General features: G+C 34.6%; 1 pseudogene; it reads left to right on the forward strand.

Moving 5' to 3' along the window:
* Positions 78,353-78,542, forward strand: UBL5P1 (ubiquitin like 5 pseudogene 1; annotated as a pseudogene).

Genomic DNA, 144,179 nt, shown 5'->3' on the forward strand with positions numbered 1-144,179 from the left:
GAAACTTTTGAAGTTTCAATTGATAATAATTTAAGAATTATTTGAATAATAAAATGGATCTTCTCTATTTTTCTGCAATACTATTCATTGTCAACTTCACGTGACATCACAAAAACAAGGACTCAAAATTTGGGCAACAGATATTAATATATTAGCTGAAACATCTGAAAGACATCCTAAAGCAAGTTTGTTAAAAAAGTGCTGTACTACTAACACTACTGGTAGCACAGAGGAGTGTACTGAATGAAAAACACAAATTTCAATGTCTTTAGGAGAAAAATGATTTAGAAGAGTTGGATTTTATCCATAAAAAAGTTTTAGTATACTTTCATATTTTCTTTTCATTGTTTTTTGCACGTGTTATAAAATAAAAATCTATATCTAAATAAATCTAAATGAGCTCTTTTAGTAAATATAAAAACCTCAAAAAGTCTTATTGATAAGTAAACACTACGTTGTAGTTAATTGGCACTTTTTGTTTTTATTTTATTTATTTATTTATTTATTTATTTATTTATTTTGAGACAGAGTCTCGCTCTATCACCCAGGCTGGATGGAGTGCAATGGCACAATCTCGGCTCTCTGCAAGCTTTGCCTCCCAGGTTCATGCCATTCTCCTGCTTCAGCCTCCCGAGTAGCTGCGACTACAGGCGCCCACCACCACGCCCGGCTAATTTTTTTTTTTTTGTATTTTTCAGTAGAGACGGCGGGGGGGTTTCACCGTGTTAGCCAGGATGATCTGGATCTCCTGACCTCATGATCTGCCCACCTAGGCCTGCCAAAGTGCTGGGATTACAGGCGTGAGCCACCGCGCCTGGCCTATACACTTTTTCTTTTTGTTAACTTTTTTAGCATTCAATAAAATAATTGTGTATCTAAACAATGAAAATGTCTTAGATGTGATAAAATAAAGTAAAATTTTCTAAATATCTAAAATTTTTTCCTCAGTGGAAAAAAGAAATTTTAAATACATGTTTTAAGTATAATACAAGTACAGTAGTGAAAAACTAGGAAGAATTCAGAAAATGACTATTATCTTACAATACAGTATGTTTCCAATTATTACTTAAAAGCTATGAAGTTCAAAATGGAGATCATTTTATGCTGTATTTCAAACACTGTTATAAGTATAAAAATTCCTTTCACTAATTATATTGCTGTACTTATATGCATCAACTATCTATTTTTCAGGGACATTAGGGGACTATGTGTTGAAAATTTTAATTATAGTTATGCTACCAGAAGTGTGATTATAGTTAGCCCACTCAATAGCCTGGTGTTTTATTACAAGGCTAACAAATGTTTTAAGAAATTAATACACCTGAATTTCAAGGTCACAGCATATGTACGATTATTATTACAACACAATTTATATGATCATGTAATATTAATACAGTAACATGAGAGCATACTTAATTTAATTTATAGGTATAATTCTAAGAATTCAATGAAATTTGAATATTAAAATAGTAATAATGTATACATATGCATACACATATCTCTAGGTAAAGCTTTTTTATTTTGTCAATTTACCTAAACTTTTATGTATGACTTTATGGTATGTATATTTAATTCTAATTAATTTGTGTATATTTTTAAATCATTGTAAGTAAAAATTGCAAGTTGTATACATTTTAAATCTAATGATTGCCAATAATTTCTATATATGCACTTAATCTTAACTCCAACTTCAGAAAATTGCTTGAAAAAGATATCAGTGTCACTTGGAAATCAAGGGAAGACTCAATCCTAAAAGACTGATTAACCTACTCATTAAATTTGAGAGAATATTCAGCATCTCTTCTGGTTGAAAGTGTTTATTAGTGCATAGCTGATATTTTCAGAAAAAAACATGGATAGTTTTCTAAAATTCTGAAAGTTTTTGAAGGGTAAGACCATAAAATTATATCAAGCTGAAAGTAACCCAAATTCCTTGTTTGGGTTTTTTCAACAATTTTAGAACATTTCTTTTTCTTTCTCTCTCTCTCTCTTTTTTCTTTTTTTTAAGAGTATGCAGAGATCAGATAGGATGAATCTTCAGGAAGCCACACACCGAATGATTTAAGTTTTGTTTGTGTCATGCTAATCTCCAGAGCTGGTGAGGAACAGAGAATAAAACCAGTCCTTTGTTAAATTGACTTGACTTGCCAGATTTGTTTTCCTACTTCTTATTTTCTTAGGGGTTGGCCATTCCTAAAGTTATGTAACAAACAATGAGAAACCAGAAAGAAAAATCTTTCCGGAAGCTAATTTTTTATTGTCAACTCACATTCCCCTTTGGCAGATTTAGGCAGTGATTGTGTGTCCCACACCTGCTGCTTTTTCTTTGCTTCCTTATATTTTATTCCTCAGTTTGTATTTTCTGCTAGTGAATCCAGTCAACAGAATGAAAGCAACATGAATTTGCTTTATTTCAGGTTCCCAGGTTGGTCATTCATTTTATTTCAGCAAATGAGTAGTAAGTAGGTCGAGGTAGTAAAAAGAAATACCTCATTTTAGTGAAAGAGTGTCTTAAGCAATTGCAATATAAAACTCACATTACAAAGACAATGGAAGTTTGACCTACCAGTTTTTGGAGTGTCAGAACTGTGCAAACAGAGCATACAAGACAGAGTTTACACTAGGGTTCTTCTGTTATGATATCACTGGCGAGAAAATATATACATAAACAAATACTTCAGTGAATATGAATTTATGCATTCTGAAAATTTGTTTAAAGGCATCAAAGTTTTAAAGTTATTAAAATTATTTGAACCCATGTAAATTGTTAATGCCTATTGGTTAAACTTTTACCATCAGAAAAATACAAAGCCCTCTGTGAAACCCTATCTCTAACTACTTTTCCAAGTTTATCCCACAGCAGACTTTATGAAATATTCCTTATCTTTCAAGATTTGGCTCAAGTTTAACTTCCTTCAAACTTTAATTATCAATCTTCCTCAAACTAGAATTAATTGTCAATCTTGACATCTTATCTGTGCCCTGTGTGCCCTCTTTGAACTTCCCCCTTCTTACTTTATATACTTCTTTAATTTAAAAAGAATTTGTTTTTGGTACAATATGCCCTTTAACCCATTTGCATCCCAACATGTACAGCAGATTTTAGGATTTCATACCCAGTCAACAAAGGTTTATTTATGTGTAAAGGGGCCAAACTTTACATAAAACTGTGACAAAATCATTTAAAAACTAAATAACACTGAATATAACTGTATATAAAGTTGCAAAAAGCAGTTGTAGTTGGCAACATTATAAACATTTGGGGAGAGAGAGAGAGAGATCCTCTTGAAACCCATACACTTCTTTGAAAACACCAGCCAGTAAAGAATCCCAAGAGGACAGAGATTATTTATCTGATTCAATAAAGGTTTATAAGATAGTTTTAATTTCCACTAATTCCCATTTCAACAGTATTGTATGTTTAATATAGACTAATTGTTTCAGCGGCATGTTTTATGGAAAATCATTCACAAAATGCAACAAACCAAGAGGAACTGGTAATCCATTATAACATTTGTAGGTTGATTAATGCCTTCTTTGTAATCCTAATTTAGAGTTCAGTGAGGCAGGTGTAGATTGTCATGAAATGAAAATCAGTACATATTTACTATATTGCCACAGGGATATTTGAATGATCAACATGTGGTCATGAAATAGTGATGTATGCTTTAAACTTAGGAATCACTGAGTATGTTAGCAAGGGTCTGCATTTACTGAAGGAACGGGAAGCCACCTAATAGAGAATACTACTCACATCTTACCATTGAGAAAAAGTCAGTTAACCTACAGAATCATAGTTTTCTGGAACCTATCAGAGAACTGATGTGTAAGACAAGTGAAATAAATTTCACAGAGTGATAAGCCCCTTCAAAGACAGGGTACAAAAACTATATCACTTTGGCAGAGGATATACCAGCCAAGGCCTAAATTTGTTGAAAGAAATCAATAACTAACCCTGCCTCACCATAAGCATTCCATCACAAAACACACCATAGCCTATCTGTGGTGCATGTCTTTTAAGCCTGCTGAAAGATGAGAGTGGAAAAGGAATAGCGAGAAAAACCCTCCACATCTCCAGGGCTCCACTATGCACAATGTATGTCAGGATTTAAAGAGAGCAGTAATCTCAAATTAAATATAGTCCTATAGTCCTTCACCAAAAAGTTTAACTACTGACTAGATTACCTCTGCATTTAACACAAATGTCTTGACAAAGGAAGAGATGTATGTGCACATGAGTAGGTGAAAGCTATATTTTTCTCAGCCTCTACTGTTCTTTTGTATATAATTCCTGGCATATAATAAAAAATTTAAAAATTAAAAAAGCAAAACCGATGCAAAACTTATCAAAATTTACTCATCAGCAATATATGAAGACATCAAAAGCTCCAGAACCATGGAAGACAAAGATTTTGGATGAAATAGAAAAACAAATAAAAATATCTCTTATTATCAACTAAAAATATCTTGTTAGAAAGGTAGAAATAAAATGAAATATGGACAATTGTAAGAGAAATAAAAAGCTTATCCACCATGATCAAGTGGGCTTCATCCCTGGGATGCAAGGCTGGTTCAACATACGCAAATCAATAAGTGTAATCCAGCATATAATCAGAACCAATGACAAAAACCATATGATTATCTCAATAGATGCAGAAAAGGCCTTTGACAAAATTCAACAACCCTTCATGGTAAAAACTCTCAATAAATTAGGTATTGATGGGACGTATCTCAAAATAATAAGAGCTGTCTATGACAAACCCACAGCCAATATCATACTGAATGGGCAAAAACTGGAAGCATTCCCTTTGACAACTGACAGAAGACGGGGATGCCCTCTCTCACCACTCCTATTCAACATAGTGTTGGAAGTTCTGGCCAGGGCAATCAGGCAGGAGAAGGAATCAAGGATATTCAATTAGGAAAAGAGGAAGTCAAATTGTCCCTGTTTGCAGATGACATGATTGTATATCTAGAAAACCCCATTGTCTCAGCCCAAAATCTCCTTAAGCTGATAGGCAACTTCAGCAAAGTCTCAGGATACAAAATCAATGTGCAAAAATCACAAGCATTCTTATACACCAATAATGGACAAACAGAGAGCCAAATCATGAGTGAACTCCCATTCACAACTGCTTCAAAGAGAATAAAATACCTAGGAATCCAACTTACAAGGGATGTGAAGGACCTCTTCAAAGAGAACTACAAACCACTGCTCAAGGAAATAAAAGAGGATACAAAGAAATGGAAGAACATTCCATGCTCATGGGTAGGAAGAATCAATACCGTGAAAATGGCCATACTGCCCAATGTAATTTATAGATTCAATGCCATACCCATCAAGCTACCAATGACTTTCTTCACAGAATTGGAAAAAAATACTTTAAAGTTCATATGGAACCAAAAAAGAGCCCGCATTGCCAAGTCAATCCTAAGCCAAAAGAATAAAGCTGGAGGCATCACGCTACCTGATTTCAAACTATACTACCAGGCTACAGTAACCAAAACAGCATGGTACTGGTACCAAAACAGAGATATAGACCAATGGAACAGAACAGAGCTCTCAGAAAAAATGCCACATACCTACAACCATCTTATCTTTGACAAACCTGACAAAAAGAAGAAATGGGGAAAGGATTCCCTATTTAATAAATGGTGCTGGGAAAACTGGCTAGCCATATGGAGAAAGCTGAAACTGGATCCCCTCCTTATACCTTATACAAAAATTAATTCAAGATGGATTAAACACTTACATGTTAGACTTAAAACCATAAAAACTCTAGAAGAAAACCTAGGCAATACCATTCAGGACATAGGCATGGGCAAGGACTTCATGTCTAAAACACCAAAAGCAATGGCAACAAAAGACAAAATTGACAAATGGGATCTAATTAAACTAAAGAGCTTTGGCACAGCAAAAGAAACTACCATCAGAGTGCACAGGCAACCTACAGAATGGGAGGACATTTTTGCAATCTACTCATCTGACAAAGGGCTAATATCCAGAATCTACAAATAACTCAAACAAATTTACAAGAAAAAAGCAAAGAACCCCATCAAAAAGTGGGCAAAGGACATGAACAGACACTTCTCAAAAGAAGACATTTATGCAGCCAAAAGACACATGAAAAAATGCTCATCATCACTGGCTATCAGAGAAATGCAAATCAAAACCACAGTGAGATACCATCTCACACCAGTTAGAATGGCGATCATTAAAAAGTCAGGAAACAACAGGTGCTGGAGAGGATGTGGAGAAAAAGGAACACTTTTACACTGTTGTGGGGACTGTAAACTAGTTCAACCATTATGGAAGGCAGTGTGGCAATTCCTCAGGGATCTAGACCTAGAAATACCATTTGACCCAGCCATCCCATTACTAGGTATATACCCAAAGGATTATAAATCATGCTGCTATAAAGACACACGCACACATATGTTTACTGCAGCACTATTCACAATAGCAAAGACTTGGGAACCAAGCCAAATGTCCAACAATGATAAACTCGGTTAAGGAAATGTGGCACATATACACCGTGGAATACTATGCAGCCATAAAAAATGATGAGTTCATGTCCTTTGTCGGGACATGTAAGAAGCTGGAAACCATCATTCTCAGCAAACTACCACAAGGACAAAAAACCAAACACCACATGTTCTCAGTCATAGGTGGGAATTGAACAATGAGAACACATGGACACAGGAAGGGGAACATCACACATCGGGGACTGTTGTGGGGTTGGGGGAGGGGGGAGGAATAGCATTAGGAGATATACCTAATGTTAAATGACGAGTTAATGGGTGCAGCACACCAACATGGCACATGTATACATATGTAACTAACCTGCACATTGTGCACATTTACCCTAGAACTTAAAGTATAATAATAAACAAAAGAATAAAATGTAACACAAAAAATAAAATTTTTAAAAATCAGCTATTTCACAGATGATGAATCCCTACCATTGGCTATCAGTAAATTGGACACCTCAGATAAAATAATTAGCAAACTTGTAAACAGGACAACAGAAAATATAGGAATTGAAACAAACAAACAAACAAAAAGATTGGAGGAAAAAAACATCAAACAAAAATTAGGACAGAGCATCTGAGAACTGAACGGCAATATAAATGACCTAGCATACATATATATGAACTCCCAGAAAATGATAAGAAGAATGAGTCAAAGAAAACAGTTGAATAGATTATTATTGACAATTTTTAAAACATACAGACATCAAACAAAAACAATTCCAAAAATCTGGGAGAACAACAAATAGCATGAATACAAAGGAAAAAATGGATCAAGATGGATCATGGTCAAGCATCTGAAAACCAAGCTTATAGAGAAATTAGTTTTGGCAACCTGGGGTTGGAGGTGAGGAAAAAGAGGAATTACATAAGGAGAAAGGAAGAATAAAATAACAGTTGACTTCTATAAAAAATTATCCAATTCAGCAGATGATGGAAGGACATTTTTCAGGACCTAAAAGAAAAACGATCCATTCACAGACACAGATAAATGTAAAACATATTTTTTTTTTTCTAAGAAGAACTGAGAAAGCCATTTCCGGGAGCACTGCAATACAAAATTAAAAAGTAGAATTAACTTTTTAACTAGAAAATATTTTAGTAACAGAAGGAAATTTGTATCTAAATTAAAAAAATTTAACATCAGAATTGGTAAAAATGAAGATAATAAAGTTATCTCTTTATTGTAAAATTGTTCAAGGTAAATTACTATCTAAAGCAAAACTAGTAACAATATATTATTGGTCTTCTAAGTATGTATAAATTTTGTGATAATCACAGACCTTAAGAATTGGAGAAAGACTGAAAGTATATTGTTGTATGATTTAGACACGATTTTGACGTGGTATAATAATAATTGGAGGTCTATAGAATTAAACATGTTGTATGATCCATGGCAACCACCAAACATTTAAATTTAAAATGTATAATAGGACAAGAATGAAGATAAAAAATCAAAATAATAGAGTGAGGAAGCATAAAAGAGGGAAAATTATTGCAAAAAGAAACAACTGTATTATGTCTGTGAGAAATTCCTTTGAATGAAATATATAGATAGGTTAGATGTATAAATAAGAAAAATACAGTATGTAAATGCCAAAATTAACAAGACTACTGTGGATATATTGATTTCAGAAAAGCTATATACCAGAATGAGTAATATTCCTGGGCTAAACTGAGATCTTACATAATAATAAATTATCCCTTTCATGAAGTATATCTAACATTCAAAAATATGTATGTACCTAATATGAAAGCATTGAAATATTTAAAGTAAAAATGAGTAAAAAATAGAGTATATACATTTAAAAGTATAAGTGGAAACTTCAGTATTTCTATCTAATTTGTTTAAAAATTAAACAAAAAACAATATATAGTACAAATTCCAAAAATGACTTGGCCAAACTTACATCTTGTATTAGGCTGTTATTGCTTCACTATAAAGAAATACCTGGCCAGGCACAGTGGCTCATGCCTGTAATCCCAGTACTTTGGGGGCTGAAGCAGGAGGATCACTTGAAGCTAGGAGTTCAAGACAAGCCAGGCCAACACAACGAAACCCCGTCTCTACTAAAACTAAAAAAAATTAGCTAAGCCGGGTGGTGCACACCTGTAATCCCAGCTACTCAGGAGGCTGAGGCATGAGAAGTGCTTGACCCAAGGAGGCAGAGGTTGCAGTGAGCAGAGATAGCTCCACTGCATTCTGGCCTGAGTGACAGAGTGAGACTCTATTAAAAAAAAATAAGTAAATGAAATAACCTGAGACCAGGTAATTTATAAAGAAAAAAAGTTTAATTGGCTCACTCGTGGTTCTGCAGGCTCTACAGGAAGTGTGGTACCAACACCTACTTTTGGAGAGGGCCTCAGGGAGCTTACAGTCATAACAGAAGGTGACAGGGAGGCAGTATGTCACATGACAAGAGTGGGCACAAGAGAGCAAGTGGGGAGGTGGCTACACACTTTTAAACAACCAGGTCTCACTCACTAGGACAAAGAACTCACTCACTAGGACAGCACCAAGCTATTCATGAGTGATCCACCCTCATGATCCAAACACCTCCCACCAAAGCCCACCTCCAACACTGGAGATTACATTTCAATATGAGATGTGAAACTTCGCACCAAAATAAACTATACTTTGAGCCACAAAACAAATCTCAAAAATATTTCACAGGATTGAAATTATATCTCCAGGTGGATACTGAAAAAAAAAAGATTGAAATTATATAGTGTTCTTTAAGAATATTCAAAATTAAACTTGAAATCCAAAACAACATACTCAAAAGCTAAACTACGTATTTTAAAATGGCCATGGGAATTTAGAAAATCTTTATAATTTTATGAAACTGAAAACACACACAATATTGTAGGATGCTGCTGAAGCAGTTCATAGTGTAAAATTAATAATATAAAATTCGCATAAAAAGGAAATCTAAACTAAATGTCCTACACTTCAACCTTCTGAAAGTAGAAAATAAATAGCAAATTAATCTCAAAGGAAGTGAATGAGAAGGCAATAATTTTAAAAATAGGGCCAGGCAGGGTGGTTCAGGCCTGTAATCCCAGCACCTTGGGAGGCCAATGTGGGCGGATCACAAGGTCAGGAGATTGAGACCATCCTGGCTAACATGGTGAAACGAAAAATACTAAATTCTACTAAAAATACAAAAATTAGCCAGGTGTGGTGGTGCATGCCTGTAGTCTCAGCTACTCAGAAGGCTGAGGCAGGAGAATCACTTGAACCCGAGAGGTTGCAGTGAGCTGAGATTGCACCACTGCACTCCAGCCTGGCTACAGAGCGAGACTCTGTCTCGAAAAAAAAAAAAAAAATTAGAAAAGAGTGATATATAAAACAAAACCAATTAAGAAAAAATCAAATACAGCTCAAAAGAAGGTTTATTAAAAAGATTATAGCATTAATAAAACCCTAACAAGATTAAAATAATGAATAAATGTCACACAATTGTTTTCTTTTTCATTTTAGATTTAGGGTACATGTGTGGGCTTGCTATATTAATATATTACATAACGCTGAGGTATGGGATTCAGTTGAATCCATCAACCAAATGGTGAACCTAGTACATAATAGGTAGTTTTCAACTCTTATCCCTCTCTTTCCTTCCCCAACCCTTTGACTTCTCTAGTGTCTATTGTTCCCATATATATATCCAAGTGTACAAAATGTTTAGTTCCCGCTTATAAGTGAGAACCTGTGGTATTTGTTTTTCTGTTTCTGTATTAATTCATTTCGGATAATGGCCTTCAGCTGCATTCATGTTGCTGCAAGATACATGATTTCATTTTTTATGACTACATAGTATTCCATGTGTATATAAACTCCGTTTCATTATACACTATACCATCGATAGGTACCTAGATTGATTCTATGTCTTTGCTATTGTGAATCATGGTGAGATAAACATGTGAGCGCAGATGTTCTTTTAGTAGAACAATTTATTTTACTTTGGGTATATACCCAGTAATAAGATTATTGGGTCAAGTGTTAAGTATGTTTTTACTTCTTTGAGAAATCTCCAAACTGTTTTCCACAAGGGCTGAACTGATTTCCATTCCCACCAACATGGTATGAGCTCTCTCTTTTATCTATTATAATTATTATTTTTTTACTTTTAATAGCCATTCTGACTAGTGTGAGATGATATCTCATTGTGGTTTTAAGTTGCATCTTTTCATGTTTGTTGACTGCTTGTGTGTGCTCTTTTGAGCAGTTTCTGTGTTCTTTGCTTATTTTTTTTGTTTTTGTTTTTCTTCTTGATACGTTTATGTTCCTTATAGATACTAGATATTAGTCCTTTGTCAGGTGTATACCTTGCAAATATTTTGTCCCATTACATAGGTTGTCTGTTTACTGTGTTGATAGTTTATTTTGCTGTGAAGAAGCTCTTTAGTATTGACAAGATCTCACTTGTCAATTTTTGCTCTTGTTGCGATTGCTTTTGAAATCTTCATTATGAATTCTTTTCAGGTTCCTATGTCCAGAATGGTATTACTTATATTGTCTTTCAGGATTTTTATAGTTTCAGGTTTTACCTTTAAGTCTTTAGTTCATCTTGAGTTGATTTTTGTATATAGTGAAAGGTAGGGGTACACCTTCATTCTTCTGATTATGCCTAGTTAGATATCTCAGCACTATTTATTGAATAGAGTGTCCTTTCTCCAGTTGTTTTTTTGTTGTTGTTGTTGGCTTTATCAAAGACTAGATTTTTGTAGGTGTGTGGATTTATTTCTTGGTTGGCTATTCATCGCTAACCTCAACGATGAACAAGATATCCGAAAAATAGGAGGATTATTCAAGACTTTACCCTTCACTTCCTCCATTCTATTTCATTGTTCTACTTTTGCACTAACACCTGCTGTTTTGGCTTATGTAGCCTTGTAGCATAGCTTGAAGTCAAGTATTGTGATGCCATTTATTCTTTTTTGCTTAGGATTACTTTAGCTATTCAGGCTTTTATGGTCCCCTATAAATTTTAGAATAGTCTTTTCTAATTATACATTGGTATTTTGATAAGAATTTTAATGAATCTGTAGATTGCATTAGGGCAGTATGGACATTTTTAACAATACTGATTCTTCCAGTCAATGAGTATGGTATATGGTATTTTTTTTTCCAATTTTTATGTGTCATCTATGATTTCTTTTAGCAATGTTTTGTGGTTCTCCTCATAGAGATCTTTACCTCCTTTGTTAGATATATTCATAGGTATTTTTTGTGGTTATTGTAAATTAGATTATATTTTTGATTTAGTTCTCACCTTGAACATTATTGTTGTACAGAAATGCCAGTTTTTTGTACATTAATTTACTATTCTGAGACTTTGCCAAAGTCATTTATCAGGTTTAGGTGTCTTTGGGTGGAATCTTTAGGGTTTTCTAGATATATAATTTTATCTTCAGTGAGAAAAGATAATTTGACTTTCTCTTTTCAAATCTGGATGCCCTTTGTTTCTTTCTCTTGCCTAATTGTACTGGCTAGGACTTCCAGTACTATGTTGAATAGGAGTGGTAAGAATGGACATCTTCATCTTGTTCCAGTTCTTAGGGAGAATGCTTCCAACTATTGCCCATTCAATATGATACTGGCCATGGGTTTGTCAATTACTTATGTGAGTAGTAGATGACTCTTATTTTGAGGTATATTTCTTTGATGGCTTGTTTGTTGAAGTTTTCTTTAATCATGAAGGAATGTTGGGTTTTATCAAATGCTTTTTCTGGCCCAATGAGATGATTACACAGTTTTGTTTTAGTTCTATTAATGTGATGAATTTATTTTACTTTTATATTTATTGATTTCTGTATGTTGAATCATACTTGCATCTCAGAAATAAAGTCTACTTTATTGTGGTCAATTAACTTTTTGATTCAATTTACTAGAACTTTGTGAGGATTTCTGTTTCTATGCTCATCAGAGATATTGGCCTGTAGTTTTCTTTTTTTGTGTCTTTCCCAGATTTGGGTATTAGGATAATACTGCTTTTGTAGAATGGGTTAGAAAGAAATCTTTCATCCTCAGTTTTTTTTTTGGAATAGTTTCAGTGTGTTTGGTACTAGCACGTCTTTGTACATCTGGTAGTACTTGGCTGTGAATCCATCTGGTCTAGTGCTCCTTTTGCTTGGGAGATACTTATCAGTGATTTAATTTTGTAAGTCATTATTGGTCTGTTCAAAGTTTCTATTACTTCCTAATTTAATACTGGGAGGGTGTATGTTTCTTATAATTTATCTATTTCTTCTAGGTTTTCTACTTTGTGCACATATTAGTGTCTGAGTATCATTTGTATTTCTGTGAGGTCATTTCTAATGCCACCTTTGTCATTTCTGATTGTACTTATTTGGATTTTCTCTTTTTTTGTTGTTAATCTAGCTGATGGTCTATTAATCTTGTTTATCCTTTCAAAAAACCATGTTGTCATTTAAGATATCCTATGAATGGTTTTCTCGTTCTCAATTTTATCTAGTTCTGCTCTGAAATTAATTATTTATTTTCTTCTTCTAGATTTGGGTTTAATTTGTTCTTGTTTTTATAATTCTATTAGATGCAACATTTGGTTGGTAACTTGATATATTTCTATCTTCCTTATGCAGCTTAGCACTCTAAACTTTCCTCTTAACACTGCTTTTGCACATCCCAGAAGTTTTGATATATAGTGTCATTATTTTCATTTGTTTCAAAAATTTTTGAATTTATGCCATCATATTTTATTGCTGTTGTTGTTTAGCAAAAGTTATTTTGTGGCAAGTTGTTTAGTTTCCATGTATTTGCGTATTTTTTAGAGTTCTTGATATTGATTTCTATTTTTATTTCACTGTGGTCTGAGAAGATGCTTGATATTATTTCAATTTTTAAAAAATTTACTGAGGTTTGCTTTATGACCAAACATGGTCATTCTTAGAGTTTGTTCCATGTGTAGATGAGAAGTATATATATTCTGTGGTTGTTGGGTGAAATATTGTACAGATGTTTATTAGGTCCAATTGGTAATGTGTCAAATTTAAGTCTAAAATTTCTTTGTTAATTTTCTATCTAGATGATATATCTCATGCTCTCTGGTGTTGAAGTCTCCCACTTTTATTGTTTGGCTGTCTACGTATTTTTTTCTCTTTTTAGGCCTAGTAGTAATTGGCGTATAAATCTAGTGCTCCAGTGTTGGCTAGGTTTATATTTAAGACAGGTTTTCTTGTTGAATTGAATCCTTTCTCATTATACAATGCTTTTGTTGTTGGTTTAAAGTCTGTTTTACCTAATACAAGAATAGTGAGTCCTGTTTTGTTTTGTTCTGTTTTCATTTACATTTCTTTCTATTTTTTTTTTTTTTTGTACTTTAAATTCTAGGGTACATGTGCACAACGTGCAGGTTTATTACATAGGTATACATGTGCCATGTTGGTTTGCTGCACCCGTCAACTCTTCATTTACATTAGGTATTTCTCCTAATGCTATCTTACCCGAGCCCCCCACCTCCCAACAGGCCCTGGTGTGTGATATTCCCCGCCCTGTGTCCAAGTGTTCTCATTCTTCAATTCCCACTTATGAGTGAGAACATGTGGTGTTTGGTTTTCTGTCCTTGTGATAGTTTGCTGAGAATGATGGTTTCCAGCTTCTTCCATGTCCCTGCAAAGGATATGAAATCATCCTTTTTATGGCTGCATAGTATTCCATGGTATATATGTGCCACATTTTCTTAATCCATTTTATAATTGATGGACATTTGGGGTGGTGCCAAGTCTTTGCTATTGTGAATAGTGCCACAATAAACATACGTGTGCATGTGTCTTTATAGTAGCATGATTTATAATCCTTTGGGCATATACCCAGCAATGGAATTGCTGGGTCAAATGGTATTTCTAGTTCTAGATCCTTGAGGAATCATCACACTGTCTTCCACAATGGTTGAAGTAATTTACACTCTCACCAATAGTGTAAAAGTGTTCCTATTTCTCCACATCCTCTCCAGCATCTGTTGTTTTCTGACTTTTTAATGATCGCCATTCTAACTGGTGTGAGATGGTATCTCATTGTGGTTTTGATTTGCACTTCTCTGATGACCAGTGATGATGAGTATTTTTTCATGTGTCTGTTGGCTGCATAAATGTCTTCTTTTGAGAAGTGTCTGTTCATATGGTTTGCCCACTTTTAGATGGGGTTGTTTTTTTCTTGTAAATTTGTTTGAGTTCTTTGTAGATTCTGGATGTTAGCCCTTTGTCAAATGAGTAGATTGCAAAAATTTCCTCCCATTCTGTAGGTTGCCTGTTCACTCTGATGGCAGTTTCTTTTGCTGTGCAGAAGCTCTTTAGTTTAATTAGACCCCATTTGTCTATTTTGGCTTTTGTTGCCTTGCTTTTGGTGTTTTAGTCATGAAAGCCTTGCCCATGCCTATGTCCTGAATTGTATTGCCTAGGTTTTCTTCTAGGGTTTTTATGGTTTTAGGTTTTATGTTTAAGTCTTTAATCCAACTTGAATTATTTTTTGTATAAGTTGTAAAAAAGGGATCCAGTTTCACTTATCTACGTACAGCTAGCCAGTTTTCCCAGTACCATTTATTAAATAGGGAATCCTTTCCCTATTTCTTGTTTTTGTCAGGTTTGTCAAAGATCAGATGGTTGTAGATGTGTGGTGTTATTTCTGAGGCCTCTGTTCTGTTCCATTGGTCTATATCTCTGTTTCGGTACCAGTACCATGCTGTTTTGGTTACTGTAGCCATGCAGTATAGTTTGAAGTCAGGTAGCACGATGCCTCCAGCTTTGTTCTTTTTGCTTAGGATTATCTTGGCTATGTGGGATGTTTTTTGGTTCCATATGAACTTTAAAATACTTTTTTTCCAATTCTGTGAAGGAAGTCATTGGTAGCTTGATGGGGATGGCACTGAATCTATAAATTACCTTGGGCAGTATGGCCATTTTCATGATATTGATTCTTCCTATCCATGGGTATGGAATATTCTTCCATTTGTTGGTCTCCTCTTTTATTTTGTTGAGCAGTGGTTTGCAGTTCTCCTTGACGAGGTCCTTCACATCCCTTGTAAGTTGGATTTCTAGGTATTTTATTCTCTTTGTAGCAACTGTGAATGGGAGTTCACTCATGATTTGGCTCTCTATTTGTCTGTTATTGGCATATAGTAATGCCTGTGATTTTTGCAAATTGATTTTGTATCCTGAGACTTTGCTGAAGTTGCTTATCAGCTTAAGGAGATTTTGGGCTGAGATGACAGGGTTTTCTAAGTATACAATCATGTCATCTGCAAACAGGGACAATTTTACTTCCTCTTTTCCTAATTGAATATCTTTATTTCTTTCTCTTGCCTGACTGCCCTGGCCAGAACTTCCAAACACTATGTTGAATAGGAGTGGTGAGAGAGGACATCCTTGTGCCAGTTGTCAAAGGGAATGCTTCCAGTTTTTGCCCATTCAGTATGATATTGGCTGTGGGTTTGTCATAATTAGCTCTTATTATTTTGAGGTACGTTCCATCAACACCTAGTTTATTGAGAGTTTTTAGCGTGAAGCGCTGTTGAATTTTGTCCAAAGCCTTTTCTGCATGTTTTGAGATAATCATCTGGTTTTTGTCGGTGGTTCTGTTTATGTGATGGATTACGTTTACTGATTTGTGTATGTTGAACCAGCCTTGCATCTCAGGGATGAAGCCAACTTGATCGTGGTGGATAAGCTTTTTGATGTGCTGCTGGATTTGGTTTGCCCATATTTTATTGAGGATTTTCACATAGATGTTCATCAGGGATATTGGTCTATAATTCTCTTTTTTTGTTGTGTCTCTGCCAGGCTTTGGTATCAGGATGATTCTGGCCTCATAAAATGAGTTAGGGAGGATTCCCTCTTTTTCTATTGATTGGAATAGTTTCAGAAGGAATGGTATGAGCTCCTCTTTGAACCTCTGGTAGAATTCGGCCATTAATCCATCTGGTCTTGGACATTTTTTGGTTGGCAGGCTATTCATTATTGCCTCAATTTCAGAGCCCATTATTGGTCTATTCAGAGATTCAACTTCTTCCTGGTTTAGTCTTGGGAGGGTGTATGTGTCCATTTCTTCTAGATTTTCTAGTTTATTTGTGTAGAGGTGTTTATAGTATTTTCTGATGGCAGTTTATCTGTGGGATTGGTGGTGATATCCCCTTTATCATTTTTAATGTGTCTATTTGATTCTTCTCTCTTTTCTTCTTTATTAGTCTTGTTAGCAGTCTATCAATTTGGTTGATCTTTTCAAAACACCAGCTCCTAGATTCATTGATTTTTTGAAGGGTTTTTTGTGTCTCTATCTCCTTCAGTTCTGCTCTGATCTTAGTTATTTCTTACCTTCTGCTAGCTTTTGAATTTGTTTGCTCTTGCTTCTCTAGTTCTTTTAATTGTTAGGGTGTCAATTTTAAAAGTTTCCTGCTTTCTCTTGTGGGTATTCAGTGCTATAAATTTCCCTCTACACACTGCTTTAAATGTGTCCCAGAGATTCTGGTATGTTTTGTCTTTGTTCTCATTGGTTTCAAAGAACATCTTTATTTCTGCCTTCATTTTGTTATTTACCCACTAGGCATTCAGGAGCAGGTTGATCAGTTTCCATGTAATTGTGCTGATTTGAGTGAGTTTCTTAATCCTAAGTTCTAATTTGAAGTCACTGTGGTCTGAGAGACAGTTTGTTGTGATTTCTGTTCTTTTACATTTGCTGAGAAGTGTTTTACTACTAATTATGTGGTCAATTTTAGAATAAGTGTGATGTGGTGCTGAGAAGAATGTATATTCTGTTAACTTGGGTGGAGAGTTCTGTAGATGTCTCTTAGGTCCACTTGGTGCAGAGCTGAATTTAAGTCTTGGATATCTTTGTTAACCTTCTGTCTGTTGATCTGTCAATAACGACAGTGGGGTGTTAAAGTCTACCATTATTATTGTGTGGGAGTCAAAGTCTCTTTGTAGGTCTCTAATGATGTACTTTATGAATATTGGTGCTCCTGTATTGGGTGCATATGTATTTAGGATAGTTAGCTCTTCTTGTTGAATTAATTCCTTCACCATTATGTAATGGCCTTCTTTGCCTCTTTTGATCTTTGTTCATTTAAAGTCTGTTTTATTAGAGAGTAGGATTGCAATCCCTGCTTTTTTTTTTTTTTTTTTTTTTTTTTTTGCTTTCCATTTGCTTGGGAAATCTTCCTCCATCCTTTTATTTTAGACCTATATGTGTCTCTGCACATGAGATGGGTCTCCTGAATACAGCACACTGATGGGTCTTATACTCTTTATCCAATTTGCCAGTCTGTGTCTTTTAATTGGGGCATTTAGCCCATTTACATTTAAGGTTAATATAGTTATTGTTAATTTTATCCCTTCATTATGATGTTAGCTGGTTAATTTGCCCATTAATTGATGCAGTTTCTTCATAGCATTGATGGTCTTCACTATTTGTCATGTTTTTGCAGTGGCTGGTACCACTTGTTCCTTCCATGTCTAGTGCTTCCTTCAGGAGCTCTTGTCAGGCAGGCCTGATGGTCACAAATCTCTCAGCATTTGCTTGTCTGTAAAGGATTTTATTTCTCCTTCACTTATGAAGCTTAGTTTGGCTGGATACAAAATTCTCAGTTGAAAATTATTTTCTTTAAGAATGTTGAATATTGGCCCGTACTCTCTTCTGGCTTGTAGGGCTTCTGCCGAGAGATCTTCTGTGAGTCTGATGGGCTTCCCTTTGTGGGTAACCTGATCTTTCTCTCTGGCTGCCCTTAACATTTTTTCCTTCATTTCAACCTTGGTGAATCTGACAATTATATGTCTTTGGGTTGCTCTTCTCGAGGAGTATCTTTGTGGTGTTCTCTGTATTTCCTGAATTTAAATGTTGGCCTGCCTTGCTAGATTGGGGAAGTTCTCCTGGATAGTATCCTGAAGAGTGTTTTCCAACTTGGTTCCATTCTCCCCATCACTTTCAGGTACACCAATCAAATGTAGATTTGGTCTTTTCACATAATCCCATATTTCTTTGAGGCTTTGTTCATTTCTTTTTACTCTTCTTTCTCTAAACTTGTCTTCTCACTTTATTTCATTGTTTCATCTTCAATCACTGATACCCTTTCTTCCAGTTGATCTTATCGGCTAGTGAAGCTTGTGCATGAGTCACGAAATTCTAGTGCCATGGTTTTCACGTCCATTAGGTCATTTAAGGTCTTCTCTACACTGTTTATTCTAGTTAGCAATTCATCTAACCATTTTTCAAGGTGTTTAGCTTCCTTGTGATGGATTCGAACATGCTCCTTTAGCTTGGAGAAGTTTGTTATTACCAACCTTCTGAAGCCTACTTCTGTCAACTTGTCAAAGTCATTCTCCGTCCAGCTTTGTTCCATTGTAGTGAGGAGCTGCAATCCTTTGGAGAGGAAGAGGGGCTCTGGTTTTTAGAATTTTCAGCTTTTCTGCTCTGGTTTCTCCCCATCTTTGTGGTTTTATCTACCTTTGGTCTTTGATGTTGGTGACCTACAGATGGGGATTTGGTGTAGATGTCCTTCTTGTTGATGTTGATGCTATTCCTTTCTGTTTGTTAGTTTTCCTTCTAACAGTCAGATCCCTTAGCTACAGGTCTGTTGGAGTTTGCTGGAAGTTCACTCCAGACCCTGTTTGCCTAGGTATCACCAGCGGAGGCTGCAGAATAGCAAATATTGCAGGATGACAAATATTGCTGCCTGATCCTCCCTCTGGAAGCTTTGTCCCAGAGGGTCACCCACCTGTATGAGGTGTCTGTCGGCCCCTACTGAGAGGTGTCTCCCAGTTAGGCTATATGGGGGTCAGGGACCCACTTAAGGAGGCAGTCTGTCCATTCTTAGAGCTCAAATGCCATCCTGGGAGAATCACTGCTCTCTTCAGAGCTGTCAGGCAGGGACGTTTAAGTCTACAGAAGTTTCTGCTGCCTTTCGTTCAGCTATGCCCTGCCCACAGAGGTGGGGTCTATAGAGACAGTAGGACTTGCTGAGCTGCAGTGGGCTCTGCCCAGTTTGAGCTTCCCAGCCACTTTGTTTACCTACTCAAGCCTCAGCAATGGCAGACGTCCCTCCCCCAGGCACGCTGCAGCCTACCAGGTGGATCCCAGACTGTTGCACTAGCAGTGATCAAGGCTCTGTGGGACTGGCCCCACTGAGCCAGGCACAGGAGGAAATCTCCTGATCTGCCAGTTGTTAAGACTTTGGGAAAGTCGTAGTATTTGGGTGGAAGTGTCCCATTTTTCCAGGTACAGTTTGTCATGGCTTCCATTTGCTAGGAAGGGACCCCTCACCCTTCCCAGGTGAGGCAACACCCTGCCCTGCTTTGCCTCGCCCTCCATGGGCTGCACCCACTGTCCAACTAGTCCCAGTGAGATGAACCAGGTACCCAGGTTGGAAATGCAGAAATCACCTGTCTTCTGTGTCAATCACACTGGAAGCTGCAGACCAGATCTGTTCTTATTTGGCCATCTTGGAATGGGAATCCTCATTTACATTACTTTACCTTGAGCCCATATGTATCATTACATGTGGGATGGGTCTCTTGAAGACAGAAGAAGGTTGGATTTTTTTAAATCCAATTTGCAACTCTGTGTCTTTTAAGTAGAGTGATTAGAACATTTACATTCAAGGTTAATATTGTTATGTGAGGTTTTATTTTTCCTTCACTTACTATGTTCAGTTTGGTGGGATATAAAAATCTTGGTTGGAATATTTTATCTTTAAGAATGCTAAAAATAGGCCTCCAATCCCTTCTGGCTTGTAAGGTTTGTGCTGAAGAGTCCACTGTTATTCTGATAGGGTTTCCTTCATAGATAGTATGGCCCTTTTCTTTAGCTGCCTTTGAAATTTTTCTATTGCATTGACCTTGAAAAGTCTGATGACTCTGTACTTTAGGGATGATTGACTTCTATAGCATCTCACATGAGCTTTTTAAATTTCTTGTACCTGCATATCAACTTCTCATGACTACTGTGTACATTAAGCGTGCACAAAATAGAAAACCTACAGATAATAGATAAATTTGTAGAAACACACACCCTTCCAAGATTAAACTCGGAAGTAATAGAAACCCTGAACAGACCAATAATGATTTATAAAATTGGGGAAAATATTTAGAAATATTAGTGGGTTATATAATCAAACATGTTTTTGAAGTTGCTTAAATTCTCTTATTTCTCAGAAATGTAAATGAGTATTAAGTTTGGTTGCTTTACATAATCACATATTTCTCAGAGACTTTTCTCACTTAAAAAAATTCTTTTTGTTTTCATTTTTGTCTGACTGAGTTCATTCAAAGGACTGCTAATTGAGATCTGAAATTCTTTCCGCTGCTTGGTCTAATCTCTTGGTTTAATCCAAATTCTATCTAAAATTTCTGTAGTAAATCTTTCAACTACAGAAGTTCTGTTTGGTTCTTTCTTAATATAGCCATGTCATCCTTCAACTCTCGGATCATTTTTAGATGTTGCTTAAGAGCCAGGGCTGGTAGATCAGATCATACTCAGCCAAGCTCACCCTTGCTGTATTTCCATGCATCCATAACAGTGCTTTGGGGAAGGGAGGTGAGTGGAGGGAGATATGACTTACTTTTCAGTTTATTCCTGGGCCTGGGTGGTGTTCCCTTCAACTACTGGTCCTGCATCCACATATTCTTTGCCACAGGGAGGGCTTTGGTGAGCTGTGTTCCCTCTTCCCTAAGGGCAATTTGTGCCAAAGGTCAGATTACCAGGAGATCCACAACCTCTGCGCTTGCCAAAGTTAGAGCATGTCTGTGGGTGTTCTGGTGATGCAGTGAGTCAATGATAGAGGACCACTGGGCAGGACAGTGGTATGCAACTGGTATGGCACCCGCAGTGCATTGTTTTTATCACAGTATATGACTGTAGGGCTTGCCCAGCTCACACTCCTTTCACATGATGAGTCTTCCTTTGGCATCTTCCCCAGGAGCATGCCCAACCAGCTAGGCTGTCTTCAAGACATCTGTGCTGAGATCTCTGACCTGTTTGAGACATCCCTGTAGCCACATCATTTCTGACCCAGTCTTGCAAAGAGAGGGGTGCCTAGCTCCCATACAGTCACATAAACCCACATTACATTCATCCATGTTCTAACACTGAGACCTCCTTCCACACTCAAGCTTAGGTCACAGACCCAGTATCCCTGGGCAGTGTTTGAGTCCTGGAATGTCAGAACTGAGACCATGGATTTGTCCTCTGATCTCTGGGGGTCAAGCAATGCCTCTGATTTGGGGGTGAACTTCTTTCTGGATATGAGTAAAACACCCAGGCAGGGCAATGGAAGTTGTGCTGTGGGAACAGCCAGAGAGACAGTCTTGGGAAAGATTGGCAGACAAGGGCACACATGGATGAGATGCACCTTGGTCCTGTCACAATGGCAGCCTTGCTGTCTCCTGACCCAGCAGACAGTAGGAGTTGCCACCATTTACAGCAAGATGGAGTGCCTTGGGGGATTGGTGCTTATGGTTGCATTTTGCTGCTGCTGCACAGTACAATGAAGCCTTCTGAGCTCCATGTAGTTAAAGTTGTGCCTCTACTTGTTTCCTGGGTAGATCCCCCTGCCATACCAAAGTTTGTGAGAAATCCTGCAGTTAGGATGTCAGAGGTCCACTATGGGACTGTGTTGCGCCAGGGTTCCTTCACTCACCTCTTCCTTTTGTTGGAGGTGGGAGGCAATCCTCTTGCTAGTGACTCTGAACAAGCTGCCCAGCTTTCTCCCTCTTTAACAGTGGTGTCTGTGTTGGCTGTCTATTAATTTTTTGATGTTTTCCCTCAAGAGATCTGTTTGAGTCACACAATTAATAATATCAGAATTGAAAAAGTGAACATCAACTGTAATTTTTCCCCAAGTATATATAGAAGAAAAAATCTACCCCAATTAGAAAGAGTTTAGCAATATCAAGGTTGACATACAAAAATTAAGGTATTTCAAAATACATAATATATTATTATTAACTATAGTCACCATGCGGTGTAATAGCTCACATAAATCTATTTCTTATCTAACTGAAAGTTTGTACTCTGTGAATAACATTTCCTCTTCCTCTGTCTATATACCCCATTCCTGGTAACCACAATTCTACAAGTCCAACATTTTTAGATTCCACATATATAAGTGAGATCATGCTTCAAAATTGTTCAGAGTAGACTTTAAATATTGTCACCACAAAGGAAAAAATATGTGTGGTGATGGATATCCTAATTAGATCAACTGAATCATTCTACAATATGTACATGTATCATAATATTATATTTACACCATAAATATATGTAATTATTGCTTGTCAATTAAAAATTGAGACTATTTCTATATGATACCAAAGGACAAATGTGAATTAGAATACCATTTTGAAAAAATTGAAAACATGACATAGCTATAGATAAATTACACAAAATCTACTCAAGTTCTGCATGCTGAAACCTAAAAATATTGTTAAGATATAGTGAAGAAAATTTAAATAAATGGAGAGACATGTTAATAAATTGGAAGGCTCAACCACTTTAAAATAGCAATCTTCTTTAAATTTAACATAATTGCTATGCAATCCTAATCAAAATTTCTTCTGAATTTTGTCAAAATTAACAAATTCATTCTGTAATTTAAATTAAAATTCAAAGAATTTAAAATAATCAAAATAATTTTGAAAAAAAGTTGGAGCATAAATGTCAAGTAACGAAGTTTTTGTATAAAGCTATAGAAGCAAAAGCAGTAAGTTTTCCACATATGAATAGATATATTGATAATGTGGAAAGACTAGAGAGTCCAGAAATTATCTATTATGGTCAATTTTTAATTTCATGTTATGATACCAGGAAATTCAAGGAGAATGAATAATTTGTTTTAAAAAATTATGATGGTCCCTTTGGGTATCTATATGTAAAATATGAAACTTGACCTTTACCTTACATTGTATCAGAATTTTTAAACAGTAATTAATCACACACATAATTTTCTAAGACATAAATCTATCTGTGATTTATTCAACATGAAATTTTTTTGTGTGTGTGAAATGCCTTTTCAGTCCCCCATACATTTTTTTACATTGGATTATCTGCCTTTATCTTTTTGTTTATAATTATTTTCAGATACTTGAAATTGGTGCTATGTTGTTTATATCTATTGTAAATGCATGTTATTCTCTGTATGCCATTTTATTCCTTAAATGTTTGATGAACAGATCAAACAGAACAATCATTTGGTGAACAAAACATGATCCATTTTATCAGATTTTCCTTTTGGATTAAGGGATTCTTCCATCAAGTTTAAAAAATGTTTCCTTATTTCAAATTAATATATATGCATTCTAATGTATTACTTAGCTCCTTAATGTAAGCTTTATATAAGTGTATATTTATTTTATTTCACATTGAGATATACAGTCCACCAAGATTAGTTTTTTGTGTATACAATGTGAAATATAACTACTTGATCAACACACACTTAAGTTTTCTTGTATTGAATATTGCAGCATTTTTTGCTGTAAACACTTTTTTTATTGTTAAAATGCTAATTCTTTGTGATTTCCTGACCAGTTGGTTATTAAAGTATTTATTTGTCGATTTCTAAGCTTTGGGAATTTTCCAATTAAGTCGTCTAATTTATTTTTAATGTATTTGTCTATGTCTCACCACATGGCAATTCAAAAAACACTATTATATTGTTATTTAAAACACTCCTTTCTGCAATTATTGAAAATAATGTACTAAATATAAATGTTAGCTCATTTTTGTTAATTGGATTTTTCAATCCTTGATGTAATTTCTGCCATACACAGGTAGACTCATTGCCAACTACTGATTCCAGGCCTTTTCTATTTTGAAAGCTATACTCAGATATAGTACTTATTTGTTTTGAATACTTTCTGATGAACATTGCTATTAGTATTATTTGTCTTTCCCTTGTGAGTATAATATTCTTTATGTGTTGACATTTGTGTACATTTTTCTCTTCACTTTTGGATTTTAGTAATTTTGATGGAAAATGTGCAGGTATATTTTAAATTAATGATTCAAGGGATACATGTAAATATTTCACTCTAATGCTAAAGTATTAATTATTCTCAGAAATATTTTATTGCTTTATGTCTTCTTTTCTCTTTTTTATTCTTATATGTTTTTGATATTTTTATTTACACCTTACATGACCATGTGTCTGATTTTTTTGAATATGATTTCCAGTTCTTTCTTACTTTGTTTTCAATTCTAAAATATTTTTATTCAGTTTATATTTTGGAAAATATATTTATTTCTTACAAATGATTGTTTCTATTGCAGTTAATTTTAATTCAAAAATTAGAAACATTCTTTACATAGTTCTGAGTTTTGAAGCTTTTTGTTTGTTTGCATATTTTAATTGTATTTTCTTGGTTAATTATCTATTTTTATTGTTTTTATTAGTCTCTTTCTTTAGTTCAATGTGTCCTTCCTTTCAGGTTATGAAGTCATATTACGAGAGGATTCCCTTTTCTTACTCAAAATAGTATTTTTTCTTAATACCTTTAGAACTTTTTATCTTGGAATGACAGTCAAGCAGCAGGAAGAAGAGAAATAACAGCTTCTATATTTGTAGGCTGGAAAGAATGAACAGCAAAGTCTTATCACTCTCATGCATCGTTGTGTGGCATCCTCTTTCTTCTCACACTCATTCAGAAGCAAAAGACAGTCTATATTAATCCATTCTCACACTGCTATAAAGATACTACCTGAGACTGGGTAATTTATAAAGAAAGGAGGTTTAATTGACTCACAGTTTCACATGGCTGGGGAGGCCTCAGAAAACTTAGAATCATGGTGGAAAGTGAAAGGGAAACAAGGCATGACTTACATGGTAGGAAGAAAGAGCAAAAGTGAGAAGGAAGAAGCATCGGATACTTACCAAACGACCAGATCTTGTGAGAACTCACTCACTATCACAAGAACAGCAAGGGGGAAATCCCCCCACGTGATCCAATCATGTCCCAACAGGTCTATCCCTTGACACATGGGGATTACAATTCGAGATGAGATTTGGGTAAGGGCACAGCCAAACCATATCATTCCACCCTTGCCTGCCAAAATCTCATATTCTTTTTACATTTCAAAACACACCATGCCTTTCCAACAGTCCCCCCCAAATCTTAACTCATTCTACTATTAACTCAAAAGTTAAAGTCCGAAGTCTCATCTGAGACAAGGCAAGTCCCTTCCACCTATGAGCCTGTAAAATCAAAAGCAATTAGTTACTTCTAAGATACAATGGGGGTACAGGCATTGGGTAAACGTTCCTATTTGAAATGGGAGAAATTGGCCAAAACAAACGGGCTACAGGCCCTGTGAAAGTCCGACACCTGGTAGGGTAGTTATTAAATCTTAAAACATCAAAATTATCTCCTTTGAGTCCATGTCCCACATCCAGGGCACACTGATGCAAGGGTTGGTCTCCCAAGGCCCTGGGCAGGTCTGCCCTGTGGTTCTGCAGGGTACAACCCTGTGGCTGTTTCACAGGCTGACATTGAGTGCCTGCAGCTTTTCGAGGCACACAGGGCAAACTGTCGCTGGATCTACCTTTCTGTGGTCTGGAGGACAGCGGTCCCCTTCTCACAGCTCCACTAGGCAGTGCCCCAGTGGGGACTCTGTGGGGGCTGCAACTGCACATTTCCCTTCTGCACTGCCCTAGCAAAGGTTCTCCACGAGGTCTCCGACCCTGGAGCGAACGTCTCCCTGGACATCCAGGCATTTCATACATCCTCTAAAATCTAGGTGGAGGCTCCAAAATCTCAACTTTTGTCTTCTGCACACCAGCAGGTCCAACACCACATGGAAGCCACCAAGACTTGGGCTTGCTCCCTCTGAAACGACGGCTCAAGCTATACCTTAGCTCCTTTTAGCCATGACTGGAGCTGGAGTGTCTGGGAGGCAGCGAACCAAGTCCTGAAGCTGCACAGAGCAATAGGGCCCTGGGCCCAGCCCACAAAGCCATTTTTTCCCTCCTAGGGCTGCTGGCATCTGATGAGAGGGGCTACCATGAAGGTCTGTGACATGCCCTGGAGACATTTTCTCCATTAACATTAACTATTAACATTCAGCTCCTTGTTACTTAGGCAAATTTCAGCAGCTAGCTTGAATTCCTCCCCAGAAAATCGGTTTTTCATTTCTACCATATGGTCAGGCTGCAAATTTTCTAAACCTTTATGATCTACTTATTTGTTAAACATAAGTTCCAATTTCAGACCATCTCTTTGAGAATGCATATAACTGAATGTTTTCAGAATAAGCCAGGTCACATATTATATGCTTTGCTGCTTAGAAATTTCTTCAGCCAGATACCCTAAACCATCTCTCTGAAGTTTAAAGTTCCGGTTCTCTAGGACAGAAGCAAAATGCCACCAGTCTCTTTGTTCAAGCATAGTATGAGTGACATTTACTACATTTCCCAATAAGTTTCTCATCTCTATCTGAGACCACCTCAACCTGGACTTCATTGTTCATATCACTATCAGTATTTTGATCAAAACCATTCAACAAGTCTTTAGGAAGTTCCAAACTTTCCCACATTTTTCTGTCTCCTTCTGAGCCCTCCAAATTGTTCCAACTTCTGCCTGTTACCCAGTTCCAAAGCAGCTTCCACATTTTCAGGTTATCTTTATAGCAGTGCCCCACTCCCAGTACCAATTCTTTTGTATTAATCAAATCTCACATTGCTGTAAATATACTACCTGAGACTGGGTAATTTATAAAGAACTGAGGTTTAATTGACTCACAGTTTCCTGTGGCTTGGGAGGCCTCAGAAAACTTACAGTCATGGCATAAGGCAAAGGGGAAACAAGGCACATCTTACTTACATGGCAGCAGGGGAGAGAGAGCAGGGGGAAGCACCAGATGCCTATCAAACAACAAGATCTCAAAAGAACTCACTCACTATCACAAAATCAGCAAAGAGAAAATCTGATCCAATGATCCAGTCACCTCCACTAGGTCCCTCTCTCAACATGGAGGGATTGTAATTTGAGATGAGATTTGGGTGGTGAAACAGAGCCAAACCATAACACAGTCCATCTCAATATTAAAAGATTGTGAATAATTTAGATTGTGAAATGTACGTTTTTATTCTATGAGATTAGGAAGACTGAGAAATGTTTCCTTCTCCTACTCCTCAGCATTGCAGATATCCTTTAATAGAAATACAGTTTATCAAACTATCATTGTGTACTTTTTACCTGTCATGTCACCAAACTTTAGTCATTTGTGTATTTTCTAACTTTGAATTCCTGGAACATCTTGATATCTGATGCTTCAGAAACCCCCACGTAAGATTCCGCCACTATCCTCTTACTTTCTGTCCTACATTCATAAAGGAGATAGCAAGAGAAGGTTTTGAATGCACTTTAAGCCTGCTTTTTTACAATATGTTTAAAAATTTAAATTTACTTTAAATTCACATTTGTTTTCTAACACTGCCATAGCAAATTTTCACAAATGTAGCAGTTTAAAAAACCTGAAAATGTATTATCTTACAGCTTTATAGATCACAAATCTGATGTGATTTTCTTTGGCTAAAATCAGAGTTTGCAGGGCTGTATTTCTTTATAAGGAGTTTTTGAAAAAAAATCTGCTTCCTCGTATTATAAATGTTCCAGAGCCTTTCCTCACCTTTATTTTTAAAGCCAGCAATATTACATCACTCTCTACCCATTTCCCCAGTAGAACTGATATTTACAGTTTTTTAAAAATTAAACACAGAAATTGACCCTTCTAGTTTTAAAGCTTAAAACCTGTGTTTTTCTTATCGGAGTCATTTTCTTGAAAAACTGACCCTTGGGCATTCCAGATAGTATCAAGGAACTGAAACTAACCAGATCACCAAATCCAGACAACTTCTCTTCCTTATCTCTCTCTAATTTCTTTCTATCCACATGTAACTACATTTCTTCCCCACTATATGAACCTCCAAATTCAGTTAATTAGGGACACAGATTTGAGACTTAATCCCTATCTCCCTGTTGTGTCACCCAAATAAAGATCTTCTCCCCCGGCAATATGCATTGTCTCAGTGATTGGCCTTCTGTGCAGTTAGCAACAGGACCTAGACCTAACCCCTGGTGTTTTTGTTATGCTTTTTCCATCATCAAATCTTCCTTTGAGTCTCTGCTTCTGGTCCCCTATTTCACTTTTAAGGATCCTTATAATTATATTGTGCCCACTGAAAAATCCAGGATAATCTATTTCAAAATCAATGAATTATCAAACTTAAGCTCATCTATAATCTTAATCACCTTTGCCATACAAGTGAAGGTATTCACAAAATAAAGGATATTGCATGTAGATCTTACAAGGAGGTCATTATTATTCCTACCAACTTTAATTTTGAAGTATAACTAATTTATGTAAATCCACAAACACAAAAGAATATGCTTAAATATGAATTATATAATCTTAACATTATGTTAGTAATATTGTTTTCTACTGGTAGATAATTTCAGTTAATCTCTATTTGGTTTAGATTTCTATTTTTTCACATTGACAGACTTGGTCAATTATTTTATCATGGTATGATGTAAAGGTTTTTGTGAGTTGTATCTTATATAATACTAAATCTACTTCTTTTTCTGCTTTTATTATTTTTAATTGACACAAACATTTTATGTATTTGTTAGGCACAATGTAAAATATTGATAAACATATAAAATTTATGATGGTCAAATCAAAGCAATTAGCATCCCCTTCATCTAAAACATTTATTATTTATTTATGCTGGCAACATTCAAAATCTGCTCTTCTAGGAATATGAAAATATATAATTAATTACTAATTAAAGTCAATCTACAGTGCCTTAGAACACTTAAACATATTCCTCCTATTTAATTATAATTTTGTATTCCTTCACCAAACTCTGAGTAACTCTGCCCTTCCCACTATCTAGTAATCATGATTCTACTCTCTACTTCTATGAGATCAACTTATTTAGCTTCCGCATATGGAAGAGATTAGCAGTTTGTCTTTCTGTGCATGGTTTATTTTATTTAATGTAATATTCTCCAAATTCATCAATGATGTCACAATGACAGAATTTCATTTTTAATATGGCTGAATAGTATTCCAGTGTGCATATATACCACATTTTCTTTATTCATTTGTCTATTGATGTATACCTAGTTTGATTCTATATTTTGGTTATTGTGAATAGTGCTTCAATAAACATGAAAATGTAGATATCTCTTTGGCATATTGATTTTATTTCCTTTGGATATATAACCAAAGGAAGGATTGCTGGGTCATATGAGAGCTCTATTTTTAGTGTCTTAAAGAACTTTCATACTATTCTCCATAATGGCTGTACTAATTTAGATTCCCACCAACAGCAAATAAGAGTTTCCCTTTCTCTGCATCCTTTCCAACATTTGTTATTTTTTGACTCCTTGATAATAGCCACTCTAATTGTTGTGAAATAAAATCTCATTGTGTTTTGGATTTGCATTTCCCTATTGATTAATGATGTTGAGCACTTTTCCATATATGTGTTGGATATTTGTATGTCTTTTTAGAAATATTTATTGAACTCATTTTCTCTTTAAAAAAAGCAGGTTATTTGTTCTTTGTAGTTGAGTTGTTTGACGTTGTATATTCTGAATATTAATCCTTTTTGGATGAATAGTTTGCAAATATTTTCTCCCTATCTGCTAGTTGGCTATTGGCTATTGACTTTGCTGTGAAAAAGCTTTTTATTTTAATTTAATTTAATTTAATTTTTGAGATGGAGTCTCGCTCTGTCGCTCAGGCTGGAGTGCAATGGCGCGATCTTGGCTCAGTGCAACCTCTGCCTCCCGGGTTCAAGCAATTCTCCTGCCTCAGCCTCCAGAGTAGCTGGGACTACAGGTGCGTGCCACCGCGCCTGGCTAATTTTTTGTACTTTTACTGGAGATGGGTTTTCACTATGTTAGCCAGGATGGTCTCCATCTCCTGACTTTGTGATCTGCCCACCTTGGCCTCCCAAAGTGTTGGGATTACAGGCATGAGCCATCATGCCCGTCCAAAAAAAAGCTTTTTAATTTGACTTGTTATATTTTGTTGAATATTTTTGCATTTATATTTAATAGAGAAATTGACTGATAGTTGTGTTATGGATTGTGTATGTGCATATGTGCTTTTGTGTCTTTGTCTGGTTTTAGTGTTAGAGCATTGTTGGGTTTGTAGAAGTTTGGAATAATTCCCTTTTTTTCAGTTCTCTGGAAGAATTCGAAAAGAATTGATATGAGTTCTTCTTTTGATGTTGGGTAAAATTCAGGAGCTGAGCTGTTGGTTCCTGGGATTTTCCTTGATAGGAATATTTGCATTACTGATTCAATCTTGTTACTTATAATTGATCTGTTATGGTTTCATATTTCTTCTTGGTTGAAATTCAGTGGATGGTATGTGCTTAGAAATGTATTCACTTCTACTAGATTTTCTCATTTGCTTGTATACAGTTATTCATAATAGACCCTGATAAGTCTTCCTATCTCTGTGAAATAAGTTGTAATGTCTCTTTTTTGTTTCTGATTGGTTTTTAAGGTGTATACTTTTTTCTTATTTATTTTAGGTAATGGTTTCTTAATTTTCTTTACCTTTTAAAAACAACTATTTGTTTAATTGATAAATTGTATTATGTTTTCAGTCTCTATGTCTTTAATTTTTGATCCAATTTTTATTATCTATTTCTCCCACTATTTTTTTCAGCTTGGTTTGTTCTTGCTTTTCTAGATTATTGAGATACATCATTAGGTTGTTTATTTGAAATCTTTCTACTTTCTTTGATGTAGGCATTGATTGCTATAAACTTCCCTGTTAATGCTGCTTTTACTGTATCTCATGGTTTTTGATATGTTGATTTTCTGTTTTTATTTGTTTGAAGACATTTTCAACTTCTATTTTTCTTCTTTGAAGTGTTGATCATTCAGGAGTGTGATGTTTAATTTTCATGAATTCATGCACTTTTAAAAGTTTCTCTTGTTATTTATTTCTGGCTTTATTCCATGGTGATCACAAAAGCCATGATATGATTTAATTTATCTGTTAAAATTAGTTTTGTGGCCAAACGTGGAAAACGTTCCATGTACTTATGAAAATAATATGTATTCTGCAGCTGTTGGATGAAAATTTCATGACTAGCACTTAGGTTCATTTTCTCTGAAGTGCAGTTTAAGTCTAATGTTTCTTTGTTAATTTTGTCTAGATGATGTGTCCAATCCTGAGAGTGGGAAGTTGAAGTCTCCCACTGTTATTGTACTGGAGTCTCTCTCCCTTTATATTTAGTAATATTTGGATTATATACCTAGGTGTTCTGCTGTTAGGTGCCTATGTATTTATAATTGTTATATCATCTTGTGGCATTATTCCCTTTTTGATTATATAACTACCTTCATTTTCTCTTTTTACTTTCTTTTACTTAAAGTCTATATTATCTTACATAAGTGTAACTAATTCTGTTCACTCTTGGATTCTGTTTTGTGGAGTAATTTTTCTATAATTTCACTCTTAATCTATATTTGTGTATACAGGTTAAGTGCATTTCTTATAGACAGATGTAGTTGGGTCATTTTATTTATCTATCAAGTCTGTATATTTTAAGTGGGACATTTAATCTGTTTACATTTAAGATTAATATTGATAAATGAGGATTTATTTTGGTCCTTTTGTTAATTATCTTCTTATTGTCTTTATCCTTGGCCCTTTCTGTCTTATTTTTCTTTGTGGCTTGGTGGTTTTCTGTATTGATAAGGTTTGATTCTTTTCTCTTTCTCTTTGTGTATCTGCTTTACCAGTGAGTTTTATAGTTTTGTGTGTTTTTGTGATGGTGATTTTTATTTTCTCACATCCAGATGTAGGACTTCCTTGAGCATTTCTTGTAAGGCTGGTCTAGTGGGGATAAATTACCTCTGTTTTTGCTTGTCTGAGAAAAACTTTATTCTCCCTCATTCCTGAAGTATAGATGTTCTCAGTATAGTATTCAAGGCTAGTATTTTTTTTCTTTCAGTGCTTTGAATATAGCTTCTCATTTTTGCCTGGCTTGAAAAGCTTATATTGATAATTCTGATGTTAGTTTAATGGGAGTTACCTTATATGTGACTTGACGCTTTTATCTTGATGTTTTTAAAATATATATTTGCCTTTGACTTTTGACGATTTGACTATAATGTTTCTTGTAGAAGAATTTTTTTGGGTTGAATCTATTTAAGAACTTTTGAGCTTCTGGGATCTGAATGTTCAGAAATCCTTTTGCTTCATCAAGTCAGCTGTTGAAGCTTTCTTTCTCTTTTCATTTATTTATTGACTTCTTTAGCTGCCATTTTCCTGTTTGCTTTTTTTGATATTTATTTCCTTGTTAAATTTCTTATTCATGTTGTGAATTAGTTTTCTGATTGAGTTCCTATAAGATTATTATTTTGAATTACTCTTTATTTTTTGAGATAGGTTCTTGCTCTTTCACACAGGCTGCAGTGCAGTGGGGTGACCATGGCTCACTGAAGCCTCAACCTCCTGGGCCCAAGCAATCCTCCTCCTTGTGACTCTTGAGTAGATTGGAAAACAAATGTGAACCACCACACCCAGCTATTTTTAAAAATTTTTGTAGAGAATGGGTCTCTCTATTCCTCCCGGCTGGTTTTGAACTCCTAGACTCAAGTGATCCTCCCAACTCAGCCTCCCAAAATGCTGGGATTACAGGTGTGAGCCACCACACCTGGTCGATTTTGAGTTTTTGTTACTGGCAACTCATATTTCCTTTTCATTGTGGTATGTTACTATAGAGTTATTGTGTTACTGTTGTAGCGTTTTGGTTTTTTTAAATTTTTTAATGTTTCTTGTATTTCTGCATTGATGTCTGTTCCTCTGGGGGAACAATTGCCTTTTCCAAACTTTCAGGGTGGCTTTTGTAGAGAATTACTTTCACCTGATTTTGAATCTTAGGAGGCTTGTTAGGATGGGTGTGGTGACTGCTTCTGGATAGATGCAGTGACACGATCTCCATGAAGTTTCTTCAGCTGTGTAAAGTGTCAGCAATAGCTGTGGGTATGTAAGTGGCCTAGGTTGCAGAAGTTTGCAGCAGTGGGCCTAAGCTGGTATGGTCTTAAGTAGCAAGAACTTTTCAAACCTATACAATTTTCTACAAAATTAGGAGACTTAGCTGAAAATATTCCTCTTGGTGTCAGGTCTGACATGACCTAAGAGCAGCTGCAGTGGTTCCAGGTACAGGTGCTTGGAGCAGCTGTGGGGCCAGGATCCTAGGTTCGGGGTCTCACAAACCTATTGTGTCACTTGGTTCTTGGGCAGGTTTGTTTTCTTTCTGTGGTAGAGTGGATGTACATTGCACATAGAGCCAGGATCTGTGACTCTGAGAAATCTTCTTGCAGCTCAGGCCCAGGGAGGCTCAGTTGTAGCTGCGATCCTTGAGTGCAGGGCACAGGACTAGTCTGACTCCAGGAAAGAAGTGGTGTTCTGGAGGTTTGGCCCTGGAGTGCAGAGTATGAATGCAATTCAGGAATCAGAGCCAATGGGCTCAGTGGCAATTCAGGTCCCAAGAGTCAAGGCACATTGAGTGGTAGCTCTAGACCCTGGGATGGTAGGGTTGAGTTGTATCCCAGACTCCATGAGGTCAGAATCATTGGAAGAAAGTACCCCAGAATAATGGAGCACAGCTTCTGCCTGGACGCTGGGGGCAGGGGAGGGATAAGAAACAGTACAGTGATGACTCCACTCCCCACGGAGAGGGGTGACTCAGCTCAGATTCTAGATGGTTATTCCCACTTCACAGAAGCATGGTACTAGAGTAGTTTGGGCCGTCAGACAGAGCATCTCAGCTCAGCCATTGCTCTGTTTTTCTGAAATATAGGGTACTATGTCAGCTCAGCCCTGGGATGTGTAGCTACTTAGCTTAGCAAGGTACCATTTCCTCTGTGGGCAATGTTCCTTTTTGACTCATGCCCAGAAGATGTGGCTGTTCTCTGGGTGGCCCAACCACCATTTCCCTGATATGCAAGGCTCCACTTTACCTTAGGTTCTGGGGTGCATGGCCACTCCGGGCAGCCAACACAGCATTTCCTGGGAGGCAGAGAACTGGTTCAACTTAGGCACCAGTAAGGCATGCCTGTTCTGAGCATCCTAGGTACTGTTTTCCCAGAAGACAGGGTATCACTTTTGTTCAGGCACAGACTGTCATAAGCACAACAGCTCTAGGTAGCTAAGGCACCATTCTCCTGGGATGCCTGGTGTTATTTCAGCTCCAGCACAGTTGGACAGGGTACAGCATGATGGGGAGAACGTTTTGGAGCAGTTGTGCAAAGGCCTCATATCAGGAGGCCATATCCAAGTTTAGTTCAGCTCCCTAGGGGCAAAGCGTAACAGTGACTGGGAAGGGAATATGGAGTAAATTTTTCAAGGCACCACTTCTCTGGGAGAGTGTGTGCAGTTTTAGCTTGGGCTCCAAGAGTCAAGTCAGTGATATGACAAGAGAGGTAGAGTGGTTCTTCCAGAGCACCATTTCCCCAGAAGGAAATTCTAAGTAAGAATTATTTAATCATAATATTATATTATGCAAAATATTGTTTTTAATTGGTTTAAACAGATAAAATAATATTCCATAATCTTGAAAAATTTATATTTCTTATAAAAATAAAGCTAATCCTAAAGGCTCAAGTAGCACACCTACATAATTATAAGACTTTACTGTAGTTTTACTTAATTATTCATAATTTTCAGAGTTTCTCACTCCTCTTAAATAGGTAAACTGTTCCCTTTTTTGAATTCAGTAAGTTGAAGGTATAACATTAAGAAGAAATGTATTGACTGAGAGTAGGCTTAGCCTCAAAAATATGTAACAGTAGTAAAATAGTTCATTGTATTTTAAATTTTAGCCATATATTGCTTAAATGTTTTTCTCTGCTCAGAAAAAGCTAATAGCTTGTAAAGGAAAACACTGTGTGCTTATTTTTTATTGCTTGACATGTCTTAATTTAAGGTAAGTGATAAGTCACAAACCACGTTAAAATCTAGCATCAATATTGCAGTCTTTAACAAGATTACAAAGAAGAAAAGATAACTCTATTTGGCATTGATGCTGTGCTTTCAGCATGTGTTAATAAAATGTAATCTAAAAGGCAATTAATTACATGATTAACAAAAGAGTATGTTAAACACACACACACACACACACACACACACACACACACACACCAGAATTGTTTTCCAGGAGTAAGAAATTGGAGAAAAGAGTAGCATATATTAAGGTGAATTCAAATTGCATTATGTTCACTGTTGCTCTGAAGTCAGATTAATTACATCTCCTAATTCTGTTGGCATTTTTTTAATTCTAATGAAAATACCTATGCTAATTAGATACTTTTAAAGAATTCTGAACCAAAAGGAAGTAAAAACTGACAGCATATAATGGAATAAAACAAATATGAAAACTTTCTACCCTTCTGTAGTCCTTTACATTGCTATTTATCTAAACTGTTGACTTCCCTTAAAGTAAATATTACATATATTTATGACATGTTGTAAGTTGAAGTAGCCATAAAAGTTGTAGAGCATGGCAGCATATTATTGTCAAAAGCTGCATACCTACAGCCATCTAATTTTCAGCCAAGACAACAAAATTAAGCAATGGGGAAAGAGCTCCCTAGTCAATAAATGGTGCTGGGATAGCTAGCTAGTCATATGCAGAAGAATGAAACTGGATTCCTATCATTTATCATATGTGAATATAACTCAAGATGGATTAAACATTTAATTGCAAGACCTCAAACTGTAAGAATCCTAGAAGAAAACCCAGGAAACACCTTTCTGGACAGTAGCCTTGGGAAAAAAATATGACAGTGTCTTCAAAAGCAATTGGAAAAAAACCACAATTGTGACCTAATTAAACTAAAGAGCTTCTGCACAGCAAAAGAAACTGTCAACAGAGTAAACAAGCTACAGAATAAAAGAAAATATTTGCAAACTATACTTCTGACAAAGGTATGATATCCAGAATCTATAAAGAATTTCAACAGTTCAACAAGCAAAAAGCAAACTAACCGTATTAAAAAATAGACAGAAGACATGAACATACACTTCTCAAAAGAAGACGTACAAGCAGCCAATATACATGAAATAATGCTCTTTATTGCTAATCATCAGATAAATGCAAATATTATGTCTCTCCAGTCAGAATGGCTATCATTTAAAATTAAAAAAAAATAGTAGATGATGTCAAGGATGCAGAGAAAAGGAAATACTAAACACACTGTTGATGAGAATGTAAATTAGTTCAGCCACTGTGGAAAACAGTTTGGAGATTTCTGAAGTAACTTAAAACAGAACTACCATTCCATCTGATAATCCCATTACTAGGTATATACCCACCAAAAAATAAATTTTTCCACCAAAATGTCACATGCACTCATCATTCTAATGTTCATTCCAGCACTATTCACAATAGAAGGGACATGGAATCAATTTACGTGCCCATCAGTGGTGGACTGAATAAAAAATGTGGTACCTATACGCTATGAAGTACTATGTAGCCATTAAAAATAACAAAATAATGTCCTGTACAGCAATATGGATGCAGTTGGAGGCCATCAACCTAAGCAAATTAACACAGGAACAGAAAGCTGAATACCAAATGTTCTCACTTATAAGTGGGGACTAAACATTGGGTATTAGTCGAAATAAAGATAGCAAAACAATAGATACTTGGGACTAATAGAAAGGGTAGGAAAAGAGGAAGGCAATGGTTTAAAAATAAACTGTTGTGTACCATGCTCACTATCTGGGTGACAGGATCATTTGTATCCCAAACCTCAGCATCATGTAATATACTCATGTGACAAGCCTTCACACATATCCCCGAATCTGAAATAAAAGTTGAAATTATATAAAAATAATTAAAATGGTAGTACATAGCTTAATTTAGTGTGTCAACTTGGCTAGGCCATCCGAGATATATATTCAAATACCAGTTTAGATATTGCTCTGAAAGTATTTTTAGATGAGATTAACAAGAAAATCAGTAATTTTTGAGTAAAGCAGATTATTTTCCAAAATATTGTAGGGCTCATCCAGTCAATTGATTATATTAAAAGACTGAGATCCCTGAAGGAAATAATTCTGGCTGCAGATTGCCTTTAGTCTTGAGACTGTAACATCAACTTTTCTCTAGGTCTCTTGCTTGCTAGCCTACCCTGCCAATTTTTTATACATTAAAAAATATTTTTCTCAAATATTGTAGTTCTGCTATTTCCAGAAACTCGTGAGGATTGTACTTCCAAGTTCTTTTAAAGTTGATCACGGTCATGAAACTCATCATCAAATGGCATTTGAGCAAAATCTTTATTCAATTAAATATGAGTGGAAGTTTAAAGGCCAATGCACAACTCACTCAGGCATTGTGAACTATGTGTGCAGACAGATCACAACTCTTCCTTGGTCTCCGGGTGTCTCTGCGTCTATTACTGACTTACACTGGATATGTAAAATGAGTAAGAAAAAGTTTTTGTGTTAGCCACTGGGATTTCTGGTTTGTGTATTACTTTAGCATATTATCTCATTTTGAATGCTATAGTTTATGACATTAGTTTAAACTACTGAAGTTAAAATGTTCTCCTTATTTCAGAGGATAGAAGGATCTTACAGTGACAGACATCCATTAGTGAGAATTAATTTCTAGAGATAAAGTGAATACAGTAACCAAAGTGTCAGTAGAGTCAGCATGGTCAAAATAGTCTACATGGGAAATGTTTGGTGGCTCTTAGTTGATCATAGAGTCTCTAGCACCAAAAGTTATGAATGCCAATTAAGTTTTGATTTGGCTTATATGATCTCAAAGCTTCAGGTTTACAAAACATATCTTGAGCCACCACAATACTTCTATGACTCCTAAGCCAACTCCAAGGCCTCTGTAAATCAAAGCACCTAAAGTCAATTGAGAAAATTACAGTTTTGACATTCCTGAAGAAAAAACACACAATAATACTATACTACAAATATATACTGATATTATTTGTCTTAGTTATCACCAGTGGAATCTTGGCATTATCAACATCACTGGATATGGAAAAAAAAAAACACTAATACTTTCAGGAAATAGTAGACCTGAATCTAAGCTATTATAAATTCTCATGAACAAAAGACAGTTTTTAACTTACAAGTAAGTATGAAAAATTATGGGAGTTGTTAAGAAATAATTACAATTTTGACCTATGCTTCAAAGTAAACTACATATACCCTCATTTTAATTTCTTAGGATTTTATAAAATTTAAACATATATATGTATATATATATATATCATTTAGGAATGTATTAATATTTTGGAAGAATAATCAAGGGGAAACCCCAACAGTCTGTTCACTATAACAAAGATAAAAACAAATCAAAACAAACACCACCATCACCATCACACACACAACACACACCCCTCAAATATATTATTCTTGGTAGGACTGCAGAGATTTGTCCCTATTAAATCCTTGAAAGACATAAAAGCAATGGTTGCTAACACATCCTCATTTAATTATCTACTTCAGTTGGCTCAATAGACAGATGGGTCTTGGAGAATGACAGTAAATAATCATCAGTTTAATTGGGTGGTGAATCTTGTTACAGCTGCTGTCCAGATGTGGTCTCCCTACTGGAGAAAATTAATAAGGCTGCTTGTATCTTGCATATCTATTGATGAGATCAGATGTTTCCTTTCGTCATAAAAATTACTAACGAGAGAAGGAAATGTTTTTGTAAGGCAGTACCAAAAGTACGTATTTTACTCTACTCTTTTTTTTTTTTGGGTTCCAAGATGGCCGAATAGAAACAGCTCCAGTTTACTCTACTCTTAGAGAATGCACCACCACTTCATTTCTGTTCCAAAATTGAGTTTCCAGGAAACAAAACCTCTCGCCATCTCGGATAATTATCATCTCTTCAAAATTTTGATGACATCATCACTGTACAACCTGGAGAGCAATTGTCCAGCTTTTCTATGTTTGTAAGGCTATGGCAAAAACAAGTGTCACAAAAGACAGAGATGCTTCTCTGAATAAATAGCCCACTAGATCTTTAAAGTTTCTTGTGCATCCAGTAGTCAAGACAAGTTGAAATATTACTTTTTAATTGAAGAACAGAATGGTATACTTTATCTATTCTGGCAATGATAACACTAAGCTTTAGTGGGACAATTACATTTTGAAGAAAAATATATCCTATTTAGATGTACTGCTTTTACCCATTTGCTGAGTATGGGAAAGACATTTCCAGCTCTGAATGCATTCAGAGGATGAGAATAAATTCTGGCTTTTCCCACAGTGGTGAAAGCATTTGACTATATGGACCTAAAGGTTATGGATACACAATATCCATTTGTTTATGAAAAATTACACATGGCATTGAACCTGTGACAAGCCATACAATTGTAAATAAAGACTTGTTGTTTTAGGTCAATACATCGTCTTTTGTTGGGTTTTAGCACCTAGTTTTCTATGGGTAAGCAACGTGAAACCTAAGTAAACATGAAATTCAGTGTATCAATTTCAAACTTACCCTGAGCCACCCAGTAATTAAATTAAGTAAATTTAGTTATAATGCAAATTAAAAGTGTGCAAAAATGGCTGAGCCCAGGCATCTGAAGATGTATGTATGCTGCATAAGCAGACTCTTTATTTCCTACTGTGACTTCTGGTAAACATTTTCCACAATAGGAATTATTTTATACTAGTTGACTAATGAAGGCAAAACAACAATTCAAGTTTGATAAACAAAAAAGCTTCACTTAATTTATTCCAATTAGCCAGAAATGTTCTGCTACCAATTTATAACCCAGCTTGTTAGAAACTTCAGAGGTCATCAAAGATGTCAAATACATTCAGTGGACTTGTCTTTAAGCAGTATATCTTATTGTACTCAGCTTGAAATATAAGGTTACCAGATTAAAATAGCAAATGCATTCAAAGCAGTGACTGAAGATTTAATTTACTGAAGGATTGTTCAGTTTAAAGGTTGGGGAAATCTCAGAATATTTATTTATCTCCAAGAGCCCAGTTTCACTTCCATTGCTATTTCCAACCTACATATAATAGCCACTATATTGTTCAACAATATCAAGACCACTCGTAACTTTTGTATAATTATATATTTATTAATATATGTATATATTTATTATGGTAGATATTTAATATATGTATATATTTATTATGGTAGATATTAAATATATGTTCATTTGTTTAGGTATATATTAAGTAAAATATAATATATTATTAAAATTATTAAATATTTATAGATGTGTCTTTTATATGTTTATATAAATATCTACTTATACATTTTTGCTCCTTGATAATGGTAGAGGATAAATGAATAACTTTTATGGACTAACCCCACTCTAAATTTTTGGTCTCCATATCTCCAACCCTCTATCTTTTTAAATATATATTTTTAAGAACAAGTCAAAGAAGTTCAGAAATTTCAACTTTATTTTGTTATATTGTCTTAAGGTCTATGTTTACATCAACTAACTAAACAAATTTAGTCTTTCCCAGGCACTTGAAATAACACATGGAAACCAGAAACGTCCTTTATTTTACCCTAACACACATTGCTATAATTATTCCACAATCTTATTATTTAATATGTACATTATAGAAGAGGTATAATTTGAAATAAATTATGCTAATGACTATGTCATAAATTTAGGCAAATCATCAGCAATTTAAATCCTGAGGACACAGAAAAATGGAAACAATAATTATAAGAAGACAAGTTTAAACATTTGAAAACAGCAAGTAGTACAATAAAACAATAAACAGCAGAAATAAACTTTATGAAATTATCAATATAAGTGGAACTGGAATTAAAAAATGGGAGGAACTAAAAAAAGTAAATCACAAAATCTCAATTTCATGAATAAAAAGTTTATTCCTCCTTATTTTACTGAAATCAAAAATATTAGAAATGACCCTCTTATAATCATTATTGATAAGTTTAAACCAGTCAATTAAATAAAATTAAATAAAGTGGACAAATCCATAAAAAAGATAAAGCACAACACAGACACACACACAAATGCACAATCTTGCTGTAAATATTTGTACACCTGATTATGTTTTCAAGGTTATTTTTTCACTTGACTATTTTATGTCTCTCTATATATTGCAGTATTCCCACATTTTAAAATTTTCATGGCTTATGGAATAATTTGCACGGTGTATACTTTCTGCTATTTCAATGTCATCTGAGGAATATTTATATAGGTCATGAATGATACCCTAGTAAGTTTTTAATGTAGTAATCTATTTTTGAAGAAATATATACAAAGGGCCGGGCGCGGTGGCTCATGCCTGTAATCCCAGCACTTTGGGAGGCCGAGGCGGGCGGATCACGAGGTCAGGAGATCGAGACCATCCCGGCTAAAACGGTGAAACCCCGTCTCTACTAAAAATACAAAAAATTAGCCGGGCGTAGTGGCGGGCGCCTGTAGTCCCAGCTACTTGGGAGGCTGAGGCAGGAGAATGGCGTGAACCCGGGAGGCGGAGCTTGCAGTGAGCCGAGATCCCGCCACTGCACTCCAGCCTGGGCGACAGAGCGAGACTCCATCTCAAAAAAAAAAAAAAAAAAAAAAAAATATATATATATATATATACACACAAAAAGAGTTTTCCAAATATTAGAAATAATGTTTTTTTCTTTTTTCAGATAACATAGGACCTAGATAATAATGAGAAAATAAAGATATTTTCCAATTCATTGCAATTTAAGTCCTATCTTGAGTTTGGAAAGGCCACAAATCTGGAAAAATAATTCAAACAGTAGAATAAGTAACTTAGAAATATTTATTTGATTATAACTCAAAGAATAAAAGGAATATTCATGAGTTTACATTAATAAAACTATGTTCCTGAGTAAATAAGTAGATGAGAATGTATATTTCTTAAAATAATTTTAAGTAGCAAATGTTAAAAAAAATTGGAAAATAGCACATTGTCAAAACAACACAGTAATAATTGCTGCAGGTTCTCTGATGAATTACTAAAGTTAATGATATTACTGTGTTGGTTTAACATATGTCCTCAAATTATATGATACTCCCTCAAAGAAGAGTTATATCTTAATTCCCCCTCCTTCAGTAGAGATTGGTCTTACTGACTAACTTCCAAATAATAGAGTATGGGAAGAGAAACATAGTAACATTAAAATGAAGAAAACTGACAGATATTGCCTCAAACAGGTAATCAAAGTTAATGTCACTAGCAATAAGTGGTGTCAATACCACACATCTGATGATAATAATTCAATCAGAAGAATACTTTACCTTGTTATTTCTTCCTAAGAATCCATACCCTCAGTCTATTCATGCGAAAACATTAGAAAAATCCACACTGAAGGACAGTCTACAAATTTCTTCATCAGTACTCTTCAAAATGCCACAGTTATGAAAGACAAGAACAGATGCAGAAATTGCCATAAATAGAGTACATTATAGATTTGATACTGGAACAGAAAAAAATAATTGGTGAAGAAACTGGAGAAATCCTAAATGAAGTTTCTAATTTTTTTCATAGATTGTCCCAATGTTAATTTCTTAGGAAAAGTGTAAGTTAATACTCAATATTATCCTCAGAACACTTTCATAAATCAAAAATATTTCAAAAATAAAAACTAAGTGAAAAAATAAATGAATTTTTTAAAATCCAGAATTCATTCAGAAAATACACTTGGCCAAGATTTATGAAAGCCCTGCCAAAATAGTGAAGGGATATCCTCTTTTTCATGTTATCAGAATCAAATCTCCCATCTCCCATGTTGTAACCCAAGTTACCCATTTGATCTTCTCTCTCATGAGGGTTAGCCTTTATGTTAGGAAGTGTGCTGCTAATAAAGATGTACCCAAGACTGGGTAATTTATACAGTAAAAAGTGTTTAATGAACTACAATTCCACATGGCTGGGGAGGCCTCAAAATCATGGTAGAAGGCAAGGAGTAGCAAGTCACGTCTTACATGGATGGTGGCAGGCAAAGAGAAGAGAACTTGTTCAGGGAAATTCCCATTTTTAAAACCATCAGGTCTCTTGAGACTCATTCACTTTCATGGGAACAGCAGAGAAAAGACCCACCCCCATAATTCAATCACCTCCCACTGGGTTCCTCCCACGACACGTGGGAATTGTGGGAGTTGCAATTTAAGATGAGATTTGGGTGGAGACACAGCCAAACCATATCAGTAAGTGTTCAAGTTAATAATGTTATTATCTTAGTTATATTTGTGTCAATATTTCATTTATTACACAAGTAATAGAAAGAAGACAGTAAGTTCTGCTATCACACACTGTTTTTGAGAATAAGACTTTATTCAAATGTAATGGATATACTAGGGAACAGCTGGAGCATAATGTGAATGTCATGTTTACTTATCTGCAATTCAAGAGATACCCTACGTGAAAATAGAAAACTTCATCTAGGTGAATCATAGGACTATACAACAAGCACACATATACATCAAACATATACTATTTACCATAGCAGTGTGTGTCATGAGCCACCCACTTCTGTTGTTAAACTGTCTATCCAATTTCGGATAAACTTCCTTCTACCACCCCAAAATAACTCACCCATTTCAATTCTTCCACTTTCCACTTCCACAAGAAAATTTCAAGTATTTTTTTAGGTCTATAGTTATATTTATTGTGTTTTTTTATGTATTTCTTAACTATTCAATATGTGTGGAACTATTCTGCTATTTTTATTGTTACAAAAATTGGCTTTCTTAAATGTATCACTGACAAAGTTGTTGAGTATTGTGCCCTTAAATCCAATTTTCCCAAAACCTCGTGGTTTTATGACATGATTTTTGATAGCACATTGATTTCTATACACATGGATTTTGCATTATAGAAAAAGTGACTGAATTGCTATTAATATATAAAATGAAGTGGGATAGAAAGTGAGTAAAGAAGAGAGAGGATGAAGCAGAACACAAGAGAGAAGAGGGAAAGAGAGGAGAGTAACGTAGAAAGAAACCTCCAGGCTCTCTGGTGGGGAATTTAGTATGCATTGGTGTTTAGAGATGAAGAAAAGAATAACTTAAGAATTGAGGGATACATCCTCCATAGGAAGACAGTAGTGTGGATGCGTCTGTGTTGGGATAAACAGTATGATTCATATGTGGGAGTGGAAATGAGTACTGTAGAAAGATGAGTCCCTGGTTAGCTTTGCTCTATCCACAGAGCATTACATTCATCTAAAGTGTAATTATTAAGCTGTGCTAAGATTTTAAATTTAGATCTCTGTTTATCTGTTGAAAATAAGCTTTTTGAAGTAATAACATTTAATTAAATTTGTATATTCAATGTATAATCTCAGTGCCTTTTTAAGATCATGTCTGATGCATAGGATATCAATAGATGTATATTAAGCAAATGAATAAAATGGCATAAGAAAACAATGTTGAAGGTCTTTGAAATGTAAGTTTTGGAAGTCAACAAGGTAACATTAAATGTTTAGCTCAATCATCTGTAATGACTGATCAACTGACATATATTAAAATTTTCTAATGTGGCCCACAGTGTTCAACAAGACAAGGTTAAAAAAAAGTAGGAAAACAAGATTTCTTCTAGAGTAGCAGAGAAGAAAACATGCAATTAGGGAAGTTGGATAAGCTCTCTAATGGGCTTTGATTCATGTATCTACTTGGTACATCAGGTTACTGTTATGGGTTGAATTGCGTTCCTCTCAAATTCATATGCATAAAATCCTAACCCCCATATCTCAGAAGGTGACCTCATTTTCAGATAGAAACTTTACAGACATAATCAAGTTAAATGAGGTTATTAGGGTGGCCCCTAATCCAATATGACTTGTGTTCATATAAGAAGGAAAAACTTGGACAGACATATACTGAGAGAAGAGTTAGTGAAGAGACATAGGGAGAAGTCAGCCATCTACAAGCCAAGGAGAGAGGCCTAGACCAAACCTTTGTCTCATAGTCCTCAGAAGAAACCAATTCTGCCAATACCTTAATTTTGAACTACTAGTCTCCAGAATTGTGTGAAAATAAATTCTAGTTGCGTAAGCCTCAGAATTTATACTCCTTCATTATGGCAGACCTAGAAAACCAGTGCAAACACTCTGTCAGATACTACATGTTTTTTCCAAAGTTCCATTCCAACCCTCTCTAGTTCTTAACAGTTTTACACAGAGCTAGGAACCTACAAGTCATATTTTGGAGACATCTTTAACAGCTGATTTCTACTTAGTTGCTGTGACTAGGAGTCCCTTATGGAAATTTAGAAGGGAAGATAAAAGAAAACAGGTCACTTCTTGCTCTGACTGTGATAGAAACATCAACAGAAGATTTTGGCACCTCCAGGAATCTGTGGGCTCCGATATCCTTATCAGCAGTGGCAACAAGAAACGCTCCAGCCACAAAACTCCAAGTGAAGGCTTGTGGGCTAGGGTGATCACAGCTTCTACATATCTGTGAAATATCTTTTCTCTCTTTTGCAACTTCAGGGCTTCCAAATAGGTTGTTGACTAAATCCTTCTATTCTTAAAATGTCCAGAGGGATTTCAGCTCTCCTGCTTATACATTGACTGGTGCAGAATAGCCTCCTTCTGTAGTGAATAGAACAGAGACAAACACAAGCAAAGAAGCATCTTCAAGAAGCAAAACTGGCACACAGGCAAGAAGGTATACAAGGTTACAATTGGTTGTAGCAACAGAATATAATAAATTCATTTTCTTTTCCTTTTTTTAAGAAGGAGTTTCGCTCTTGTCACCCAGGCTGGAGTGCAATAGCAGTATCTCAGCTCATTGCAACCTCCGCTTCCCGGGTTCAGGCAATTCTCCTGGGATTTTTGGTTTGTGTCCTCATGTCCCTTTCCCCTTAACTTGTTTTCATCACTCTTCTTCAAGCTTCAACTTCTATATTTTTTATTTTATTTTATTTTTTTAGACGGAGTATGGCTCTGTCACTCAGGTTGGAGTGCAGTAGCTTGATCTCAGCTCACTGCAACCTTGGCCTCCTGGGTTCAAGCAATTCTCCTGCCTCAGCCTCCTGAATAGCTAGGATTACAGGCATGTGCCGGCACTCCTGGCTAATTTTTTTTTTTTTTAGTAGAGACTGGGTTTCACCATGTTGGCCAGGCTGGTCTCGAACTCCTGACCCCAGGTGATCCACCTGCCTTGGCCTCTGAAAGCCCTGGGATTACAGGCATGAGCCACTACACCTGGCCAATAAATTCATTTTCAATAGCCGCCCATGTTTAATAAAATGTGTTTAATAGTGAGGTTGGTGAAACAGGAGTAAGTCACATTGGAAAAGACAGCGTAAATAGATCAAGGATTTTGATATTTCAGTAAGTAGTTTGTATTATTTTTTCATATTTTTCAACCCTTTTACTTTTACAAAATCTCAGTGAGGAAGGCTAGACAGGTATTATTATCTCCATATTACAGACAAGCAAATAATAAATCAGTTGAATTTAACCAGTTATACTGCTAATTCAGTATTTGTGATTAACTGTTGTTCTTCATTTTTTGCAATTAAAAAATTAATGATTATTTGTATTTTAGTAGTAGTTGTCACTTCTCCTTGTCTTATATTGACTTGGTTCTGAATATAATTTCCTATACAAATTACCTATCAACCTTTAATCCAATTCATTTTCCAAATAATAGGCTTTAAATGATATTACAGTTTATTTTATATGCATTTGCATAAATATTTCAAAGAATCATTTTAATGCTCTAATAATTTACCTTTGTGAAGATATATTTTAACATAACATAAACCATATAAACATTTTATTCCTGAAGTGCAGTGCCATGTTTTGATGATATGTCCAGTATGTAAATCAAATAATGTTCCAATCAGGCAAAGAAGTAGAAAAAAATAGCTGAAACATGTTAATCTTCAATCTCGTTTGTATTTTTTCTTGAATTTTTTAAACCTTAAATTTACACAGATATTGTACAGTAAATTCAAATGTAAAATGTCTTAGTATTAATAAATTATATATGTAAAAAATAAGAAATTTCTTTTATGCCAGTAATTTATTTGTAGATATTAGTCATTTCCATAAATAGGTCCATTATAACTTGATTTATAGTAGCTCTCAAGAAATGCTGTGAAAGCTAAAAGTTGTTCTGTGTTACAAACTTTAATTCACCATGAGCAAGTGTACTTTAGGAAGACATAGATAGTTTGAAAAGGACATCCTTGAAAATCAGAGACCATGAAATATACACGTGGGCATCACTCAATCTCTTAAGAATTACAGGGCATAGAAAATATGTAAGAATGAGCAGGAGTTGTTTCTATAATTATAGGTATGCCTGTAAAAGTAACCTATCCCACATTATATGTCCCTTTTAGAAATAATACGTGTACCTGGAAACATTTGATTTCCTGGGGAGAAGTTAAACTGATAGAAAACATAATAAGAATACTAGACTTATGGTCATAGTAAGAGGACATATAATTTATTAATAAAAATGGGCATTGTGAAATGATACTAGCCATAGCAATAAATATTCTAAAACTAACTTATATGTATAAATAGTTTTTTTATTTCTGAATACTAAGAATTAGGAAAGAAAATTTGGGATTTCAGTGGGCGATGAAACTTTCTCCATTGGGAGGAAATACTGAATTTATAATTCTGGATGAGTCACTAATTGGGTAAAGTCAATTGAGCCATTTTAACTCTGTAAACTAAACTTCCTATTTATAAAATACAGGCTATAATAGAACCTCATGAATATTTGTATTCATTAAATGAAATCCTCTGTTAACATATTTAGATTTAGATTTAGCAAGTGCTTAATAAATACTTGCTATTAGCTTATTTTCAAAATACCTTTATATCTATTTATAAAGAGAGTTATATATAGTGAAAATTGCTTGAAGGAGAAAGCACAGTGATGCCAGAAATGATAAAATATCAATTATAGCATGCTTCATTAGATTTAGTTTATTTTGTCCCCAAAGCCAGCCTTAAAAAACTAGAAATTCTGACCTCAATTATTAACTTTTCTCTACAAATTTAAATGCATTTTCACTTATCACAATTTGGAAATGTTATTAAGTATTTTACAATAAAGTCAGAGGAAACGGCTGTATATAAATTTAAAGAGTGATTAGAATATATACAATTGAACTTTTATTATTCTATTTCTTTTTTTTCTCTTTTTTTATTATACTTTAAGTTCTGAGATACATGTGCAGAATGTGCAGGTTTGTTACATAGGTATACACGTGCCATGGTGGTTTGCTACACCCATCAACCCATCATCTACATTAGGTATTTCTCCTAGGCTACATTAGGTATCCTTCTCCTAGCCCCCCCACCCACCGACAGGTCCCGGTGTGTGACATTCCCCTCCCTGTGTCCATGTGTTCTCATTGTTCAACTGCCACTTATGAGTGAGAACATGCAGTGTTTGGTTTTCTGGTCTAATACTAATTGTATTTTTCTTCTTTACTTTCTGTTCTGTTTGACACCAACATTAACTAAGTGTAAATAATTTGGAAGTAAATTTCATATTCTATTAGAAGATGATAGGTTTGTGGACAAACACTGAGCTGCATAAGGCAGATTAGAGTGGTCTGAGGCAACAGGAGGGGATGTTAAAATTTTCAATAAGGAAGTGAGGCTAAGTCTCGATGAGAGGACACTACTCTTAAATATTATTTTAGTACAGGTATGTGGTTAGAGTGTGAACCAAATGCATTTCTGGTAGAAGAACATTATAGCAGAAGAGAAAATCCAGTACAGAGAACTCGATGCAGAATTGTGCCTGAATTATCTGGGAAATATCAACAGGTTCAGTTTGACAGAACAAGCAGTAGACCAAAAGGAAGTAAAGTAAGATAGATCACTGGGAGCTAGAGGAGAGAGTGGGTGCAAGTCAGGTAGAGCCTCTGGTCTCTTACTGCCAGGATACAGGATATTGTTACCGTTAAAGCACAGATGCTGGAAAAAGACTGCTTGGATTCAAATCCTATGCTGCCACCCTTAGCCAGGTAATCTGGATCAATAAACTGATCTTCTTTGTCCTTTAGATACTCTATTTGTAAGACTGTGATAATAATACTGCCAACACCATAGAAATTTTTGTAAGTATTATTTTGCAGAGTGAAATGGGAAGCTGTGGATTTTAAGCAGAGTAATGATATCATCTGACTTCTGTTAAAAGTTTACTACGACTAGAGTGAGGAAAGCATGAAAAAGCAAAACCAAGAAGAGCACTGAAGGGAGCTATTATGATAATTCAGGTGAGATAGGATGAGTGTCTTGTTCTAGTAGTGGAGGTGTTGGGAAATTTTATATTTTACACACATGTTGAAGAAATACAAACAAAAGATCATGACAGATTGGCTATGGACTATGAGAGAAAGCCAAGAGTTAAAGATAACTGCAAGGTTTTTCAACTGATCAATAGAAGCTGGGATCAGTTGAAATGGGGGAAGACTAGGAGATGGGAAAATGAGGATTAAAGAAAACCAGTGATTTTTGAAGGTGGAAAATTTGAGATTTTTACCAAATAGTGATTGAAGAGCTGAAAATAACTATTAAATGGTAAGTTAGAAATGTGTGACTGGTGTTTAGAAGGTAAAATACTGCTTGCAATACAAATTTAAAAATGTCCACATAGAGATGATATTTAATATCATAAAATTACATGAGTTCACTAAAATAGTAAATGTAGATGCACACACAGATGCACACACAAACATACACTTTATATAAAGTTTGAGTATCCCTTATCCTAAATACTTGGGACCAGAAGTGTTTTAAATTTTGGATATTCTTTTTCAGACTTTGGAACACTTACGATATTCAATATCCATAATTCAAAAATCTGAAATCCAAAATGCTCCAATGAGCATTATATCAGTTCCCAAAGAGTTTTGGACTTTGGAGCATTTTGAATTTTAGATTTTTGGATTATGGATACCAACACACACACACACACACACACACACACACACACACAAACACACACACATATTTATGTATGCATAAAATTTGTATATGTGTGTATTTGTACAACAATGCATCCTTGCGTGCATATTTACTTGAATATAATTGAATTGACATGTTTTACAATATATATCACCTGCAAGAAAAATGTGGACACTCTAGTGTTTTAAGAATCAGGCAATGTCTTCAAACACACAAATTTCTTCTAAGGCAACCTGTCATGAGGTACGTTATCTGACAAGTGGTAGATACTTGTATAATAGAGAAAGCCAGCATCTATTTCTGAATCATGGCTTATGGCAAGAAAGGACAAATTGAACAAGAAGTCAACAGCGCAAAGCTGAACACAAAATCTCTCCTTCTGTGAAACATTGACCTGCCATGGATGTCACATTCAGATTCTTGAGTAGCTTCAAAGTGTCACTCTGAACCAGCTGCACCATCAACTGGAAAGACTGCCTCACAAATCAACCATACCACTAACAGTGTATTTCTAAAGAGATGCATGAAGGTAGGAAAAGCCACCATCTATTTTTTTGGTTTATTTCAAATAATTTGCTTGGGGATATACTGGGACTACCATGTCAAACAAAAAGATATAATGTAAGACACTTTGGAAGATATCCACTTGGAAGACAGATGAGAAGATAGAGCAAAATCATGAAGAGTTTATTTTAATGATTGAGAAAATTTACCTAGTGCAGCAAACCAAAAACCAATGTGAGTGTAGGTCTCAAGGACTTACTAGCACATGGACAAATATGATAGCACTGAAAACTGTGAGATTTTCAAGAAGGATATTGAAAAAGCAAAGACACACGCATGCACACACACATTTACAAATACACACACTGCTGTCGGTCTTTGAAAGTCATTTTTCTTGATGAACATGTATCACTATTAAGAAACACAAATACACAGTTATCTCTTTATAATACTACTTATAATGTGTAGCTAACTAGAGTAATATAATTACAGTTATTTATTTCTGAAAAAGAAAAACTAAATGTTCTAGATAAATTATAATTTAAACAAATTATACTGTACTTTACAAGAAATGTTGGGGCATTGTAGATGCCAGAAGTGAAGAATATTCTGAGAACTAGACAGAGAGGTAAATAAGTTAATAAAGCAGTAGCCATGTGAAGTTTTTGAAACAGCAATGATTAGAGTAGTGGGCTTTCATGCCTGCAAAAATCCTAAGAATTGGTACCAGCAAAGACCTCTAGTATTAGTGACGAAAGATCTAATTGAATCTTTCACCAGATAAAATGAAATTTACCTGGCCATGTGTGTGGGAAAAAGCTCTCAACAGAAAGCAAAAGAATAGCCCTGCAACTTTGACGTGTTTGAACACAGACTTACACTGTCCTCACAATGTGGGGATACCACAAGCTGAGAAGCTGGCAATTAAAAAATGATCCTGGTGTGGTGAAAACCCTTGAGGGGTCTACAAATCAAGTGAAAAATTGCTATGGAGGAACATATTAGTTCATGTAGGATTTACAAAGGGGAAAATCAAAAGATGCCATATTAAGATGAGCTCATAAGCTCAAAATAAAAAATTACAACATTCATAGTAAGTGAAAGTCAACAGTCAAATGTACCAGGAGACCTCAAGCTATTGGCCTTAAACTCAAAGTCAATGCCAAGAGCATAACATTTTAGAATGACAAAAAAAAAAAAAAATTAACACACACAGGCACACTTGCACATAGCCTAAGTCTTGTTAAAAGGATTAAAGAGATAACAGAGTGTCTTTTCATGAAATACAATAAACTTGAGAAAATACTATCTTAATTTGTCAGTGGAAAAGCCAAGATGGGAGTTAATATACTCCTGTACATTTCCCAGAAACCATAATAATTGGTGACAGTAAACTTTGAAAGGTGAAAGAAGGTAACCTTAAAACCAGGAGGACTAGTTAAAGGCCTAATTTAGCATAAATTCTCAGTTAGTCTTTCTCTCTACTCCATGCATGCAGGAGGTTGCAATTTCTCTATTTAAAAGAAGATAAGAATACTATTCAGTCATAAAAAGGACTGAAATAATAGCATTTGCAGCAACCTGGATGGAACTGAAGACCATTATTTTAAGTGAAGTAATTCAGGAATGGAAAACTAAACATCGTATGTTCTCATTGTAAGTGGGAGCTAAACTACGGCGATGAGAAGCTATAAGAATCATACAATGAATTCTAAGGACTTGGAAGAAAGGGTGGGAGGAGAGTGAGGGATAAAAGACTACAAATTGGGTACAGTGTATGCTGCTCAGGTGATGAGTGCACCAAAATCTCACAAATCACCACTAAAGAACTTACTCATGTAACCAAACACTGCCTTTAAAGAAGGTAGGATTATACTCTAGAGAGCATCAAACAAAAATTATCTGGCCTGAGATGAAAACCTGAATGTTGGGAGAACATCCTATTCACAAGGAGTTTAAGGGTTAGCCAAATATTTCTACTATTTGATGTTCTAATTGTTAACACTTTATTTAAATGAGTGATGAGAAATGGGCATTATCTTCTCTAAAATGTATGACAAACCCAAGACCAAATTAAAAAAAAAAAGAAAAATATTATCAGCAGTGATTTTCACCATGATAAGTTACAGAAAGATCATCATCATTCTACAGTAAAGAACACAATGGGCAAGTATCCTCACATGCATTTAATTGAACTTGTTGTTTCAGTACCCCTGTCTTGTACGTGAGAGAACAGATCAAGAGCACCAGGACAGTAACTACTACAAAAACAGAAACTAAAGCAATTTGAAAAAAAGGAAGCAACTTGATATAATTAATTTATGCATGTAAAAGAAATGTTACTTTATAGACTTAAAGAACACTGCATCTGTTAAAAAGAATCAGATGAGTTCATGTCCTTTGCAGGGACATGGATGAAGCTGGAAACCGTCATTCTCAGCAAACTGTCGCAAGGACAAAAAACCAAACACCGCATGTTCTCACTCATAGGTAGGAATTGAACAGTGAGAACACTTGGACACAGGAAGGGGAACATCACACACCGGGGCCTGTCGTGGGGAGGGGGGAGGGGGGGAGGGATAGCATTAGGAGATATACCTAATGTAAATGACGAGTTAATGGTGTAGCACACCAACATGGCGCATGTATACATATGTAACAAACCTGCACGTTGTGCATATGTACCCCAGAACTTAAAGTATAATAAAAAAAATTAAAGAATCAGTTATAATATACATTTCATATATTTTCTCACACAACATTTAATGGAAAAGGTGAAGGCAGATAGTCTTGTCTTGCTGCTGAGCTCAAGGGGAAAGCATTCATTTTTTTAATCATAAGTACAGTCTTAGATGCCCTCAGGTGCCCTCTGTTAGGTTAAGGAAGCTCCTTTCCTGTGGAAGTTACACAACGTAGGTATTAATATAGCCACTTTGGTCCACTTTAGCTTAGTGTTTACATAGTATGTCATTTTCCAATATGTTAGTTTCAGCTTGAGTATATCTATGTATTTAAAATGTGTTTCTTGTAAGCAATGTATAATAATGCCTTACTTGTTCATTATGTCTGGTGTCTTTGCCTTTTAATTGAAAAGCTTAAGTCAAATATATACAATTAATAATTCATATGTCTGATTTAAGTCTTCCATCTTGCCATTTGGATTTCATTTATCTGACTTTTTAAAAAATTTTTTTCTTTCTTTGTCTTCCCTGTTTTCTTTGTTGTGAATATACCATATATTGACTTATTACCTACATATGTTTCTTTTCGTTATGCTATGCATTTTAATATGCAAATATTATTCTATTTCATAATCATTTTAGGAACCTTATATAAGTAAAATACGTTTATTTTCTTCCAAGTTTTGTGTACTTGTTGCTTTACTTTCTTTTACAATATAAACTCTCTATTTTATTTAGTTTAAAATAATATTAAGCCATTAATAATTTTATGACTCTACATATGAAAGAATACTAAAAAATTGTGTTTTTATATTTTTCTAGGTATATTCTTTTTCTAGAGCTGTTAGTTACATAGTGTACATCTGGCTGTTAGTTTTTCCCTTAATCTTGAGGAACTTTTTTACTATTTTTTGTGGTAAATGTACTGGATGAAATACTTTCAGGTTTTGACTGGAAATATTTTTGAAACCTGCTGAAATTTAAAACAATACCTTTTCTAAATATAAAATTGTAGGTTAAAATTCCGATTTATTTTCTTTCTGCCATTTTGAAATTCTGTTTTCTTCTCCTCTTTATTTTTTTCCTGATCAGAAGTCAGTAGTCATTTATTTTGTTATTCTACTACAAAAAGACACATGCACATGTGGTGAGTACTCTTTTATTGCCCCTTGAGATTTTCTCTTTTTCTTTGGTTTAAATCACTTAATTTTTAATATACAAATAGATGTAATATCTGTATATCATTTCCTCGGGGTTTTGCTAAACTTCGTGTATGTATAATTAATATATTTCATCTACTGGGAATATTTCCATTCTTTATATCTTCAAATAATTGTCTTATTCATCTTTTATATATTCTTCTGGGACTCTAGTTACATAGAGGTTAGACAATTTGATATTATAGCACATATAGAGACACTTCTTATTTTATTTTATTTTATTTTTCAACTTTCATTTTAGATTTGCAGTACACGTGCAAGTTTTTACAAATGCATATTGTGTGATGCTGAAATTTGGAGTACCAATAAATCCATCACCCAGGTAGTGAGCATAGTACCCCATATGTAGTTTTTAAGCCCTTTCCTCCCTCTCTTACTCTTCTTTCTAAGAGTCCTCAGTGGATTATTGTTCCCATCTTTATGTCCATGTGTACCCAATGTTTAGCTTCCACTCATAAGTGAGAACATTAAGTATTTAAGGTTTTCTGTTCCTATGTTAATTTGATTAAAATAATGGCATCCAGCTACATCCATATTGCTGCAAAGGGCATAATTTCATTCTTTTTAATGGCTGAGTAGTATTCCATGGTATATAGATACTACATTTTCTTTATCCCATCCACCCTTGATGGGCACCTGTGTTGATTACATATCTTTTCTATTGTGAATAGTGCTGTGATGAACATTCAAGTGAATGTGACTTTTGGTTAGAATAATTATTTTCCTTTAGGTATATACCCGGTAATGAGATTGCTTGGTTGAATGGTAGTTCTGTTTTAAGTTATTTGAGAAATCTTCAAACTGCTGTTCACAGTAGTTGAACTAATTTACATTCCTAACAACAGTGTATTAGTATTCTCTTTTTTCTGCAGCTTTGCCAACATTTGTTATTTTTAGACTTTTTTTTTTTTTTTTTTTAGACAGAGGCTTGCTCTGTCGCCCTGGCTGGAGTGCAGTGGTGCGATCTCAGCTCACTGCAAGCTCCACCTCCTGGGTTCATGCCATTTTCCTGCCTCAACCTCCTGAGTAGCTGGGACTACAGGCACCTGCCACCATGCCTGGCTTATTTTTTGTATTTTTAGTAGAGATGGGGTTTCACCATGTTACCCAGGATGGTCTCGATCTCCTGACCTCGTGATCCACCTGCCTCAACTTCCTAAAGTGCTGGGATTACAGGAGTGAGCCATAGCACCCAGCGTATTTTTTGACTTTTTAACAAAAACAATTCTGACTAGTGTGAGATGGTACTGCCTAGGTAAATTTACAGATTCAATGTTATGCTTATTAAATTACCAATGTCATTTTTCACAGAATTAGATAAAAAACTATTCTAAAATTTATATGGAACCAAAAGGAGCCCAAATAGTCAAAGTTATCCTAACAAGAATCAAGCCAGATACATCACATTTCTTGACTTTAAACTATATTACAAGGCTACAGTAACCAAAAAAGCATGGTACTGGTACAAACATACACATATAGATCAATTGAAGAGAAGAGGATTCAGAAATAAAGCTGCACATCTACAGCCATTTGATCTTCAAATTAAACAATGGGGAATGAATTCCTCTACAATAAATGATGCTGTGATAACTGGCTATCTATATGCAGTATAATGAAACTGTGGTCCTACATATCACCTTATACAAAAATAAATTCAAGATGAATTAAAGTCTTAAATGTAAAACCTCTAACTATAAGAATCCTGGAAGAAACATCTGTATTAATTAATTATATTAATCCATTTGACCACTGCTTTATGACCTGTATCGTGCAATTTTCTCTGAAATTTTCAAAATATGTTTACTACTTTTTATTAAGAAACAAAAAGGTATAATAAAAATTATGGAATAACTCAGGAAACCCAAAGTGTTCAACTAAAAGCATATTTTAAAAATATTTCAAACTCTATTTGTGTACATCTATTATTTCACATACTTTGTTTCACCTGTTGAAAACCAATTTCATTTTTAAATCTACATTGGCCCACATCAATAACTCCTGAATTGAAATCCCCACTGGATTAAAGGGCATAAATAACAAGGGTGATCTTAAAGTGCTAATTCAATTACTTAAATAAAGATTTAATTGTATATGCTGTGTCTGTTTCTCACCGCTGGATCAATAATTTGTGAACAAGAAGTAATGTCACCCTATCCTAATGTGGACAGGCAAATATTAAACCATAAAGTTATAATTAAGATAAAAAAGAAAGTTTCCAAAACTGCATGGGGAAAGGGGGTTTTTACAGGAAAAAAATTAAAAAATGTAAACACAATTTGTCATTCAACCATGATTATAGATTTTGTTTTCATTGTAAGGTACCTTTTCTATGTTTCCTTAGACCTTTTATTAATGTACAAAACTACATTAATGACTGACTAGCCATCAGTGTTTTTAATTTTACAAAATGGATACCTTAGTTAATAGAAATTATTTTTATTTTTCTTCTAAGAATTTTTAAGAGAAATAAAGGGAATAAATATGTAAAAAAACAACTTGTTAAAGAACTTTAAATATTAGTCTTTAAAATTGTTATGTTGTTTTCATTTGACAGTAAATGAGGATATATATGTTAGTATTGTCTATAGTAACTTTGGTAATAAGCATATACTATATATTGGCTACATACATGAACATATAAATTTCATTATCTATCTTCATTGGGTGTTAGTTTTCACAAGTAATTTCGTTTTATTAATTATTATGTTATTTGTTTTAATAGATCTGTAATATATCAAAGTAACAAAATTCCTTGTTTTTTATTAAAGTACCAAGATGTTGATCCAGGAACAATTATAAATATTTTTAAAAGAAAGCTGTATTAGCTATGCACAAATATTTATGTCTGTGTTGGAAAACAAAACAATATAAAAAGGTGAAAGGTAAATGCAGAAAAAATTATTTTTAAACAACTTTACTAAGATGTAATTTACATATCATAAAATTTACCCATTTAAAGTGTATAATCCAGTGATTTTTAGCATGATGAAAACGTTGTACGACCATTACTACGATTTTAAAGCATTAATACCTGACAAAGAAACTCCACAACCATTAACAGTCATTTCTCATTTACCTCCTCACTATAACTTGGACCAAGGCAATCACTTATCAACTTTCTGTTGCTATATGCCTATTCTGTCTTTTTAAAAATTACTCTTATCTAAATGTAATTATGTATCCTTTGACCAAGATGTCCTCATGGCCCCTTCCCCTTAACTTGTTTTCATACTGTTCTTCAAGTTTGAACTTTTATTTTATTTTATTTTTTGAGATGGAGTCTGGCTCTGTCGCCCAGGCTGGAGTGCAGTAGCCTGATCTCAGCTCACTGCAACCTCGGCCTCTCGGGTTCAAGCGGTTCTCCTGCCTCAGCCTTCCAAGTAGTTGGGATTACAGGTGTGCGACACCACGCCCAGCTAGTTTTTGTATTTCTAGTAGAGATGGGGTTTCACCATGTTGGCCAGACTGATCTTGAACTCCTGACCTCAGGTGATCCACCCACCTCGGCCTCCCAAAATGCTAGGATTGCAGGCATGAGCCACCATGCCTGGCCTCAAGCTTGAACTTTGAAAGGGATAATGTGGAGTTGCATATCTGGTGTCAAAAAAAAAAAAATGAAGTTGATTGCATAAAGCAGAGTGCATTAGACAATTTGTGATGACAGCTTTCCCTCCTGTTTGTAGGGAGCAAACATTACAATATCACATGAAAGGTAGAAGACTGACCCCAAAGGCACCAGTGTTCAAATACATGTAAACGTGGCACTTAATCCTCTTTTTTTCTGCCAAAATTGACTTGTTTGGAATACATGTGTATTTTCAGGTTGAGTAGTTTAAATTGTGTTTTCAGAAGCTGTTGCTGTAACCTCTGCAGTTAGTTGTTTATGGAGTAGCTACACACTTGGAAGAATCTTATTCCAGATGTGGAAATACCATATCCATAACAAACCAGAGAATTTTCAGAGAAATCTTCAGCAGCTGAAGTCCATAATAAGGTATCTGCAGAAAATCATTTTCAAAAGATACCATTTTATTTTACAGTATTTAGTAGATAAACAAAATGGGAAGTCTTGACACCCACAGAGTACATAAAATACCAGGTAGTTGGTCCCAATTTGTCTTATAGCTGTACTTCAAGGTGCCTTAATTTGTCATTTTCAATTGTATTTAAACTATACTGCCACAACCTTTTAACTTATATTATTCTTACTCAATAACCAGAGGGAAACTGTATGTTGGTATCGCTAATCGCATTTAGCCAATCAAACAAACAAAAAATCCTTCCAAAGACTAGTGAAGTTTTATTAGTCTGCTATGCTGGCAGAAGAAAAACTGGAATGCAAAGTCTGTGTTCATTTCCAGGTAACTTTCTACTGCTGCTCCGCTGTCTTAGAAATTATTTTTGAGAGATATTTGGGTGAAATGTCTACAAAACCTTTAAAATCTATTATGTTAATTGTTTGTCTTGATTTTCTCATGGAATATGCTTAGAATTGTCTATAATTAAATATATGAGAATACTTTTGTATATTTTTATATTTTACTTATTTCCCCCAGGATTATTCTCTTTGAGAGCATGAACTTATTCAATAAAAAGTCCATCCATCCCAACATTAAACGCTAATTATTCTGTGCATCTTCAGCAAACAAAATATAATGCATGATACTAATGTAAGGGATACTGGTTGTTAGTATGAGAATAAATAATATCCCAGATAAGTAACAATAACAACAGTGTCTACTGAGTGCTAATAATGTGCCAGAATACTTCTGTGTGACATATATATATTAACTCTTTACATTCTTAAAAAAATATAATTAGAGCGATCCGATTGGTATCCATCCTCTAGAATTGAGAAATCAGAGTCCGGATAAAAACATAAGCCATCTGCCCCTTGCTCTTATCTTGACCTTCATACTTACCTGCATGTTTTGTCCACCTCCCAAATCTGCTTCTCTCCAATTTGCCTTGCAAGTGGATTGAAGCAAGACTTGTCTGCATCTCTATAAAAATTAGCAATTTCTGGCCAGGCGCGGTGGCTCACGCCTGTAATCCCAGCACTTTGGGAGACCGAGGGGGACAGATCACTTGAGGTCAGGAGTTTGAGACGAGCCTGGCCAACATGGTGAAACCTCACCTCGACAAATATACAAAAATTAGCCAGGCATGGTGGTGGGCGCCTGTAATCCCAGCTACTCTGGAGGCTGAGACAGAATTGCTTGAACCTGGGAGGCAGAGGTTACAGTGAGCAGAGATCATGCCACTGCACTCCAACCTGGGCAACAGAGCGAGACTCCATCACAAAAAAAAAAAAAAAAAAAAAATTGCAGTTTCTTTTTACTTACATCCAAATGTATCATATTTGCTGTCATTTGGCTATATCACTCTAGGCTCCTAGACCTTATTTATATTTGCAGCCCTAGCCCATGCTTGGGAAAGAGCATACTCAATTAAATGTGATTGAACCATAAATGATAATACGAATGATCAAATTTTATAGAAAATCTTCTAGGTCTGAGCATCATATAGATACCATGAAAGCAGCATTTAACAAAATATATCAAAATTTCACATGGCCATGGAGATTATATTTGTTACTAAGGACTTAGATATATTAATATGGTCCTGAAAGATGAAATTTTATCTCAAGTTATTTTAGTTTTCTGGTAATTGAGGTTTAAAGTAGACTATACTCTTTTCATAATGATGTATATGTCAGTGCATTTCATTCTCAAAAAGCCTAAACTTAGATCTAAGCTTGTCAAAGTAGTTCAAAATAAATCTTGCTTCATACTGTTTAATTATGTTCAGTCATTTCTGCTTTTAATTTACACGGTTTATCAGGTATAAAACAAAGTTATTCTGCTATCCTTACTTGCTTTCTCTGTCTGTCAGTGTTCTGTCTCCACTCTAAATATCTAATCCTTCATGATTTCAGTTTAGTCATAGACTGATATAGTTAAAAAAATAATATTCCTCTGCATGATCAAAGCCATTTGAAAGAAGACCAGGAATCATAAATTGTTGTCCAGCTCAGTCTTGTAGTTTATTTAGCAGAATTAATTTTACCACTGAGAAGGAAACCAAATGATTTATTGAAAAATTATATGGGCATCTTCTGAATAATCTCAATGTACTTTTGTGGTTCAACTCATCACAAATCCCTCTACAATTAAAAAATAATAAGACTTCTCTATTTTAAGAAGCTTACTGGAAGTCACAGGCGTTTAAGACGATGGCACAATACAATATGTTGAACATTAGTATAAGATTATTACAGATAATTCCACAGGTATGCAATTCCATTAATACAGACACACATATGAGAGACATCAGTACCAATTAGAGAGATGACTGGGAGAAAAGGAGAAGAGAGTGGTATTAATGAGAAAGAACAGGAAAATTAAGTATATTAGAAAAGAAATGATGTGGTGAGTTTAAATTTCTCTATCTAGGTAGAGAAATCTAGGAGTTGGAAAACATGTCGGAATCTAAAGGATTGTTTTACCCAGAAAATATATTCGGAAATGTAATTGACATCAACAATGAATTACAAGGGAAACAGGCAAATTGAATGAAACAACCAGTTAATGGCTAGAAAAGGGAATGCTAGGGAACCCTAGTATTTAAGAAACATGAAGAGGAATGCTTGAAAATGTCTAAGAAGAAAAAGTCAGCCAAGCGAGGTGGCTCACTCCTGTAATCCCAGCACTTTGGGGGGCCGAGGCCAGCGGATCACAAGGTCAGGAGTTTGAGACCAGCCTGACCAACATGGTGAAACCCCGTCTCTACTAAAAATACAAAAATTGGCCAGGCATGGTGGCGCATGTCTGTAATCCCTGCTACTCAGGAGGCTGAGGCAGGAGAACCGCTTGAACCTGGTAGGCGGAGGTTGCAGGGAGCTGAGATCGCACCACTGCACTCCAACCTGGGCGAGAGAGCAAGACTCCATATCAAAAAAAAAAAAAAAAAAAAAAGAAAAGAAAGAAAAGAAAAGACGAAGTCAGAACAGTCTTGAAATTATTTCATGGGCAGAAAGTTTCCAAATTATTAAAGAACTGAAAAGTTAAAAGTTTTGCAGATGTCAGACCATTTATATAAGAATTTTTACAAACAAGAAATAATTTGTGGTCATTTGGTAATAAACAAGTATTTCCTGCTCAAAAAAAAAAAAAAAGGAATTGAAAAGTTTTGGGGATTAAAATGAGAACTTTCTTAAGAATTTTGGAAATAAAAACAATTAAGTAGATTATCTTAATAGGGTTATTTCATGCATTATTTTATATGGTTATGTCAACAGAATTTTAGTCCAATTTTATTCTACTAATTTAAGGAGAAAATTGAAAAAGACAGAATGTAAACATAAACTACTCTCTCAAAACAAAGGATGGGAAGAAAGAAAGGATGATAATTGATCATTGTCAGTTTATTTACTTGGCAATAATAACCTATATTTTTATGCGTATTGTTTCTCTTGAATGCAGTATCTTAAAGTTTCCTCCTTAATTTAAATTTTCCACTATAAAGGCCGTTCACAGAGACTCTACACTTCTTTTCTTCCAAGGAGACTCGATATTTCCATGTTTGTCTTCATTGTAGAATGTGTTTTTCTCATGTAATCCCTCTTTCAGAGGTTTTTCAATATAAAAATCAAATGAGCTCCCAGTGTAATCCTTGGTCAACATGTAGGTAAATTCTTCCATTTAAAACAGCAGGCAACAAATATCGATTACATTACATTTAAATTCCTGTATATATTATCTGACTTCCTATTTCATATCCCTAGATGTGAAAATGTATAATATATAAATCTAAAATATAGAAGTTTCAAATGTATAAATGTAATGTTAAATAATAAGCAAAATGTTATCTAAAAACTGAAGAAATTCCCTTTAAATTTCCTGCCCAAAATATCCTATTTGATAAATTTCCTAGTTAGGAATTGAACTGAATTATTCTTCTTTTAAATATTGTAGTTTTCCTACATAACATTTAGATGATTGTCTTTCATTTCTGAATTATATTTCTTAATCTTTAAAATATATTTTGTTTAAAAAATAATTAATTTTCCATATCCAATTTATATTCCATTTTTCAGAGAAAAGGAAAAGTTTGAAAAGTGTCAGGATATCAAGTTATAGCAAAAATTTAATGTATTAATAATTTTGGCTTTGCCGTTCTTACACTGTTTCTCTTATTTTTTTAAAAACCACCCATTGTTTCCTGCCCCGATGAGGCAGTAGCTCTATTTCATCTAGAAATGAAGAGAGGAATTCTGAAATTGTAAAGATTTTGTGTTTTCTAAAAGTCAAATGGGTGCAATTAAAAACCACTTGGGTGCTTAGTTTATAATATCTCTGATCTTTTCAGTCCTTAGTTTTTAAAGACTGAATATTATGCATGCTGGGGTGATGGTCATGGATTTTTTTTTTTAAACCACAAACCAAACAGGTCAGATCTTTTTAGGCTTTCAAACTTTTTCTGCACCTATTTATTATTTCTACATTGCATCTTATTTTATTTTTTTCTGTAAGTTACAAAAGAAAGTCTTCGAAAAATTGAAGGGTGAGAGCCGGGGTGAGGGATAAAAGACTGCATGTTGGATACAGTGTTTGCTGCTCAGATGACAGGTACAACAAAATCTCAGATATCACCACTTAGAAACTTATCCATGTAACCAAAACCACCTGCACCCCCAAACTATTAAAATAAAATAAAAATAAAACAAAATTTTCTCTCTCTAACATTTACCTCTTACTCTCACTAACTCTTGTTATTTTACTCATCCCTCAGTTTAAGCCTGTAATTACCTCCCCTCTGGTTTCTCTCTTTCTCTCTGATTTTCTAAATCAGCTTTTTCTACCAGAACTTTCTGCGACCATGCAAATATACTTCATCAGCATTGTTCAACATGATGACAACTAGTCATGTGTGACTATTAAACACTGAAAATGTGGCTAGCAAGGCTGAAGAGCTGAATTTTTAAAATTTTATTTCAGTTAATTGAATTTTAAATAACATCATGTGGCTAATGGCTATGACACTGGACAATGAAGCATGATATCCTCTCATTCTTTCTCATTCTCTCTCTCTTTTCTATGCCTTGGCCTCTATTTCCTCTTGTCTCTGTCTGTATCTAAATTCTGACTCTTGATACTTTTGCAGACCTTAGGGTTATTTGCTTAATGCAACTGAAAGGCAAAAACTATATTTCAAGTGCAACCACAAGGCACTGAATCTTTTTCGTAACATTAACTTTTCCTTGAGCATCTCAAGGAACTGCTGACTGAAACTGTTTGAGTCTTTTGCTAGTTCCATTGTGATAAACTCTGAGGGGTTTTATCATACATGCACATTTTTCTTTTGGTTATTACTCTTGAACTCCACAAAATCATAACCTTTCAGGGCACTTTCAAGTTCATGTTTCCTGAAGTGATTTTCTTGAAAGCAAATAAATCTTATAAATGACTTTAACCTTATTCAATATAAGACTACTCATTGCTTTCTTTTATTATTATTTTCTTTTTACCCTTGCCAACAGTGTTCTTCACATCATTTGACCAAGTCATTCATGGATCTTAAACATTTTGTGTTTTCTTATATTTCAAAGAACACATGTATTAGAACATATTTTGAGCCTATTCTAATAAACCTTAGGCCATTTTCAAAATTTGGTATGTCTGATATTTTAAAGATCAATTGAAACTTTGAATTAAGCAGCAAAATCCAATGTAAAATTTTAGGCAGTGAGTAAAATCAGCAAGATGGAAGAATAGGAGTTTCAGTACTCATGTCTTCACAAAAGTGTCAGTTTGAACAAATATCGGTTTGCAAAAATAGCTTCACAAAGTTGAGAAATTCAGGTGAGAGATTACAGCACCTGCGAGGAACACAGGAATAGGAAGAGATGTCTTGAAGATGATAGGAAGAACAGTTTTATATGATTCATGTCACCCTTTCCCCAAGCCCATTTGGTATAGCATGAAGAGAGTTATCTTCCATGTGGGGGAAATAAATTGAAGTTAGCAGCTGAAGCCACCGCAAGCCCTGGCATCAGACCTGTCTCAGTGTTCATTGCAACAGGCTGGCCCCTGCACCAGGCTGGCATCCATAATCCCAGGTTTCATGCTGGCCCCTGTGGCTCTAGGTTCCAAACCCATCTGATACCAGGTCAAGTGCTGTGGCCCTAGCTCCAGGCCCACCCCTATAACTCCAGGCACCAGGGTGGCCCTTGCAGACACAGGCCCCAGGCAAACTCTTATGTCCCCAGGCACCAAGTCAGCCCTTCTCAGGATTCTAGCACCAAAACAACCTGAGAACCTCATTAGCTGGCCTGCCATAATCTCCGGAGGGACTAATTGTTAAGTGTTTTATTTACCAAATCTAGTCTGTTAATACTGGAAGATGTGTCTAGTTCTTCAAATCCACAAACACCTTTACAAATAATGATATGGATAAGTATGGAAACATAACAACACGGAAGGAACAAAATAAAGCATCAGTAGCCAACCTTAACAAAATGAAGATCTACCAAATGCCTGAGAAATAATTCAAAATAATCTTCTTAAGGAAGTTCAGTTAGGTATAAGAGAACAGAAGTATACAACTAAATTAACTCAGGAATATAATACAGAAACAAAATGAAAATTTCAATAAGGAGATAAAAAAACATAAAAGAGAACTAAACAGAACTTTTGGAGCTGAAGAGCACAGTGACTGAAATGAAAACTTCCACTTCAACAGCAACAGCGGACTCATTCAAGTAAATAGAATAAGCAAGCAAAAAGGGAGATCATTTGAATTTACCCAGAGGAAAAAAAAAGAATGATAAAGTATGAAGAAAACTTACGAGACTTATGAGTCACTACAAAGTAAACCAATATGTGCAATATGAGATTCTCAATAGAGATAGAGAAAGGGCAGAAAGCTTATTTCAAAAAATAATAACAGAAAACTCCCCAAATTTGAAAAGAATAATGACCATTCATAAGAATACCAAATAGATTAAACAAAAACAGATCTTCAGTAAATCACATTATAATCATACTCTCAAAAGTAAAAGACAAAGAAAAATCTGAAAACAGCAAGAGAAAAAGTGAATGTTACATACAAAGGAGTCTCATTATAAGACCTGTCATCAGAAATGATAGAGGCCAGGACAGAAAAAAATAATACATTCAAAGTGTTGAAATAAAGTAAGTACCAAAACATGAATATTATACCTGACAAAGCTGTCCTTCAGAAATGAAAGAAAGATAAGCATTCTCCCTGACAAACAAATGCCTGGGGAATTAATCACCACTAGACCTGCCTTACAAGAAATAATGAAGGGAATACTTTAAGTTGAAGTGAAAGTATTGTTGTTTCTCCTTATCCATGGAAGATACCTTCTAAGACCATGCACCAGATGCCTGGTCTTTTCCACCACAGTGGAAAAACATATTGTTGATATACAAAAGAGAAAGGAATCAAAACATACTACTTTGAAAATCCCATGAAATCACAAAAGAAGGCACCAGGAGAGAAAGAAACAAAAGACCTATAAAACAGTCAGAAAATATTTAACAAAATAATAATACTGAGTCCTTAACTATCAATACTTACTGTAAATATAAATCAATAAGCAAATCAACAAGGAAATAGAGGATTTGGACAAAATTGTAGACTTAATGGAACTAAAAGACTTGTACAGAGTATTCCACCCAAGAGCAGTGAATTCCTATTTTTTCTCTTGTGCACATAGAACATTCTTTAGAATACACCATATGTTAGGCCACAAAACAGTCTTTACAAATTTAAGAGACAGAAATTATATATTTTTTCCAACCACATGATATGAAATTAGAATAATAGAAGAAAAAATAGAAAATTCACAAATATGTTTAAATTCAACAATAACCAAAGAATAAAAGAGAAAAATAAAAGAATTTTTTTTTTTTTGAGACAGAGACTCACTCTGTTGCCCACATTGGAGTGCAGTGGTGCAATCTCGGCTCATTGCAACCTCTGTCTCCCAGGTTGAAGTGATTCTCCTATCTCACTCTCCCGAGTAGCTGAGACTGCAGGCATGGACCATCACTCCTGGATAATTTTTGTATTTTCAATAGAGAAAGGGTTTTGCCATGTTGGCCAGGCTGGTTTCAAACTCCTGACCTCAGGTGATCTGCCCACCTCAGCCTCCCAAAGTGCTGGGATTACATGTGTGAGCCACTGCTCCCAGCCAACAAAAGCAGTTTTAAGAAGAAGATGCATAGCCATAAATACAAAAGAAAAATCTTAAGAAATGTAACTTTATATCTTGAAGTAGAAGAAGTGAGAAAAAAAAACACAAATTAAGCCCGAAGTTAGCAGAAAGAAGCAAATACAAAAGACTTCAGCATAAATAAAAAAAAATACAGATTAGAGAATATAGAAAAATATCAATAAAAGATCAATGAGTTTTTTGAAATAATAAACAAAATTGAAAATCATTTATCTCGATTAAAAAAGAGAGAGAGAAACCACTTAAGTAAATAAAGTTATAAAGAAGAAATATTACAATTGATACCACAGAAATGAAAATGATAAAAATAAATTATTATAAATAATTATATGCTGACAAATTTGGTAAATTCAAAGAAATAGATAAATTTGTAGAAACATACAGTTTACTTATACTAAATCATAAAGAAATAGAGGCCATGTGCGGTGGCTCACGCCTGCAATCCTATCACTTTGGGAGGCCAAGGAGGGCAGATCACAAGGTCAGGAGTTTGAGACCAGCCTGACCAACATGGTGAAACCCCGTGTCTACTAAAAATATAAAAATTAGCCCGGTGTGGTGGTGAGTGCCTATAATCCCAGCTACTTGGGAGGCTGAGGCAGGAGAATCACTTAAACCCAGTAGGTGGAGGTTGCAGCGAGCCAAGATCACGCCACTGCACTCCAGCCTGGGCAACAGAGTGAGAACCTGTCACCAAAAAAAAAAAAAAAAAAAGAAAGAAAGAAAGAGAAAATCTGAAGACACCAAAAACAAGTAAGGTGATAGAAGCAGTTATGAAAAGCCAGCAAAGAAAAGAAGCCCAGAATGGCTTGACAGGTCAATTCTTAGAAACATTTAAAGAAGAAATAGTACCAATAATTTCAAACCTTTCCAAAAAAAAGTAAAGATAACATTTCCAACTAAATTTATAAGACCTGCATTTCCCTGTTAACAAAGCAAGACATTACAAGAAAAAAATTGCAGATTAATACTCCTGATAAACATAGATGCAAAATTCTTCAATGAAAGAGTAGGAAACAAAATTCAACAACACATTAAAAGGATTGTACACAATCATCAAGTGAGATTTAGCTCTGGCATACAAGGATGGTTCAACATGCAAAATACAATAGATGTGATATATCACATTAACAGAATGAAGCATACAAATCATGATCCTCTCAATGGACACAGAAAAAAACATTAAACAAAAATTATTTCATGATAAAAATTCTCCAATTTTTCAAGATTAAACCTGCCAACAAACTAGGTATATAAGGTATCTACCTCAACATAATAAAAGGCATGTATGACAAACCCACAGCTAATATTTTACTGAATTGTGAAATGCTGAAAGTTTTTCTTCTAACATTAGGTGCAAAACAAGAATGCTCACTCTCACCATTTCTATTGAAAATATTAGTGGAAGTCGTAGCCAGAACAATTAGGCAAGTAAAATAAATTAAAGGCTTTCAGATTAGAAAGGAAAAAGTTAAATTGTATCTCTTTGCAGAGAAATGGTCTTATTTATAGAAAATTTTAAAGAGTCCACCAAAAAAAAAAAACTGTTAAAACTAATAGACGAATTCAGTAAAGTTACAGGACGCAAAATCCACATTCAAATATCCATTGTGGTTGTATATACTAATAAAGGACTCTGAAAAAGAAGTTAAGAAAACGCTATTTACAATAGTGTAACAACAAATAAAATACTTAGGAATAAATTTACCAAGGAGGTGGAAAATCTGAACACTGAATACTATAAAACATTGATGAAAGAAATGGAAGAAGACACAAGAAAGTGGAAAAAACATTGGTATTCATGAACTGAAATAATTAATATTGTTAAAATGTTGATATTACGCAAAGGAATCTATAGATTCAACACATTCATATCAAAATTCCAATCGCATTTTTTCACAGAAATATTAAAAACTATTCTAAAATTTGTATGAAATCACAAAAGACCCTGAATAACCAAGGCAATCTTGAGAAGGAAAAGCAAAGCTAGAGGCATTATACTTTCCGATTCAAACTATATTACACAGCTATTGTAATCAAAGCAGTATAGCACTAACATAAGAAACAGACACATAGACCAATAGAACAGAGTAGAAAGCCCACAAATTAACTCACGCGTATATGACCAACTAAACTGATAAGGGCACAATGGAAAACTGATAGTGTCTTCAATAAATAGCATTGGGAAAACTAATTATCCACGTGCACATAAATGAAATTTAACCCTTATCTTACACTATAAATAAAAATTAACTTGAAATAGGCTAGAGACTTAAATGTATCAATCCCAAAAATCATAAAACTCTTAGAAGGAAACACAGGTAAAATGTTGCTTGACATTGGTCTTGGCAAGGATGTTTTGTGGATGACACAAATGACATAGGCAAAAGAAAGCAAAAATAGACAAATAGGAATACATCAAACAAAAAGTTTCTGCACAGAAAAAAATAAACAATAAAATGAAATAGCATCTAACATGATTAAATTGTATGTAGTTATGATTAGGCAAAATTTTCTTATGAAAGAATCGTATCTTCCTTATTTTTCAGTCTCTAGATACTTATTTATCATTATTACAATATAAGCCATAATGTTTAACAATCTTTTGTCACATAAGCTGAGACGTGGTGTACATATATATATATTAAATTTCAATGTGCTACCTTCAGTGCTCTCAGTCTTTCCTAATAAAAACTCATAGTCCTTTTTTTTTCTGAATGCAATGTTGCCCACAGCCAAAATGATGTTTTTGTTATTTGATAAAAAAAGTTCATATTATTGTGGAATAAAAACCTAAGTTCTAGAAATAAGCTCATATTTTTCTCTAATATCCTAACATATACACATTAGTACAGTGGCCTATACTATACTATATCTAAAGCTCACCCAACAGAGTGGTCTTGAAATAATTTCACATTGCATGATTTAATGAAGTCTTGAGCTAATGTCTTTTGGATGATATTTCTTGTTACACAATATATAACTACTCTATGTTTCCATTATTTGTTTTCAATAGACTTCAGGCTTTATATTATTAATGAAGCTTGTCAAAAAGTTTATAGTGATTTGCTACAAAATTTGGAAATGTGTTGGTAAAATTTAAGTTATTTCTAACTCACAGAAACATGAAACAGAACTACCGTTTGACCCAGCAACCCAACTACTGAATATATAACCAAAGGAAAATAAGTAGTTATATAAAAATGACATCTGCATTTGTACATTTATTACAGCTCTTTTCACAAGGGCAAAGTTATGGAATCAACGTAAGTGTGCATCAGTGGATGAGTGAATAAAGAAAATGTGGTATGTATACCATGGAACAAAGCCATAGAAAGGAACAAAACTATGTCTTTTGCAGCAACGTGGATAGAGCTGGAAGCCATTATCCTAAGTAAAATAATGAGAAACAAAATATAAAATACATGTTCCTACTTACAAGTAGGAGCTAAGAAATTGGTATCTATGGAAATAAACAAGGAAATAATAGACACTGGGGACTCCAGAAAGGAGCAGAGTAGGAGAGAAGTGAGGATTTAAAAATTAAGTATTGGGGATAATGTTCACTATTTAGGTGGTGAGTATACTAGAAGCCGAAACCCTAGTATTATGTATGTATCCATGTAACAAAACTGCACTTGTACCCCCTAAATCTATGCAAAGAAAAAAATATATAAGTAGAAAATACATATTTCTGAATCCAGGTTGGTATAAAAATTATTAAATAAACAAATGAAGAAAAGACTAACTTTCCATATACAAGAATTTAAAATTTTCTCTGGAGATATGTTGTCCTTAAGGAGATGCAGCGTAACTCCCCAATCCTTAAGTATGAGCGTGCGTGGTGACTTGCTTTGAAGAAGTACTGTAAGAAAATGAAGAAAAAATAGAGTCACTTTGTGGCAGGCCATGTCTCACTAACGCAGGCCTCCATTACAACTGTCCCAGCACTGACTGAATAGCTAGGTTAAACATTAAAAGCTGATTGAGGCCAGGCGCAGGGGCTCATGCCTGTAATCCCAGCACTTTGAGAGGTCGAGGCGGGAGGATCACATGAAGTCAGGAGTTTGAAATCAGCCTGGCCAACATGGTGAAACCCAGTCTCTATAAAAATACAAAAATTAGCCCGGCATGGTGGCGGGTGCCTGTAATCCCAGCTACTAGGGAGGCTGAGGCAGGAGAAGTGCATGAACTTAGGAGGCAGAGGTTGCAGTGAGCTGAGATCGCGCCATTGCACTCCAGCCTGGGAGACAGAGCGAGACTCCGTCTCAAAAAAAAAAAAAAAAAAAAGGTGATTGAACCAGTGCCCTTATACAAAGGCTGGAATGTAACAAAGAGCCCACCAACAGTTTTGCCTAGGCTTTTCCTGGGCCCTGAAGCATGACAAGATAACGAAGGAATTATCAACAGGACGCTTTTAGGATTAAATAAATGTTACTGGGGGGTGGGGGGTCTGAAGAAACTCCCCAGGCCTCCGCAAACAAGTTTATTGGGGACTAAAGAAACTCCCCAAACCTTTATGATTTAGCAGGAGACAAGAGAAGGGGAATTACCCCAGCACCTATACCCATTTAGATTAATTAAACTTACTGAGGCTCCAGAAGAAGGTATTCAGGACTCAGGCCTTAGATATAGATTAAAAGAAGTTAGTCACTTATGACTTTGGATGAATGCACACTTACCAATAGACATATAGTTTAGAAGGTATATAAGCTCTGGAAAACTTTGTAATTTTGAGTTGGTCTGGTGATAGTTTCCAGGCCTTCCCACTGTAACTGGTTACAGAAATTAAAACTCTCTTCCTCCCCAGTTCATCTACATCTCATTATTGGCCCATGAGAAATAGCAGCCCAACCCTCAGTTTCGCCTAGGAACAACTTGACCTGAGGCCACATAGTAATATTAACATAAAAAGTGTGTCGTATTGATGGTACATATCCTTGATACAACATGATGAGACTGGCACTTTACCTCTGTGATCTTCCTCCCCAAAACACAAAGCTCCAGTCTAATCATGAAAAAAACAAATTCAGAAAGAATTCCAATTAAGGGACATTCCACAAAAAGGTTGAACAGTGATCCTCCAAGCTGTCAAGGTCATCAGTAACAAAGAATGTTTGAAAAACTGTCATAGCCAAGAGGAGTCTAAGGAGACATGACTACTGGATGTAATGTAGTAGCTTGGATGAAATTCTGCAAAAGATAAAGGACATTAGGGAAAAAGTGAGGGAATCATAAAGCATGAACTCTATTTAATAATAATAGATCAATATTAGTTGCGACAAGTGTACCATAGTGATCTAGGACTTTAATACTAAGGTAGAATGAGCATGGAGTATACGGGAATTCTTTGTTCTATCTTCACAATGATTCCATAAAACTAAAACTGCTCTAAAATAAGTTTCTTAACAAAATAATTCAACTTTTACTAGAAAATAGCAGGTATCAGGCATTAAACAGAGACCTGCTTGTGTGTGCATACATGTAAATATTTTCTGCAAATGTTCATCTACTTTTCTATATTTTTCAGGGTGTACTACCTTTTCTTCTGCCCAGGTTATGGACTTGTCATGTGAAGTGATGTGTCCAACGAGTAGTTAGGTTCTTGTCTGATTTGATTTTTTTCTTTTTGAGACAGTCTCATTATGTTGTCCAGGCTGCAGGTTGGACTGAAACTCCTGGAATCAAGCAATTCTCTCCACTCAGCCTCCTGAGTAGCTGAGACCACAGGCATCTGCCACTGTGCCAGGCACTGTCCACTTTTTACTCTGTGTCCATTAGGAGAAAAATGTGCCCTGGGAAGTGTTTGTCCAAGGGGATCATGGACACTGTGGAATTCTTTTGAACCCTACTCTAAGCCCAAAGCCAAGTCCAGCTCCCTGAAATCTGATGCAGTGATGCTCCAGTTGTTGCACAGACCATGAGTACAAAAAATAATTGTTTACTATTATAGATAACTAAATTTTGAGTAGTTTGTTATCTTGTTTATTGCAACAGTAGCAGAATAATTTAGCGTGGCACTCAAATCAAGTAGATGGTCATTGCTCTTTGCTGTAGAATAAATGAATCTCTGCTAATTAAGTTTTGTCTATGCATTCAATGACCCTAAACAAGACATATGAAACTTCTTAAAAAGTAGTTCTGTAGTTTAAAAAATTATCTAAAAGTGTATCTATTTTAATTATTATTCAGGAAAGAAGAAAAATCCATATGTAACGGAGACATTTTTTATTATAAAAACTCATCATAATTATGTGTTTCTTCAAGATTTTGTGCAGCAATCTCAGTCCAATTTCATTGTTATGACATTTACACAATTATGTGGACCAATGAATTATGAATGTTGAAATGGGTTCATATATTCAGGAACTAAATATGTTTTTGTGAAAATGAAAACATATTGCTGATCTCAAGTGACAATAATGGAAAAGAAAATTTAACCAGCATCAGCTGTAAAAATAGTATCACTTCAATATACATGGGGTGTATTTAAGATATTCTTTTGTGCACATACAAAAAAAAATTGTGTGCACATCCAGAAACGTACACACACATATATGTATAAGTATAAAAGTTACTACCTAGGCAGTGAGCTAGACAGCAATATAGCATATAAAGACATAAATTTGCCTTAGTATAAATGGATTATGATTCCATTTAAGACTTGAGAAAGTCTAGCAACAATAGTCTGGATGTGACACATTGGGTATGATTTTTTGTATATTGTACAGAATTATTTATTTGCAAATATGTGAAATGTAATCTCCCATTTCCTTAATCCACCTATGAAAATGGCACTGATAAAAATTGAAAACAATTTTGGCAAGGAATATTTTTATTGCTCAGTATAAGTTGAAATATTTTTATGACTCTATATAGTTAAATATTAAGCTGTCCAAAATGTTCCATTATTTATGGCAATATGCTTTGCTGGCTAGATAAACTTAATACTACTAAAAATATACGTATATTTTACTTTTTACCAGATTATTTATTTATCAGAATAATGAAAAAATATTTGGGGAACAACATTTAATTTAATATAATACGATATTACATGGAAAGATGAACAAAATCATTGGAAATGCTTTTTCTCACTGTGCTTAAGTAGTCACAATTTCAGGATTCAGTGTCAAAAGAAGGATATCTTTAAAACAGTATTTCATTGTTTTCATTCCGTTTTTATTTCTATGTTGTCATCCTGTTAATATATCCCATGTCAGGTGATAATTAGGTAAATGCAGATAATTGGCAATTTTGATTGAATGTTAAAAAAACCTATTTTATTCTATATATAAATAAAAATATGTGTGACAGGGAACTAAGTGTTGTTAATAACCATGGGTATGTCAAAACACATAGTGATTTGAAAATTAGTCTAAAACAAGATACAGTTCACACACACCCACACCCACAGGAGAATTAATTCTATTATTTGCTTTTCAGTTGTATCTGGCATCCAGCATGTGCCTATTAAGAATAGTAAGTCCATTTCCCTTTTTAGAACTATCTAATTGTCCAAGGGATAAATTTAATAGTAATAGGAATATATTACTTCAAAAACTTATAAGCAAAACATTTCCTGAGCAGAAAAAAAGAAAAGAAGTAGTGAATATAAGTTGTGGATGGCCAAGAATCATATGAAAAAAAGTTCAACACCACAAATCATTACAGAAATTCAAATCAAAACCATAATGAGATACCATCTCACACGGTCAAAATGGCTATTATTGAAAAGTCAAAAAATAGCAGTTGCTGGCAACGTTGTGGAGAAAAGGAACACTTATACACTATTGGTGGGAGTGCAAATTAGTTCAACCATTGTCAAAGACAATGTGGTGACTACTCAAAGACCTAAAGACAGAAACACCATTCAATCCATCAATCCCGTTACTTGGTATATACCCAAAGGAATATAAATCATTCTGTTATGAAGACACATGCACGCATATGTTCACTGGAGCACTATTTGTAACAACAAAGACATGGAATCAATCTAAATGGCCATCAATGATAGACTGAATAAAGAAAATGTGGTACATACACGTTAAGGAATACTATGCAGCCATAAAAAAGAAGAAAATCATGTCCTTTGCAAGAACACTGATGGAGTTGGAGGCCATAATCCTTAGCAAACTAATGCAGGAACAGAAAACCAAATGTTACAAGTTCTCATTTACAAGTATGAGCTAAATGATGAGATACATAGAGGAGAAAAACACACACTGGGGCCGATTGGAGGGTGGAAGGTGAGAGGAAAGAGAGGATCAGGAAAAATAACTAATGGGTACTAGGCTTAATATCCGGATGATGAAATAATATGTACAACAAATCCCTGTGATACAGGTTGACCTATGTAACAAGCCTGAAGATGTACTCTTGAACTTAAAACTAAAAACGAAAATAGTGTTGTTTTACAGAGAACAGGACACTTATCTGTGTAGTCCTGGGTAAGTTTCTTAATATTAGTTATAATTATGTCACAACTTTTCTCATATTTACTTTCAGACTATTTTTGAAATGTTTCACTGAGAATTAAACCATCTCCTAAATGATTTTAACATGTGTATTGTGATATCACATATGATAAAATGTGATCACATATGATAAAATGAGGGCCCCTTATTTTATAACCATCACTGTCACAGAGATGAAAATTGTTGGCTATATTCTTTCAGGATGCTGGATGTCAAAAGCCTATGGTTTCGTGCTGCACAGTAGCAGATGTGAACTGTTTTCCTCCCTTTTTTCACACACTCGTTTACTCTTGTCACTCTGAACTCTCATTCTCCAATTGGCTCTAGGCTCAGGGCCACAGAGAAACCATTTAAATATCACATTTAAGCCACCAGATACACCCTATTAAACAATCTACTGAATTGTGAAGTTGGAGCTCAAGGCTTGTTAATAATCTAGTGCTTTTGCATTTTGTTTTTCTTCTTCATTTTCCCTTAATCAGAGTCTCAATACTCTGTTGAGAATCTCAGGAGAAGAAATGTTGTCTTAACTGGTAACAATCCAGTATTCATGAGTTCTAGGATAATTATATTTAATATTACTTTGTGTCTGAAATGTACAATAGTATAATGATATGGTTTCCAGAATACATCTTGCTGATATTAAAATACAATTGAAATCCAGTGCATAAACTGCATTTCTGAGAACCGTCCCACAACAATATTTTTTATGATTTTCTCTAAAAGAGATTTTCTCTGAAAGATATATGGGCAGTATCTGAAAGCAAAACTTTGGAATTGTTTAGAAAATAACAATAAATTAATTACAATTAAAACAATTTTATGTGTGTTGTTTTAAATTTGCTTTTTAGTGCCTTTACTCATTTACGTGTCTTGCATTTTGTAGCTTTTTTTTCTTCCTTTGGACTCAGCTGTCATCTCCCTTAAATGAACCAATCCTGGTTATATGGACAAGTTAAGCTTAATCATTTAATTGTAATGTTTGCATCACAGTAGTATTATGGGTTTAACTGTATTCTCCCCAAACTCATATGCTCAAGTCCCAACCCCTAGTACTCGAGAATTTGACTACATTTGAAGATAAGGTCTTCAATGAAGTGATGATGTTAAAATGACGCCTTTAGTTTGTTCCCTAATTCAATCTGACTAGTGTGTTCATAAGAAAAAGAAATTTGGACAAACCAAGAGACACCAGAAACGTACAAGCACAGAGACAAACATTTGAGGATATAGAAAAAGGAAGTCATCGGCAAGTCAAGGAGAGAGGCCTCAGAAGAAACCAAACTTGCCTCCAAGTTCACCTTAAACTTCTAACCTCCAGAACTGTTAAAAAAAATGTGTTTTTAGCAACACAATCTGTGATAGTTTGCTAAGGCAGCCCTAACTAACACAAATAGTAAGCAGGAATCTTGCCATTTTAGGGTTTTGGCTAATTGTCCTATTTTAGGAGGCAAAGTTCAAGTGAAAAGTAGTTTTTCAAATACATAGCGCATTCATCTTCTCAAGGAATGAGAAGATGCATTGTTTTTCACAAAAATTGCAATAATTAAAAACCATTGGAAACAACTAAGTCCAGTGACCTAGAAGCAAAGGATCAGAGGCATAGTTCACATTTGATAAATGTTCTTGATTGTTCACCTATTAAATCAGGTAAACAAAGAGCAAATGTATCTATCAGACACCAGTCTAAACTCTTTATATTGGTTATGTCTTGGTTATGACATATATATTATGACAAATATATTATTAAAAATGCATGTCCTATATGACTATGATATCAAATTATCCTTTTGTGTGTCTATATTATAAAATATAAATTGTATTAATTTATATTTGTATTAATTGGTAAAAATATTTTAAAAGTAAAACTAAATATTTTAAATAAAACTATATATTTTAAATAAAATAAAAATAATCAAAAACTAAATATTTTAAATAAAACATTTGAAATAAAACTAAATATTTTAAAACTAAAAATGAAATTGCCTACATGTGAGTGTGTATAGTGTTTTATAGTCATACGTTAAAAGCAAACAAAAAACCTACCTCTACAAACAAACAAAGCTTTTTTCTTAAAAAAAATCTTTCTCTGTTTACTAATTTCTTAAAATATCACAAGAATATAAGAAGCAACTTTGAGAAATGAATTTCTAATAAAGCAAAATTAACTTCAACGTTATGTAAAACCTATCAGTATTTATTCTTTTGTCTGTTCATTCATTTATTCAATAGATATCATTGATGACCTATTATGTGCTAAGTAGTATGCTTTATACTGTGAGGAGAACTTTGAAATATTCTTACCTTAGAAATGGTCCCTTACCTTCTAGAGTACAAACCACATCGAATGAATAGCTCTATCATTTCCCCCCAACCCTGGCAAGTAATAGAGTTTTGAAACAATGCCATTATTTAATAGCCATTTGTAGCTAATAATAATCTAATTCATTTTTATTACTTAGGAAACCAAATATCAACAATTTAACTATAGTTATCACTGTTTAAGGGGAGAAATTGCAAATTCTGGAGCAGAACATTCCTTAGTTTGCATACTAGCTTTGCTTTGAAAAAGTGTCATTATTTCGAACAGGTTTCTTAAACTGTCTTTAAAACCTGTTTCTTATGTGTAAACCCTCAGACTAACACTTACTTTGAAGCTTGATTTAAAGTCAGAGATCATGGATTTCAGTGCTCAAGCGAGAAGAGTGTCACATCCACAGGTACAAGGTGATTCCAGCTCCAGCCACGATGACCAAGATTGTTTGCACGACTTTCTGGGGAAGAAGGTCCGCATTAAATGCAACACGGATGACACCATCGGGGACCCTAAGAAGCTGATTGCGTCCCAAACTGGCACCCTGCTGGACAAGAGTGTCCTGAACAAGTACACTATTTTTAACAATCACATGTCCTTGGGGGACTATGAAATTGAGGACTAAGCTCTGATTTTTTATCTTGCCCACATTCCTACCTAAGGGGTCTAGGGAGTCATGCCCTACAAACCATAAATTCTCATCAGATAGGTTTTATTTGACCCTATATATTGTAACTTACTTTTCATTCTATCTGTGGCATTACATAACACATAGAAAACATAACACAAGGAAACATACTTAACATCAAAATACATCTCTTCATCATACCTTGAAATTGCTCTGCAAAGTCTCTTGTGATAAAATCCACATTCTCTAGAGAATCCCATTTCTCCTTCCTTTCTTTCCAGATCCAGGAAATGATCAACTAAGAGACAGGCCCCTTTTAGGTCTGCTAAGAAGCATTTTACAACCTGTTCTCTCTCTCTGAAGCCTGCTACCTGAGAGACTCTTCTGCACAACAAAACTTGGTTGCCACAATCCTTTATCATAACCTGAACATTTCTTTCCATTAATCCCAGGTCTTCAAATAAACTCAGTCAATTGTCAACCAGAAAATGTTTAAATGTACCTGTAGCCTGGAAGCCCCCACTTTGAGTTGTCCTACCTTTCTGAACCAAACCATTGTATTTCTTAAATTTATTTGATTGATGTCTCATGCCTTCCTAAAATATTTAAAACCAAGCTGTACCCCGACCACCTTGGGCACATGTTCTCAGGAACTCCTGAGGGCTGTATCATGGGCCATGGTCACTCATATTTGGCTCAGAATAAATCTCTTCAAATTATTTTACATAGTTCAACTATTTTCATCAACAAAATCCACAATTGGATGAACCTGGAGCTTAATTATCTACAGATTAGAATTCCTTCCCACTGCCTCACCCTCCTCCTCTCCCACCCTCCCCCAAATACTGGTATAGGTGCTTTTGTGTGTGTGTGTGTGGCAGGGTCTCACTCTGTCACACAGGCTGAAGTGCAGTGGCGCAATCTTGGCTAACTGCAGCCTCGACATCCCTGGCTCAAGAAATTCTCTCGCCTCAGCCTCCCAAATAGCTGGAACTTCAGGCTTGCCCCAACACTCCTGGCTAATTTAGTTGTTTTTATTTTTTAATTCCTTGGGACCAGGCTTTCCAGGCTGGTATCGAACTCCTGAGCTCAAGCAATCTGACAAATTCAGCCTACACAAAGTGGTGGAATTATAATCATGAGCCATAGCACCTGTCCTGGTTGCATGCTTGGTATTCCAAATTCATGTTAATAAAAACTTACTTGTTGAAAAAAATATTAAAGATAGAGTCAGAGATCATTAAGTTCATGACACCTGTCAGGCATGTATTTATAAATTATATTTATTTTTATTTTTTAAAGTAACAGTATTCAACTTAGTGTATTAGTCAGGGTTCTCTAGAGGAACAGAACTAATGGACTGTGTATACATAGATATATATATACACAAACACACACACACATACAGTGTGTGTGTGTGTATCTATCTATATATCTATATAGATATCTATCTGTATACAGATATACATATATATGTATATATATCTAAATATCTATCTATATATATCTACATATATATCTAGATATATACAGAGAGATACACACACACAAAATAAATATATATATACACAGTCCATTAGTTCTGTGCCTCTAGAGAACCCTGACTAATACACTAACTTGAATACTATTACTTTAAAAAATAAAAATAAATATAATTTATTAATACATGCCTGGCAGGTGTCATGAACTTAATGATCTATGTAGATAGATATATATAGATAGATATACACACACACATAAGTTTAAGTATTAACTCACATGATTATAAAGTCCCACAATAGGCCATCTGCAGGCTGAGGAGGAAGGAAAGCCAGTCTGAGTCCCAAAACTGAAGAACCTGGAGTCTGAAGTTTGAGGGCAGGAAGCATCCAGCACAGGAGAAGGATGTACACTGGGAGGCTAGGCCAGTCTCTCTTTTCATATTTTTCTGCCTGCTTATATTCTAGCCAGTCTGGCAGCTGATTAGTTTATGCCCACCCAGATTAAGGGTGGGTCTGCCTTTCCCAGCCCACTGACTCAAATGTTAATCTCTTTTGGCAACACCCTCGCAGACACACCCAGGATCAATACTTTGTATCCTTCAATGTCATCAAGTTGACATTCAGTGTTAACCATGATGACTTAGTCAAAACATAATTATATCAGAACACATATATTAAAATAACTTTAGGGGGTTCCAAGATGGCCAAATAGGAACAGCTCCAGTCTACAGCTCCCAGGGTGAGAGATGCAGAAGATGGGTGATTTCTGCATTTCCAACTGAGGTATGGGGCTCATCTCACTGGGGTTTGTCAGACAGTGGGTGCAGCCCACAGAGCAGGGTGGGGCATCACCTCATGCAGGAAGCACAAGGGGTCAGGGAATTCCTTTTCCTAGCCAAGGGAAGCTGTGACAGATGGTACCTGGAAAATTGGGACACTCCTACCCTAATACTGTGCTTTTCCAGTAGTCTTAGCAAATGGCGCACCAGGATATTATATCCCGCACCTGGCTCGGAGGGTCCCACGCCCACAGAGCCTCGCTCACTGCTAGCACAGCAGTCTGAGATTGAATTGCAAGGCAGCAGCAAGGCTGGGGGAGGGGCGTCCACCATTGCTGAAGCTTGAGTAGGTAAACAAAGGGGCCAGGAACCTTGAACTGTGTGGAGCCCACCGCAGGTCAAGGAGGTATGCCTGCCTGGGCATAGCTGAACAAAAGGCAGCAGAAATTTCTGCAGACTTAAACGTCCTGGTCTGACAGCTTTGAAGAGAATAGTGGTTCTCCCAGCATGGAGTTTGAGATCTGAGAACAGACAGACTGCCTCCTCAAGTGGGTCCCTGACCCCTGAGTAGCCTAACTGGGAGACACCTCCCAGTAAGGGCCGACTGATACCTCATACAGCCAGGTGCCCCGCTGAGACAAAGCTTCCAGAGGAAGGATCAGGCAGCAACATTTGCCATTCTGCAATATCCTTGACGAACATCAATGCAAAAATCCTCAGTAAAATACTGGCAAACTGAATCCAGCAGCCAACAGACACATGAAAAAATCATCACTGGCCATCAGTGAGATTAAAACCACAATGAGATACCATCTCACACCAGTTAGAATGGCAATCATTAAAAAGTCAGGAAACAACAGATGCTGGAGAGGATGTGAAGAAATAGGAAAACTTTTACACTGTTGGTGGGACTGTAAACTAGATCAACCATTGTGGAAGACAGTGTGGCGACTCCTCAAGGATCTTGAACTAGTAATACCATTTGAGCCAGTAATCCCATTACTGGGTATATACCCAAAGGACTGTAAATCATGCTGTTATAAAGACACATGCACACTTATGTTTATTGCAGCACTATTCACAATAGCAAAGACTGGGAATCAACCCAAATGTCCAGCAATGATAGACTGGATTAAGAAAATGTGGCACATATACACCATGGAATACTATGCAACCATAAAAAGGATGAGTTCATGTCCTTTGTAGGGACATGGATGAAGCTGGAAACCATCATCCTGAGCAAACTATCACGAGGACAGAAAACCAAACAGTGCATGTTCTCACTCATAGGTGGGAATTGAACAATGAGAACACTTGGACACAGGCTGGGGAACATCACACACCAGGGCTTGTTGTGGGGTAGGGGGAGGGGGGAGGGATAGCATTAGGAGATATACCTAATGTAAATGGGTGCGGTTCATGGGTGCAGCACACCAACATGGCACATGTATACATATGTAACAAACCTGCACATTGTGCACATGTACCCTAGAACTTAAAGTATAATAAACAAAAAATAATTAAAAAACTTTAAAATAAATATTGGCTTTCCGATCTTTATGCTCAGTTTTAAGAATTTCATTTCTAAATATTCTGCATTTCATTTTGCAAATATATGAACTTATTATTATAATTGGCTGTATTTACCAGACTTAAACACAATATTCTGTTTGTTCCTTTGGTTCTAGTCTTTGATTTCCAAGTACCATTCTAACAAGACTCAAATAATGACAACATTTATTTGTGAGAACTTTTATAAATTTATGAATGAAAACAACTGTGTTTTTAGCTCATTTTTAATCTTTCCTCATATGCTTCTGTTTTTGGTGTTTTTATTGTGAGGGGTGTGTGTGTGTGTGAGTGTGTGTGTGTGTTTAAAGTGAATGTTCTATCAGATTCCATTTCTCCAGGGCATGAGTTTCTTTTGTGAGTTTTTATATTCCACAGGAAAAGGATTACTTTCAACTTGCAAATGGTCTGCCACTTTACATTTACTTGAAGCAGGTGCAGTTTTAGCTGCTTTCCAGTTGTAAGATTTAATTTTTGGAGAGTTTGGGTATGGATTTTGACCGGTTAAAAAGAAACATATTCATTACTTGCCATTTTACTTTTATTTTGATAGGAAAAACATAGAACACATTCTGCAGTATAATGCTAGTCAAGTGATTTAACCTATAAGACAAATAAACCTTACCATGAAATGCTTTGGTTTTATTTTTGTTTTTGTTTTGGGGAGGGGGACAAATGCTAATAGAGTTTTAGCCAATTCTGTGAAATCTGTAAGATAAAACAGTGATTTATTATACAATTATGCAAATTTAATATCTGGAAATATTTAAAATTTATCATTTAGGATAAATACTAATCAATCACAGCCCTCATATTCCTTTTACATAAAGTTGTGCTGTGATAAATGATCTTTCCTCAGTATCTTCTGGAAAGTGGTATCAACATCATTGATACATTAAAAAAGGAAAAAATAGACAATTAGCACTTGATGAGTTGCATGACAATAACATGCTTTTTGCGCTTCATTAAAAGATATTTTATAAAACGCTGAAAACACTCAGATAGTCCTACATGAATCTCCAAACTGTCTTTAAGCAGACTGGCTATGCTTTGACTGTCTTGTGAAGCCTCCTTTAATTATCACATGACTTTATGGGTATGCCCATATAACTACTCTTTGACAATTCTATCCAAATTTAAGTTGTACTAAGTACCATGTCATTTAGAAGAATTGGTTCAAAATATTTTTTGAGTAATATACACTTCTCTAATTTAGAACAGTGTTTCTATTACTTTGTATAGTTTTTTGAACACCTAGTTATTTTTCTGTTTTGTCTTCTAAGTAGGATTTTATTTGTTCTAGTTTTCAAATGACCTTTAGTCATGTTAGAATATCTAATTATTTTAAAAATACAAAGTAATTACTTCTTTGTGATAAAAATTTTGGACCTCCTAGAAGAAATAAATGGACTCAGGTTAAGAATCCCAACTTTGAAAAGTTTTCAGACTTAGAAAGTGGTAACCCATTTATCTCACCTATTTCTAATATTTTCTAAAATATGTTTTCAAGACTGCTAAACATGCTATACATTGTTTTATTATTAGATTTACTGTGATTAAAATTAACCAGCCCCCAAATCTGAGGGTTAGATGATGTTGCATATGGTTTTTCTTTTATTTCAGAAAATGAAATTCCCCTTGCATATAAAGAAAATATACGTAGATTCCAGACATTTTAAATACTGTATCTAATATAATATTTATTGACTTATAAAATAGAACAATTCCATTTCATTGAGGAAGATTTTATTATTATTTAGCCTTTAAGAAAATTTATGTTATATTATCAGCTCAATTTTCCTTTTTTCGATAAAATGTAAGCACATATGCATTATTGGATGTCACTGACAAATCTAAAGGTAGAATCTCGCCTTTGAATGTAAAAAGAAGGTATATTTTTCATTGTGTTGATGCTAGTAAACCACAATATTTTACACTTTCCTAGTAATTTAACTGTATGATTTTTACTTAATGTTTTACTATAATTTTTTTCTTTTAATTGTTATTGTAACTTGAGTATTCACTCTCATAAAATTTCTCTTTCATTTGTTTTGTTTATAAAAGCTGTTGACTAGTTTGATAATTTTAAATAATATCATTTTATTATATGGTGTCTGTTTTGAATAGCTTTTGTATTGAATTTTGGATTTACCAAAACATAATTATACAATCTCCTGATAAATATGGTTGTATTTAATTTTCAGTAATTCAGACTAAAACTCCTTTTTCTTATCTAATTGCTTTAGCTAATGTCTCTATTACTGAGTAAAATTTTACTAATCATAATGAACATCTTTGTCTTATTCTTAACCTGAGTGGAAATAAGAATTTCATTTCTGATGTATAAAAAAGAAGAGCATTTCACTTTTTTCTTGGCAAATTAGTAATTTCAATTTTATTGATATGATGTTGGAAAATGGAAAAAATAAGGCGGAGTGCTCTTGTTAAAGAAACCCATGAGTTTTGTCTCAATAAATTTTATTGTACACAAGAATTTATGTCTCTGCATTAGAATTCATTTCAAATGGCAGAGTAAATATAAAATATAAAATCCACAACAGTTCTAGAATTACAAATAATAACTTATTGTTGTTGCTTTTAGGAGTATTCCATTTCTATAAGTTCTATAACAAATTAGATTAAAGGATGGTCAAGTCCGAAGACCTAAGAACTCTACCACTCAACACTGAAGAGAAAACAAGGCCATCAAAAATACTCGATAACATTTTTTTCATTTGCAAACTGTAAGTGGGAGAATTGGGAGATGGAACAAGCATGTGGGTTTTTGTTCCAAAATAATAACTTAAACAGTAACAAAGCCACTCTGATATAATGAATATAATGCAGGATTAAAAAGTGGTTTCACCTCTTTAATAAAAATAAATATTGTGTAGAAAAACCTGTTCAAATGTGGGTCCTCACTATTCCCTGTTTTTCTCTGTTGAACCATGGGGTGAAGATATTTCTTTTTCTTATCAGAATTTGTATCTATACCTAGAGAGAGAGATTCCATAGTTAAGTAAGAAAAACAGTATAAGTACCAATATTGATCAAGCACGCTTTGAACTACAAATAAGAAAAATATATCTTTGATATATTTTAAATAATATTATATTTAATATGTATAAATAGCTTGAATATTTTTTAAAAATCAAAATACCTTAATTATAAAATATAGATGCAATACTGTAAAAATGTTTTTAGGGAAAAATGTAATTTTTGAAATGTGCAGACTATCATCATCCATATTGTATCATAAACAACCACAATAAAAGCAAAATTAAGTAGATGATGAGATATTTGTTTGGGAAAGAAGTAATTAGAGGTTTCATATAATAAAGAAAAAACTTGGAAGAAAAACTCCACAAATGGCATGAGTAACAGAATGTACAGTATAAAGAATAAACTGGGATCCATGGACAATAGATTCAGATAATTTTGAATACATTTGATAGGAAATATAGTAGAATATATCAGAGGTAAGATGGAAAGTAATATTTAGATTACTAAAACATCCATAAGTGTTCAGTTTTGTATAAAATTTTTACAGCAGTCAAGTGTTCATATGTTGCCAATTTAAATATTAAAATGCAAATCTATACTCCTGTTGTTCCTGAGTGGTATCAAGTAGATTATGCTGCTACCTGACACAGTGATATACTCTAATTATCCCGTAAAAGTAACATTAACCTCTAAAACTCCTCGATACAAAAGAGTTTAACAGAAGAGTTCATTATATAAAAGTACTTAGAAATAATTTTTTAAATGAATGAATTCTAAAGACTTTAAAAATCTTCAAAATAGTAGTTCAATACATTTCTATAGATATTGTAGTTTGCACTACTTTTAATGTGTTCATTAAAAAAATTATTACTATCCAAAACATTCCGTAATCCCTTAGCACAACTTGCTAAGGATTTCTTGAGGTTAATAAAAAGTTAATAGTGGCTTCTTTATAACCAGGAAAATTTTATAAAACTGTAATTGATAGTCTTATCAAAGTATATATTATTTAGCTTGCTATGTATTACAAGAAATGTACTTTCTATCAAATGAAGATGACTATTTTCTGACTCATTATTATCAGACTCTGAAATTTGAAGTTTTGATTATTTTATCTGCAAGTCATAGATATGATGTTGAAATATATGAATTAAAGTTAAAAAATCACTCATCTGTCCTAAGTCTGAAAACATAATATTTTAAAGATTGTTAAGGCATAGCTAAGAAATAATTTACAACTGAACTGTGAAAAGTAGCATGCATAATGGATAATTCTTTTTAACAGACATATCCTAAATTTAATGAGTATGTACTAAAGCTATTGTTCTTTGCTTATTAATTTTATTATTTGATAAATCTATTAATTATTAACATTTAATTCCATTTATAATTTTGATAGGAGAAACATTATACCAGTCTATTCAGTTTTTGATAAACTAAACATCATGAACTGTGATAGCAACACATCAATTATTGACAAACATGGTGAAAAGTTTGTCATCATCATCAACATCATGGTGTTTTTTAACTTTGTACAAATATTGTTAACTTTTTGCATTCTTACTTTCCCCAGGCTAGATATTTTTTATTATATTATTACATGATGAAGTGCAAAAGAAAGAATGAATGTGTTTTATTTTCTTCCTCTTTTAAAGTCAGAATTATTGAGATATAATTTACATAAAGTAAAATTCATTCTTTAAAGGTTTACTCTTTCTGTACAGACAGTCACTTTTTTCTTAAAAGTTAATGTTGCCTATCTATCACAAAAAAGGCCCAATAAATGGGAATTATCTCAATTTCCTCTCCCCAGTTCCTCCAGAATATGTTCTTGTTGTTCCTTCTTCTTATGTTATAGACTGCGATCTAGGAGGAGGAGTCCTTCTTTCTTCCTACCAAAAATCCCTTCCTATTGTGAATAATGCCGCAATAAACATACGTGTGCATGTGTTCACAATAGCAAAGACTTGGAACCAACCCAAATGTCCAACAATGATAGACTGGATTAAGAAAATGTGGCACATATACACCATGGAATACTATGCAGCCATAAAAAATGATGAGTTCATGTCCTTTGTAGGGACATGGATGAAATTGGAAATCATCATTCTCAGTAAACTATTGCAAGAACAAAAAACCAAACATCACATATTCTCACTCATAGGTGGGAATTGAACAATGAGATCACATGGACACAGGAAGGGGAATATCACACTCTGGGGACTGTTGTGGGGTGGGGGGAGGGGGGAGGGATAGCATTGGGAGATATACCTAATGCTAGATGACGAGTTAGTGGGTGCAGCGCACCAGCATGGCACATGTATACATATGTAACTAACCTTCACAATGTGCACATGTACCCTAAAACTTAAAGTATAATAATAAAAAAAAAATCCCTTCCTTTCCACCCCTCACCTTCCACCCTCTGGCTCTGGGTCCCATTCCATTCGCCATCTCAGCAAACTTAGGCTACATTTTACCCCAACTTTCTTTCCATCAGCATTGTCAGGTCTTTCTTCTCTACCATTTCTATTAGCATATATACACGCTCCATTTATTTTTATCTAAAGACAAGCAATAAAAAAAATTAAACTCTAAAACAACACATATGTTGTTAGCTCCGATCTACCTCCTGAAAGTATTGTCTCTTTTCACAGCCCCAGCTGCCAACAGCTTCACTCCTATTTACTCCCCAACTCCTCCTCCACTTCCTCCATCCCCCTACTGAAAACATTCTCATTCAGGCTTGTTCTAGTCATTAGAAAAAGGAGTCAAAGGCCGGGCGCGGTGGCTCATGCCTGTAATCCCAGCCCTTTGGGAGGCCGAGGTGGGCAGATCACCTGCGGTCAGGAGTTCAAGGCCAGTCTGGCCAGCATGATGAAATCCCGTCTCTACTAAAAACACAAAAATTAGCTGGGCGTGGTGGTGCATGCCTGTAATCCCAGCTACTTGGGAGGATGAAGCAGGAGAATTGCTTGAATATGGAGGCGGAGTTTGCAGTGAGCCAAGATCGCGCCACTGCATTCCAGCCTGGGTGACAGAGTGATACTCCATCTCAAAAAAATAATAATAATAAAATAAAAATAAACAAATAAAAAGGAGTCAAAGAGAGAAATGTAGAATGTGTAAGACAAGCCTGCAATAGTCCGCTAGGGCAGCCACAATAAAATACCACAGGCTGGGTGGCTTAAACAACAGAAATTTATATTTCACAGTTCTGAAGGTGTAAGGCAAAGATCAAAATGTCAGCAGGTTTGGTTTCTCCTGAATTCTCTCTCCTTGGTTTGTACTCTCTGCATCCTCCCAAGGTTTTTTCTCTCTGCACCAGCATTTTTGGTGTTTCTTTTTTCTTTTTGTGAGGACAACAATTCCATCAACTAAGGACACCACCCTACGGACTCATTTAATTTCAATTACTTCTTTAAAGGCCCTATGTTCCAGTACAGTCACAATGGGGGTTAGGTCTTTATTATATAAGCTTTGGGGTACATAGTTCAGATGAAAATGCAATCTCATGACTGTGATTGCTTTCTTTTTACATTTACTGAGATGCCAGACACTCCTATAGGGTGTGTTATTGCCCCTGAAGACTTTCCAGATGTGGAGGTGGCAGACAGTGATATTGATGATTCTGACTCTTTGTAGATCTAGGCTAATGCATGTGTTGTGTCTTAGCTTTCAACGCAAAAGCTTAAAAGAAAAAAAAATTAAAATTAAAATAGAAAAATGCATGCAGAGTAAGGGTATACAGAAAATATTTTGTATAGCTATACAATGTACTTGTGTTTTAAGCTAAGTATTACTTCAAAAGAGTAAAAAAACTAGATTAAAAGTTTATAAGGTTAATGGTTCCAGTAAGCTAAGGTTAATGTGTTATTGAATAAATATTTCTTGTAAATTTAGAGTAGTCTGAGTGTACAGTGTTTATAAAGCCTTCAGTACTGTACAATATTGTCCTATGCCTCACATTCACTCACTGACTCAAGTAAAGCAACTTCCAGCCCTGCAAGCTCCATTCATGATAAGTGTCTTATTCAGGAGTAGCATTTATTGGTCTTTTATACTGTATTTTTAATATACCTTTTGTATGTTTAGACATACAGATCTTTACTGTTAAATCACCAACAGCATTCAGCACAGTAACCTGCTGTACAGATTTGTAGGCGAGGAACAACAGGCTACACTATATTGCCTAGATGTGTAGTAGGCTATCTGCATCTAGGTTTGTGTGAATACACTCTGCGAATTTCCCACAAAAATGGAATCACCTAAGGATACACTTTTTCAGAGCGTGACCCTATGGTTAAGTAACCATGACTATATCTTAATAGAATATCATCCTATATTCTATCTAGTATTTCTGTTTATATTCAATAATTTTTTAAATGTATATAAAACATGAAAAGTATTTAGTTTGCCAAAAACATAAATATATATTTGTATATAATAATATAAATATATATTTATATATAATGTATATGTATTTGTATAACAAATACATATGTGTGTGTATATATAAATAAAACAATTATCCTCTTATGGTTTATTAAAAATTCTGTTTTTCCCAACTGATTCGCAATGCCCAATATGTTGAATATCACACACACCATCTGCAGAGTACATTTGTTTTAGTATTACATATTGCTTTCCATGGATATCATCACATTACATAACGCTGTTTCACTATTCCAGCTTAAAAATTCTTATTATTTTTTATTGCTTTAATTGTTCTTGGTAATTTATTTTCCTAAGATATTTATTATAACTGTGAATTTGTAACTAATGTCATGTTGGAGTTATAAAAACACTAGCGTTTAAGAAAGACATTAAGAGGATAGTCTTTTGTTTCTATCTTTTAGAAAATGATTACATGCACTTATACTTACTTGTGCTGTCTGTCTTGAGTTTAGAGGTAAGAAAGTGCCTATCTATAAAGAATAATTCTTTAATTTTATTAGTAAAAGATATAACGCTTATCTGATATGCATTGTTTTTAATTCTGTGAACTTATATAATTTGTTCTATTATCTGTTAGTGAGAAAATAACATTGATAATTGTATTTTATATTGAACCATCTTTGCATAGCTGGGATAAACACTAATTGCTAAGGAGGCATTGTAGTATATCATTGCTCTGTTTAATTGTATTTGATAATATTTTAATAACTAAATATTTCAATAACTATATATTGATAGAATAATTATAATTAATTTGCTTATATCATCCAGTAGAAACTTGTAAAACTTACAAACTGACTCTAAAATTTACTTAAACAGCAAACAATAGCTAAATACTTGGAAAAAATAAATTGAGAGGGCTTACTATAAAGTGGCAATAATCAAGATAGTGCCATTCTGGCAAAAGTTTAGAAAGATGGATAAAGTGAGGAGAATAATGTCCAAAAGTTAATAAACAGATATACGGCCGACTGATTTGTAACAAGGATATCCAGTAATTTCATGTCAATATGAAAGTCTTTTTAAGAAATGGTGCTGAAACAATTTAATATCTGTATAATTAAAAATTGACAATTACTGCCGGATGTGGTGGCTCACGCCTGTAATCCCAGCACTTTGGGAGGCCAAGGTGGGCAGATCACAAGGTCAGGAGATGGAGATCATCCTGGCTAACACGGTGAAACCCCATCTCTAAGAAAAATATAAAAACAACAACAAAAAAATTAGCCTGGCTTGGTGGTGGACGCCTGTAGTCCCAGCTACTCTGGAGGCTGAAGCAGGAGAATGGCATGAACTCAGAAGGCGGAGATGGCAGTGAGTGGATATGGTGCCACTGCACTCCAGCCTGGGCAACAAAGCAAGACTCTGTCTCAAAAAAACAAAAACAAAACAAAACAACAACAACAACAAAAACTGACAATTACCCCACAGGATGTACATGAAAATTGAAAATGTGTAAGAGATGGAAATATGAGCAGTAAAATAACAAAGCCTCCAGCAAAAGCATAGGAAAAAGCCATAACAATGATCTTGTGACCTTTGGACAGGTAAATGTTTCTTATAGCATACAACAAGAAAATGAATTAGAAAATATAGTCTTTGGGGGGAAAAAAAGAAAGACACTTTTGCTCTTTGAAAGCACTTAAAATAAAAAGGCAAGCCACATAATTGGTGGGTTTTGGAAATTTGGAAGTCTGAATAAGACTTTTGTCATATAAAATATATATACAAATTATATATGTATATGATCTACCTATGTGAGTATATATTATATGTAATATATGCACATACATATATAAAATAATTAACTCAGTATTTTTAAAGATACCCACTGTTTAAAACATGACTAAAACATTTAAAGAGATAATTTACAATTGGAGATAAATTATGAAAACCATAAACTAATGATAGACAATAGTACTCTTTAGGCTGTTTCCATAGCTTGACTATTATGAATAGTCCTGAAACAAACACAGGAATGCAGATACATATATATATATATATATATATATTTTTTTTTTGACATACTCTTTCCTTCCTTTTGGAGATATAACCAGTAGTGGGATTATTGGGTCATATGGTAGTTCTATTTTTAGTATTTTGAAGAGCCTTCATACTGTTTTCTATAATGGCTGTACTAATTTACATTCCCACCAGCAGTGCATAAGAGTTCCTCTTTCTCTGCATCCTTGCCAGCATTCATTTTTTTTCTTTTATTAACAATAGTTTTACTAACTGGAATGAGGCAATATCTCATTGTGGTTTTGATTTGCAGTTCTCAGATGATTAGTCATTCTGAGCTATATAAAAATATACCTGTTGGCATTTGTACGTCTTCTTTTGAGAAACGTCTATGCAGATCTTTTGCCCAACTTTTAATTGGATTATTTACTTTTTATTTATTTATGTTTTTGGCTACTGGGCTGTTTGAGTTCCTTAAATATTCTGGATATTAACATTTGTCAGACTTTGCAAATACTTTCAGTTTTTGCAAAAACTTGTCAGTTTGCAAATACTTTCTCCCATTCTATATATTGTCTTTGACATCCTGATTTCATTTCTTAGATAGATAAATACTCAGAAATTGAATTGCTGGAAGTAGGATTGCTTACAATGGCATATTACATATGAGAGTTCTCTTTTTAATTGTTTGAGGAATCTCAAAACTGTTTAAATACTGGCTGCACCATTTTTACACTCCAACCAACAGTGTGCAAAAGTTCCAATATCTCCAGATACCTGCTAACACTTGTGGATTTTTTTTGTTGTTTTGATAATAGTCATCTTCTTAGCTATGAGGTGATATCTCATTGTGGTATTTCTCTGATGATTTGTGAGGTTGATCATCTTCGCATATACCTGTTGGCCACATGTCTTTCTTCTTTTGAGAAATGTCTATTCAGGTTCTTTGCCCAGTTTTAATCAGGTTTTTGTTTGTGTTGTTGTTTCTTTTGTTTTTTGCTATTGAGTTGTATAAGTTTCTTATGTATTTTGGAAATTAACCTCTAATCTGATAAATGATTTGCAAATATTTTCTTTGATTCTGTAGGCTGCCTTTTTATTCTGTTGATTGTTTCCTTTACTGTGCATAAACATTTTGGTTTGATGTAGTCCCACTTGTGTATTTTTGTTTTTGTTGCCTGTGCTTGGTGTCATATCCATAAAATTATTGTCCAAATAAATGACAAGGAGCTTTTCCCTGATTTTTTTTTCTAGAAGTTTTATAGTTTTAGGTATAACATTTAAGTAACTAGTTCATTATGAGTTAATTTTTGTGTATGGGATAAGGTAACGATATTATTTCATTATTTGGCATGTGTAATGCCAACATTTGTTGAATAGACAATTATTTTCCCACTGTTTATTCTTGACAACTCTTTGAAAGATTAGTTGCCCATATATTCATGAATTTATTTCCAAATTTTCTATTTTATTCCATTTGTCTGTATGTCTGTCTTTATGCCTGTACCATACGGATTTAATACTCTGCTTTGTAATATATTTTGAATTCAAAAAATTTAGTGCCTCCAGCTTTGCTTGTCTTTCTCAAGATTCTTTTGACTATTCAAGATCTATTGTGGTTCCATATTAATTTTAAGATTGTTTTTCCTCTCTATAAAAAAATACCATTGGGATTTTGATAGAGGTTTTTGAACATGGATGTATACATTTGTTTGTATCTTCTTTGATTTTTTTTCAGAAATATTTTATAATTTTCAATATACAAATATTTCACCTTCTTAGTCAAATTTATTCTCTCTGTTTTACTATTTTACTCTCTCTGTGGCTATTGTAAATGAGATTAGTTTTTTTTACTAGAATTTCTTTTTTGAATAGTTCATCGTTAGTGTAGAGAAACACCACTGGTTTTTGTATGTTGATTTTATACCCTGCAGCTTTACTGAGATTACCTATTCTACCTTTCTTTTTTCATAGAGTCTTTAAAGCTTGTTATATATAGAATCATATATATATATATATATATATATATATATATATATATATATAGACAGGAACACTTTTACTTCTTTTGTTATAAAGTGGATGTCTTTTACTTCTTTTTCTTGCCTATTTACTTTTACAAAAATTTTTAGTAACATGTTGAATAAAAGTAGTGAAAGTGGAAGAGTGGAGACCCTTGCATTGTTCCTGATTTTAAAGGAAAGGCTTTAGTTTTTCTCCCTTTTGTATGATATTAGCTGTGGGCTTTTTATATATTGCCTTTGATACATTTTTATCCTTTCCTTCTATGCTTAGTTTGTTGGAAGATTTTATCATGAAACATTATGACATTTTTGTCTAACAATTTTACTGCATCTATTGAGATGAACATGTAATTTTACTTTTTATTTTGTCAATGTGGTATGTCACATCATCTAATTTGTATGTGGTGAAACATGCTTTCATCCCATGTATAAATTTCACTTGGTCATGTTGTAATATCATTTTAATGGGCTGTTGAATTTGGTTTGCTAGAATTTTTCAAGAATTTCTGCATCTATATTCATCAGTAAGTTTTTGCAGGCATGGAATTCAAATTATTATCAATTTAAAGTAACTGTTGCAACTATAATATATTTTATGTAACCCCATGGTAATCACAAAAAAATACATATACAAATTGTGCCAAAGACAAAGGAGTAAAAGCATATTCATACAAGAAATCAGCAAACAGAAAAGAAGAAAATAAAAGAGGAGGAAACAGACAAAACATTGTTAATAATAAGACAAAACATTTTTAGATGGCAATAGAAAATCCTTTACTATCAGTAATATTTTAAATATAAAAAAAACAAACTAACTTCCCAATTAAAAGACATAGAGTTGCTGAATGGATAAAAACACATAACCCAACTATTAAAGGTCTATTAGAAACTCACTTTAGAACCAGCACACACAAAGGGTGAAAGGGAAGGGATGGAAAAAAGATATTACATGCAAATAGTAACCAAAAAAAAAAAGCACAAAACAGACTTAAAGAAAAAAAATAAACAATAACTTCAAGAAACAAATAAGGACATTATATGATAACAATAGGGTCAATTTTCCAGGAAGATATAACAATTACAAATATAGATATACCTAATGTCGAGTCATCTGAATATATTGAACATGCACTGGCAGATCTGAAGGAGAAAAGACAAAGCAATAAAACCATACTAAAAGACTTTAATACTTCATTTTCAATAAAGGATAGGACTTTTAGACAGAAAATCAGTAAGAAAATGGAGCATTTAAACAGCACTCCCCAAATAGACCTAACAAACATACAGATCATTCCATCCAACAACAGAGAATACACACTTTTCTCAAGTGCACACAAATTATACATTAGGATAGATCATATGTTATGTCCCAAAACAAGTCAATGAATTTGAGAAGATTAAAATTATATCCATTAATTTTTATGACCACAATGGAGTGAAACTAAAAATCAATTGCAAAAGGAAAATGGGAAAATTTGAAAACATGGAAATACACTAACATACTGTTAAACATACAATGGATGAAATGGAAGGAAATGGAAAGAGAAATTGACTAAAAACCACAATGAGATACTGTCTCACACCAGTCATAATAGCTATTACTAAAAAGACGAAAAATAACAGATGTTCGTGAGAAAAGGGAATACTTATATGCCGTTGGTGGGAATGTAAATTAGTTCAGCCACTGTAAAAAGAAAGCAGTTCTGAGGTTTTTTGAAGCACTTAAAACAGTACAGTACTACCATTCAACCCAGCAATCCAGTTACTGCGTGTATACTCAAAGGAAAATAATTAATTCCATCAAAAAAGACGCATGCACTCATATGTTCATTGCAGTACTATTCATGGTAGCAAAGACATGGAGTAAATCATGTTGTCCACTGTGAACTGGATAAGGAAAATGTGATACATATACATGATGGAATACTATGAAGCTATAAAAAAGAATGAAATTATGTTATTTGCAGCAACATGGATGCAGTTGGTGGCCATTATCTTAATTATTGCAGGAACAGAAAACCAAGTACTCCAAGTTCTCACTTATAAGTGGAAGCTAAATACTGAGTACATATGGATGGGAATAAGACACTGGGGACTTCCAAAGAGGGTAGAGAGTGGGACAATGGTTATAACACATACACCTTTTGTGTATGTGTCAATCTATTTGCGTCACTATAAAAGACCTGTAGCTAGGTAGTTTATAAAGAAAAGGCATTGAATTGGCTCATGTTTCTGATGGCTGCACAAGCATGGCTTCAGCGCTGGCTTCTGGTGAGGGCCTCAGGAAGCTTACAATCATGGCAGAAGGCAGTGAGGGAACAGCCATGTCATATATTGACAGCAACAGCAAGAGAGAGAAGGGAAAGGTCCCAGAAGCTTTAAAACAACCAGATCCTACGTGAGCTAACTGAAGGAGAATTCACTTATCACCAGGGGAATGGTGCTAAGCTATTCATGAGGGATCTGCCCCCATGATCTAATCACTTCCCACCAGGCCTCAATTCCAACCTTGAGAATCACATTTCAACATGAGATTTACAGGGAACAAACATCAAAACCACATCAGGGTACTATGTTCACTACCTGGGTGACAAGGTCTTTTGTACCTCAAACCTCAGTGCAATAAAATATACCCATGTAATAAACCTGCACACCTACCCCCGAGCCTAAAATAAAAGTTGAATTAAAAAAAATTAGAAAATATCTGAGATAAATAAAAATAAAAATACAACATATCAAGCTTATGGGATACAGCATAGGCAATTGTAAGAGGGAGGTATATTATGATAAATGTTTGCATTATAAAAAGATAAAAATCACAAATGAATAGCCTAGCTTAACATCTCTGGGAAAATAATTGATAAAGATTATAGTGGATGTCATAAAATAAGGAACAGAAAATTAATGATAAAAGTCAACAAAACCATGAATTGGTTTCTTGAAAGAATAACAAATTCACAAATCTTTATCTAGATTTCCTTAAAAAGAGGGAGAAGATGAATAAATGAAAGAGGAAATATTACAACAAATACCACAGAAATAAAAAAGAGCATAAGATATTGCTATGAACAATTATACATCAACAAATTGGATTACCATGAAGAAATACATATTCCTAGAAACAGATAATGTACCAAGACAGAATCATGAAGAAATAGAAAGTTGGAACAAACTGTAACTAGTATGGAGATTGAATCATTAATCAAATCTCTTTCAAGAAAAACCCAGGCCTGGATGGCTCTACTGGTGAATTCTACCAAACATTTAAAAAATAATTAATGCCAACCTTAACTCTTCCAAAAAAAATTGCAGAGGAAAGCATATTTCCAAACTCACTTTACGAGGGCAACAATATTCTGATACCAAAGCCAGACAAGGACACCTCAGGAAAAGAAAACTTCAGGTCAATATATAAATCTGTCTTAAAATATTAATTTAAAATATGTCTATTTTATTTTCCAGATCATATAGAAAAATCCCTTTTTTTTTTTGACAGAGTCTCACTCTGTCACACAGGCTGCAGTGCAGTGGTGTGATCTCACTACAGCCTCCACTTCCCAGGTTCATGTGAATCTCCTGCCTCAGACTCTGGAACATCTGGGACTACAGGCACCTGCCACCAGGCCCGGCTAATTTTCTTATTTTTAATTTTTAGTAGAGTTGGGGTTTTGCCATGTTGGCCAGGCTGGTCTCGAACTTCTGATTTCAAGTGATCTGCCCTCTTCAGCCTCCCAAAGTGCTGGGATTACAGGCATAAGCCACCACACCTGGCCAAATTAACAGTTTTTAACATAAAGTTTGGTAATAATATATAAGAATAAGATAGGGAAATAATAAATTTGTATGTCTCCTAAATTACATTTATTTCCAATACAGAGACAACAATGCTCTTAAATCTTAATAATTGCCTCACATTAATATGATGTAGAATATCTTTTCATTAAGACTGAAGTCACGATGTGAATAGTCTAATAACTAATAAGACCAGAGTTAAAATTTTAAATATTCCATGCTGATTTTAAAATATCTGTTAAAAATTCTACTCCTAAATTAGTGGCAGAAGCAAATTGAGAAAATAGTAAAATGTTTTGATTCAGAGAGAGTTTATTTACTTTTAATATATGATGACTTTAGTACTTCTGGTGTACGTAGGATTTTGGGACATTGATAATATAGAATAATTAAAGAGGATGATCAAAACGCCATTTTAAGGACAATAGGAAAATGAATCAAAGTATAACACATACCCATAAAAATACTTTTAGTTGCTCACAATTTTTTCTATAGTATTGTTTTTATATTTCTTAAAAGAAAAAATGCTTTAAATTTTTTATATAGAGAACTTTGGTGGTTTAAGTTATTTTAATTGTCATATAAAAAAGAAGATAGACACAATGACCTTACAATGACTTCCAGCTTTATGCTTCTTTATAGCTTTAGAATAAATATGTCTTGGTTATTGTTCCCTTACAAATAACATGTGGGAGTATGATTGCTGACATTCCATGCATAGTAATCAAGGTAGTATCTATTTTATGAGGGTGCAGATCTTAATTAAGTTTGATCCAATTGGGTCACCTTAGAAGAATAATTACAAGTCAAAGTGCCAGTGTTCAAAGTTATACTACTTATAAAATGTTTCTTATTTAATATTATTATAGTTTTCATATTACTATTATCAATATAATTATCTTTGCGCAATAAATATTTTTTAAAATTTTATTCACATTTAGGCTGTAACTTATTTTGTTCAATCCTTGGAAAAACACTACTTAATAGATTATCAGAAAAACATGGAATCCCATCAAAAAAAAAAGAACACATAAACTAGTAGATATTTTGTGATGAACTCTATCTTTTTAACACTATGCAGGATTTGTATTGTATCACATAAGAAAATTTATGAAGACATCTTAAATAGCTATTAAAATAAAGTTTATATTGTTAAGATTCATTTTTGAATTTTAAACCGGTAACTTAAAAAAAAGACCCTTTAAAAGATCTTTTTAACCTGTTCCTTGCAGAGTGTGTGTGTGTGTGTGTGTGAGAGAGAGAGAGAGAGAGAGAGAGATAAAATAGCAAATTATTCAAACTCATTTAGCAACGAAAATACAAGGTTAATTTAATGTATACACTAATTCCACGTAAGGGCTTCCATAGTCAGCTATCAGATAGAGTAGAAGCAGTAAGGAAGGAGATAAAGATAAGTAGTGCTCAGAGGGATCAATATAGGCAAATCTCAGAAAATTTTACCAAAACTCCCTTCCTGAAAATGTGGCCCCCTTTAATTTTTCAAAAGACAAGGTACAGAAACTAGAGTTAAATCTGGCAGCATAGTCATCTTGGACTTGCTTTATTTTAGAAGCACAAAGTAGGCAGGAATAGGTACAGAATTTCCCAAAGAAGCCATACATAAAAGACAAAGAAAATCTTCAGAAATAAAGATGGCCTTTAGGTTAAAAACAATTGGCCTGGAAGAATAATATGTCCTCCACCAAAATAATTTTATTTATTGTGAGTACTAAAAATGAGTTTTCATTACATACACACCAAAAATCTCTTGAATAATAATAAGGAACAATGAAATTAGGAAAATAGGAAACCATATTAAGCCCATTAGAAGAGGTTATCAGGCAGCAGAGGAAATAAAATATGTTAACAATTACTCCACCTTCAGTTCCAAATCCATAATAAAACAATAGGAAAGAAATAAATACAAAAGCTTAAATAGACCGGGAGTGGTGGCTCACACCTGTAACCCCAGCACTTTGGGAGGCCAAGGTGGGTGGGTCATGAGGTCAAGAGATTGAGACCATCCTGGCCAACATGATGAAACCCTGTCTATACAAAAAAGTAAAAATTAGCTGGGTGTGGTGGCAGGTGCCTGTAGTCCCAGCTACGCGGGAGGCCAAGGCAGGAGAATCATTTGAACCTGGGAGAGAGGGGGTGGGTTGCAATGAGCCGAGATCACGCCACTGCACTCCAGCCTGGTGACAGAGCGAGACTACAACAGGCAACTATATCCATGAAGGTGAACCATCACAAAACAGAAAAACAAGAATTCAGTAAAAAGTTGAGACCAAAGAACACATGAAAGAGGTAAAGAAAAAAACACAAAATAAAGACAATGATGTTGAAAGTGTAACAAAGAAACAATAATGTTTAAAACACCATAAGGGACACTTGGATTACAAAATAAAAATCAGTAGTGAATAAAATAAAATGAAAATGAAGAATTTTAAGATTAAGGAGAATTAATAGAGGTGGAAGGCAAAAACAAAGAAACTAAAAACCCATTCTTCAGGTCTTTTGAACTCCCCAATTAATCAAATACAAAATAAAATCTAAGAGCAATATAACATATTAATTTGGTATGGCTGTGGAAAAGTGGTGTACTCATCCATTCCTGGAGATAATGCAAATACATTGTAGCACTGAATTGCCTTCAGCAAACTACATCTGTAGACTAACCATTATTTTTGTAAACAATGATTTATTGGAAAACAGCTATTTCTATTTCGTTATATATTGGCTATGTACAGCCAAGTTTACTGGTTTCAATGAGGGTCATGTGCCCGAAAGTCTAAATTATTTATTGGGTATTGGGTGGCACTTTAAGAAAAAGGTTGACAACCTCTAATTTATAATAAAATTATTAAAATGTGTATTTATACAGGATAATTTAGACAAATTATAGCGTATCTGCATGGTAGAATACTATGCATCTGTTAAAAGAGTGACGGTGCTTTTTTGTGCTTTTATGAATAAACCTACATGTTTTTAATGGGCTACTATTTTTGTTAAAATGAATATAGTAACTGCTACCTATTTGGTTTTATAGCCATAAAGAACATGTAGAATAAAAATAAATATTCCCATAGTAACCACCTGTGGGTGTTAGAGCTTAGGTGTGGATGAGAACCTGGAAGTTAAGAAAATGGAGTTCCTGTATGCCTTCTAGGACATTTGTTTGTTTTGTTACTAAAATACCAGGGGTTTTGTCTAGGTCCTGCTGTTCACTTCACAGAAAGCCAATCACTGAGACCACAAGTATTGCCAGAAAAGAAGGTTTTAATCGGGTGCTGCAGCCAAGGAGATGGGAGCTCAGTCTCAAGTCCATTTCCCTGACTAAAACTAGGGGTTTATACAGCAGGGAAGAAATGTTACCATACGTAAGAAAACAAGAACGAGGGAGGAGCAAGGAAGCAATAATGATGAATAAGACGTCTGCATCTGGTGCTGTGATTTGGTGATTTTCATTTTTTTAATACAAGTTGCAGTTATTTGATACTTTTTTTGAGAGTACTGAAGGTCCTGTTCTGAGGAAGGAATTCAGGTAAAACAAATATATTTCAAGCTTTAAGACCAGAATGGTCAATTTCTACATTTATCCAAAAGAACAGTCTATGGAACTATTGGGTCAGTTTCAGTTTTTGAGCCATATATATGTAGTAGCTATACAAAGCTTTAAACAAATTAAATTTGAAAAGTAAAGATTCCTGTGATTTTTTTTTTTTTTTCCACAGAGCCTCCCTTCATTCCCCAGGCTGGAGTGCAGTGGTACAATCACTGCTAACTGCAGCCTTGATCTCCCAAGCTCAAGCAATTCTCCCACCTCAGCCTCCCAAGAGGCTGGGACAGCAGGTGAACACTGCCACACCCAGATAATTTTTGTATTTTTTGTAGAGATGGGGTCTTGCCATGTTGCCCAGGCTGGTCTCCAACTCCTATTCTCAAATGATTCACCTGCCTCAGCTTCCCACAGTGTTGAGATTATAGGCATGAGCCACCAAACCCTGCCCTGTGATCTTTTGAAAGAAAACTAAGGAGTAAAATATGTTATATAGTAATTATTTAGTAAATATTTATTGAAAGTCTCATCATGGTTTATTGGCAAAATGCCTATACATAGAAACAATTAATATTAACATAATAAATTAATGAATAATCTGCTTTGATGAATTCTCTAATATTTGCATTTCTAAGATAAATAGTTAGTATAGTAACTTGACACTGTTAGTACCAGCTACTATTTTCAAAGATCGTGGTGCTCAGTTAATTACGAAAAGTCACAGAAACCTATTTTGACTGCCTTTTTCAAAATAGCAGGCCATTTAAATTTTTAAAAAATCCCACTTGGTTTATGTGGTAAGCATCAGTTAATCAGATTTGTTCTCTGCAGTTCCTTTGGCTTATAGAAATATTAAGAATAATGTCACATTGTCTAAATGTTCTTACCTTTAAATTTTTAATAATATAAGTGTTTGCAAAAATTTGTTTAATGTTTCACTTGTTTTCTACTTTTTAATTTACTTATAACTTAAAAGTTGTCAATCATAAATGTACTGAAAATTATCTCAGCTTTCAGAATTATTTCACGTGATGTTTGAATTATTACAGAAGTGCATTGAGTAAAAAATATGTTGAGAATTGTAAACTACCTATTTTTCAGTGCAGAAAGCTTAACCCCTAACTTCTGTTTTCTCATTACTAGATATAATTAAAATACGTACCTAGAAATGTCTTGAATAGAAAACATGAGGTAGTAAATGTACTTAGTATATTGCCTGGCATGTGGTACTTACTCAACAAATGTTAACTCTTATTCAAGTAGTAGATATAATAATGTCATAATGCCTTTTATATAAATACTTAGAAGTCCATTAAAACTTAAATTGTGTGACTTCTCTTTGTGAGAGAAATTGTTTTACTTGGCAGAGTTTCGGTTTTGGAATCTTCCTTGTAATAACATCTACCTAATGTGTAATGTGTATCTAATGTAAAATCCGTTTTTATATTTAACTAAGAGTCTTTTTTTATGTTGGATTTTTCCTCAGAAAATTATAAATTTGCATTAGCACATACTCATGAAGAGGTAAGACAGTGAATTATAAACAAAATATATTCTATTGCATCTATTACAGAAGTTAAAATATCTAAAGAAAAAGAAAATGTATTTCCTCATTAATTACAAATGGTGACAAGGCTATAAAATAAAACAGCTTCACTTTGCTTTCTGATTTGTTTATATTTACCACTGTTTATCACACTACCACAGTCCAGAAGTTAATTTCAGAAAACCACATGAGTTTGACAGCAAAAGCTCCAGTTTGCTACATGTGATTTTACAGATACTTGGGAGAAAGGAGAATCTGAAAAGAAACATGTGTCCTCTGTATTGGTACGCTGGTAGAGAAAAAGTGAGAAAAGGAAGGAGGAAAGATCACGTCATCTAAGAAGCAAGCCACAGGGAAAAACGTATTTTTAGAACAGTATTTGTTTTTTAATATTCAATTGTATTGTGAATCATTTCATTCAGCCCATTCCAAATTGAAGTATAGTTTGCCTATTTCTCAGAATAATTAGAAAGCATTTTAAACTGTGAAGGGCATGGTCTTATATTCTTCCTTGGAAAATTTTATTTTAAAGTCTTAAAAATAGATTTTATTATAAGATTAGCCTTTTCAAATAGCAAAAAAAGTCTCTACAAACTGATTGATAGTGATGAAAGCAGTGCAAGAAGAAAATAGGAGTAGTAGAAACATGTTGGGTCACTGCACAACGGAGACTTTCCCATAATAAGACAGAGTAACAGTAGAAAGAGGTTTATTTTAGTGGGAAAAAAACTAGAAAAGTGAAGCAAACTTGCAAACAACACACAAAAATGTGGAAAAAAAAATGACATGTCACATCGATTCAGGCTGGTTACCTTTGCCTGTTAAGATCTATGGAAAATTAAAATAACAAGTAAAATTTGATTAGCAAGATGATATGATAATGCCATACTTTTAAGAATTTCATTATTCTTTAAGATACTCAATTTTGATTCACACATAAGAAAATGTCTTTAAGAGTGAGGGCATATCAAGGCTTTACACTGAAGGCATGGTTTAACCTAAGTTAAAATGCTTAGGGAGAATTGAAAACATGGAATTGTATGCATGGGTTGAGATCATTGTGTCAATCAAAACTGGGCAAACAATTATTTTTTAAAAATCAAATGATGAAGAAAATATAATTTAATTCTATTACATTGAGGTATAATCTAATTTCTTAAACTATTATAAAAAGTTAGGGGTACTTTTAAAGTTTCTTTTATAGGTGTTCTAAGTTTTATTTTAACATGTACAAATGCATGCAAACTATTTTCTTGTTTAGCAAATTTATACAAGCATAAAATTAAGCAATTTAAAAAACAATAGAATGACATATTTTAAGAACTTTTAAAATCATAGAGGTTCATGTTTAAAATAAGATTTCCAGAAACATAATTGTAATTTGCATTTATAATCCAAAGGTTTAATTTTGAAACTTCTTTCTCTTATTTTTTTTTAATCTTTGATCACCTTGCCTGCCTTAACTATTGCAACGTACAAAAGGCAAGAAATATTTGAACTGTATTATATGTTGCAGTGTTGGCTTTTGGAATGACCCTACAATGTCCTCTGCATTAAAAATATGTGGATATCAGCTCCATAGTACCTATACTCTCTTGACACTCCAAAAGCAATTTAATCTTAGTAAGCTTTAATAATATCACTGTGATTCCACAGTCCAAGTACTCCCATGGTCCTCTCATAAAGAACTTCTCATAACATTACTTATTTTTTATCATCCTTCAAAGAATTCAGAATACATGGTAAATTACAATAATGTATCTAAGTGAACAACATACAAACTAAGGTGAGTTATTACAACAGAGAAACCAAAATTTGTTGACCAATAACAACAATTTGTGTAAAGTATTTCTACACATTGTAATTTTGTTCATATGTCCTTTAAAAGCTGTGTACTAGCCTGCAGATTACAAACTTGTTTAGGTAATTCTAATTATTTAAAAATATTATTAGTAAGTTATTTCACTTTGGGAAATAGGTATGTAAAAATCGAAATTTTACAAACTTATTTTGAATTCAGTATTGTGCATAGATGAATGATAAATTACTAGGTTTTATACAGGTCATTGAGATAAGCATACAAAAATGCTTTCATGTTGAGTTGTATTTAAATTGTGCTTCTCCTCAAAAATCATCAAAAAACTTGGGCCAATGGTGATTGAGCAAAGCTGCTCTCACTTTCTCCAAGCTCTTGATTTATCAGATCAATCAGTTGTAAAAAGTGAAGACTCAACTTTCTTTTGATAGACAGAAGGAAAGTCTGGGTGGGCAGACACAAATAAACTGTGTATTCATTACCAATGGAGGTACTCTTGTCAATTCATCTACTCTTTTGAAATGGCACCTCAGAGCCATACCTCCAGTTATACCAGAAGAGATTCTTTAGAAAGGCTCACAGAAATGAGCCATGGTTCAAATGTAACAATGTTTTTGCATGTGACCAAAAGCGGTAGAATGATATTCATCACTCCTTTTGTTCATTAGCAGCAATAACAAATGAATAGATCTTCCATCTTTTCTATCTCAATGTTTTGACGACTGTAATATGTTTTTATTCTCCAAGGTAACTGAGCAATCATTTGAAATATGACTGACTTATTCTTTCAACAAACATTTAGTTACTTTATTTATTTATTTATTTGAGATGGAGCGTCAGTCTGTCACCTAGGCTAGAGTGCAGTGGCGCGATCTCAGCTCACTACAAACTCTGCCTCTTGGGTTCAAGTGAGTCTCCTGCCTCAGCCTCCCGAGAGCTGGGATTACAGGTGCTCGCCACCGTGCCTGGCTAATTTTTGTATTTTTAGTAGACACGGGATTTCACCATCTTGGCCAGGCTGGTCTCAAACTCCTGACCTCGTGATCCACCCGCCTCAGCCTCCCAAAGTGCTGGGAATTACAGGCATGAGCCACCGCACCCTGGCCTAGTGACTTCTTAGTTGGAATAATACTGAGCCAAAGTGTTTGAAGCATGTTTTCACATTTAATATGTGTTATATAATTAAAGTAGAAAAAGGCTTCTATAAAGAAGGATTGAAGACATTTCCTTTGTGAACAAAATTACCCCTACTATATGACTCAATCTGCGTGTCTTTTTCTGTTTGCCAATTACAGTTTGTTTTTGCACACCTTAGCTTAGCTTAGTTACTGAAAGACTCAATCTTCACCTAAAGAAATAGAAGTATTTTCCACATAATTGAGAACTTGTGCCTCTGGACATATATGGGACCTCAGGTCAATGATCATTAAGAGGATTTCTCCCCTAGTATATAAATAATTTTAGCTGAATTTTGTGTCTTGGGACTCAAATCAACAGATAAAATTTCATTTTCTGGATTAGCCATAGAACTACCTTTTTTTGTCAGTATCTTCCCCAAAAACCTCACTGGGAATTGTTACTATTATGTGGTTTAAAAGGAGAGAAAGGCCAGGCAAGGTGGCTCACACCCGTAATCCCAGTAATTTGTGAGGCCAAGGCGGGTGGATCACCTGAGGTCAGGAGTACGAGACCAGCCTGGCCAACATGGTGATACCCTGTCTCTACTAAAACAACAAAAATTAGCAGGGCACGATGGTGGTGCCTGTAATCACAGCTACTCAGGAGGCTGAGGCAGGATAATTGCTTGAACCCGGGAGGCGGAGGTTGCAGTGAGCCCAGATTGCACCACTGCACTCCAGCCTGGGCAACAAGAGCGAGACTCCATCTCAAAAAATAAATAAAATAAAATAATAAAAAAAATAAAAGGGTAGAATGTTGCTGTCATTTCTTGTCAGACATTTCTTGTCAGACAGTTTTTCCCTCTGGTCCCTATTTGACTGCCACTTTCTCTTATACATGATAATTTCCTTCTATTATCTTCTTGGTTCACTCACTATAACAAATGTTTTATGTTTTTGAATTGGGAGTTCCAGTTCTGAGATATTCTCTTATGACATGACATGTGGAATATTACAATGTAGTCAAAATTATCTTGGTCTTCTTGCTCATTATTAATAACTGAAATGATGCAAAAAAAACTTCAGTGCACTGGGCACATTATATAACATGTATTAGTTAGTTCTTTTTTAAGTTTCTGAAATATGGCTGTTTTAATTACTTTTGTTTCGTTTGGGAAATTTATATTAAACATTGCAAATAAATAATCACCTTAAAGTCATTTAAATTGATTTTTAAAAAGAATATTCTCTATGCTGTGGAGTAATTAATGCTAATGTAATACATTAATAATAATAATAATTAGTAAGCATTTACTGTGCCATGACTATATTAACTATTTCTCATCCACTAACATTTTGTAATTCTGTAAATACTAAGCTAAGTATTTCACATCCAGTAATATTTTGTAATTCTTAACACAGATATAGTTTGTGATAATTATTTTAATCTTCTTTTTATTTTATTTTATTCTTGTGTTCTAGCTTGAGACTAGAGAAGGTAAGCAGGTGAAAGTTTATGCAGTGGTCTCTTTCTCTATAGATTAAAAATGCATTTTTTATGTTGATATAAGAAAATAATCTTATACTTATTAACTTCTGATTATAAAAATTACGGTGTGGTATTTTTACATCAATAATGAAAATAATAATACCTAACATTTATGGAGTAATTACTTGCTATGTGCCAAGTCCTGTGCTAACATTTTTAAAGCCTTAGCTCAATTTGTCATTAAAAATATAACAAAAGAAAATTTCAAATATTGATTCTTTGTCCATCTTCCTCTATAGATGATAAACTAAAGCATTGGAAAGTTAAGTGACTTTCCCTATATTTTGCAGTTTCTAAGTGGCACAATATAATTAGAAATTCTATTTGAATCTGGAGCCCAGAGTCTTTAATAAGAAAAGAAAAACACTTTGGTTCAATGAGTTTTAAGCCTCCACTTTTAACGACGATCATTTTAGTAGTTAATGAATTAAAATTTTCAAAGCCTTCTTGCCTGCAGAGATAGCCAAGGGAAACATGGACCAATGAATTCAGTAGAAATCTCCCTTTGATCAGTGTCAGTGGCAGAGGACTGAGCACTGGTCTCTGCATTGGGCTGAATGGGCTGGTGGTTGGGTGATAGTGTGAAACCCAATTTAACTACTTAGCTTTTAAAAAATAATTAATAGAAATAAGTAACCTCGAAGTGACCATAGTGCAGGCCAAACATTGAAGCTATCATCATACACATAATTCATAAAGGAAGATATTGAGTATGAGCATATCTTTAAAGACAAAATTTAGAGATACTAAAAATTCATAATTGTGGCTTTTATTCCTTGTCTACTGCCTCCTAATAAATAAGCCATTACTTTAGAAGGTTAGATTTCACAGATTTATTTGGTTAGCCTATGTAGTTAAATAGAGGTTGCTATGATAAGCTTTTTTGCAGTGCCCCACATCAGACTTTATATCTCTAACTGCCTTTCAGTTTATCTGGAACTGATGGCTATTAATATAATTATTTTATAAATGGATCAACAACTGTTTAACAATATTAAGTAGTTGCCCAATATCATACAGTTACCAAATCAATGAAGTTGAAACTCAACTTACGATTGTCGCAAAAATATCAATGTTTCCATTTAGTGAATGGGCCAGTAAATCAACCATCAGATTCTACTTGAAAGCTACTACTGTAAGGCAGAAAGATGTGCGTGATAAATAAGATTCATGAGTCCTCTGCAAAGGATTCAAATGCATGAATATCTTGGAATTAGTCTGGTTTCATCACTGTGAATAAACCAGTTTACAAAACTTTTATACTTCATCTTAAAATGGCTTAAATCCTAAAGCGTAGAAGAGAGCTAGAACGTAACCCCCTTTCCCCGCCTTTTTAACTTTCTTTGTTTTATGATGAGAAATTTTCATTATCTCATAAAAGTTTCACAAAACTTGTTTTAAAGTTCCTATATTTTGAATTCCAAAAAAAGAGTTTTTAAATAATTATTGCAAAAAAAGTGCTTGGATTATATGATTCTATAAGAAGTCTGAGAGAAAGAATGTGTTGAGTCTTTGGAGATTTTATGTTTTAATTATTATGTTAATTTGCTTTTAATTTACATGTTTCTATCTTTAAAAAAATTTGTTCTAAAGAGATTGTTTAATAATTTCATTTTTGACTCATGTTTTCCTACAAATTTTAATAATTTCATTTTTGACTCAGGATTTCCTACAAATTTTAGATGCACGAAGGGAGAAAAAGAGACAAGGTGAGGAAACAATCAACTAGCTTACACAGACAATAAAAAGTAGATAAAAGCAGATTATGAAAAATGGGATTTTATTGTGTAGAAAAAGAGTAATTTTCAGCCCAGTCACTGATGAATTGATTCATTTGTTTTTACCTGATGGTATGAAATAGAGTTGTCATCAAATTTTACATATTATTTATATGCATTAAGCACTTTTGCAGATAGCATTATCTTAATTCAAGTCTCACCCCAACACTGACTTATTTTCTAACTGTGGAAATTGACGTTCAAAATAAAAATTAGCAACTTAGCTCAAGAAGGATAGCTGGGAAATTGTAGAGCTTGGACAATCCTGGAGGCTATCGAACATATCATACTCTGTCTGTTCAACTGTTCATGTATGAAGTGTATCTGAATCAAAAAGCTGTTGTTTCAGAGAAGAATGCAAAGTGAGATGGATGAAGAAATATTGTAAGGAAGGGGTCCAAAGCTGTAATACAGTTTTATTTTATAAGTATCTGTGAAAAATAGAGGAAAATGTGTATTATGAATGTTACTTTTCTAGAAAAAATGTACAGTACAAGCTTTCAAGTATAGGAACAAACACAAGAATAACCCTATTTCTAGAAGAATCTTACTTCATATCAAATGTGCTGTACATTTTATAAAAATGGTTTTTCATTCTTAATAAAAAATAATGTCGTAGTTCTAGTTTATATATAACATATTACATAAGGCAGAATGTTGTGACTGATTCAGGCATCCTGATTCCTTTTCCCAACCACACAGATTCATACATTAGGCCATTTAATTTTTGCAAATCAAATGTCTCAAATTTCACAGTTCATTTTCAAGTTAAAAAGTTACTGATGTGTTTTCTATTTCCTCATGAATAGATTTGTGTTGTTACCTTTTTTGTGCAATAATGAATTATTTTTTGACACATTCCAATGTTTTTTTCTCACATGCCTTTCCTCATTTCAGCTCTAAATAATGAAATCATCACTGACCCCACTGGCATTCATCTCCACTCTGATTTGTGTGAAGACCTCTTAGATTGAAGTTTTACACTGTCAACAACTAGAGGGGCTTGCTGTGATCTTGTCATAGTCTATTTGTTTTATATTTTTTCTCTTTTCCCTTCACATATTCCTTTAATCTAATTTCATGTGAAAATATAGTTAGTTGGCTGCTTTTACTTATTTTTCTGGATCGTCAATAGAAATATTAACCCTGACAAAAATATAGTATAGGCCTCCACACCACCCTACTAGATACTTACCTTCATTAGTTTATTATAGATCATCACCCATTTTCAAAATCTGCCAGTTATTTTTATAATGTGTGTGCATGTTTTACTCTAAGATCCTCCTATTGATTTTGCTCTTAAGGTTTAAGCTCTTCTATAATTTGATGTAAAGATAAGAAGGGGAAAAAGTAGTTGTTATTTTTTGTGATCAGACTTGACTTCTAGGACTGAGAAGCTGTTGTCCTTACTACATGAGATGGGTTTTTAGAAGAGTATAAAATAGTTTAACTTTGTGTCAAATGTATTTATCATGTGCCTATTATCAGGATTCCATCTTCATGGGTATTCTTTACTTAAAACTCAAGTGCTTTTTAATATTTTAAATATATAAGATTGATATAAAATGTCAATAGATTCTTTTTTGCAAAAAGATCTTTAGAAGCCATTACTGGTAAATTGCCAAATTCTAATTGAATGAAAAATTTTTATGACAGTTTTATCATACAAATTATATATTTATTGTTCTTTTAGTGCACATTATCTGGTATATTACAGGTCTGTTGTCAATGTCTGTAGATGGTTTGAATTTTTTAAAAAAGTGGTAAATGCCAAGTTTTAATGTCGTTCCTCAAGTTGTAGAAAATGATCATTGAAAATTAATTTCTATTTAATAATTGAACAATAATACAATTTTGGAGTTTGAAATAATCATTAAGATTTAACTGACACTAAAGTTTTTGCATATGCTTTGCAGAAGAGCAAAGTGATATACAACAGAAAAATGAGAAGATTAAAAGAGATTTAAGCTCCGTCTTAGACTATAACTCAGCCCTTCAGACATCCAGAACTCTGAAATGCCACACCCAAATTATGAAAGCAGAAATGGCTATATATTATTTTTCTATTGCTGCATTACAGAAAACTACAAACTAGGAGGTTTAAAACAACCTGCATTTATTATATCTCACAATTCCTCTGGGTCAGGATTCTGGACATGACATAACTGCTCAGGGTCTCAGAAGGCTGCAGTGAGGCTGTAAGCAGACAACATTCCCATCCAGATGCTCAACTAGGGGAGAGACTTCCAACATCATTCAGGTTGTTGGCAGGAGTCATTTCCTTGTGAATATTTTCCTGAGGGCTTTCTATTGGCACTCTGCTGGGGACCACCCTCAGGTTTTAAAAGGTGCTTAAATCTCCTGGAGGCCACCTGCAGTTCTTTAGCATATGGACCTCTTTGGTTAGACTGCTTACAATCAAGGCAAAAAGGTCAATATTTCACCTCAGGGAGGCTCCTAGTCCCTCTTCTAAAAGCATTCTCCTGATTAAGTCAGTCTATCACAAAATAATCTACATTTAATTACATCTGCAAAACCTCATCGCCTTTGTCATCTCCTGTTAGCTAGAAGCAAGTTACAGACCCATCTCCACTAAATGGAAGTGATTATAAAAGGTGTGAGTGCCAGGGCATGGGGAGCTTGAGGAACCCTAAGATGTGTCTACTACAGCTTGCTGCCATGATTCAAACTAGCAATTTATTGAAATTCTGCTATGTATATTAGATATAGAAAGCATAACTGAACTTTAAACTTTTCCTGAATAATTCAAGAATCCTGCCTGACTCTCCACATTCTGTACTTTTTCTCAAAGTTTAAACTAAATCAACTTTACTATCTCATCTCTTCTTTGTCTTCAGATTTTTAGAAAATCCATTACTCTTTTCCTTCTCTCTCTCTCTCTCTCTCTCATCACTCCCATCAGCACCCAAATATATTCTAGATAAGCTCTGTTCAATACAAATATAATACAAGCTTCACAGGCAAGTCACATATGTAATCACATTAAAGGTAAAAAGGAACATGTGATATCAATTTGCAGAATATATTTTAACTCAACATATAAAAATACAATCTTGACATCTACTATATATAAACAATTTTTAGTACACCATTTACTTTTTTTCTTCTTACTAGGTCCTCAAAATCTGGTGTGCATTTTACACTTACAGCACATCTCAATGTGTAGTGCTCAATAGGCGCATGTGAAACAGCGCCTACCTGATTGACAATGTAGCTCTCTCTTATTAAAAACATTAAATTATAATAGTTACATCAGGAAGATGGTGTAATAGATGGTGACCTGCTTATCACCCTCCACAACAACAAGAATTCCACAGTCACTCACAGACAAAAGTCTCTCTTTGGGAGCCTTTGGATTCATGTAGGAGACTGTAAAACTCTGGTGGAGCCCAAGACCTTGGAAGGTTTTTTGAGAGTGTGCACAGGGACCTGTGTTGCTGATCTGCTGAACCTGCTCCCAGATACAAGCCCAGAAACAACTTCATTCCCAAGGGCCTTATCTACAGCCCCACTTGGTCTGGAATTTGCAAACCTAACCATCTATCAGGGGTCCAGGAGGAATTGTACCCGCTAGTGCCTCAGTGAATAGGCTCATATGCCTGCTGATGTCAGTCTCAGCAGTAAACATGAATGTTACTATGTGGCTTGGCTCCAGTCTTCCTCAGCTGAAGTCTCAGCTCAGAACTGCTTACACAGGAACCCAGAGAAAGACACACTATATCTCACAGTCTGGAAGTCTTAGCCTCTGTGTCATGCTCACCAACCTTCAGCCCACAGCTGATCCTGAGGGGACCCAGTCTCGGTTCCAGCCCACGTCGTTGCAGTTGAGGACTTATTCAGCCTTTGTGGGAATCTGTTGAGAGATGTGCTTATCTGGTACACCAAGAGAAGCTTTCAGACTTGAATCCCTGGCCAGTTTTCCCATGTAGCCTAGGTAAACTTCTTGAATCTCCTCCAGGTCTGTACAGGCCAGAAGGCTGCACCAACCTCAGAGCCCTTGAGAGACTTTCAGAAAACCTGGGTGTATGTTTAGTCTAGTGCTGCGATGGTTGCAGGCTCAGGAAACACAATAGAATCTCTTAGAATCTCTGGAAGGCCTTGGAAAAAAGATGAACACAAACAAAGCCAGACCACAAAGCCAGGATTCCTCAATGCACAATGCACAGACATTGTTGCATTGTTGCACACCCACAAGCATCAAGAATATTCAGGGAAATATGACCTCATCAAATGAACAAAATAATGCATTAGATACCCACTTTAAAGTGACGAAGATGTGTGATCTTTCAGATAAAGAATTCAAAATAGTTATTTTGAGGAAGCTCAACAAACTTCAAGAAAACACAAGAAAACTATAGAGGAATTTATCAGAAAATTTTGACAGAGATTGAAATATTACAAATCAGAAATCCTAGATGCAAAAAATACAATAAAAAATTAAAAGTTCAGTAGAGAGCATCAACAACAGAATTGATCAAACAGGATAAGGAATTAATAAGCCTGAAGAAAGGCTATTTTAAAATACACAGTTTGGATAAAAAAATAATAAAAAAATGAAGAAAGAATATAAGATCTATGAGACAACGTCATAAGGGCAAGATTTTGGTTATTGGGCTTCAAGAGGGAATCAAGAAAGACAAAGAAGTATAAACCTTCTTCAAAGACATAATAAGAGAAAGTTCCAAACCTAGAGAAAAATATAAACAGCCAGATACAGAAAGGTCAACTCCTACTAATCAGATTCAACCTAAATATTAATACCCTGAGACCCTAATAATCAAATTGTAAAAGTCAAAGACAAAGAGAATTTTAAAGCAGAAAGAGAAAAGAAGGAGATACCATCTAAGGAAGATCCAATATACCTGGCAGCCGACTTCTCAGCAGAAATCTTGCAGGCCAGGAGGAAGCGAAAAAATATATTGAGTGTTAACATTGCTTAGCAAGAATGATCTACCTAGTAAAGCTATCCTTTAGAAATGAAAGAAATAACAACTTTCCTAGACAAATAAAAGCTGAGGAAATTAATCAGTATGAAATTTGCGCAAATAAAAATGCCAAAGAGAGCTTTAAAACCAAAACAAAAGATTGTTAATATAATTTCATTTCCAATATTATACTTCTGATGTGTAAAGAAATATATCTTAGATATGAAGACTAGAAGATGAAACTCTTTAAAACAGTAACTACAATAACTTGTTAAAAGACAGGCACTGTAAAAAAATCTGTGACCAAAAATTCAAAATGTGGAGGGGAAATAAAGTTAATATATACAGCTTCATTTATTTTTAATTTTTTGGCAACCAAGGTTAATTTATCAGCTTAAAATAAATTGTTATAACTACAAAATGTTTTTGTAAGCTTCATGGCAACTGCAAAGCAGGAACCTGTAATAGATACACTAAAAATAAAAAGCAAGGAATCCAAATACACTACTAACCATAAATAAAGCATAAAAAAAGAAGAAAGGACCGCAAAACAATTAGAAAACCAGTAACAAAATGACAGTAGTTAGCCCTTATCTATTAATACGTACTTTGAATGTCAATGATTAAATTCTCCAATTAAAAGACATAGAGTAGTTGAATAGATTAAAAAACAAACAAATAAAGAGACCTAACTGTACAGTGTCTATGAGAAACTCACTTTACCTGTAAAGACACACATAGACTAAGAGTGAAGGGATAGAAAAAAAAATATTCCAGGCAAATGGAAACCAAAAAACAGTAGGAAGAGCTACACTTATATCAAATAAAATAGACTTCAAGCTAACAACAACAAAAAGAGAAAAAGAAGGCCAATATATAATAATAAAGTAGTTAATAGATCAAGAGGTTATAACAATTATATGAGGTTATAACTGTATATATATACACACACACATATATATACATATATATGTATGTATATAATTATATGCATCCAACTTTAGGACACCTAAATATATAAAGCAAATTTTAATATTCCCAAAGGGAGAGATAGGACTTTAATATCCCACTTTCAGCAATAGATAGATCATCCACACAGAAAATCAACAAAGAAACATTAGAGCTATACCACATTGTAGACTAAATGGACCTAAAAAACATTTACAGAACATTCCATCCAACAGTTGCAGAATACACATTCTTCTCAACATCACATGGGCATTTTCTAGGATAGATCATTTGTTAGGCCACAAGACTAATCTTAAAATATTTTTAAATAAAAATTATATCAAATATAATTTCTGACCAAAGTAGAATAAAACCAAAAATTAATAACATGAAAACTTTTTAAAATGTACAAATACATGGAAATTGAACATTAGGCTCTTGAACTAATCAGCTAATGAGTTGATGAAAAAAATAAGAAGAAAATTAAGAAATTTTTGAGACAAAAGCAAATAGAAACACATATCCAAACATATGGGATAAAGGTAAAACATTTCTAAGAGGGTAGTTTATAGCCATAAACACTGAGATCAAAAAACTATAAAGATATTGCATCTGCGGGAACTACTAAAACAAGAAAAACCAAACCCAAAATTAGTGGAATAAAGTAAGTACTCAAGACAAGAGTAGAAATAAATGAAATAGACATTAAAAAACAATCCAGAAAAATGAAAAAAATACAGTTGGGTTTTTGAAAACATAAATAAAACCTATAAATCATTAGCCAAACTAACCAAAAACAAACAAAAATAAATAAATAAATATAAGAAATGAAAAAAATGAGACATTACAACTAATACTACAAAAATAAAAAAGGATCATTGGAGACTATTATAAACACATATATCCTAATAAATATGACAACTTAGAAAAAAAATAGATTAATTCCTGAACACTGAAAATCTACCAAAGTTGAATCATTCAGAAGAGGAAAATTTGTACAGACCTATGATGAATAACAAAAAGTTATTTTTTAATTAAATGTCCCACATTTAATCAGTAACAAAAAGTTTCCCATCATACAAAAGCTCAAGAACAAATGATTTCACTGTTGAATTCTATCAAACCTTTAAATAACTAATATCAATTCCACATAAAAATTCTGTAGCATTTCTGTATGCCACTAGCAAACCACATGTAAAAGAAATTGTGTAAGCTATTCCATTTCTAATAGTTACAAAAAATATACCTAAGAATAAATTAAACAAAGGAGTTGAAAGATCTCTACAATGAAAACTATAAAATACTGATGAGACAAATTGAGGAGGACACAAATAATTAAAATATCTTTCATGTTCATAAATTAGGAAAATTAATATTATAAAATTGTTTTTACTACACAAAGCTATCTACAGATTCAATGCAATCCTTATCAAAATACCACTGACATTCTGCAAAGAAAAATAATTTTTAAAAATTCTAAATTAAGTATGAAACCACAGAAGAACCTGAATGGCACAAACAACCTAAACAAAAAGAACAAAGCTAGAAACATAACATTATCTGACTTGAAAATATATTATAAAACAATAGCAACCCAAACAGCATGGTACTGGCATTAAAATAGACACATAGACCAATGGAACAGAATAGAGATTCCAGTACTAAATTTACAGATTTATATTCAACTCTGATTTTTGACAAAGGCATTAAAAACACATACTTGGGAAATGACAGTGTATTTAAAGGTTCTGGGAAACTCAATACATGCAGAACAATAAAACAATAAAACAATAAAACTAGGCCCCTCTTATTGTTTACTAAAGTCAACTAAAATGAATTAAATAACTAAATGTAAGATCACATACTATGAAATTACTCAGAAGAAAACATAGTGGAAATGCCTCATGACATTGGCTTGGGCAATGATTTTTTAAATAAGAAGTCAAAAAAAGAAAAGGCAACAAAAGCAAAAATAGGCAAATAGAATTACATATAACTAAAAACCTTCTACATGGCAAAGGAAACTATCAAGAGTTTCAAGACAATTTGCACCATTGAACCTACACATCTGGCCAAGTGTGAATACCCAGAATATATAAGAAACTCAAACAATTCAATAGAAATTTTTTTAAAAAATTGAATAATTTGATTAAATAATGGACAAAACACCTAAATAGACATTTATCAAGGAAAACATACAAATGGCCAACAGGTATATGAAAATATGCAATATATTCAGTGTCACTAATCATCAGGAAAATGCAAATCAAAATCACAATATAGCTCACTTAAGTTAGAATAAATTTTATCAAAAAGACAAAAAATAAAAAAAAAAGCTGGTAAGGTTGTGGAGATAAGAGAACTCTTACGCACTGTTGGTGGGAATTAAATTAACACAGCCATTATGGGCATCAATACAGAAGTTCCTCAAAAATTAACAATAGAACTACCATATGATCAAGCAAGTTCCCTACAGGGTATACATCCAAAGAAAGGAAATGAGTATGTCAAGGAGATATTAGTACTTCCATGTTTATTTCAACACTATTCACAATAGATAAAATATAGAATCAACAATAGTGCCCATGAATGGATGAATAAATTTCAAAAATGTAGTATATATACACAATTGAATACTATTCACTCATAAAAAGAATGAAATCTTGTCATTTGTGACAAGGTAGGGATACTATATTAAATGAAACAAGCAAAACACAGAAGAACGAGTTCCTCATGATCTCACTGATACGTGGAATATCAAAAAATGACCTTATAGAAGGTTATTATATAACTAGAGAGTATAGTAGTGGTTATCAGGGCTAAAAAGCAGTGGAGGGGCTAGTTAGTCAATTGGGACAAAGTTACAGTTAGATGGAATAAGTTTTGATGTTTGCAATAGGTTGAATATGGTGAACAATAATGTATTGTATATTTCAAAGTAGCTAGATGAGGGGTATTGAATGTTCTTATCACAAATAAATTCTAAATGTTTATGGTGATACATGCTAATTACCCTGATGTGGTTATTATGTATTGTATACATGTATGGCAGCATCACACAGTACCCCATAAATATGTTCAATTATTATGTGTCAATTAAGAATAACAGATATCTTAATAATAAAAATAATAAAACACAAAACAAAAATAGATTAAAAATCCCTCCCCAGCTATGATCTTTGTGATTGATTCTCTTTTACTATTCTAGAAAATGTTTTTTAAAAACAGCTTCTATATCCTAACCTATCAATTATTCTTTTACACTTTCTCAGCTGGCTTCTACACTTAAAACTTCATCATTACTTGTATTATTCCATTTTCACACTGAAACTGGATAATTTTTTTTAAAAAGAGGTTTCATTGACTCAGTTTTACATAGCTGAGGAAGCCTCAGGAGACTTACAATTATGGTGGAAGGTGAAGGGGAAGCACTCACCTTCTCGACAAATTGGCAGGAGAGAGAGAGAGCATGAGCAAAGGGGAACTGCCACTCTTTTAAGACCATTGGACCTCGTGAGAATTCACTCACTATTATGAGAACAGCATGGGGAAACTGCCCCCATAATCCAGTCACCTCCCACCAGGTCCCTCTCTCAACACATGGAGATTATAACTCATGATGAGATTTGGGTGGGGACACAGAGCCAGACCACATCATCTCTATTTTGCTAAAATTGCGATGTTGCTAACTGAAATGGAACTTATAATGAGAATTCTCTTCAATTTGACACACAGTTGATATCTTATTTCCTCATAATTATTTTCCCTTTAAATATGTGGCATCATTTGTGCCTAGTTTATCTCTGCATCTCTGATATCATATTAATCCTGTCCTTTATAATATTTAACAAGCTAGGTCTAAAATGAAACTGTTATTCTTATCTAAAACGGGATCCTTTTTAAATATTTCCCACATTAGTAAATGGGATCACTATTGCCCCCAAAATTTGCATAATTATTTCATTTTCTTGCTCTTCTAAATACACAAACGCACACATGAAAGTACCTTAAAAAGTCTGTGGAAAATGGAATTAAAGTAAAAAAAACAGTGTTATTTTTCAATAAATTCCTTCAAGTTCAAGACACTTTTGTAAGTGATGATACTGGCTCTTTAGTCCGTACCGAAAGACCTGAGAGTCCTGGGAATTTAAACATGTAAATATAGTGTTTTTTTACACTATTAACTGAAGGAAAATGGGCGGTCTTCATAGAATTTTTTAAGATTAGGAAACAAAAATGTCAGAAGGAGGCAAATCAGAACTGCAAGGTGAATGTAGCCTAATATTTTCCATCAAAACTCTAAAATAACTGCCCTTTTTTGATGGGAGGAATGAGCAAGAGCATTGTCCTGGTGGAAAAGACTCTCTGGTAAAACTTTCCTGGTTGTTTTCCTGCTAAATCGTTGGTTAACATTCTCAAAACACTTTCATAATGAACAGATGTTATTGTTCTTTGGAGCTCCAGCAAGTCAACAAACAAAATGCTTTGAGTGTCCCAAGAAACTGTTGCCATGAGCTATGCTCTTGACCAGTCTACATTTGCTTTGACTGGACCACTTCCACCTCTTGGTAGCCATTGCTTTGGATGTGCTTTCTCTTCAGAATCATACTGATAAAGCCATGTTTCATCCCCTGTTGCACTTCTTTCAAAAATTGCTTCAGAATCTTAACCTCACTTGTTTAAAACTTTCATTGAAAGCTCTTCTTTTTTTCTGAAGCTGTTATGGGCACAACAGTTAGGGCACCCATCGAATAGCAAGTTTGTTCAACTCTAATTTTTCAGTCACAGTTGTGCTGAACCAATTGAGATAACTATAATGATGGCTATTGTTTCCATTGTTAATCACCATTCCCTTTCAATTAGGTCACAAACAATATTATTTTTTTTCCTTGAAAATTCATATGAATTATCTGCTGCTGTGGGATTTATCTTCAACATCATGTCTTAAAATGAGTTATCTATTTGTAAACTGTTGATTTCTTTTGAGTACTTTCCCTATAAACTTTGTAGAAAGCATCAATGATTTCACCATTCTTCCCCCCAATCTTCACAATAAGTTTGATTTTTTTTGTTGCTTCAATTTAGCACAATTCATGTTGCTCTAATAGGGGCTTTTTTCAAACTGATGTCTTTTTCATTTTGGTGTCTGAAACTAGATCCTGTTGAGATGTAACAAATTCATATAATTTAGTTTCAAAAAAGTTGAAAGTCATGCATAGATTTTTAAATAAAACATAAATTTTCCATTAATATTTTGAAGACCTATCATGTATATATGGTACATATACATATATAGTTATATATGCAAATACAAATTCCAGAAGCACTTACTGACCTTCAACTATTTGTCAAGCAGTATTTTAGAGAGTAAAAGGAACAGTTTAGGACTGCTGAGGACAGCTTGTATATGCATGTGCTGAAAAGAATAAGATAAAATAAATATATAATAATTAATATATCATAGTGATATATAATGATGTAATGATATAAAATAACAGGCAATAAAAAATAGAAAATTGAGACTACATTAAACTAAAAGGCTTTTACTCAGCAAAGGGAATGATATGGTTTGGCTCTGTGCCCACCCATATCTCATCTTGAATTCTCACATGTGGGAGGGACCTGGGGGGAGGTAATTGAATCATAGAGGCAGGTCTTTCTCATGTTGTAGTTGAAATAGTAAGTCTCCTGAGATCTGATGGTTATATAAGGGGGAGTTCCTCTGCACAAGCTCTCTGCCTGCTGCCATCCATGTAAGATTTGACTTTCTTCTCCTTGCCTTTCACCTTCTGCCATGATTGTGAGGCTCCTCCAGCCATGTGGAACTGTAAGTCCAATAAACCTCTTTTTTTTTTTTTTTTTTTTGTAAATTACCCAGTTTTGGGTATGTCTTTATCAGCAGCATGAAAATGGACTAATATAGTAAATTAAACTGGTAGAGTAAAACAGGTAGAATGGAGTGTGGATGGAAAGATACTTGAAAATGTGGAAATGACTTTGAAACTTGGAAACAGGGAGAGGTTGGAACAGTTTGTAGGGCTCAGAAGAAGACAGGAAAATGTGGGGAAGTTTGGAACTCCATAGAGACTTGTTGAACGGCTTTGACCAAAGGGCTGATAATCATATGGACAACAAAATCCAGGCCGAGGTGTTCTCAGATGAAGATGGCGAACTTGTTGGGAACTGTAGCCAAGTCGACACTTGTTGTGTTTCAGCAAAGAGACTGGTGACATTTTGTCCCTGCCTTAGAGATTGGTGGAACTTTGAACTTGAGAGAGATGATTTAGGGTATCTGGTGGAAGAAGTTTCTAAGCAGCAAATCATTCAAGAGGTGACTTTGGTGCTATTAAAGGTATTCAGGTTCATAAGGGAATCAGAGCATAAGAGTTTGGATAATTGGCAGCCTGACAATGCAAAAGAAAGAAAATCCCATTTTCTGAGGAGAAATTCAAGCCTACTGCAGAAATTTGCATAAATAACGAGGAGCTGAATGTTAATCTCCAAGACAGTGGAGAAAATGTCTCCTGGGCATGTCAGAGGTTTTCATGGCAGCCCCTCCAATCACAGGCCCTGAGGCCTAGGAGGCAAAAGTGGTTTTGTGGGCTGGGCCCAGGGTCCCTGTGCTGTGTGCAGCCGAGGGACTTGGTGCTCTGCGTCCCAGCCACTCCAGCTGTGGCTGAAAGGTGCCAATGTAGAGCTTGGGCTGTGACTTCAGAGGTTGCAGGTCTCAAGTCTTGGCAGCTTCCATGTGGTGAGAGCCTGCCAGTGCACAGAATTCAAGAATTGGGGTTTGGGAACCACTGCCTAGATTTCAGAGGATGTATGGGAACGCCTGGATGTCTAGGCAGACGTTTGCTGCAGTGGAGGGACTGTCATGGCGAACCTCTCTTAGGGCAGTGGGGAAGGGAAATGTGAGGTCAGAGCCCCCACACAGAGTCCCTAGTGGAGCTTTGAGGAGAGGGCCACCATCCTCCAGACCCCAGAATGGTAGATCCACCTACAGCTTGCACTGTGAGCCTGGGAAAGCTGTAGAAACTCAACGCCAGCCTGTAAAAGCAGCTGGGAGGGAGGCTGTCTCCTGCAAAGCCACAGGGTGGAGCTGCCCAAGACCATGGGAACCCACCTCTTGCATCAGTGGGATGTTTATTTGAGACATGGGAGTTAAAGGAGATCATTTTGGAGCTTTAAGATTTGACTGCCCTACTGGATTTCTGACTTGCTTGGGGTCTGAAGCCCCTTTATTTTGGCCCATTTCTCCCGTTTGGAATGGCTGTATTTACCCAATGCCTGTACCCCCATTGTATCTAGGAAGTAACTAACATGCTTTTTATTTTACAGGCTCATCATCAGAGGACATTTGCCTTGTCTCAGATGAAACTTTGGACTGTGGACTTTTGAGATAATGCTGAAATGAGTTAAGACTTTGGGGGACTGGAGGGAAAGCATGATTGGTTTTGAAACGTGGGGACATGAGATATGGGAGGGGCCAGGGGTGGAATGATATGATTTGGCTGTGTCCCAATCCAAATTTCATCTTGAATTTCCTCATGTTGTGGGAGGGACATGTTGTGGGAGGGACCTGGTGGGAGGTAATTGAATCATGGGGGCAGGTCTTTCCTATGCTGTTCTCATGGAAGTGGATAAGTTTCACAAAATCTGATGATTCTATAAGGGGGAGTTTCCCTGCACAACTCTCTCTTTCCCTGCCACCATCCATGTAAGACATGACTTGCTCCTCCTTGCCTTTCACCTTATGCCATGATTGTGAGCCCCCTCCCCCAGCCATGTGGAATTGTTAAGTCCCATAAACCTCTTTTTTTTTTTTTTGTAAATTGCCCAATCTCAGGTATGTCTGTATCAGCAGTAGAAAATAGACTAATACAGGGAAAAATTGTCAAAGTGAAGATGCAATCTGCAAAATGAGAAGAAATATTTTAAAACTATTCATCTGACAAGGGACAAATATTTAGAATATACTAGGAATTCAAATAACTGTAGAGCAAAGAAACCAAATAATATTAATAATATTAATAAGTGAGCAAAGGATCTGAATAGACATTTCTCAAAAAAAGACTTATGGGTGGCCAACATATAATAAAAAATGCTCCACATCACTAATCAGCAGGGAAACACAAATTGAAACTGCAATGAGAAATTGAAATATTCCAGTATTGAAATAATATTAGTCTGTATCCCATTAATGTGTTTAATTATTATATATTATTATATGTTGACTAAAAATTGAAGGAAAGAATACGATATCATTAGTAGCGTGATTGCAAATTATAACTATTATATATAGTTTTGTCAATCAGTCCAAAATATCTGTGTATGTGTTTGTGTGTATGCCACATTAAATATATATGTGGTATAAATTCAAAGGTATGTGTATATGTATATATGTATGGGTTTACAACTAATTTATGTATTTAGTACTAATTTATTTCCCACTCTAACCATATGAGATAAAATTTTCTACATTTATGGAAAGTTAATGCGTTAAGTTAAAAGTGACTTTCCCAAAGTCACATTTTTGTAAATGACAGAGCTTGGATTCAAGGAGCCATCTGACTCAATAGCATAACAAAGGTAAGATAATAAGACAAAGGTTGGATAATGACAACAATCTTCATCTGGGTGCAGAAACTAAGGAGATGCATTGTCTGTATATATTTTTTAATTTTAACTTTTATTTTAGATTCAGGTGCTACATATGCAGGTTTGTTACATGGGTGTGCTGTGTGATACTGAGGTCCGCAGTATCATTGATCCTGTCACACAGATAGTAAGCATAGTACCCAATGGGTAGTTTTTCAATCCTAGTCCATTTTCCTTTCTCTCCTTGTAGTTTCCAGTGTCTATTCCCACTTTTATGTCCATGCCTACCTAGTGTTTAGCTCCCACATCTCAGTGAGAACACGCTATATTTGGCTTTCTGTTGCTGTGTTTATTTGCTTTGGATAATGGCCTCCAGCTGCATCCATGTTGTTGCAAATACTTAAGTTAGTTATTTTTCAATGGATGTGTAGTATTCCATAGTTTATATATACCACATTTTCTTTATCCAAACCAGCATTATATGTCTTTTGGGTAGAATGACTTATTTTCCTTTGGGTGCATACCCAGTAATGACAATGCTGGGTCAAATGATAGTTCTATTTTAATTTCTTTTGGGAATCTTCAAAATGCTTTTCACAGTGGCTGAACTAATTTACATTCCCACCAACAGCGTATGAGCATTTCCATTTCTCTGCAGCCTTGCAAACATCTGTTTTTTTGTCTTTATGATAAGAGCCATTCTGATTGCTATGAGATGGTATCTCCTGGTGGTTTTGATTTGTATTTCTCTGATGATTAAGAATGTGGAGCATTTTTTTCATATATTCTTGGCTGCTTGTATGTCTTTTTTTTTTTTTTTTTTTTTTTTGCACATTTTCTGTTCAGGTCCTTTGCCCCTTTTTAATGGGGTTATTCATGTTTTGCAAGGCCAATGTGTAGAATGGTATTTCCTATGTTATCTTCTAGGATTTTTATAATTTTAGATCTTACCATTATATCTTTCATTCATATTAAAGAATATAATTTGTATATAAAAAAATTTGTATATGGTAAAATTGAAGGGTCCAGTTTATTTCTTCTGCATATGGCTAGTCAGTATCCCATCACCATTTATTAAATCGGGAGGTTTTTCTTCATTGCTTATTTTTGTTGACTTTGTCCAAAGATCAGATGGTTATAGGTATATGGCTTTATTTCTGGAAGCTCTATTCTGTTCCATCAGCCTATGTGTCTATTTTTGTAGCAATACCATGCTCCTTTGATTATTTGTAACATTTGGTAGTGTACTTTGAAGTTGGGTAATGTGATGCCTCCAGCTTTGTTCTTTTTGCTTTGAATTGCTTTGGTTATTCAGGCACTTTTTTATTTCTATATGAGTGTTATAATAGTTTTGTATAATTCTGTGAAATATGATATTGGTAGTTTGATAAGAATCACACTGAATCTATAGATTTCTTTGGGCAGTATGGCCAATTTAACAATATTGATTTTTTCTTTTTTTTTTTTTTGAGATGGAGTCTCGCTCTGTCGCCCAGGCTGGAGTGCAGTGGCGCAATCTCAGCTCACTGGAAGCTCTGCCTCCCAGGTTCATGCCATTCTCCTGCCTCAGCCTCCTGAGTAGCTGGGACTACAGGTGCCCGCCATGACGCTTGGCTAATTTTTTTTGTATTTTTAGTAGAGATGGGGTTTCACCGTGTTATCCAGGATAGTCTCGATCTCCTGACCTCATGATCTGCCTGCCTCGGCCTCCCAAAGTGCTGGGATTACAGGCGTGAGCCACCTCGCCCGGCCAAAAATATTCTTTTAATCCATGAGCATAAAATGTTTTTCCATTTGTTTGTGTAATCTATGATTTACTTGAACAGTGTTTTGACTATTCCTTGTAGAGATTTCTCACTCCCCTGGTTAGACATTTTCCTAGTTATTTTATTTTTGTGTGTGGTTATTGTAAATGGGATTGCAATTTTTTTATTTTTTATTTCTGTAAGTTATTGGGGAACAGGTGTTGTTTTCTTGCATGAGTTAGTTCTTTAGTGGTGATTTGTGAGATTTTGATGCACCCATCACCCAAACAGCAAACACTGCACTCAATTTTTACAAGGGACATACCTCAATGTAATAAAAGCCATCTATGACAAACACACAGCCAACATAATACTGAATGGGAAAAAGTTGAAACCATTTCCTCTGAGAACTGGAACATGACAAGGATGCCCACTCTCACAACTTATCTCCAACATAGTACTGGAAGTGCTAGCCAGAGCAATCAGACAAGAGAAAGAAAGAAAGAAAGGGCATCCAAATTGGTAAAGAGGGATTGAATTCTCGATTTGGCTCTCAGCTTGACCATTATTGGTGTATAGATATGCTGCTGATTTTTGTACAGTGACTTTGTATTCTGCAACTTTACTGAAGTTATCAGTTCTTGGAGCCCTTTGCCAGAGTCTTCAGGGTTTACTACATATATAATCATATCCTCTTCAGAGACATAATTCTACTTTTTATTTTTCTATTTTGATTCCACGTATTTCTTTCTCTTTCCTGATGGATCTGGCTAGGACTTCCAGTACTATGTTGAATAGGAGTGGTGAGAGTGGGCATCCTTGTCTTGTTCCTGTTCTTAAGCGGAATGCTTCTAGCTTATGCCCATTCAGTATGATGTTGGTTGTGGGTATGTTATAGGTAGTTGTTATACTGAGGCATGGTCATTTAATGCTTAGTTTATTGAGGGCTTTTGTTATGAAAGATGTTGGATTTTATTGAAATCTTTCTGTATCTATTGATATGAGTATTTTTAATTCTGTTAATGTGATGAATAACATTTATTGGTTTGCATAAGCTGCACCCAACCAAGGATCTCAGGAATAAATCCTGTCTGTAGAAATTTTAAAACAAATTTACAATCACATAAAGCTGGCCTGCTTTTTTTTTTTTTTTTTTTTTTTTTTTTTTTTTAGTATTACTGGTAATGCTAAACAAAGTTCATGGCAGTGATAGAATACTATTTCCTGCATAATAACTTTTGGTGTCCTAAATTTTAAACAATTGCTCATTATGTTGATTTTAGTAATATTTTGCACGTGGAAATTGCATTAACACATTTTAATTATCTTTTAATAAATATTGTAATGTACATGACAATTGATCTGGAGAACTCTCAGTTATAAACCTCTCCCTCCAAAAGCCTCAGTTTCAGCTAAAGATCTTTTCTGTGAGTGTAAGTTTGTAACATTTTGAAATTCTTTCAGTTTATTTCAATTAATTGCAGTTCCTGTTCTTAAGCCATGTAGTCCAATAATCTAGTGTGGGTAAATAGTGATTTTAAAGGAAACGATAATAGTTCCATGTTCATAAAGATGAAGAAACAGAACTTGTTTTACTCCAGAGCTGTCAATATATGTGGAAATCATTCTGTAAGCTTTGCAGAGTTTATTCTTTTAGAAACATGTCTTCATATTGTTTTTATTTATTTTGAGAAATGTGTCACTGTAAGTAAAATGTATATTTATCAATTTCTCATTTTTCCTTCATTATATGTAAATCATTATTTTACTCTAATTTCTAATTTATTTTCTTACTTGATTATAGATATGGATTTCAGTAAAGACAGTTCTCATTTTCTGCATTTTTTAATGGGTGCTATTATTATTCTTTTCATTCCATGATCATTTGGGAAAAAAGTGCCAAGTAGAAGAGGGAATGTTACAAATGATCTTATCTCTAGGTGTCAAATTCATGAGGTACAAGAATGGTCTCACGCCATGTCAGTGCTCTAGCCTTTACATTACATCATCCAAAGCCAGATAAGCAGAGATATGGGGGAAGAAATTTCCAGTCAGAAACATAAAAGGAATAAAGGACCTGAAAAGGAAATAAATTTGGTAGTATCAATAAATAAAGAGCATTTTACTGGAGCTAGAAAATGGCTAGTGAGGGCTGGGCGCAGTGGCTCATGTCTGTAATCCCAGCACTTTGAGAGGCCAAGCGGGGCGGATCACAAGTTCAGGAGTTCGAGACCAACCTGGGCAAGATGGTGAAACCCTGTCTTTACTAAAAAAATAAATAAATAAAATGAATAAATAAATACATAATTACAAAAATTAGCTGGGAGTAGTGGCGGGCATCTGTAGTCCTAGCTACTTGTGAGGCTGAGGCAGGAGAATCACTTGAACCTGGGTGGCTGAGGTTGAAGTGAGCCAAGATTGTGCCACTGCACTCCAGCCTGGGCGACAGAGCAAGACTCCGTCGCACAAAAAAAAAAAAAAAAAAAAGAAAAGCAAATGGCCAGGAGGAAGATTTTCTCAAGGTTGAAATAAGCCTATTCAATATAGAGGTTTGAAGACCCTGCTAAGCAGATTGGTTTTTCTTGAATTAAAACAAAAAAACACTGTATAAAGCAAAATAAGTCAGGCACAGAAAAATAAATACCACATGTTCACCCTTATACCTGGAAACTATAAAAGATTTTGTTTCACAAAAGTGGAGAGTAGAATTATGTCTGTGGAGGCTGAGAAAGGTAGTGAGAAGGGGAGGATAGAAAGAGGTTGTTAAGCAAATACAAAATTACAGCTAGATAAGAGGAGTAAGTTCTAATGTTCTATAACATTGTAGGTTGAATGTAGTTAACCATAATTTATTGTTTATGTTTAAAAGCTAAAAGAGAAGATTTTTTATGTTCCCAACACAAACAAAATAATAAATGTTTGAAGTTACAGATATTCTAAGTACCCTGATAGGATCTTTAAATATTGCATTGATATATCCAAATATATCTCTGTATCCCATAAATACATACAACTATTACAGGTCAACAAAAAAAAATAAATAAAAGAAAAGCATGAGAAAAAAGTGGTATTTTGAGTAGATTTTTAAGAAAGAAAGTTCTATCTCCTCTTCATTATGCCAAAAACCTGTAGTTATCATTTAAACCAAGCCCTGCCAGTTTTTCCTGCTAAAATCGAGGTAGATGATGTGACACATTGCCAATACTATTAACCTAATATAAGCTATCATCACTATGAATCAGACAGCTGGAAAAGCCAACTGGTTTCTCTTTTGTAAACTTCAAGAAGAAGAAGCAAGTGTAAGTTTTTAAAAATGTAATTCACGCTATCATAAAGCAAAGCAACCAAGAACAAATCTTTGAAATTGTTCATCACATTTTCCCCAAATTGTGAAGAAATTCAATTAGTTCCCCTGTATCAGCATAAAAAAAAGTTAAAAAAACAAAAGCCAAAACAAATGGCAAAAATAAAGTGAGAAAAAAATTAGTGTAGCAGATATCATATGGCTAAGTACTTTTTCAGAGCATATTACATTTCCTACACACTCATACACATATGAAAGTTTTTTCTGGAGTGCAATTTCTTTTTTTTTTTTTTGAGATGGAGTCCCGCTCTGTCGCCCAGGCTGGAGTGCAGTGGCACGATCTCTGCTCACTGCAAGCTCCGCCTCCTGGGTCCACGCCATTCTCCTGTCTCAGCCTCCCGAGTAGCTGGGACTACAGGTGCCCGCCACCAAGCCTGGCTAATTTTTTTTTGTATTTTTAGTAGAGATGGGGTTTCACCGTGTTAGCCAGGATGGTCTCGATCTCTTGACCTCGTGATCCACCCGCCTCAGCCTCCCAAAGAGCTGGGATTACAGGCGTGAGCCACCGCGCCCGTCATGTAATTTAAATTTAACCTATTGTGTTATTATGGATTTCAAGGTTTTTACAAAAATAACAAAAAAATTGTCTGCCAGAGACATCAAGATCTGGCTCTTGCTTACTTCTCTAGCATTACCAAAAGCCATTGATGACACTGACCTCCACAGTTACCACCTCACTAGATTCTACCATGATCCACTACACTAAGGTTCTTTCTTGCACAAGAAAAATTCCTACTTGGCCATTATATTAAAAAATGCACTGGCTGGGTGCGGTGGCTCATGTCTGTAACCCCAGCACTTTGGGAAGCCGAGACGGGTGGATCATGAGGTCAGGAGTTCAAGACCAGCCTGGATACTGGGTACTAAGGGTGTATAGTACATTTTTTCCTGTACATATGTACTTATGATAAAGTTGAATTTGTAAATTAGGCACAGCACAGAATTAACAGTAATAATACAAAACAATTATAACAATATACTGTAATAAAAGTTGTGAAAATGTGGTCTCTTTCTTGCTTTCTCTCTCTCTCTGTCAAAATATCTATTGTTCATTTAACATATTTGGAGCACTGTTGATAAGTAACTGAAACTGCAGAAAACAAAACCATGATTGAGTGGGGAAACTACTATATATAAAATACAAAATAGAAATATATGTGTTTATATATATATATATATATATATAAATGATATAAACACAGAAGAATAATAAACAGTCCAAGAAACACATGACAAACACTTGTTACAGAGATGCAAATATAATCATTCAATAAATAATGCTTATAATCCATAAAAATATGGGAAATCCCAATATGTATGTGGGTATTTCTTTTAAATTAAACATTTTACACATAAAAGTAAAAACTGTGAAGTAAAAAATTTTTAATGTTTTTAGTAATGGAATGGAAATGAGAAAGATGGTCAGTAAGTTTGGATTTATCTTCAGTCTTAAGAAATTCACCTAAACTAAACAGAATTTTAAAAGTGATTATGGCATTGTCATAGTCAAATAACTGAAAACGGCAGTTTATTTTAAAACTTCTAAGTGCCAAACAGAAATAATGTGTTATAAATAGGGAAATAAATTTTCAACAGTTGAAGACTTCTTATCAGAAATAATAGAGGGCAGAAAACAATTAAAAATAAATTTAAAAAAATATCCAAACAGAATTTTATCTATATTATCCAAATATTTCTCAAAAATAAAGGCAACATAAAGGTTTCTAATAAAACACAACTATAAGGAATTGTTACCAGCAGACCAAACATTTCTAAAGGAAGTCCTTTATGAAGAAGAAAAATGACATTAGAAAAACATGAAGAGTATCAGAAATGGTATATGTGTGAGTAAATATAAAATACATTGTTTCTTTTTGATTATTTATGAGTATTGTCTTATGGGAGTTGCATTGCATACAGATTTAATTCATACAACACGCATGGATGAAAGACAGCAATTAGGAGAAACTATCTAAAATTTCTAGATCTTATGTGAGTGGAATTATTGATTCCATATAAACTATGAAAAGTTAAGTATATATAGTCATTCTTTCACATAAACTGCTATGCAATAATACAATAAAGTATACCTGAAAACCTAAGAAATAAATTGAAACGCCAATTGAAAGATAAACACTAACTATATGACCCAGCTATTTCAGCTATTCCACTCCAATATATTTATTTATGTGTGTGTGTGTTGTCTGTTTGTTTGTTTGTTTTGAGACTGACTCTCATGCTGTCACCCAGGCTGGAGTGCAGTGGCTCGATCTTGGCTCGCAGCAACCTCTGCTTCCCTGGTTCAAGTGATTCTGGTGCCTCAGCCTCCCAAAGAGCTGGGATTACAGGCATGTGCCACCATGCCTGGCTAATTTTTGTATTTTTAGTAGAGCTAAGGTTTCACCATGTTGCCCAGGCTGGTCTCAATTCCTGACCTCAAGTGATCCACCCTCCTCAGCCTCCCCTAGTGCTGGGATTACAGGTGTGATCCAAAGCACTCAACCTCAATATATTCACATAACAGAAATAAAAACATATGCATCACAAAAAGACTTGCACGGTTTTATTTGTAAAATTATTTAGATTGTTTTATTAACAATCACAACATTGGAAGAAACTCCAATGTCCATCCACAGGTGAATGTATATACAGAATGAGATATATACATACAATGGAACACTATTCATCAATAAAAGCAATGTAGGCTGGGCGCGGTGGCTCATGCCTGTAATCCCAGCACTTTGGGAAGCTGAGATGGGCCAGTCACCTGAGGTCAGGAGTTCGAGACCAGCCTGAGCAACATGGCAATACGCCATCTCTACTAAAAATACAAAAATTAGCCCAGTGTGATGGTGGGCGTCTATAATCCCAAATACTCAGGAGGCTGAGGCAGGAGAATCGCTTGAACCCAGGAGGTAGAGGTTGCAGTGAGCCGAGATTGCGCCATTGCACTCCAGCCTGGGTGACAGAGTGGACACAACCTCAAACAAACAAAACAACAACAACAACAAAAACAAAAACAATGTATGCATAAACACAACTGCATGAATGGATCTCAGAATCATAATGCTGAGTGCAAGAAGCCAGACACGAAAGAGTAAATAAGATATGGCTCTCTTTATATATGATTCCAGGAAATTCAAACTATTCTATAACAACAATATACTAATAAGACTGATACAAACAAAACTGATGTAACAAAATACCAGTATAATGAATGAAAAAGTAAAAAACTATAAAAATACAAATATTAGAAAGATAAGCGAGTGAGAATATAAAACTTATTCATGAGAAAATTGACATCTAGAATGAAATGGACAAATTTCTCAAAAAAAGTACAGGATAATAAAAATATTTCTCAATAGTTTCATTTCTATTTAGAAATAAGAAATAGATGCTATTATTAGCACCCTTTTAAATTAAAACAAAAGCAAAACCAAATAACAAGCCAAGATAGCTTCAGAGAGGTAGAAAACAGGGTGTACTTCCGATGTATTCTTATGAGGCTAGAGTAAAGGAAACTTCACAAGGACACTACTAATCACACACACATACATACACACACACACACAGAAACCATTTGTGAATTGACAATAATTGTATAGTAATTGTATTGTGTGGTAACTTAGCACAAACCACAATGTTTTCCAGATGTGTCTTAGTTCACCAATATTTGGGAATATTGCCTGCTGTTTATACTCACATATTTGCAAAAATATTGCTTTATGTTTACCTTAAGCTGACTTGAGAGCCAGTAATCTTTCGTAAATATGATTTTAGCCTCTAGTCAATCTGTATTACATTATTTAATTCTGGGCAAAATATTGCTAACATTAAAAATCCTAGAATTCTCTAATCTCTACATTAATATAATAGCCCTGAGTCCCAAGAGAATTTGCTATATGTTTATTAGTAGATTTCATTGACTGCAGCCTGCAATTGAAAGCAAAGTTATAATTCTTAAGCTTTTCACAATGTTATTTATGGTAACTCACCCTTATCTAAATTCATGGAAAGTAATGCAATATGGCTAATGGATTTTAACAAATGTCCAAATTTTACATGCTTGAAAATTAACACCATGAGAAAAAAAAGGATTATGGTAACCCTTTCAATATTTTATTATTAAGTGGTCCTAGTTACTGGTAGTTATACTGACCTCTCTGACAGGAACGTTGAGGGAAATGTTTTATTAATGATTGAAGAGCACTTTGAAAATGTAAAGTGTGACATAAATGTTAAATTATTCCTGACATAAGGAACTAGACATACCAGCTGTCCTGGCTATCAATGTCAGATCATGAGATTATTTCTGGAAAGTAACTAGTATCTAATCTTTGTCCTTTCTGCCTTTTGAGGGGACTGATGATGTATGTATTACTCAGTAAAATTCAATAAACTTTAATGGCTTTCTGTTACTTTAGAGTACTTAATAAGATCAAAACAATGTTAAATAAAAATCGAAGAAGAAAAAATACCACCAGGATTTTTTAAAATGTGAAATTTTTAAAATAGAGCAAAAAATTAAAACAAGTATCATGCTATGAAGAGACCAAGGAATTTTGTCCAATGAAATGCAAACTTAAATATGAAGAAGATATGAAGATGATGGAAATTGTGATTAAACATGACATATATGCATGTCCCAAATCTCGTTTTGCTGAAATGAAAAGGCAAATGAATAAAAGAAATAAACTTACAACAGAATAAAAAAGGCTGCCATTGGTGTCACTTGTTGAAAGACTTGAAAATGATTCAGAAAAAAATTGGACAGGGTTATGTTGATGAAATATACAGCAGAGGTTTGCAAAAAGGCAGATTAATTTTCAAGTCCAGCTGGAAAAACAGTGAGAGACTCTGGACCCAAAACAACAAGTATTATCCTTGAGAATGAATAAGAAGTGCCATAGCAGACCAACTAGGCAAAAACTGTTTTTCTGTGTGTAGAATGTGGGAACACGAGTCTTTATTCCCTAACAGAGAGATATGTCTGTGTGTGTGTGTGTGTGTGTGTGTGTGTGTGTGTGTGTGTGTAGTGGAGGGAAGATAAAGAGCATGTGTGTATGGAGGAGCAGCAATTATATTATTTAGTGTGGATGTGGTACTTCATATATGTTCTTTTTTATTTTCCAAATTTTGGAGGCCCTAGTGTGATAATGAATTCTTCATTCATTCATTCATAAATGCAAATAATACCAATTGACATAATACATGCTCAGGCTTTCTGGTAAGTGTCTAACTCAGAAAACAACTTTTTAAAGAGACAGACAGATATACACAGGGCAAAGAAAAGGTACATCAACTACCGAGTTCTTCTTTCTGAAGGACTACTGTTGTTATCAAAAGAATTAATCAGAAGAGAAGAAACCACAACAATAACAAACAGAAAACAAACAATGGCAAGATAAACATAGGACACTATAAGAAATTAAATGTATGTCTTCTTTTGAAAAGTGACTGTTCATGTCCTTTGCCCACGTTTTTTGGGGTTGTTTCTTGTAAAATTTTTTATGTTCCTTATAGACGCTGGATATTACCTTTGTTGGATGCAGAGTTTGCAAAAATTTTCTCCCATTCTGTAGATTGCTTCTTTACTCTGTTGATAGTTTATTTTGCTGTGCAGGCTCTTAAGGTTAATTACATTCCATCTGTCAATTTTTGCTCCTGTTGCAATTGCTTTTGGCAATTTGTCAGGAAATCATTGCCCATGCCTATGTTCTGAATGGTACTGCCTAGGTTGTCTTTCAGGGATTTTATAGTTTTGGGTTCTACATTTAAATATTTAATCCATATTGACTTAATTTTTGTATATGGTGTAAGGAAGGGGTCCAGTTTCAATCTTCTGCATGTAGCAAGTCAGTTATCCCAGAGCCATTAATTGAATAGGGAATCTTTCTCCATTGCTTGTTTTGGTCAGGTTTCTCGAAGAAGAGATTGTTGTAGGTGTGTGGTCTTATTTCTGGTTCTCCATTCTGTTCCATTGGTCTATGTGTCTGTTCTTGTAACAGTACCATGCTGTTTTGATTATTGGAGCCCAATAGTATAGTTTGAAGTCAGGTAGTATGATACCTCCAGGTTTGTTCTTTCTGCTTTGGATTCCCTTGGTTCTTCAGGCTCTTTTTTTGGTTCCATATAAATTTTAAAATAGTTGTTTCTAGTTCTGTGAATAACGTCAATGGTAGTTTAATGGGAATAACATTGTATCTATAAATTACTTTGGCTAGTATTGTCATTTTAACAATAACCATGAGTATTTATACAGACACTTTTCAAAAGAAGACATGCATGTGGGCAACAATCATATGAAATAAAGCTCAACATCACTGATCATTAGAGAAATGCAAATCAAAACCACAATGAGATATCTCACACCACTCAGAGTGACTATTATTAAAAAGTCAAAAAAATTATAGATGCTGGTGAGTTTGTGGAGAAAAGAAATGCTTATACACTGTTGGTGGGAGTGTAAATTAGTTCAACCATGGTGGAAAACAGTGTGGAGATTCCTCAAAGACCCAAAGACAGAAATACTATTTTACACAGCCATCTTGTTACTGAGTATATACTCAAAGGAATACAAGTAATTCTATTATAAAGACAGATGTACACATATGTTCATTGTAGTAAAGTTACAATAGCAAAGACATGGAATAAACCTAAGTTCCCATCAATGAAAGACTGGAAAAGAAAATGTGGTACACATACACCATGGAATACTATGTCGCCACAGGGAAGAATGAGATCATGCCCTTTGCAGGAACATGGATGGAGCTGGAGGCCATTATCCTTAGCAAACTAACACAGGAACAGAAAACCAAATACCACATACTGTCACTTATAAGTGGGAGCTAAATGATGAGAACACTTGGACACATAGGGGGAACAACACACACTGGGGCCTGTCAGAGGGTGGAGGGAGAGAGGAGGGAGAAGATCAACAAAAACAATTAATGGGTACTAGGCTTAATACCTGGGTGATGAAATAATTTATATAGCAATCCCCCATGACACAAGTTTACCTATGTAACAAACCTGTACTTGTACCCCTAAACTTAAAATAAAAGTTAAAAAAAGAATAAAAAATAAAATAATGATAATGTGGGAGGAGGACCATGGTGGAAAAAAGTTAAAAATAGCATAAAAATAAAATTTAAAAAAATTGTGTTAAACATTAAAAATACACAAACCTAATGGTTGGAAAATGAAAAATTTTGCAGTGATAATGGAAATTGACCAATATCACAAATTTACATTCTAGGACAAAGCTTTCATGCTATTTATTTTGTGTTTTACAGAAGATGCTCCCATATAATTTCTCCTTCAATGGAAAATACGTTTATTATTTCTTTCCTAGTGCTGGTGACAACACTGAGGTTCTGACTAGATCACTCTTATGCCTTAATGCAGAAATTTAATATTTATATACTATGTGAGGATTCTGAAGCAGACCTAGATTTCTTAACCTGATTGTTCTCCCTTTCTTCATGTCTTTTGTAAATTTTATGACATTTATGAAAACAGTGTTATTGAATGCAAATGTTTAGCATATGTTCATATTTTAAAGGGATAGAGACATGGAAAACAGTTCAAGTTATTTAACCTTTGTGCTTTAGTTCCCTCACCTATAAAGTGGGATAATAATAGTATGTATCTCATAAAATTATAGTGAAGATTCAATGAGTTAATATATGTAAGATATTTAGAACAGTTTCATGGTCATTGCTAGTACTAACTACATATTTCTTATTAGTATTAATTTTTATTTGGTTTTACTCATGTAAAGACATGTATTGGCTCTCTGAATCTTAGTCAGTTCCGAAGTTCTGAACCTCCAGAGGTCTGTCTTCATTCTTTCCCTGATCTGTCACAGAGTGAGAAAAAAAATATTAAATGAATCAACTGAGTGTAGTAATGGAATTATTACATTTTTCTTTTGAAAAATAATCTGAGGAAGGCTGGGCATGGTGGCTCACACCTGTAATCCCAGCACTTTGGGAGGCCGAGGCGGGCAGATCATGAGGTCAGGAGATCTAGACCATCCTGGCTAACACGGTGAAACCCCGTCTCTACTAAAAATACAAAGAATTAGCCGGGCAAGGTGGCGGGCGCCTGTAGTTTCAGGAGGCTGAGGCAGGAGAATGGCATGAACCCGGGAGTCGGACTTTGCAGTGAGCCGAGATCGGGCCACTGCACTCCAGTCTGGGTGATAGAGCGAGACTCCGTCTCAAAAAAAAAAAAAAAAAAAAAAAAAAAAGAAGAAGAAGAAAGAAAGAAAAATAATCTGAGGAACTGTATTGAAGATTTGGTAAGTGGTAGATTGGACAGGAAAAGCTCTGGATAATAAACTTTAATTAATATATGTAAAATACAAGAAGGTATTTAACTGAAGATGCTGCTAAGAGAATATAAAGAAATCTGATGCCAAAAACAGTTCAAGTAAAGATTGATAGAACTTTAGAGAATATGTGACTCTGAAGTTCTCCTTTCATTAACCTGAGAAGTTAATATAGAAACAAAAGCACATGGCAAAGTAGGCAGAGTAAATGATTTAGTTCAGTCTGAATTGCTTGTGAAAGTTCTAGATAGAGAAATCCAAAATATTTAATCCCCATTAAGATAATGATTATAGGCTGGGCATAGTGGCTCATGCCTGTAATCCCAGCACTTTGGGAGGCCGAGGCAGGTGGATCACAAGGTCAGAAGTTCCAGACCAGACTGGCCAATATGGTGAAACTCCATCTCTACTAAAAATACAAAAACTAGCTGGGGGTGGTGGCGGGCACCTGTAGTCCCAATTACTCAAGAGGCTGAGGAAGGACAATTGCTTGAACACGGGAGGTAGAGGCTGCAGTGAGCCGAGATCGTGTCACTGCACTCCAGCCTGGGAGACAGAGTGAATTCCATCTCAAAACAAAAAACAAAACAAAACAAAAAAACAGATAATGATTGTAATTCAAGGTAGGTGTATCAGTCTGTTTTCACACTGCTGATAAAGACCTTCCCAAGAATGGGTAAATTATAAAGAAAAAGAGGTTTAAGGACTTAGAGTTCCACATGGCTACAGAGACCTCACAACCATGGCAAAAGGCAAGGAAGAGCAAGTCACTTCTTACATGGATGGCAGCAGGCAAAGAGAGAGAGAGATTGTGCAGGGGAATTCCATGAGATCTCATGAAACTCATTCACTACCCTGAGAACAGCACAGGAAGGACCCACCCCCATAATTCCATCACCTCCCACCAATTTCCTCCCACAACATGTGGGAATTGTGGGAGTTACAATTCAAGATGAGATTTGAGTGGGGACACAGCCAAACCATATCAGTGGGTTAGAATACTGGATAATAACACTTAAATGGATGCCAAAGATTGGCCAAGTCTATGTCTATATTACCTGGTATATTGTACTTTAGGACAAGTATAGTGCATTTGTTATAATGGATAGATATCTTGTGTGTATAAATCTGTTCCAGTTGTCTGTTGCACTGCAAAAAATAATGGCTAAAAAGAAACAAAAATACTGTTTTCTATCATGTTTCTGTGGGTTGACTAGGATGGCTGAGCACTTTTTTTTTAATTTTTATTTTTTTTATTGAGACGGAGTCTCTCTCTGTAGCCCAGGCTGGAGTGCAGTGGCAGATCTTGGCTCACTGCAACCTCCGCCTCCTGGGTTCAAGCAATTCTCTTCCTCAGCCTCCCGAGTAGCTGGGATTACAGGCACCTGCCACCATGCCAGGTTAATTTTTTTTTTGTATTTTTAATAGATTCACCATCTTGGCCAGGCTGGTCTTGAACTCCTGACTAGCCTAGGCCTGATCCACCTGCCTAGGCCTCCCAAAGTTCTAGGATTACAGGCGTGAGCCACCACACCCAGCTGAGCACTTCTTAACTAGAACCTCTCACAGTGGTTGTCCTTGAAAAGAAGCTGGGACTAGAGTCATTTGAAGCTTGGCATGGCTGGACATCCATAGTATTTGACATACATTGCTGAGGGTTGACCCTGTTGTTGGCTGGGAGCTCAGCTAGAGCTCTGGAATGCATTGCCTCCAAATAGCCCCTCAAGTATCTCAGGATGTCCATGGCATGGTAGCTGGGTTCTAAAGATGTTTGTTGTAAAAGACAGAAAGCTAAAACAGCCTGGACTCAGATTATGGTACTGCATCACCTCCTCCATATTCTATGGATGAGGTTGTCGCAGAGTCCCCCATATTGGAGAGAGCTTCACTGGAAGATTGAAAAATAATACAAGGTAAACTTTAGTTCATCACACAAGCTTAGAATGGAAGTGATTACAAAACATCTAAAACATTGTACAAAACATTGGGCTGACTCTCTTTTCCCGGGTTTTCAAAAACTTTGTTTATTTGATAAATTCACTATTACCTATTTTTATTTACCAAAGGAAAGCAAAAAGTAAAATGATACTGACTAGTGTAGGTGGGGAGAAAATTCTGGGGCAAGGAGCAATGCCATAGCCTCCTGTGAGTGCCAGACTGAATGGCCCTGGACAGTGAGAAGACAGAGAGATAATTAGGAATCTTCTGGAAAAGAAAGGAAATGGCACATTCTAGATGATTCCTCATTTATTCTAAAATTTCTTCACCCTCACTACTTGACCTCTACATTATTTGTTTGAAGCAAACATAATGTTGTGCAAAAGGTAAAGCCTGTGGACTGTGTGTGAAATCTGAGAGTCTGGTGTTAAAATCTTGTTCCGCAAATTACTAACCTGTACAGGATACTAAATTTCTTTAAGCCCGTTCTTCCATCAGTAAATGAGAACTAACTATATTTCCATTTTATGGTACGTCCTATTTGCTCTATCTCTCTTATTTCATATCTCAAATCAATTATCAATAGAGTAAACACAATCTAAAGAATGGGAGAAAATATTCCCAAACTATGAATCCAACAAAAGTCTAATGCCCAAAATCTATAAGGAACTTAAACAAATCAACAAGTAAAATAATAATAATAATAATCATCTCATTAAAAAATTGGCAAAGGTCATGAAGAGACACTTCTCAAAAGCAGACATACAAGTGGCCAACAAACATAAAAATGCTCATTATCACTAATTTCAGGGAAATGCAAATAAAAACCACAGTGAGATACCATCTCATACCAGTCAGAATGGCTACTATTAAAAAGTCAGAAAAATAACAGAGGTTGGCAAGGCTGAGGACAAAAGGGAATACTTATACACTGTTGATGGGAACATAAATTAGCTCAGCCAGTGTGAAAAGCAGTTTGGATATTTCTCAAAGAACTTAAAAAAGAGCTACCATTTGACTCAGCTATCCCATATACCCAAAGGAAAATAAAATGTTCTATCCAAAAGACACATGCACTCATATGTTCATCCCAACACGATCCCCAGGAGCAAAAACATGGAATCATGTCTAGTTGCCCAACAGTGATGGATTGGCTAAAGAAAATGTAGTTCACGTACACAATGGAATACTACAAAGCCATGAAAAAGAATGGAATCGTGTATTTATCGGCAACATGGATGCAGCTGGAGGACAGCATCCTAAATGAACTAACACAAGAACAACAACAACAAAACCAACAAATAACTCATGATTTCACTTCTATGTGGGAACTAAACATTGAATACACATGGAGGTAAAGACAGGAACAACAGATACTGCAGAATATACCAGAGAGGAGAAGGGAGGGGACAATTGGTTGAAAAATTACCTGCTAAGCACTATGCTCACTACCTGGCTGAAGGGACCTATACTACAAACTGTAGCATCCTACAATATACTCATGTAACATATCTGCACACGTATCCCTGAATCTAAAGTAAAAGTTAAAGTTACATTAAAAAGCTGTGTAAATAAATTCTGACAGGCAAATAAATTTTTTCTCAAAGTTTCACAGTTTAGAGCTAGGTCTAGATCTGGGTCTTTTGATTCCTAGATTGGGTTACTGCCTGTAGGTTACATTTATTTAGATTTTTTAAAAAATTCATATTATCACCCTTAATTTACTGACTCACCTGTAAATCTGTGGCTTGAAAATGTCTCCAGTCAAGTTTTCCCATTGATCACCATGAGCACTCTTTTACTTTTACTTGACTTGGCTGTCACTGACACTGTCCTGGCTGACACCACCGAAAATCATTTGTAGATGCTGTGCCTTTGGCAAAAGTTCTGCATGTGTTTAGATGTCAAGCAGCATGTTTACTACTTCAAGGCAGAGTAATCAGGTTTCCATGGAGCTGGACTAGGAAAGTCAGCGTTAAATCACTGGACAATTTCAAAATGACAGGCCTATAATCCTGGGTATAGTGTATTTCCATCTTGGATAAAAGGCTAAATAAAATTTTATAATGGTTCCTATTTTCAGGAGAAAGAGAAATTCATTGCAAATTGTAAGCTCTTTTCTCAACGACTTTCACCCAGCACTTATGAAAGTACTGGCAGTAAGATGTGGCAAAATAAGAAGAATCGGCAGAGAAGTTTTAATTAAATTAACACACCAATCTTCCTAAGCTCAATTATTTAAATTAATAACAGAACTCTATGGATGTGACAAAGCAGCAACTATGATGCTGAGCAAAGCAAAATGTTTTAATAGCAGTTATTTTGCCTTTTAAAATGTATTATTAATAAATATTTAAATGGAGAATCTAATTATTTGAGAAGTAATAGGTGACATGTTACTAATCAATGTCTAACCATGTAAAATGACCTTGAGTTTAACCTATCAGTTTTTCATGGTATTTGACAGTTGCGTGGAAGCATATAATGTTTGTGTGTGTGTGTGTGTGTTTTTAAAGCAGAACACCTACTGACTCAATTTTTCCCTCTATTGTTATGATCTACCTTAGAGTAGAAGAATCTTACCATAGCAGTAGTAAGAATAAAAGCCTCTCATGTACATTGGAATTTCCCAATTTGATAAACACAAGTTGTTGTCCTATTTCTTAATTAATTTCTTACTTAATTTTACAAACGTATAAAATTAGAAAATTTAGGGTTTGGTTCACTGAAATGATTAAAAAAGTAATTAACAAAATAATTCATTTCTTGATCATTTTACATATGTCTTAAAATTGGAAGCAGACATTCACAGTTCTTTCCGGAGAGGAATAAAAGATAAAATCAGGAAATAGAATATTGAAAAAGTAATTGTGATTCGGGGTCAATTCAAAAAAGGTAAGCAAGATTGCAGGGGAACTCATCACTTACTTACGCATTTGGTAAGCCATAGGGGAACACTGGCAGATTATTCTCTGGGCTAGATTTACACATCCTTTCATTTTACTACTTCTGTATCTTAACATGAGCAAAATAAAATTTCTTAGACACTCATTTAGATAGCTGCAATTTCCTCTTCTCGTTTATTGCAAGTTATTTAGAATACCACTTTTAATTTTTTTTAATTTTTTTAAAGCCAGTCAAGTTTAGCAGTGGGGGTGGGGGAGGGGTTGTATACCAGCTGTAGTGACACTAATGCTAATGGATACTTTTAAGATATTTGCTTATTAATTTCTAGATCACTTGGCCCCTAAATTTTCTTCCACTAAATATACAAAATATAACTCTATCCTTAATTTTGTAATTAAAGCAAGCTAAATCCAAAATCTAAGTGTTTTGTTAAATGTAATGTAATAGTCGTCACTTAAAGACATAATTGGACACATTTTCTCTGTACTTGTAGAGCACAGCTCATGTATTAAATATATAAAATGTCATTAAAATAATTTCTCCATTTTTATCCTTGCCTTGTATACTATCTGAGCACAAATAGGTATTAATAAATTACTTTTTTACTCAACCAATAACAGTTCTATCTTAAAAAGAAGCCATGTTCAAGATGATTGCTGACTAGAAATTTGGAACATTAAAGTAATATAGAAATGAACACCTGCCAGAACATCTACTGCCACCAGAAGATGAGTTCATGCCAGTGTTCTTCCCTGTGACACACCTTCCATTTTCTAGAATCAATTTCAATATTAATAAAGCTGGGCTTGTTTTTAATATGATCACTGTTCCAGGCATACCACAAAAAGATGGATGAAGTAGGCAAATATATTAATCTTTTTTTAATAAAGGATGATGATAGTTTATTTATTCTTCTGTAGTAACAGATATGCTTATCTGGTGGATGAACAAATTAAGTTAAGCTGGATAGACATGAAGACTTGACACACAAAAACACAACAGAAAAATTAGAGGTTGAGTCAAGAGGGCTAAACAGTAAGTGTTAAAAGGGAGAGTAACAAGATAGCAGCATTTTTGTTATGAAATGAAGCAAAATAAAATATTTTTCCTTACATTTCCAAACTTGGTGTCAAAGTTTAAGATTTTACTTAAAAGCTGTAGTGCATTTCTTTCTTTTTTTTTTTTTTTTTTTTTTTTTTTTTTTTTTTTTGAGACGGAGTCTCGCTCTGTCGCCCAGGCTAGAGTGCAGTGGTGCGATCTCAGCTCACTGCAAGCTCCGCCTCCCAGGTTCACGCCATTCTCCTGCCTCAGCCTCCCGAGTAGCTGGGACTGCAGGCGCCCGCCACCACGCCTGGCTAATTTTTTGTATTTTTAGTAGAGACGGGGTTTCACCATGTTAGCCAGGATGGTCTCGATCTCCTGACCTTGTGATCCACCAACCTCGGCCTCCCAAAGTGCTGGGATTACAGGTGTGAGCCACCGTGCCTGGCCTGTAGTGCATTTCTTAAAACAAATTAACGAAAACAAATACAAATGACAAATGAGCACAAAAACATATCTGTTAGAATGTTTAAAATAAAAAGACTGGCCATATCAAGGGCTTGTGAAGAGATGGAAGAGATGTTGGAGCTGGAACACTCACACACAGCTGGTGGAATGTAAAATGTGACAAACGTGGGAAACTGGTTGGCGGTGACTTCAAAGGTTAAAACCAAATTTGGGCTTGGCGTGGTGCCTCACGCCTGTAATCCCAGCCCTTTGGGAGGCCGAGGCAGGAGGATTACCTGAGGTCAGGAGTTCAAGACCAGCCTGGCCAACATGGTGAAACCCCATCTGTACTAAAAATACAGAAATTAGCCAGGCATGATGGCACTTGCCTGTAATCCCAGCTACTCGGGAGGCTGAGGCAGGATAATTGCTTGAACCTGGGAAACGGAGGTTGCAGTGAGCACAGTTCATGCCACCGCACTCCAGCCTGGCTGCAAGAGTCTGTCTCAAAAAAAAAAAAAAAGAAAAAGAAAAAGAAAAAGAAAAAAAATATCAAACTTGCTGTAAATTCCAGCCATTGCATTAATTTTTTAAAGAAGGAAATTAAAAGCTTATATCTATAAAATATGTCTATGTGAATATATATACCCACATATATATACATATATGTAAGATATATACACTTATACATATATATGTATATATATGTGGATATATATATATGTGGATATATATACATATACATATATATATATATATAAATGCCTTGTTTGTAGTAGCCAAAACCTGGACACAACACAAATGTTTACCAACAGATTAATGGATAAACACTTTGGTATACCATAGAACAGAAGAGCATTTTGTATTCATCAGTAAAATAAAGAACTATTGACACCTACTACGACATGGTTGGATCTTA

Source organism: Homo sapiens, chromosome 5, assembly GCF_000001405.40.
Source record: "Homo sapiens chromosome 5, GRCh38.p14 Primary Assembly".
NCBI classification, from domain to species: domain Eukaryota; kingdom Metazoa; phylum Chordata; class Mammalia; order Primates; family Hominidae; genus Homo; species Homo sapiens.